The sequence below is a fragment of the Lytechinus pictus genome, chromosome 8 (genome assembly GCF_037042905.1).
Source record: "Lytechinus pictus isolate F3 Inbred chromosome 8, Lp3.0, whole genome shotgun sequence".
Classification (NCBI taxonomy): Eukaryota; Metazoa; Echinodermata; class Echinoidea; order Temnopleuroida; family Toxopneustidae; genus Lytechinus; species Lytechinus pictus.
Window position 1 is genome coordinate 2,305,650 of NC_087252.1, and position 144,179 is coordinate 2,449,828.

Consider the following 144,179-nt stretch of genomic DNA (forward strand, 5'->3'; position numbering starts at 1 on the left):
AATTCCAGTTTTAACCGCAGCCAATCCTAGAATGCGATGGGAACGAGGACGGAAAAATAAGTTGCATTAGCAGTAGTAGTAGCTAAGTAGCGGATATAATAACATGTGCTTTTATAAGAGAATGGTGTCTATGTATAAATGTGTCATCAAAATTGTTGTTGCAAAAAAAAAATTATCGCAGCTTTCATAAATGAATGCAAATTACTAAATCGCATTAATCATTCGAATGTTTAGATTAAGAGTAGGCGTAATATGATTTCAATCAGTATGATTCATCATTGTTTAATTATTCTCACCACTCTCTTGCCTTATTTCTTTATACATATTGTGTAAAAGACGGTGAGCGATGATGACTGTGTAATGTAAGAATATGTTTTGTACGTACAAAAATAGTTTTATTTTAAAGTTTTATTTTAAAGCAGGCAATGGTGTATCTATAAAATAGTGAGAAAAAACCCAAGATGTTTCTTTTGACTAAACGTATATTCTGCGATTAAAAAGTAGGTAAAGTGGTTAGATTAAACTTTTCTGACCATAATAGAAATGCAAGCCTATGGGATAACTTAGTATAAACCTTTTTTCAAACTTTTCGATTATTATCCATTGTGGTCAAAACAACTGCGAGCCGACTAAAATTCCGGTTTTATCTTTACAGACATTCGGAATCTAATACATAATTCCGTCTAAAGATAATACAAATGCCTACTCTTTGATCGAAGGTTAGGGTATGTTCTAAGTCTGTGCATAAATTATTGAAGGCCAATCATGTCAAAACTTTGTTGTGTCTCCTGATTGTATCTTCTCATGATGGATGAAGAAGAAAATTTGTGATATTGCCTTTTTCTAACAATAGGTTTATTGGCGAATTCGCTGAGTGAAATATAAAAAAACTTATCCTGGTTAGGCACCTTTTTGCTATACACACCAAAGAGTTAGACTGCGGTGTAAGTTTGACATCAGGTCAAAGGCAAAATATGTATACCTATTTTTAGTATATTTGTTGGTGTGTGTGGGGTGCGTCTGCATGTGTGTTTCATTACATTTTAATAGGCCCTATTTCGTTCTTTTGCGCGAATGTATGAGTTCCTTCAAGAATTCAGAATCTATACGAGGACTCTGCAAAAGAGAAATGATTTTTTTTTTCGTTATTCGTTTTGTTGTGCGTTTTTCTACCAAGAAACTGGAAAAGGTAATTGTCTTCCCCGTTTTTGTGTTACCAATGTTTTTTTTCATAATATGCCACACAGGCCATTTTATTTTAGAGCTTTGTTCTGTTTCTCGGAGGGCGGGGGGTTATTTCTTATTCAATTAATTTACTTTCATGTGAGTTAGTATATCATGCACAAATTGCTTACAGATGGATATTGTGTAATGGAAACATTAAGTTTTCTGTAGAAAAAAAACGTGCAAAAACAACGGTGGGTGTTTTCGTATTTGTGTTCTTTGTGAAGGTTTGTCGACTGGGTCAACACTCTTTATTAAAATGTTGGGCAACATACTGTCCGCGCAACAATAGGTTAAAAAATCGATCAAACTCTGGGTAGTTTTTAACCAATACTGTGTAGTTTTCACAAAAAGTACACATTATTGCATGGTTTAAACCCACCCAGAATTGGAAAAAAGCTTTAGCCACTTGTTGTGTGGACAGTTTTATTGCCCAACATTTTTAAGAGTGAATGATCAAAGGGTTGCACTGAGGTTTTCGTCAATTGAAACACAAGTAAAAATTGTTTAATAGAAAAATAAACTGTTTTGCTGTTATATTCCATATACTCCATGTCTGCTTTTACATGTCAGTATTTCAAGAATGTCGAATTTGGTGAATGAGTTTGTTTAAAAAAATATGCACGCTATTATAATTTAACACGATTTAATTACGCTGTACATTATTTTGTATGAGAAGGCCAGGTCATGATTAATTAATAACACTTGATAATAAAGCTTTTCATATTTTCCCCCGATTTATATTAACCAAATTTACTAAGTGACAACCTGATTTATAACATTACTATACGTTTATCAGTAACATTATTTTCTTATCAGTGTCTCTGTAAAGTCCATTGTTGAAAAAATAAAGGGATTAACCTATGTGGCATTATTTCGTTTCACGAAGTTGCATTTCTTCGAGTATTCCCTTGTGTGAATAAGATAGCATGTTTGTGATGAAATTACACATTATATTTGCTGATTTGTGATGTAATATATTCCAATAAATTATGAAAAAATGTGTACTATGACACATAGTCCTGTGAATTGGGGATGCTGAATCACCACCAAGTATTCGCCTCGGGGGTGCTGCGTGTATTATTCCCCATAGGCAGCACCCCCTGAAATTCTGGTAGGTGTAAAAAATTGAGAAATGAGACCAAAATGACCCATAATTTTTTAACTTAAACCCCTCCCTCTTTTTTTTTACTTGAATTTCTCTGGACCAGAATAACCTGTATTCTGTTGTGATTTGTTTTCATTTTCAAATTAACTGTTGTCGTTTATAAAATCAAGTTTAAACTCTAATAATCGTATCCAATTAAATTCAAGAGGCAAGCTAAAGAAATCGTTCCAAAAAAATTAATACAAGGGAGGTCTCTTTCTCCTTTTCGATCATCAAATGATAAAAATGTCTGGCTTTTATGCCATTTATTTCTATACAGTCACATGTTGATATATTTCAATAGTGCTGGATTTCGATGACATGCTATTTACATTTCGTGCACCATTACGTAATTTGTCAAGCCAGAACTTCGGGAACGCATTTTTTATTTTCAACAATTCAAAGGTAGAAAGTAATTATCTTTCTTTAAAAATAGTGCATATTGAATCAATCTTCTTACATTCACCACCTGTTAGGATTTGTTTAACTTTCAAAATATTGTTTTTTATCCAGTTAGGAAAATATAATACATCTCTTTTATACTTTATTTTACTATTGTACCAAATAATTTCGTTTTCAATATTCGTTACTTTAAACATATCAATATACTTTAAATCAGCCCATGAACAGAACATGTCAACATAAAATATGGGCAAACGTTTTTTCATACAAATACGATACATATCACTCTTTTTGCAATTAAAAGTCAAACAAAGAGGCAAATCCCCGCCGATGTTCTGAGTCCAATATTCAAACAAGGTTTTCCAAGCACTGTCTTCACCTGTCAAATATTTATTGATCCATGATAGACGTAGTGATCGATATTTTGCCTTTAAGTCAACCATTCGTAATCCCCCTTTTTTCAGGATTATGACAGGCATAACGTTTCACCATTTTTGTTTTGGAATTCCACAAGAAATTGTAAACTAGTTTATTAATATCTTTGATTATTTTAGAAGGGATTGGTACTGCCGTAGCAGTATGTATTATCTGTGACATTACTAAAAAATTTATTACCACCACTTTTCCATGTAATGATAATTTTCTCATTTTCCATGAGTCAAGTGTATTTTTTATTTTTTGAACTTTATTTTCCCAATTGAGAGATTGGACAACGGAATATTTTTTCCAACAAAAACACCAAGACATTTTATAGGATCTTCAGTAAAAAGAAGATTGTTAGTTTCACTGTTGTTTATATTCATTTTCATAAGATTTGAATTAGTCCAATTGATTTTTGGCCCAGCATATTTTCCAAACGTCTCGACTTCTTTCATTATCTTTTTGATGCATTATATAGAATCAGTAAAAATGGTTGTATCGTCTGCATAATGTAAGATACGTATATCTATATCGTTCAATCTATGTTCGAATTTGGAGCCCTTGTATTTGATTATTTTGTCTAATTTTCTGAGCTAAAACCTCTGCAACAATAATGAATAAATATGCCGAAAGTGGGCAACCTTGCCTTACACCTCTCTCTATTGCAAATTTATCTGATATCCCAAAAAAAATTAAAACACGTCCACATGCACCGTTATATAACGTTTCTATCCATTTAAAAACGAATCTTTAAAAATGAGTTTTTTTTACAAAAAGAATAGGAAATCATGATTAATGGTATCGAAACCTTTTTTGAAATCCAAAAACATCACAACACCTTGTTTCTTCGTAAACACACAATAGTCAATCGTATCTTGAATCAATCTAATACATTCAAAAGCAGATCGATTTTTTTTTAAATCCAGCTTGATCTTGTGATATTAGTTTATCTATCACTTTCTGTAATCGTAAAGAAAGGATACGGGCAGCAAGTTTATAATCAATGTTTAGCAACGAAATAGGGCGCCAATTATGTAAGAGTTTTTTATCACCCTTTTTATACAATAAGGTAAGTATGCCCTGTCTTTGTGTACAAGACAACTGTTTCTTTTCATGACCTTCATTTAGACTATCAATTACAATATATTTGATTTCCTCCCAAAAGCATTTATAAAATTCGACGCTGACTCCATCACTCCCAGGTGATTTGTTCAGCTTCATTGACTTTAAGGCCTCAAGACATTCATTTTCTGTAATCTTTCCTTCACATAATTTTGCATCTACTTCATTCAGAACATATATTTCTTTAAAAAAAATCATCATTGTGGACCTAACCCCTTTTGCAAGTAAACCGAAATGAATCAAATATCTTTTGGTTAAAAAAGTGGTTTTTCTTTGCCACTTTCATTCACGTTTTCATTTGAATTTCAAATTGTCTTTGGTATCATCAGAGTGACAAAGAATTTAGAGGTCTAGAGACAGAAAACAACATTCATGAAAATGGACCTAACCCCTTTTGACAAATCAGTTCTTCAGAAGAATTTAGTTGCAAAAGGGGTTAGGCCCACTCCAAGAAAACCATGTTTTTTATTTTCCCACAATGCAATATCTTTATGCGAAACTGAATTTTTATGATACCCTACCATGATAACATAAAATTGGGTATGAGAGAAATCTATATTTGAAGATATCCTTTTCCAAAAAAATTATGTGTGGACCTAACCCCCTTTGCAACTAAACTGAAATGGACCTAACCCCTTTAAAAAAAAAAAAAAGATTTTTCTTTGCCATTTTAGTTCTTTTTAATAGGAATTTCAACTTTTCTTTGGTATCATCTTATGGAGCTACTAAAGATCTATACATTAAGACATAAAAATCAAATTTGATGAAAAATGGACCTTACCCTTTTGCAAGTGAGCTCTTCATATTGAAAACAATCGTTAGCATTTATCCTTTTATTTTATTTTTAGTGACGCATTAATTACCCCCAACATGCAGTAATGAAGCCGTGGCTCACAGCAATGCACCACGGGGAATGCTTTACTTTCGAGAATTATTTCTTTAATATTTCCAGTGTTGATGAGGGGAAATTTTGTAATTGAAAGATACGGTACTGTTTTAATTAAGTTGAATATACGTACTTTGGCGATAAAATTATACGGGTGGATGTGGCCATGCACTCATTCTACAAGCGCCGCCACTTCTAAACACTTTTGTGTTTAATATTGAAATATACCCTAGTCACAGACACTGATGTAGGACTTCGTTGAGGGGGGGGGGGGGGGGTGGGCAATTAAAGAAATTAGCATTAACCCGTTGCGTTGACTTATCTATTCCCCTGTAACATGACCGTTTGTACCGACTCCGAAATCATGAACTCTTGCATTTCAGTATCCTATGCTCTCCTGTAAATTCAACCCACTGGGCATTTTACCCGATATTACCCGGGTTGTAACAGGTAATAACGTAGTTATTACCACGGTAACACCAGTGGGTAGTAACGGGGAAATAGTAGACCAATCTTTCCCCGTTATTACCCGGACCCGATATTACTCCATTTACCCAATATTACCCAGTATGATGTAACCGATATTTCCAGCATTTTAATGATATCACCACCTCATATTACTCTGTTTACCCAATATTACCCAATTAATGTCGGCTCATTAAAAAAACAATTAGTGTCATTAGGGTCATTGAAGCACATTTTTACAACTCCATACTCTAAGCCATATCATCTTATCCTATCCTAAAATCCTACATCCTAATCCTAATCCTATCCTACACCTATCCACCAAACCCTGTCATTTACTTCTATATATTGAGCGAGTTTACAACACTTGACAAATTATGGTTAACAATTATTCAACCCTAAAACATTTTTCTAAAATTAATGTCATGATTATGACTAATATGATATATAAACTACACATTTTTCTGAAAATTTTCTGGGTAGAATAATTGCATAAACATAAACACATTAATTATTACAGCTATATTAGCTAAAATTTTGGCCATTTATTGTAGTAATGAATATTCATGAGTAACTAATATTCCCAGCATTTTCCTGATATTACCATCTGATATTACTCCATTTACCCAATATTAATGGGTTCCGCATGGGTTGGAGGTCTCGTTTCCATCTGAGTCCTATCTGGGCACCATGTGGGTTCAAGTATATGTTTTCATCTGGGTTCCATGTGGGCCCATATGGGACCCAGATATCCCAGATAAGAACCGTATGTGATCCAGATACTTTGCTGTCTGGGAATGGAAGCGCTTCAACATTACCCATTACCCCTTATCAACCTGTTTGTAACTGGGTAAAATGTTGGTTTCATCAGGGTGATAACAGTAATTTTTTGGACTTTGACAATTTCGCTGGGATTGCTGTAAGATTACTGTTATTACTAAAGTTTGCAATGTTATAACCAATCAAAGTCATTCAACATTACCCTTATTACCCATCGTCACCCTGTTGTAACTCGGTAAATGTCGGTTTCATCAGGGTGATAACAGTAACAGGTATCAACAGGAATTATAATTTCGGTAATAGCATGGTAATAACGGTAATATTTGGTGTTACTCAAATTTCCGGGTGATATTACCGGTAATAACCGGTAAAATTGGTAATCGGTAACAAATTGCCCAGTGGGAATCTCCAAAGCTCTCCTTACTTTAATTAAACTAAAATTATTAATCTGAAGATAGGGTGAACACAGAATAAATTAGAACTTAACACGATGAAGTCCAGATCAGCACTGACTTTACATTCCAATCTAATCTTCTGGGAAGTTCCGCCAATGTACCCACATTGGATAATCATATAAATCAACCAATCAAATACAAGGAAAATGGTATGAACTATAAAATGAACTAACCCTATTTAAAAATAAGAACCAATCAGAGAAAATAGAAGGGTGATCATGAGTTTAACTGAATCCTAATGATAATTAAACAATAAGACCATGTGGAGTGGAAAGCTAATGGAACACCAGGAAGCATGACTGAGGGGAAACTGAATGAAAGAATGAGATGCAATGAACCTGTGTTGCTATGTGAGATGTATAGTGGAGATGGAATGTAAGATGAGATCATGACAATGTATGTGGACTGTGAGGATGGAAAGAAGGATGATATGAGTTGGAATGGAAATAAACAAGTTGAATGTAAACAATAAAGTATGGAAAGCCAAATGTAAGAGTACAGATTAAAGAAATAAACCCAGCAAAATTTACTGTTACACCCCCAATGTGTTTGGCCCACTGGGCAAATTTATTTACAATAAATGAAATGAATAATGCAAATGCTGGCTACATCAATTAGTACGAGCGCTGACATAATTTATTAAAAGTGTCAATTAGGAGTCTGTATTTGCAGACTAAACTTCAACCTCTTCCAGGTCCAGTATGCCCTTACGTAAGTACTCGAAACAGGCATCCAAAGATTATTGGCATTAATCAATAAGTAAGATATTGACAATGCGTGCGAGACACTACCTAAAGTAAATATCGATTGTCCAACGGCTTTTCCCATAAGACGTACCAATAATCTAAAGGTGCATAATTAAGTGGTCATTCACTGCCAATGCATGAGCACTGTCTTAGCTGTATTGCCAACGGGACCTGTGTTGTTATATTCAGTGTACTATTAAGTGGTTAAGGAAAAAATACTTTAACTCGTATTTCCCCAGTATGTACGCCTGCATGCAACATTAAATTGGTCTCATCCACCAGCACTTATCCGCCTATACCTTGCAATAAAAAAATTACCTAGCAGAACTTAAACGTTTACCTTCCAACACCAAGTATTACTTGAGGAGAATGTAATAGGGTGTGGAAAAGGCCCAGAAGGAAAGACAACAACGACAAATTGGTGAGTTTTTAAATTTTTTTTTAATTTTAGGATGTTTAGATATATATATACTTTTTTTTTAATTCGTCACGTTTGTCCAAAGCTTCTGCTATTTGATTTGTTTCCTATTACAGGTCCTACATTGTTTAATTCATACTAGATATTTAGCTCAAAAATATATTCTTAACGTCAATCCCGGACTGGCGTTAGTCGAATAGCAACCAGATACGACATAAACATCTGACGAATATTGGTTTCAAATTTATCGTTTGCATTAATTTCTTATAAACTTGATTACTCCTTCGTCTGGAAACAGTACAGCCCACCGTCTGGTGCATTGTCGCACTGTAGAGAATTTTCTCGTCAGGTACAATTGAGAATTTGCATATAAAAAAGGCCCAAGTCCATAGGAGGTCATTTCGAGTAAATCGAAAAAATAATATTTTTTAGATTTGGACAATTAAATTATATTTGGCCAAAAGACTTCACAGAGCATCACAAAAATAAGTGTACATTTGTGTACATGTATAAACATTAATATTCACGTTACTTCTGGGCGGGGCCTTTTGTCTGATTGACTTGGGTCGTTTTTAGAATCATATGGACTTGGGCCATTCTTACATTCATATACATGGTAGACTTCCATAGTATAGTAGTAGAATTAATGAGAGAGAGTGTGCATTGATATGAATGTAAGAAAAGCACAAGTCTTAGACTTGGGCTTGTCTTACACTCATACCAGATTTTTCTGAGATTATCATTTATCATTATCATTATCATTTACACACAAGATGAAATATTGTATAAGGATCAACTGACCATATTTAAGTCAATTTCGCCATAGATTGGACTTGGGCCGTTTAAACATTCACATACTCAATTAGATTTGTCCATAAAAGACCGTTGCGATTTAAATTCTTTTTATACACAAGAAGCTGTTGATAAAATAATCAGCATCAAACTTATTGGAATGTTGCTCTATTATTTTCAGCGTTTTCTATTTACCTCAGTCAGTTATGCTTTCCTCACTTTTACTTCAGTGTACTTTATCCATGTGTGGAGCATTGTGGCCCAGTGGACTCGTCTTCGGACTTTGAAACAGAGGGTCGTGGGTTCCAATCCCAGCCATGGCGTAATTTTCTTCGGCAAGAAATCTATCCACATTGTGCTGCACTCGACCCAGGTGAGGTAAATGGGTACCTGGCCGGAATTTATTCCTTATGTAAAAGGCTGCGGGGCTAGATCCAGGGTAGTAATATCCAAGTTAGCACATAGGAACGCATTTGGCAGTGATATGCGCTATATAAGCATGTTGGTATTATTATTATTATTATTATACAGATCGTGTATGACTGAATTAACTAATTTCCTATTCACACAAGCTGTAATTGGGAATAAATTACCTATAAATACCGCTCGGCTTTGAAAGAACAAGTCAATCGAAACGTTATCAGTGGATAATGGATATGGTAGTGCAAATAGTAGTAATAATCATAATAATGTTTATAGTAATTATAATAATGAAAATAGTGATGATTATAATAATGATAATAATACTTATAGTAAGTAATATAATAATAATATTTGGTATTTGCATACTGCACATATCTACCGTGTTACTTTGGTGCTCTAGGCTCTCCTATAGCTCATTAGACTACAAAATTAATTTAGACCCACATCTGCAGTGTATGTACCACAGCTGATTCAACTTACCCTCATTCGTTTTTCATTCATTTTGAGTACTTTGTATACAATTAATTTCTTTACTTTTCATGTTTTGTTTACTTCAATTTTGCTATTGATAATTTTGCATTATTTCCTTGTTTGGTTGTATTATATTTTCCGGGGGGGGTGTACTCATGTTCATTTTTATTTTGCATTGTTCACGGTCTTGATGAAAAACAGTTTTTGGCTCAAAACAGAGTTTTAAATCGAACTACCTTACGACATGTACGACGGGCCTGGTTATCATAATGCGAGAGCCATAATTATTGAAGAGAAATGAACTATTCGACCTCATGTCTTTAATGTATTTAAATTTCTCGCCATACTTATCCAGGTCTTCTACGATGAAATCAGTCCGAAGATTCGCAGGCCTTGTCACATTGGGAGGAATAGCATCTGTGTTGTTACTTCTGAACTTAAAAGATCCGACAACATTCAAACCTATAACGGAGGATAATAGCGAGAAAATTATAACACCTTCAGCACATCCATTGTAAGTAACTTGAGAAATCACCATCACAGTGGATATCATGAGGATGACATGCGTAAGAACCTGGGACTTACATAGTAAATAGCTGTTTAAAATTTAATACAAAGCTGTTTACAATATGGACCATCAGTATTTGTTTAAATAGTTACGATAAGCATGATAAGTGTTTTAAATCTTAAACCGAATAAATTAAGCGTAGTTTAATTTGTGAAACAACTCTTGTTAGGTTTAATAGTGAACATCGTTTTAAAAATTTTAAACAGCGTTTTTACTCTGATAATCGAGGCCGGTCTCAAGGCGACATTGTGTCGTCTTTCGTCTTGGTCTCTATATGTGTAAAGTGTTCAAAGTCTATGGAATAATGCTTTCTCAAGCGACCTTGTGAGTCGGAAGTACCAGCCTTGACTTGCATGGTCAAAACCCTCTATATGACTTGAGCTTTAGGCTGTCATTGCCATTCAAACAATATCACAGCCATTCCCCTTGTATACGACAAATAAATGGGACATGCTTAAGGATGTGGTATCGGACTGTAACTATTACGTCACAATCTATCAAAAATTATCGATTGACTAATTATGTAAATTGGAATTCAACTCCTTATGAAATTTCAATATAAACTAATATATTTGTAGCAAACGATGCTTTCATTTTAAAATTGTCACCATAAAACATGTATAAAACATGTATTTTGTATTTCTCCAAATCAAATATTAAGTCTCCTCACCACAAAGTCAAAGTAAAAATAAATAATTTATATTTGAACGTTTCAAAGTCAGTAAAATTCCTTGGAGTTTTACTGGATGATCAACTTTCTTTTCGAGACCATCGCATGAATTTACTTAATAAGATTTCCAAGAATGTTGGTATCATCAGTAAATTACGTTCTATTTTACCCGAAAAACAATTATTTATGTTGTACAACTCACTTGTACTTCCTTTTATCTATTATTGTAATATTACTTGGGGAAACATAGGAAAAAATCAATTAGAACCCTTTCATAAATTGCAGAAAAAAGCCTTACGTATCTGTACTAAATATTCCTATTATGCATCATCTGCCCCCCTCTTTTTTGAATTAAAAACACTAAATATTTATCATATTTATGAATTTAAAGTTGCAGTTTTGATGTATTATATTAAACAGGAAATGGCACCTGTAAACATAATGATTTTTTTAAATTATAATAATGATTTTCACCAGTATAATACTCGTTCAGCTTCTCATTTTCATCTTCCACTGACCTCTAATAATCAAATTCATAATTCTTTTAAACATGCAGGACCTAGAATTTATAACAATTTAGATCCTATAATTCGTTCTTGTTCAACTGCCTCCTCATTTAAAATTTTACTTAAAAGACAATTAATTAGTGGTTATTCATCTTGATTCCCTTTCCCTTTTCTAAACATACATGTGTACCCTCCTCCCCCCTCTCTCCTCTCTCTTTCTCTCTCTCTCCTTTGTTTGAGTGCAATGGGTCATGGATGTGTGTTGGGTGTGGGTGATTCTGTGTTTGATGTATGAATATATAATGATTACGTTATGATTATTTGAATACCTGTAAAGGGGCAACTGCCTAACAAGATTTTAATATTTTTGGTTGCCTCTTACCATATGTTGATTTTTCTTTTACATGAATGTATAAATTATATTTATTTGTTGTATATTAATTTTTTTTTGTATGTTTTGTCACATTTATGCATTTATATACATGTATTATGTTATTTTACATTGTATTTAAATATTTTTATATGGTTAATAAATGAATTGAATTGAATTGATGTCATGGTAAATACAGATGGGGTTCGTTTCTTTAGATCTTGCTCGGTGAGAATTTTTTTTTTAATGAAATCTAATTTGAAAAAAAAAAAACAGAGTGAAGATTACCAACTAAGAAAAGCACGCATGTGACAGTAAATTATCACTGCTTGAAACATAGGTCCGATATCTAGCTGAAATGCCATGAATGTGTTGTACATTTCTGAGAAATTAAACAACTTCTACCATTCTACGCCCCCCCCCCCCCGGGGGACCATGTTGACAAATATCAAACATGAAATATCTTTAGATTTACCCAAAATATAATGGGGTTTTATTTTATTTTTTTTCTCCCTACAGTCGGATCGCACCAGGTTCTCTTCGACACCTTGCCAACGCCACAGCGAGCCAGGCCCATTCGGGTAAAGATGAAACCGGAACCTCTACTGAAAAAATAACACATTCCGACTCACCATCTAGTACGAACACGAGCAACGAACATGGGATCGTCGATAGATTTTTAAAAGACCAACAGATCATTGGAAAAGACCCACATGGTGGGATGACGATCTCGGACACCCCGAGTCCCTCTTTGGGTAGACATGGGGACAACTCAAGTGGACCGGAAATGCGTGATGAAACTAAATGCATCCCTCGAAAGAACATGATGTACCTTAAAACTCACAAGACCGGGAGCTCTACATTACAGAATATCATTTATCGCTATGGTGATGATCATGGGCTGACGTTTGCCCTTCCAAAAACAGGTGTATACCTTGGGACGCCCTCATTGTTCAAAAGGACATTTCCCATCCCGTCACCAACAGGAAAATACAACATGCTTGCTAATCATGCAAGATATAATCGTCACGGTGAGTATACCGTAAGGAGATATTGTAACCGCGACGCAGAACAAATTCAAGAACATAAAAAATACGTGATCAAATACCCTTCGTGACAATGAACAACCAAGAAGTCTTTGTCGAGTACTGGGGAATCAAAATGGCAGTTTCGTTCTGAACTCTGGACAAACGACAGAATTATTTGCGATTTTTCGTCAGATCAGAAACCTAGATTGAACTGCTGTTTCGGTTCGTTCTGCGTGGTGGTGCAAACAAATCCGCTATTCAAGCAAACACAAAAAGTTATCAAAACGTTCTATTACCAAATAAACGTTCATAAGACGCTTAGACAACGTTTAAAACGCTTTGTGTTTGCTCTGTGATTAATTCATTTCAATGTATTTCCAATTTCTTTAACAAATGCGCATGCTAATTTTACCTTCTCTAGTGCTGAGTAGCTCCTATTTTAAATTGTATCTACATGTATATTTTCAGAACTGCTTCTACAACTGCTGCTGCTGAAGTTTCTGACGTCAATAATGAAATTAAAACCTCGACTCGTAGCATTGAATAAAAGATTTGGCAGTGTATTCTAGAAGATAAGACAAAGTAGCCCTTATTTTTTTTAACATATTTCTTGAACTTTTATTCATATCTTATTATTCCCCTCTTTCACCATAGAAATGGCGAAAATCATGTACAAGAACGCAGCGTATGTGACCATAATCCGGCATCCCTCAACTCAGTTTGAAAGTATGTATTCCTACTATGGATTTAAAGGTACCTTCAAGGTGGACCTTGAAGGGTTTGCGGACAAACCACAGAATTATTTTCGAAGACAGAGTACTACTCCTTCACATAGTGCCCTTAACCCAACGCTTTATGACCTAGGAATGTCCAAACTGCAGATGAACAATGATGGCGCTATTCGGAATAAAATCACTACTTTGGGGAATGATTTCGATTTAGTCCTAGTTGCAGAGCATCTTTTAGAATCGTTAGTTCTCTTAAAGGAGTTAATGTGCTGGGATTTGAGCGATGTGACGTTTTTCTCAGCCAATGCAAGAACGAAATCAGAAGTGGACAAAATGTCCAAGAGAACGTTTGAACAACTTTACAAATGGAACCACGGTGATGCCCTTCTGTATGAACATTTTAACCAAACGCTTTGGACGAAGATAAAGGCATACGGTCAGGAAAGAATGGACAGAGACGTCAGGACGTTAGATAAAATGAACAAAGCACTAAAAGAAAAATGTCTTGATGGGACCAAAGCTGAAATGAGTGTCTCTGCATTAGTTAGCCGTTATGTTGTACGCCTAAGTATGAAGGATAACATTGAGTGCGTTAGAATGATCCGACCGGCCATTCAGTATCTAGAGTCACTAAAAAAGAAACAAAGGATACCGGCTGGGTGAGACATTGGTTATGACCAGCAACCCCAAAACCACCAATGAGTAGCCCTAAATGAATCTAAGATTCTTAATGAGCTTGGAGATGCACCTCACAGGCTTTAAAAATATATATAACTTGTCTTAATTGATCAGTAATATCCCAACGAATTTTTTATACAATGCTCAAGAACTCCAACATGGTCTTAAAAAAGCGAGGTTTTAATTTCTAGGTGGCACGCATGAGGTTTGCACACTGAGTAATTTCTATGAAACTTCCAATTTGTCCTCAAAAATTGTGTAAAAGCAAGTCTTTGATCTTATCTTTTATTTCAAACTTCAACTAAAGAAGAGGAATTTATCATTCCGTCAGCTTACTTTTTGATCATGTTAATAATTGCTTCCTGAAACGCGAAGTACTGTTTGGATATTGAGCGAAAAACCTTCCCTGGCGACTAATTGTTGCTTTGTTGGGTGGCTGGTCAGATATTGCCTAAATGTGCCGTTTTTATTATCCTTCACACGAAAATAAATTTTAAATTTTCAGATATAGAATTATTTGTGTTTTCTAATATTTTATGTGTCTCAATAGTTCATTCATTTTGGGGGGTAATTTTCCTTTTAAGGATAGTTGACAAGGAGATAAAAGAGACAAAGAGGTAATGTATTGCAGTTCCAACAATAAAAAACATGTTTTTTCTTGGAATGGTCCAAAGTGGACCTAACCCCTTTTGCAACTAAACTCTTCATATACATAATTTATGTACTAATACTTAATATGTATCTTCGTCCGGAGGGGGGTGGGGCTTCTCCCGCAACGTTCTCCAGAAACAATATCCAGTCCAACTGTTATGAGATTAAACAAATGTTACATTTCATTTGTCACAGTCTGGCAGGGTCCGATGTACAATCGAGATTTAGGCAAATTGTTTTAATATACGCTCTAATATGATGACAGCAGGTGCTTTGATATCAAAACTTTTATGCAGCGGTTGTTGTTCCCACAGACCGCGAATTAAACTGCGTAAAAGCAGCTTATATAAACATAATAACAAATAAAGAAAGGGATAAAAGAAAAGAATAAAGGAAGGAGAAATCAAAAAGCTAACAAATATGTAAGCAACTATTAATTATTTTTAATACATGTGGCAATACTGACTGGTTGGCGCAAAAACAAGGGTAGAAGAGGCTGTTTTAAATATTAGGGTCTTCATTATACAAGGCATTGAAGGTATGATATTAAGAGATTAATAAACATGGTTAATACATACTCCTAATCTTTATTAGATCCATCATTCAAATCAAAATATAAAAATAAAAAATAGATTTTCCAAAATAAATTTAAACAAATTGACCTATTATTGAACTTTATTATTCATTCAGTTAAAAAATACATTATCCAGGAAAATATTACATAAATTATAATTAAACATTGATTGCAGGTGAGCAGAATACTAAATAAAAACATTATAGAATATGATATTTCAATGAGTTTGCAACTAAGAAACAGAATAAAAGAAAATAAACAATCAAGACCTAACAATCCTGATCGATTTCAAATAAGCCAGTTCACGGTTAGCTCATGATCATCTTTTCTCAAATAACCTTTGTGATTTTTCATTAGGATAAGCACTATCATTTTCAAAAGTAGGTGTTGCGTAAGGCATTGTATAGACCAGGTGACTAGAATAGTACATCAGGGATAAAGTTTGGAAATCTGTTTTATTGTCTGCCTTTGACACATTTGACTATTGTTTAGGCTACTGTCAAATAACAGTGATTATGAATGCTCTATTTATTACTCTTCAGCTTGGATGTGATAAAATGAATATTTTGAAAGCAATACATGAATAATCATCAAATCACAAATGCCTATGTCAGTGAATTTGAAAGCAGCATTCATGGTTTATCTCAAATGACCCTTTTCTGCTCGTGCGCAGTTTACAATCGTAAACAGGCTTATTAGGTAGGACTAATACCATGGTCACATTTACTCTACGGCGGCCGTACGGCGAGTCGAAAACAGCCGTTTTATTCATTTTTGTACAAACCACCTCTATGTAGCTCGTACATAAAATGTGAAACGGCTGTTTTTGACTCGCCGTACGGCCGCCGTAGAGCAAATGTGACCAAGGTATAAGAGTCGAACTTAAATGTCCAGTTTCGTGCTGCATAAAAGGCCTTGCCGCATTGGTCAAATCGTGCAAAGAGGACGCGCTACTGCAGGTATATCATGGAGATAAAATTATATTTTACGAGAGGATGTACTCCTTCCAAATATGAACGATATGAAACGCACAGCCTCCATCATCTTGAAGAGGGCAAATGGAAAAAAAAAAAAACATTGATCAATAATATGACTTTACATGATAATATCAGATTTTCACTGTTTTGCAATATATCTTTTTTTTAATTCAATGCTATATGCAGCGTGAAAATCACAAGCCCGAGCATCAAGGTATGTTCTTTGATAAAATGCGTACAGTTTCTTAAATGAGATGGACTGAACCTCCAAAATAAGGGGGGGGGCGATAAGTGTAGAATAGATCCAATATGAGCATACTGTCTATGAGGGGAAAATCTTCTTTATATTAGGGAAAAGCATAAATGTGTGTAAAATATCTCTTACCAACCGAACAAAAATACATAGGCCAATTGCAAGCAAGATCCTTTTTGAATTGCCTTAAATTCGCATTACAACCAATTTTTGATGCTTTAAGACAACATTAGGCAGAATATGAGAATTCATGACATTTTAACAGGGTCAATAGTGTTAATACAAAGCATCTGTATGGTGTAAATTCAAAAGCTTGTGCGTTACATATAATACGTGCGCGTCAGCAATGAGCATGACTCTAACCCACACTTAAGTCTTTGTGAAACACCTTTGTCAAAACGAACAGGATTTTTTTTTTTTTTTTTTTATTCAGACACGTGTACACGCAAGCCTCAATTATGCACAATTAGTCCAGTCAATATAGGGTTTGACCCACCACTAATTGCAACACTGGATATTCTACTGCAATGCTCTCCAGGAAGGTCCCCTTAACAACATACTAAAAGTCCCAAAATATCCAAGCAGTGGAAATTTATGAAATTTGCATATTATGCAAATTAGCCATAAAAAGTTTTTAAAAAATAAGGAAAATAGTTCAAAAATTACAAATTAAGTGTCCGAAACAATTTTATTTTAGCGAAAATTAATGATAAATAACTTTAATAAATGTTTTAATCAAAAGTGCAAAAAAATCTACCTCATTTGCATAATATGCAAATAAGCATCCTCATATGGAAAAAAAATCAAGATATTGTGATTTTTCTCTCATTGACTGCTTGAAAATTTCATTAATGTTGAAATTTACATGCTGCTATCACTAAGGACGTTGAATACATTTATATTAAGCTTAGTGTCTGTAGTGTCATTTGCATATTATGCAAATAAGTATCTAACATGTAATAAAATATTCAAGAAAACACACTGGTGATACATTCCTAAAAGATTGCAAGTAGATTATCTATTGAAATTGGAATATGGCAATGCCTTACAGGAAGTTAACACCATATTAAAAGTCATTAAATAGACAAGCATAGGAAAATCACAAAATTAGCATTTTATGCAAATTAGCCATAATAAGTTGCAAATGAGGAAATAACCAAAAATTTGGAAATCAAGTGCGGAAAACAATATAAATTGAACGGAAGCTCATGATAAGCTTTACAAATTTATTAATTCTTCAAATAAAAAAAATGTGAATAAATCTGCATCATTTGCATATATATGAGCATCCTTCAATGAAAAAAAACCCAGAAATTTTGATTTTTCTCACACAAATAGATAAACCCCCATTCCACGGGGAGAAAGACCTCCGAAAGACTGCTGTAAGACCATAAAACTTGCTTGATCTTTCAAGGGTCTTTCAACGAACTTTCAAAGATCTCCGAGGTCTTCCACGATTCCTAATAGATCTTTCAATGGTCTTTGTGGTCCTCGCAAGTCCCAAAACTTTTTGAAACGGTTCAAAACAGTCTTTCAGTGGTCTTACAGGAAAATTGTCTTTTGATTGTCTTTCAGTGGTCTTTCGATGAACTTTCAAGTTCATATTAGTCTTTCTATTATTTTTCGGCAGTCTCTCGAGATTTTTTCGGAGATTAAAGACTCATGAGAGATCATTGAAAGATCATCGAAAGATAATTGAAAGACCAGGCAAAGTCTATGGAAAGAATTCTGAAAGATCACTTGATGCATAAACGTCTCTTTCTCTTTGCGTTTCTTGCTAGTATAGTCCACGCTGGCATGCTCCTTGATTGCCAAGTGATCAGCACAAGATGTCACACCCAGTACAAATAAAAGCTCGTTAGCTTCGAATATTTGGTCCTTGTAGCACACCACTTGTCTTGGTGGTGAATACGAGTACTTGCTTGGATCACGAGATCTCTGGGCATGGTTTTATAAGTACCAATGAGCATTTGCCCATATGAGCGACATGAAAGCCATTCATAAAATCATGATAAAGGCTTAAATTGTATATAGAATATTTCTCAGATACAGGAATCATGATTAGACGTTCTTGCTGAATCCAGTTGCTGCTTCAGGATGAAGCATCCATTTTCTGTTCTTTCCTCTTTGATGAATCTCCTAAGGATGACAACTATCTCAAAATATTGTAGCTATAGTTTATAAGCAAATCGTATGCAAATAAATAAATTTCCTGATATTTATGGCAAATGAAAATTCCTCAGTGAGACATTAAACAACCAAGTAGACGTTAACAGATGAAGGACTAAGCCAGATTATTGCCTTTCCAACAAGAGGACACAACATAACGGAACACCCTTAACATCACGATCAAATACCATACAACAATGATTAAACAGTGTGTACCCATTCCAGGATTTGTTTGCCACTTTGTGTTACTCATTGGTGTACTGTGAGGGTATACAGAGGAATAAACCTTTCAGAAATTATGGTACGACTAGGGTGTTCGTCTGGAGGAATGCTGACTTTCATAGTGTCATGCAGATGTACTTTGGACAATCATACAACTCTCTGTACTGAAATCCGACAAGTCGAGCATAGGAGATTGAATACCAAGAGGACTTTGACAAGAACCAAACCATTACCCATGTCTTCTTCCGACACAAGTTCCCTCAATGAGGCACTGGACATAAGTTGTGTCGGAAGAAAAGTTTTATAGGAAGGCTTGCGCATATCAGAGCTCCAAAAGCATAAGTAAGGTGAAGCTCAGAATTGATACAATGCATTAAAGAGGATCATAAAATGGTTTGTAGACAAGCCTATAATACATAATTTGTTGACTGGATTGACAATGATCCAGGCTGTAACAATTAGCATGTTGGGAGCCCTCAATATAATGTGCTATGACTACATTGGAATAGTATTATTAAAGGAAGGCAATAGATTTTTTTTTTGTCTTCATGGTCTTAGTATTTACCACTTATCATGACGATGATGATGATGCTAGCTGGTCTACAAGTCCTGGGACCCAGTCCTGACCCAGAAATGGCTAGATAACAAATTGTTTAGTCAAGCAGGTGTAGCCAAACTACTGAAGAAATTGTTAAAGAAAACAACCTGCATGAAGCTACTAGGTCAGATGGAATCTCTGCTACACTTCTTAATGAGACTACTCATCAGATCTTACCTGCCATAAGTTTGCTTTTCCTGGGCCCCCTCGTTAAACGGTGAAATTTCAAGAAAGTCTTTGTCGTTCCCATCCATACAAGAAAGGGTTGTCAACTCTTAAAAACTACACACCAATTCAAATACTGTGCTTTGTTCTTGCCAATCCCATCATCTTGTCAGACTAAGAACATTGCTTTAGGAAATGAAGTACATATTTCCAGTATTTTTCCTTTAATATATTAATTATATTAGGATAAATTTGCATGCTTAGAGATAGCAGAATATCAATTTGAACAACTGAAATGTTTTCACTGCAATCAATGTGAGAAAAATAAACATTTGACATTTTCCACTTATTTACATAAAATGTGAATAAGGCAGATTTGCTAGGCTTATTTTTAATAAAAACATTGTACCTATTTATTCATCATGGACTTTTGTTCAAATTACTTTCTGTGGACATTTAATTAGTAATCTTGGGATTATTTTCCTTATTTTCTATTTTTCAATGGCTCAATTGCATAATATGCAAATTAATGTTGAGGAATGGAGATGAATTATCATGCTTAGTAATAGTAGCATGTAAATGCCAACATTAATGAAATGCTTTCAAGCAGTCTACCTGGTCTATATAAGAAAAATCACAATATCTTGACATTTTCTTCACAAAAGGATGCTTCTTTGAATAATATGCAAATGAGGTAGATTTTTTAGCACTTTTGATTAAAAACATTGCATTTAGTTATTTATAATGAACTTTCATTCAAATTAAATTGTTTTGGACACTTAATTTGTAATCTATGGACTAATTTCCTTCTTTTTCTAATTTTTTTAATGGCTAATTTGCATAATATGCAAATTTCATAAATTTCCACTGCTTGGATTTTTGGGGACTTTTGGTATGTTGTTTAGGAGACCTTCCCGGAAAGAATTTCAGTGGAATATCCAGTGTTGCAATTAGTGGTGGGTTACCCCCCTATTCTGGCTAGATTGACTGGACTAAATGGCGGATCCCTTTGAGAACCATAATCAAAATTCGCAATTTGAGAAATACCGATTTTACCCAAGTGTGTCCCCCTTGAAAGTGAAAACCTTCTTTTTTTCTTGTCTAATTTTCCACGAAAGAAATGACCTTCGATTTTAGGTGAAATCTTTGTTTTTCTTTTTTTGTTTTGCTCGTCATATTTTCATCGGTAAAATGTGCCCCCTCCCTTTTGGAAAATCCTCATAACGCATTTTCATGTACTATGATACAAGATAAATGAGCAATGTAAAAAAAGATGCCCCCTTTTCAGTTTTTCAAGAATGCATAAAGCCCTTTTTTAATGCATATACATGTAGCACTAAAAACAACAACAAGAATGCTTATAGTATTCTCATTTATTTGAATATAACATAAAAGAACACAATCAGGCCACGGCGCCTCGACTCGAACCCCGGAAAAGATCGATATTTTTTATTTATTTATTTATTTATTTTCCACTCGTGGGCTGGATGACCCTCTTCAGCCACAGGCTGTTCTTCTGAGGGGTCCAATACCGATTAACACCCTAGCCGTGTCTTTACCGTGTAGAATAGCTCTGTAGCAGGTCTCGGCATACATGGTAGTATAAGGGTTGGAGAATATGTAATGGTGATTATTATGTTTTTAACATTATACCTGACTCGTGATGTTATCATTGCATAATTCGATAGGTAAGTTCAATATAATGTGTGTGTTTTTTTTTGTGTGTGGGTTTGTGAGAGTATGTGTGTGTACACGTTTGGTTAGCTTTATTTGCATATCATGTGCAGTACGGGCATACTCCCAAGCTTTGCTTCTTAAGGGGCCCTAAAAACCGTTCATATATATCATCTTGGATCCATGTCACAATAAGTTGATATGATAGCGACCCTTGTTAGAATGTCAACTACCATGACAACAGTGAATGTTCTGCTTCCTAATTGGCTATTCCAATCGTAGCTGGTATTTATCAAGAGCTGCTATCATATCATTTTTTTAATGGAATCATGATCATTATTTTTCCTTTTTAGTCATATGTCTTTGTTTAAACATATTAAACTTGAACTTATCGCGTGTATGACGTGAATAACAAATATAATGCTCCAGGCCCGATAAGAGTAGCCATGCTATAACGTCTGTGTAACAGTATGCAGTGTTTAGAAATATTGTATTAACAAGTGCTGCACAATCTTCTTATTCTTATTATAATTATTATTATCATTATTGTTATCATCGTCTTTATGATGAGCTCCATAACTAACTCCATAACTTAAAGAATGGTGTGGGGGTAAATCTAGTTCACCATAATGGCTCATGTATACTTTCCTCAGTAGTAGTAGTGGTGGTGGTAGAAGTAGTAGTAGGTGTGTTGCTAAACTTCGAGTCTCGAGTTTCAAGTTTCGAGTCTCGAGATTCGAGTATCAATTTTCGAGTCTCGAATTTTCAAAATCACATTGGAATTAGTCATTAAATACCGTCACTTTTCCTCGAGACTCGAAGTTTAGCAACACACTACTAGTAGAAGTAGTAGTAGTAGTAGTAGTAGTAGTAGTAGTAGTATTAGTAGTAGTCATGGTAGTAGTAGTAGTAGTAGTAGTAGTAGTAGTAGTAGTAGTAGTAGTAGTAGTAGTAGTAAAAGTAGTAGTAGGAGTAGTAGCACGGGCGAAAATCCCAGGGGGGGGGGGGACAGGGGGGACACGTCCCCCTACCCAAAATAGTAGGGGAGACACGAATATCAAATGTCCTCCTACTATTTTGCCTTTTAATGATGGAAAGAAATGCATCATTCAACATCGAAATAAAACATGTATTTTGGGCGAGATGACCATATTTTTTGGGTGATAACTTGTTTTTTGCTTGTCAAATTTTCCAGCCTCTGGTCCCCTTTACCTTTGGGGAGCGATTTCCGCCCTTGAGTAGTAATAGTTTTAGTAGTAGTAGTAGTAGTAGTAGTAGTAGTAGTAGTAGTAGTAGTAGTAGTAGTAGTAGTAGCAGTAGTAGTAGTATTAGTAGTAGAAGTAGTATTAATAACTATTATTATCATCATTGATTTTTATGGGTATTTGCATACCAACAGTGATAGGTGCTCAAATCTATAGCTCCCCGGCTAAGCTCGGCTTTAGGTCTTCACATTGAGATCACAATACAAGTTCCACACTATGACAATTTTCTTCTCAGTGTGGTCACTATGTGTAAATACATGGACACAGTGAAGGAAAATTATTATCATTATTATCAATATTCTTCTTAGTCTTCATTATCATTATTTAGTGTTATTACTATATTTTATTATTAATATTAGTAGTAGTAGTAGTAGTAATAGTAATAGTGGTAGTAGTAGTAGTAGTAGTAGTAGTAGTAGTAGTAGTAGTAGTAGTAGTAGTAGTAGTAGTAGTAGTAGTAGTAGTAGTAGTTTTGTTTGATAATTATCACCATTATTATCAGCAGGAGGACATGATATCAGCGCCAAAACAAGCCTTATCATTTATGTATCAATAATAAAAACAATAATAATAATGATGATAATAATAATAATATTAATAATAATAATAATAATAATAAAAACGATAGTGGCTACTTATGTAGCGCACAGAACACTTTCACTGCTCATGGCGCTTCTAGAAAAAATAAATATACACGCAATTATCATTGACCATGTTAATAATTCACTTCATTTTCGCTTATTTATGGTCGATTGTATTCAGGTTTGATGCGATGAACGCAGTCAGGAGGTTTGTGAGTGTTGTTGTATTAGGAGGAGTCGCATCGATGCTGCTGCTGTTCCTCGTTTCAAACATACCGACAAAGTTTATTAGTAGTTAAGGATGAGACCTCATACCTAATTGACCTTTGAGTGACCTTTGACCCCAACTTCCGGTCACTGTTGACCCCGTGACCCCACCTTCCGGTCAATCATGACCTTTGACCTTTGGGTACGCGGTAAACAGGAAATTGGATAATGACTCCGCGTGGGGAAGCGATTTTAATTGGATAATGACTCCGCGCGGGAAGCGATTTTAATTGGATAATGAAGCGCGGGACGCGATTTTAATTGGATAATGACTCCGCGTGGGGACGCCGTCTTAATTGGATAATGACTCCGCGTGGGGACGCGATTTTAATTGGATAATGACTCCGCGTGGGGACGCCATCTTAATTGGATAATGAAGCGCGGGACGCGATTTTAATTGGATAATGACTCCGCGTGGACGGATATGTCAAGCGCCTCGCATGACGTCACCGGCTACGCAAGCACCGTGATGTCATCCCAGGGAATTACCCTTATCCCACCGTATCGCTATTGAACCACCGTGGCGCAATCGTCACGTATAGGATACGATGCACAAAACAGACGTATGATATACACAGTTAATTCCTATTGTAACGGTTCTTTCTCCGCCTACCAGCAGATATGTCAAGTGCCTCGCGGTTCACGAATCGAGCACCCCACTCACAACCAACGCGCGTCATTGAACTTGTGATATCCTATTGGAAAGGTGAAAACCGACTCTCTGCCTCTTATTACAACAATGATTGGTAATCCAACATGTGATTATAATAGTGACATCTCAAGCTCTACTCATTCCAGACTTTTACACATCAAAACTCTCTGACTTTTCCATACTGTTTTGTACATACTTCCATACTTTTCATTTTAACTCACATGACCTGCACGGCTCTCTGACTCGCAAAAGTATACTACATGCATATTTAAACCAGTAGATGACTCCTTTCAATCAACTTCATTCATCCGCAGTACAGATGGTGATAACATGAAACACTATACAGTCAAGGATGATTATTTTATTATTATTATCATTTATTCTATTCCATTTCAATGTAGATAGGTTCAGATAGTGTATAAACAGCAGATTTTGATACAAAGGTAAAAATAATGTAAGATATGTTCTCAAATTACGTTGTCACAACAAAATAATTAACTGTTCATTGTTAATATTAAAGTGAAGTTCTCGTTTTTCTATTTCTTCGCTTAACTTAATGGATTGTAACACATGTCTATGGATGGCATTCAGAAAATATGAACACAATGAAGTTCAAACTGTCATTTATGTTGACGGCGTTTTCTTGGATTATTATTATTCGACAAGCTGATGTTTGTGCCTTTAGTTGTAGGTTCCATCTTCACCCTCTGTTTCTTCTCCACCATCATTATCGTCATCGTCACCTTGATACTGGAATAAACCATCGAATTGTGAACCATGCCTGGCAAACACTCTCTGTACGGCTTTCCGGAATTCCATGCCATTCTCTAATCTTTCCGTGAGATCGGACACGATTTCGTGATTGATGTCAGCGTCTTCGAGGTACACGTTCTGCTGCAAGAACTGAGAGTACAGATCGAAAAAGATGCGTTTGACTGCCCACATTAGTTTCACGTGAGCCTTTGCTTTAGCGTCTTCTTCTTCCATTCCTTCTGAGATGTATTTCTGATATTTTTCGTCTCTCAAGTCCTTGGTGGCCGTCATGGCTTGCTCTAACCATCCTCGATAAGCGAGGTTGTCTTCAGTTTCTTCCATGTTTGCTGTCATTGACGATTCGTGTCCATCGCTTTCTGATACGCTCGTTTCGGAATCACCGTTGGATTCTTCAACTCTTTGCATTTGAGAGGATGGGTCGGATTCTTCATCTTCACTCGTTTCTTCTCCAGTATCATGCTCAATTTGTTCATGCCTCTGCATGTTATATTTCCTACTAAAAGTTTTATCGCATCGTGAACAAGCGTAACGGTTGGACATATCCAATATATTCATGCTGACTCGATGATTATTTGTTGGGAAATGAAGAAAATTAACGTTCAAACTTGTAATTATACGTAATCATGAAACGCGCGCGAAGGTACTTTGATTCTTACGGATTTTTACGCATTCTTACGGATTCTTACTCATTCTTACGGATTCTTACGGATGTTTACTCATTCTTACTCATTCTTACTCATTCTTACGGATTTTTTACGGATTCTTACGGATGTTTACGGATTCTTACGGATGTTTACGGCTTCTTACGGATGTTTACGGATTCTTACTCATTCTTACGGATTCTTACTCATTCTTACTCATTCTTACGGATTCTTACGGATGTTTACGGATTCTTACGGATGTTTACGGATTCTTACGGATTCTTACTCATTCTTACTCATTCTTACGGATGTTTACTCATTCTTACTCATTCTTACTCATTCTTACTCATTCTTACGGATTTTTTACGGATTCTTACGGATGTTTACGGATTCTTACGGATGTTTACTCATTCTTACTCATTCTTACTCATTCTTACGGATTCTTACTCATTCTTACGGATTTTTTACGGATTCTTACGGATGTTTACGGATTCTTACTCATTCTTACGGATTCTTACTCATTCTTACGGATGTTTACGGATTCTTACGGATGTTTACGGATTCTTACGGATGTTTACTCATTCTTACGGATGTTTACGGATTCTTACGGATGTTTACGGATTCTTACGGATGTTTACGGATTCTTACGGATGTTTACTCATTCTTACGGATTCTTACGGATGTTTACTCATTCTTACGGATTTTTTACGGATTCTTACGGATGTTTAGCGTGGATGAACATATTTTCCTTGAGATTATATGAAGGCATTGATTAATCCGTAAGAATCCGTAAGAATGAGTAAACATCCGTAAGAATCCGTAAGAATGAGTAAGAATCCGTAAGAATCCGTAAACATCCGTAAGAATCCGTAAACATCCGTAAGAATGAGTAAACATCCGTAAGAATCCGTAAGAATGAGTAAGAATCCGTAAGAATCCGTAAGAATGAGTAAGAATCCATAAGAATCAAAGTACCTTCGCGCGCGTTTCATGATTACGTATAATTACAAGTTTGAACGTTAATTTTCTTCATTTCCCAACAAATAATCATCGAGTCAGCATGAATATATTGGATATGTCCAACCGTTACGCTTGTTCACGATGCGATAAAACTTTTAGTAGGAAATATAACATGCAGAGGCATGAACAAATTGAGCATGATACTGGAGAAGAAACGAGTGAAGATGAAGAATCCGACCCATCCTCTCAAATGCAAAGAGTTGAAGAATCCAACGGTGATTCCGAAACGAGCGTATCAGAAAGCGATGGACACGAATCGTCAATGACAGCAAACATGGAAGAAACTGAAGACAACCTCGCTTATCGAGGATGGTTAGAGCAAGCCATGACGGCCACCAAGGACTTGAGAGACGAAAAATATCAGAAATACATCTCAGAAGGAATGGAAGAAGAAGACGCTAAAGCAAAGGCTCACGTGAAACTAATGTGGGCAGTCAAACGCATCTTTTTCGATCTGTACTCTCAGTTCTTGCAGCAGAACGTGTACCTCGAAGACGCTGACATCAATCATGAAATCGTGTCCGATCTCACGGAAAGATTAGAGAATGGCATGGAATTCCGGAAAGCCGTACAGAGAGTGTTAGCCAGGCATGGTTCACAATTCGATGGTTTATTCCAGTATCAAGGTGACGATGACGATAATGATGATGGTGGAGAAGAAACGGAGGGTGAAGATGGAACCTACAACTAAAGGCACAAACATCAGCTTGTCGAATAATCCAAGAAAACGCCGTCAACATAAATGCGGGCATAAATGACAGTTTGAACTTCATTGTGTTCATATTTTCTGAATGCCATCCATAGACATGTGTTACAATCCATTAAGTTAAGCGAAGGAAAAGAAAAAAACGAGAACTTCACTTTAATATTAACAATGAACAGTTAATTATTTTGTTGTGACAACGTAATTTGAGAACATATCTTACATTATTTTTACCTTTGTATCAAAATCTGCTGTTTATACACTAATTGAACCTATCTACATTGAAATGGAATAGAATAAATGATAGTAATAATAAAGAATCATCCTTGACTGTATAGTGTTTCATGTTATCACCATCTGTACTGCGGATGAATGAAGTTGATTGAAAGGAGTCGTCTACGGGTTTCAATATAGTATACTTTTGCGGGTCAGAGAGCCGTGCAGGTCATGTGAGTTAAAATGAAAAGTATGGAGGTATGTACAAAACAGTATGGAAAAGTCAGAGAGTTTTGATGGGGGAAAGTCTGGAATGAGTAGAGCTTGAGATGCCACTGTTATCAGGATTATAATCACATGTTGGATTACCAATAATTGTTGTAATAAGAGGCAGAGAGAGCCGGCTTTCACCTTGAATAGGATATCCCAAGTTCAATGACGGGCGTTGGTCGTGAGTGGGGTGATCGATTCGTGAACCGCGAGGCACTTGACATATCGGGTTCGACATATCTGCTGGTAGGCATAGAAAGATAATTTTTTCAATAGGAAACTGTGTAGAAATCATACGTCTGTTTCGTGCATCGTATCCTATACGTGACGATTGCGCCACGGTGGTGCAATACCGATACGATGGGATAAGGGGAATTCCCTGGGATGACATCACGGTGCTTACGTAGCCGGTGACGTCATGCGCGCGGAGGTTAATTAAATTTCCTGTAGATCGAGTCCCTACGTGGACTCATATCCAATTAAGATGGCGTCCCCACGCGGAGTCATTATCCAATTAAGACGGCGTCCCCGCGCTTCATTATCCAATTAAAATCGCGTCCCGCGCTCCATTATCCAATTAAAATCGCTTCCCGCGCTCCATTATCCAATTTCCTGTTTACCGCGTACCCAAAGGTCAAAGGTCATGATTGACCGGAAGGTGGGGTCACGGGGTCAACAGTGACCGGAAGTTGGGGTCAAAGGTCACTCAAAGGTCAATTAGGTATGAGGTCTCATCCTTAACTACTTTTATTCTTCCAAGACATAGTGATGCCAATGGCGAAGCAAGATTTACAGCATATTCAGCAAATCAAGGGTAAGTGCTTATTACTTCAGTGATATTGTTGGACATTGTACTTTTTTCGTCACCCTAAAACGTAGGCCTATGGGGGAGGGGTCATCGACCCCGCCACCGTCCAAAAAAAAAATCCCCGACCGTTCCGCTGTCTTACGTTTTCTAAGCATCTTTTCAAACCCGTTGGTCTCACTTTTATATATGAAACGTGGAAGACAATACCTCCATCCCCCCCCCCACCGAAAAGTAAAACGAATTAAATTAAGTCCGGGACCAACATTTCTTAGATTTTAGATTCTGGCTGCGAATATTACCCGTGTTTGAGTCGATCATAGTTTTCGATCAAATACTGTCTTTGATATATCTTCCATTTCAGCTGACAATAAATTTAAAATTGTAAGGTACACACCTTTTTTATTAATTACCAAGCATAATGCGGGTTTTCTTTGCCCTATCAACTTTTCTCTCCAGTCGGACCGCACGAGGTTCTCTTCGATACCCCGACAACGTCACAGTGAGTCTGGCCCATTCAGCTGAACATGTAGTTGCAGGAGCTTCTAACCAAACGAAAACCAGTTTTGATTTCTTCTTCAGTGCCAACACGAGCACCCAACCTAGCAGCGTCGGTGAATTTGAAAAAGAAAAACTAGGTGGGATGACGAGTGCAGACACCATTAGCCCTTCTGGACAGGAGAGGCATGATGAAACTAGATGCGTCCCACGAGAAAATATAATGTACCTCAAAACCCACAAGACCGGGAGCTCTACATTACAGAATATCATTTATCGCTATGGTGATGCTCATGGGCTGACGTTTGCCCTACCAAAAACAGGTGTACATCTTGGGACGCCCTCATTGTTCAACCGGACTCATCCTGTCAAGTCGCCCTCAGGAAAATACAACATACTTGCCAATCATGCAAGATATAACCGTCCCGGTGAGTAGATACTAAAAGCTCTTGCATTTACCGTTCTCATTACGCTTTCAAAAAACTAGTTTACTGGAAACCGATTCAGGAAACCAGTTTGGAAGATCGCTTTGCTAGCGTTCTCACTTGATCACACGAAAGTGGTTTTCAAAATCACTTCACGTAAAGCGCTCTTGTTGCTATGGAAACGCTCTCAGTGGGGTGACACGTTTCGCGCGAAATTCGAAACCGCAGCATAGGCATTCTACACCTGTCGTGTGGAGTAGCGCGCTCAAAATGTGCGAAGATCGCTTCCCGAAGAACGGCTGTGTCCTCACTTACGCTAAAACCACTTTAACGAGGCAAAGCGATCTTAAAATCTACATCGCGAGGTGGTTTTCCAAACTGGTTTGGAAGATCGCTTCCAAGACCGCTTTGACCGTTCTCACTACGCGTTAAACTAGTTTCCACTAAACTAGTTTCCAGTAAACTAGTTTTAGGAACGTAGTGAGAACAGCCTCTAAGGGCATCGATTCCTTTGAAATGCAATTAAAATCACAATGGAGAGCTGAGAGGCTGTTGTCTAAAGTTGGTGGACTGGGACAGCAGATCATCCGAATATTTGCCGCGGACGAACAATTGCAAATATGTCAGCCAGAGTCATGTTATGACAATGCTGAACTTGCATTTTCAAAGGAATTGGTGCGTCGTAAAGAGTTTCCCAGACTTTCCCCCGTAGTAAATGCGAAAAGTCCAGAGTAATACAATGACTACAATCACTTTCTGTCAACGCTACTATACAATACAAATCGGACACATCCGAGAATGAATCAACAATTGAAGAGTCTAGTTGAAAAGGGGTGAGGTCAACTTTGGACCATTCCGAGAAAACAAAACATGTTTGTTATTCTCACTTACGGCAATATTCTTAAGAGAAACTAAATTGTCATGATGTACTACCCTATCATGTAAACATAAAACTGGATATAAATATATATTTACCTGTCTTCAATTTTTTCTGTATAGATTTTTTTTCTATATATCATTGTAGACCTAACCCCTTTTGCAAGCAAACTGTAATGAATTCAATCTCTTTTGATTAAAAAAGGTGATTTTATTCTTTGCCAATTTCATTCACGTTTTCATTTAAAATTCAATGTTTTGTATCATCAGGCCGACTAAAAATTTAGAGGTTGAGAGACAAAAACAATAAAATTAAGGAAAAATGGACCTAACCCCATTTTACAAATGAGTTCTTCAGAAGAGTTTAGTTGCAAAAGGGGTTATGTCCACTCTAAGCAAATTTTTTTTTTAATTCTCCCATATTGCATTATTCTTATGTGAAACTGAATTTTCATAATACCCTACCATGAGAACATAACATTGAGTGTAAAAGAAATCGTCCTGTCTTCATATTTTATAAGATATTCTTTTCCAAAAAAAATATGTTTGGACCTAACCCCTTTTGCCATTTTAGTTCACTTTTTAATGGGAATTTCATCTTTTCTTTGGTATCATCTTATAAAGCTACTAAAAATGTATACAAGATCTAATCAAATTTGATGAAAAATGGACCTAACCCAAAGAGTTGTGCCGTACGGCCGCCGGAGAGCAAATGTGACCGAGGTATAAATCATGAAACAAATTATTTACCAAGGCTTCGTGATCTGTCATGAGAGGTGGGCTCGGTCACATTTGCCACGGCGGCCGCAGTCGAAAACAGTCGTTTGAACATTTTTTGTACCAGCTACAAATAGCTTGTTTGAAAAAAAAATCAATTAAACGGCTGTTTTCGACTCGCCGTACGGCCGCCGGAGAGCAAATTTGACCGAGGTGTAAATCATGAAACAAATTATTTTATCCCTACAACCATATATGCAATCAAAATTCAAATGCCTTCGTCCATTGGTTTTATGAGGGAGACGCAACTAAAGCACGTCAGAAATAACTTTTTTCTTACTACGGAAACAGTGTCGACGCTATTGGTCCGATTTCGCAAAGTTGGTGTTGGGAATGCGTGGTTTTAAACCTTGGTTAGGTAGATGTCTCTGTGTTGATTACGCTTATTCATCGCGTATGTCGAGATAATAAATATATGCTTACATCGCAGGTATGTTTAATGGACCATTCGTAATATTAGGTTACATCATTAGCCCATTGTTTTAAATATAACGCGTCAACTATTTGTATTATTTATTTGCATTCTTTAATAGTAGGATGAATAATTGCGATAACTTAAGTTAAAACCGTCAGTTCTGATCACGCTCTCTCACGGAAGCGAAATCGCGCATTCATTACTGGACACTTTTTTCCATCATGTTTATATTGTATACGCGCTGAATTACGCGGGCGGATTCAAAACCACCTTTATGATTCCGGCCATCTTGCTTTGATCTCCAACTGTCCCTATACTAATTTTGCCTTATTATCCATATTTTCAGATCTTTTGAAATATGTTAACTATACATACGACTGCCTACGTTTCTGTTTGTCAATAATGCACGCAAGTTGCATGTGTCTACATGGTACATACATATTCTCCAGCCCGATATGTACTATGCGTTTTGTCATTTTGCCTTATCCTTCTAATTCAATAATTGAAGAATTATGAAACTAATTATAAACAATATATTGAAAAATTGCTTTCAAATAAAATATAAATAATTGTACATACTATTTCTTTTTAAAAACCAAGATTTCTCCATCGTCGGTTTCATTTTCATCTAATAAATCATGTTTTTAAAAATGACATCCGAAAGGATACCATGCTTTTTTACCTCTCTTTTCCAACTGAATCTTTGGAAGAAGGTAATGCTAATACCGAGCATTAGATTAAAAAAAAGTTACCTGTTTTATATTTTTCATCAAGTGAGTGTACTTATTTTAATCTAATGCATAAAATAAAATAAAACAGAGGCAATGCGCCTGCGAAGAGATATCTATTACCAAATCAAATATTTTATAAAATACATTTTCGTTTTTTCTTTCACCATAGAAATGGCCGAGATCATGTACAAGAACGCAGCATATGTGACCATCATCCGGCATCCCTCCACCCAGTTTGAAAGTATGTATGCCTACTATGGATTCCAACGTAACTTCAATGTGACCTTGAAAGGGTTTGCGGACAAACCACAGACATATTATAGAAGAGAGATAACTGATCCACACCACACCGCACTCAACCCGACGCTGTATGACCTAGGAATGCACAAACAGGAAATGGCCGATGAGGGCGGTATTCGGAATAAAATTGCTACTTTGGAGGATGATTTCGATTTAGTCCTAGTTGCAGAGTATCTTTTGGAATCCTTAGTCCTCTTGAGAGAGTTAATGTGTTGGGATTTGAGCGATATGACCTACTTCTCATCCAGAGTAAGAACGAAATCAGAAGAGGACAAGATGTCCGAGAGAACGTTTGAACAACTTTACAAATGGAATCATGGTGATGCCCTTCTTTATGAACATTTTAACCGAACGCTGTGGACAAAAATAAAGGTGTATGGTCAGAAAAGGATGGAAATCGATGTGATGAAGTTAGAAAAAATGATCAAAGCACTAAAAGACAAATGTCTGGATGGGACCACATTTTTTAAAAAGGTCACTCACTATGTTCTAAGAGAAAGTATGAGGGACAATGTCCAGTGCATTAGAATGATTAGACCTGCTTTTAAATATCTACAAACACTCAGAGAGAAGCAAGGAATACCGATTGGTTAAAAGTTTGAAACTATATCGTTGCTTTACAAGAATGTTTGTTAGCCAGTTATCCATTTCTTTAACAGGGCTATAAATTCATGTTGTTTGTTAATTAATTTTGACCATTTTCTCTTTTATGATGGTTTACGTTTCTATTTATTATTTTTTTTCACAAGGACCTTATGCATGTGACGTCATAATCTCAAAGCGCCCTCCTACAGAGGAAATGGGAATATGCGTGAATGTAGTTTTCAGAGATGTGCCAGCTGCACATCACCAAGGCACGCAAGGCAACATCAGTGAAAATATCCTTTAAAATGGCGGCACGGTGATGCCGATGTATAAGGTCTATTCATAATACGCATATTCGCCCACACACACCCACCCACACACACGCACACACCAATATGTATTATGTATTATTGTGTCACGTTTGGGATAAGTCTTTACATGTGGTTGCTATGCGACCATTTGGAGCGTTTTGCTATTGTATTGTGTATTGATAATGACGCTCAATAAATATTGCAATAAATAAAAGCGTGAAAGGTAGCTGCAAACCTAAAACCTCTTACAAGTGTGACGTACAACATTTGGTAAATATACATTAAACAATCCATGAAAAATACAAGATCAACAACATTGAAGTCAAGGGATTAAATACATGTACTATGGTCTTGGTGTTAACAGCAATTCGTTAATTAATATTTTAAATTCCGACAGATCTGGGACAGATTTTATCTATAAAAAAAAACGATATTCCAAATATAAGCCCATCATAGCTTCATTAGAGTTAGAAGTACAAAATTTATGTACATATTGGTTATCGAACACCCTTGAAATAAGAGTAACCAATATGTCGAAGAAAACGGGATTGCTGTTATAATACATATATACACATTGAACTCTTCTGTAGTAAATCGAGGCTGCTCCGAATATCTATGAAGATTGTACATATATATGAAGATTTGTGTATTTGCGTATTTGTGTTACATTCATTCATTATTCATTAATAAAGGATGGGGTAAAACAGAAAAGAAAACGTTGGAGTGGTGCCCCATGCTATTAATATGATGAAACAAAACATCGGACTAGTAGGTGAAGACTCAGAGTAACTTGCGCACGGTATAGATGTCATTTCGAATTCATTTTGTGGGCTAGTTACACCTGAAGCAGGGGACCAGTTTTCACATAAGTCGTGTTCCATGTTGGACAACTTAACAAGCATCCTTCCACTGTAACTAGAAGGAGACATACAATGTACTCTGTCGAAACCGGACCGCAAAAGCCAACTCTGAAGGTTTCTCAAATTGCAGTCCCAGGGGTTTGGATCAAGGTGGATCCTTTTGGACAGTAGAGGAAGCGCCGATGAATCCAAGTACACCAGGCGATTCCCACCAAGCCGGATCGTCAGGCTACTGCGAATGATGAAAGATGATTGTGCTATGAAGTTTATCTGGTTGTCCTGAAGATTGATTTCATCAGCAACATAACATGAAGTGAATGCATGCCGTGGCACGATGTCAATAGAATTATCCTGCAGATCAATAATCTGTATCCGTGGCAATTTTCCAAAAGGGTTTCCGGAAAGTGTGGAGATTCGGTTATGGCTTAGGTCAAGATTCCTAAGTAAAGGGGCGTCAATGATAGGCAGGATGTCTAGTGCATTGCAGCAAAGTTGAAGCGAGAATCCGAGGGATTTGAATTTAAAATGCCAAGACACACCAGGCTGCTGTTGAAACATTGTCACATTGTTCATTTCAACAGCCCAAGATACATTGCTGCAGTTTTGTATTTGTATATACTCCCTTCCTATCGCAGTTTGCGAGAGTGAGATTGTTTCGAGACTACCTATAATTCTCGAGGAAAGATATTTCAAGGGGTTTCCTTCAAGGTTTACTTTCACTAACCGCTTGCAGTTCTGAAAAGCATTCTCGTCTATAGAAACGATCATATTCCACCCAGCGTCTACCTCTCTTAACTCACACTCTGTCTGACAAAACGTGACGTCACTTCCGCAATTTGAATTTCCATGAAAATGCATGATGGAATTGTGGGAACATCTGAACACGTGGGTTCTTGTAGGAAGAGATATATTACGCAGTCGGTTATAGTTGACTAAAAACTGATCCAATTTAATCCCAATCAAGTCTGGAGAAGCAATGTTTGTTAATAGATTATGACTGAGGTCCAGTTTAATCAAACGCCGAACAGAACTGATGTTTAACTGATCCATAGATAGCAGTTGGTTGTTCTGTAAAACGATTTTAGCTACATTATGAATCCTAATTGCTTCATCTGCTCGAAGTCCTATTACATTCGAACTGATGTTGAAAAACAAAGGATTATCTCGAAAATCTGTGTGTATAAACTCCACTATTTCAATTTCGTTGACCTGTAGCTCAAGACGTCGTAGTTTGTACCAGAAAGTGACGTCAGGGATTTTTGTGAGTTTCTTGTGATGCAGTTTGAGGATAGAGAGATTTGGACAACCGACAAAGGCGCCAGGTACAATGAATGCTACTTGATTATCAGATATATCAAGGATCGTGAGATAATCCAACTTGATTACCTCATCAACAGTACTGATGCGATTTCCAGACATGTAAAATACAGCTAACTCTTTATTTTCATTTATTGCGGTCCAGTTGACAGTAAAGATATTGTTATCGGATAGGCTTAGGTAATATAGACTTGAAATGTTCTTAAGAAACCTTGCGTTATCGATCTCATTTTCGTCTAGGTATAACTTCCTAACAGAACCGCACCAATTGTCACTCATGTTCCCTTGAAGAACGAATTATGTGATACTGTTGTTTCGAAAGTCTATGACCCTAAGCTTTGGATACAAATAGGGGCTAAAGGTTATGACTCCAATCAGTTCAGAGTGTTTGACAGTAAGGCTCCTCAATTTGGGAAGTGCTGGGAGGTCACTAATGCTGCTTACCAAAGACTTTGAAATGACTATAACCTCAATGAAGTGCACATCCATGAAGCCTATAATATCCTGTAAATGGCTAATTCCCATACCACTTATGTATAGATGATTTATTCTGCTGGAAGAGTTTTGGTTGATATGTGTCCCTTTCTCCAGATGTATCTGCAGTAGTGTGGTGCCCTGAGGCCAGTGTGAAATCTGCACAACGTGTATTGGGTTACCTGATAGAAAAAGTTTCTGAAGCTTTGTTAAGTTCCGAAGATCAGGAAGGGTCCTGATACCATTGTCACGGAAGTCAATTAAAGTGATCAGATGAACCGACTGTATTTGGTGAATGTCAAAAACCCGAATATTTGATGATACGGCAGTAATGATGTTAACCGGAAGTGACAGGTTCAGGAATCCTACTATGAAGTTGTTTGAAAGGTTTATCAGGGATTCACGGTCGCCGGCAAAGCCAAATGTCTGTTGACTGTGGCAGTTCACCCTCTGAATAAAATTGAATGCAAGGTTGATGATGAGGATTGGGGGAATAGTGGAAATATCGATCAGACAATTCTCATCAACGTGGAGAGTCGACAGTTTAGGAAGTCTATCGAAAGCTTGAGGCTGGATAGCCGAGATGAAATTCGCTGTTAGGCGCAGGACAGCAAGGGCTGGTAATGGAAAGAAATCACCATCTTGTATATTGGTGATCAGGTTACGAGACAGGATGAGATTTTCTGTTGTCAAAGGAATACCTGCAGGAACAATCCTGAGATAACGGTTGCTGCATTCGACTTTGGTTTGCCCGACACAGCTACAGGTCTCCAGGCACAAAGAGTGGTTTAGCCAAGCCGACGAAGATGCAGTTGAAACAAGAAGGCACGCCAGAATTGCCACGTGATAGCCTTCATATATGCAGAAGTGCCAAGGTTCCATTGCAAACTCAGTTCAAACATTCAAATTATAGAGTCACAAAATAGCTCGTAATTTCATTATCAAAATGATATCGAAATGTGCTTGCATAATTTGTTTCCACTCACTTTATATCTAGTTTCAGCTCGGTACGTCAAAGTCATAACCTGATCCATATTGTGTGTGTGTGTGTGTTTTATGGTTGAACACTATTGGGCGAAGCTAGCATAGTACATCTGATTTGTAGCTTATACACGGAATATCCACCGATGGAATATTAAATGAATAAACTGTCAAAATGACAAGAAATGTAATTACCTTCTCCTAAAAAAAAATCGGGAGAGATAATACAAATATTTTGTAGTCTGATTTTGTTGATTGCTTTCTTTATACCAATCAATTATGACTCTTTACTTGGATGTTGAAACATAAAAGCAATTTGCTTATGTGCCTTATCTTTGGTAAGGTCTATACTTCAGAGGATGGTTGTGCCATTGTTTTCATGATTTGAACTGAATTAGACTAGTTGCACTTACAACTGACTCAGGCACTTTAAAAGCACTTTGATAAATTTATGCTCGTTTACTCTATTACAAGACAAGAGAAATAGGAAATATCATAATCATCATTATCTATGCTAATATAGAGATAATCAATGTTCTTATAATGAATGTTTATATCATTATTATTATCTTTATCATGACTTATTCTTTTCTTATGACTGTCATCACTTTTTCATCATATTGAAATATTATCCCAATATGTTTTTCAAAGAGGTGGAGCTTCTAATCTGTTCTAAATCATGACGAGGTTTGGTACCATTTTCAACATGATTTTCTTCCTTTTCATAATATCACATTTGATTAACAAAAACGATTCATGCAGAATTTGGAGATAATCTGATGGTGTTTTCTTCATTTCAATAGACAGTCCATGTCGATTTGTAACTTCTTGTATTTAGCATGGTCGTAGGGGCCACTGGCGGATCCGGGGGGCACAGCCGGCCCGTGCCCCCCCCCCCTCCCCTTGAGAAGCAAAATTAAAATTTATAATGTAAAAATACCGTTAAAACTGAGGAGTGCCCCCCTTTTGAAAATGAAGACTTTTTTCCCATGTCATTTTATTCGGGGACGAAATATCCTTAAATTTTGGTTAAAAACCTTCCTTTTTTTGGTTTAAGGGGGGGGGGGGCTTGTCAAATTTTCCTAGGAAAAATGTGCCCAACTTTTGGAAAATCCTGGATCCAACCATGGACCTATTTCAAATAGGAAAAGTAGTAGGTCCATGATCCAACCCTGATAGCGGCTTACCTTGTGTCGGTTGAATATGTAAAGCGGAATTTAATTTGATTACAACTGGAATGATTTTATCAAAAAATATAAGCCTCTACTGCGATGTCGCTCTTTTCTGTGCAGCCCCAATTAACATTTTGATGAGACTTGTCAGGGATATACCATTTTTCACTTGGTCGGAGACAGGTCTAATCCTCGTGGATATGAGCTTACTCTAAATCTTTCCCCAGGTCAGTCAAAAGAACGCAGTGACCCTTTTTGGCAGAAAATAGCCTCTTTTAACCCTTTTAAACGCATAATTTGTCAATGAATTTCATTAAACATTATCCTGAAGGAAATCAACTTTGCCAAGAATTCTGAGTGAAAACCACTGGCTAAGCTGCTAACTCATTCACGATTCCTTTCATTTATGACAGAAAGTGATGACAATAACAACTTAAAAAGGAAAATGAAACCTTTGGATCAAGATAGCTTGTGGGAAAACAGAAAACAGAAAAAATCAAATCAACGAAAGTTTGAAAAAAAATCTAACAAATAATGATAAAGTTATGAGCATTTGAATACTGCGATTACTAATGCTATGAAGATCATCCAATTGGCAATGCGACAAAGATGTGTGATGTCACTTGTTAACAACTTTCCCAGTACTTTTGTATATATTTCACTTAAACTGCCTCTTTTATCACATCTATCAGTAGATCATGCATTCTTTCTATAGGAGGGCATGTAATACAATTTTCGAAGAAAACATTATGGATAAAGAGTTTGTATCACCATGAGAAAGAACTAAAAGATACATTTTGTGGGTATTTTATAGTCCATTAAAGAGAAAGTTGTTCACATGTGACATCATACATCATTGTCGCATTGCCATTGGGAGGATCTCTATAGCATTAGTGATCGCAATATTCAAATGCTCATAACTTTCTGATTATTTGTCTGATTTTTCTCAAATTTTCTTTGTTCTTATTCTTTGATCTTTCTCTTTCAAAACAAGTCCACATGTTCCAAGGGTTTCATTCCCCTTTAATGATTGGCTAATTATTCATCACGATATCTACATCGTCATGATAAAGGATACACTCTAAGAACACTGAGTAAAATGTTTTACCCAATTTTGGGCAGAAAGGGAACTTGCTGATGCATGTTTGCTGGGCTTTTTTTTAAAACCCCATTTTGTGCTATTTCAACGCAACTTTGCGTAAAATTCACAAAACATTTGGTATCCGTTTATCCAACCAACATGTATGTTCCCATTTTTGCCAATATTGCATGGGTAAACCTTTTTTAGAGTGTAGCGATTCCTTCGATCGATTAGAATGATCACTTTTCACCTCCTTGGTGTGTCGCACAGTGATCAGCCATACCGAAACCATCATATCGCCAAGGAAGATTCTCTGGAAAAAAAGAAGAGAGAAAAAAGTCATTTGTAATGTATAAAAAGCGAAATTTAGAAAATGAGCTTTTCAGTAGAAGTCAGAGGCGGTGGAACGTCAGGCTCATACACTTAAAGTTGAGGAGCACCTATCGTTTGGCAGACAAAATGTGCTCCTTCACATTCCGGGCCCGATGGTCCGCTGCCTCTGGAAGAAGTAATTCTCGTTTTCCATACTGTCAAAATTTTGAAGTTGTAAAGTAAACTATAAAACAAACTACAATAGTTTCTTTGTCACAAATTTTCTTTTTTGAGAACCACTTGGAAGTTTCACCAAGATTGTATAGCGTGCACCTCTCCTGCGACTCAAATCGTGATATTTATTTCTCCTTACCTCTTAAGCTCTCGCTAAGTTTCTTCTTCATTAATTGGGTTATTCATTGTTGATCAATTTTGATAAGTTACATATTTTCAAGCTTTGGATGGACTCTTTAAATGTCATTGGGTATTTTACACTGTTTATAGGACGCAGAAACCATGGGGATCACTAGTGTATCTACGGGGGGAGGGTGGCAGTTTGCCCCCCCCCCCTGCCGCGTCACAACCCATGCAAATAACGTATTCCTTCCACCCCCCCCCCCCCCCCCGACGAGCTTGAATACCTTTTTGCCCCCTCTGACGAGCTTAAAGACCTTTTTTTTTTTTGCTTGTCAAGTTTTTTGACGGACGGTTTTGCCCCCCCCCCCCCCCCGTGTAAAATCCTTGGTACGCTACTGCTGGGGATCGTTATATTAAATGACTTGTTTGGGCGTTTTATTACACAGTTACCATGGCTACAGTGCTTCTCAGCCTATCAAAATCGAGATAAGTTGCCAAATCTGACCAAATGTCAGACGAAAATGTTGATGAAACGCACCCCTGATGAGAAAGCAAAATACTGCAAAAGGCTTCAAAACGACCAAATTGATCAACCAAATCAAGTATCCTTCCCTGCATGTGCTCTAAAAAAATATTGTGTAATAATGCGCCATGAGGGTAATTATGTTTCCAACCAACATTGGGCATTTTTATTTATCGATTGTGATGAAAATTTTGCCCATTCTAAAGCAATTGCTGCCTATTCTTTAACCTTACTGGACAATATGCTTCCCCATTGGGTAAAATACCGCCCCAAATTCGCTGGACACAATATTTTTACAGTGTGCGGTAATAATTTTCTTGGTTTTTGTATTTCGGTGGCGTTATATTCAGATAAAGCAGTGCAGGAAGTTGGGAAATACAATATGTGTATACAGATTTCGGGGAGAAACAATGCATCTTGCTGTTAGCTGTGTTTTACAATGGGGGGAAAAAACACTTAATGATCAAGACTGCATACGAAAAATGTCTCCCTCTTGCGACAAATAAGCATGCAATCGATCTCATTCTTACAGGCGTTTCTGAAGAAAAAAAAAGTTCGGTATCCATGTGTATGATTCACTTGAAATTTGAATATGAATATTTTGTTTCATGCATGTATCTTGTTTTAATTTGTTTACATTCTGTTTGTTTTGTTTATAGTTTAGCCAGGTCTTCTCCGAAAGGTAATCTGCTTAGTCACGGTCTTCCCTTCTTGGGCTGGTAACAGGATGATGATGCGACCATCGGATGACCAACACTGTACATCTGTTCTGTGTTCTGTTTTCTTCAACTGTTTTTTTTTTCTTCAACAATGGTGGTACTCGATCCCTTCAGAAGTTTTCCTTTTTTGTAGAGCTTCGTTCCTTTTCCTTTACGAAGTTAATGTTACGATTGGGCTTGGTGGCAATGGATTATTCGTTGACTTGGACCCTGATCGATGTGGTATATCGATGTCTTTCATTATGTCAATCGGTACTCCTAGTTTAGACAGGCAAATGTCAGACACAACAGTATCGATATTTTCACCATTTATTTCATTTTCCCCTAGAATCCTAATACATACAGGAATATTGTGCTAAAAGGTTAACCGTTCGATAAAGCATTACGATTTTGGATTTTCGCGATGTGCTGATGTTTTGTTTAGATGCTAAATCTCTCTATTCTTGGAATCTATTTATATTGCAGATTGTAGAAGAAGCTCTGCATTTTCTCCAAGCGCCCAATTATATTTTTTATCAACAGCTCTACTGACAGCGGAATCAAGAATCTTAAAAGAGAATGAAACTCTCGGAGCAAGTTAGCTTTTGTGAAAGCAGAAAAATCAAAGAATAAGATCAACAAAAGTTTGAGTAAAATAGGACTAGCAATAGAAGGGTTATGAGCATTTGAATGTCGAGATCACTAATGCTATGGAGATCCTCCCATTGGCAATGCGACCAAGATCTATGATGTCACAGATGAACAACTCTCCCCTTTTGGACACTGAAAATATACCCCAAAACATCTCTTTTTGCTCATTCTAATCATATGACACACTATTCATCAATGATATAATGTTGTGAAACCTCTGTACTTGTCCTCTCATATAAAGAGAACACCTCACCTTGTGATAGACTCTATAAAAGTGAGAATATAAGTGAAATAAGTACTAAAGTAATGAGGGAGTTGTACGTGTGTGACATCACAGATCTTGGTCGCATTGCCAATGGGAAGATCTACATGGCATTAGTGATCTCAATATTCAAATGCTCATAACTTTCTTATTATTCATTCAATCTTCCTCAAACTTTCAACAATATGTTTCTTTGATTTTTCTCTTTGATATGGATTCAGCTGGTTTCAAGGGTTTCATTCTCCTTTAAGGCCTTGTCCCACTCTGGCAGACAGACACAAAACGTATTCATTAAGAACACAGCGGACGAGTAAAATTTCGGGATGGCTCCATTCGTTTTCAACTGCTTCAGAAATGGACAAAATAATTAGCCCCAAAAAAATGCAAAAAACATAACAGAAAAGAGCGGACGTGGGTAATGATTATATTTTAAATGATTATGTCTTTTAAATGGATGTTCATCTGAAACCTAGCGGATGAAAATGGATAGAAGTGGATGACAGCTACGAAGGGGTTACCGGGGGTTTTGAATACTTTATTTACGAGATATAATATACACGCTTACATCCTCTCGATTTCCGTGCAACTAATTATGTATAGACGTTCCAAGTACCTTATCTTTCCTCCCTCTTTCAGTTGTCAGCTGCAGTGGATGTGAGTTGTAAGGATGCCCAGAGTATGCAGAGAGGATACAACGGACGTTTAACGCATAATAACGGACATGGAACGTTTGTCGGTCGTGCGTGTTACGGATTTACTTCGTACACGGCGGAAAGTTCATCCGTTCTAAAAGTTTTGTGCAGCTCAAAACCCTTTGCGCGGATGAAATCACAGTGGACGGATACTCGATGGATAGAGCGTATGAACCACGTATGCAATGTGTACACGACGGACGCATTGCGTTTTCTAACGGATGGCACGATATTTTTCTATTCTGCATTCTCTTTGCATCCGTAACCGTAAGTGCAGTGTCCGGGCCTTTAAGCAACTCTTCATCCCGTAGGAGTTCTTTAATTACTTGGCATGATACAGCTGCCGTTTGTCTCGTGTTCATCGAGCCTGAAGAGGGGGATGGTCCAGCCATTGTGAAGAATAACAAAGCCTAAGCTTAACAAGATGTTGGAATGCGGTTAAGTAGGCCTTTGCTCTCAACTAATATTGTTTAGAACAAGAAATAGTGAATAATGGATATTACGAGCAGTATTCAAATTAAAATGTAGGAAAGTGCGATAAACTGGAAGTTTGTATAGACAACAAGAAGATTTCAGGGTCGCTGGAACATTACCGTATTATAAGCTTGGTACTCCCTTCACACACACAGAAGGTGTCAAATCAATATGATTTTCCCTGGCTTATACTCCAATGATAAATTAAAATTGTTAAATTGTTTATTAAAGTCAATCTGATATAGGTGATACTCACAGTCTGTGTACTGTAAATCAAGTCCAAGACTCAGTCGAAAAAGAGGTAAACTTTCAACAAATTATTACCATTGAGGCTAATATTTATGATTATCAGTATAATTTATTTCATTTTTGTTCTATTTTATTTCATGTTTTTATTTATTTTATTTCATTTAATTGATTTATTTTTTTTATTATTTTTTTCTTGGGGGGGGGGGGGGTTACTTCTATTAGGATTTGTTTATTATAGTAAAGCGGATAAGCCGAACAATTGTGCAAATTATGACTAAAGCATGAAACTTTCACAAGTATTAGTATATGCCGTAAGATTAATTTTAAAGATGGGAGGTAAATTAATAAATGCCATTTTCGGGCGTTGCCATGGCAACGTATTGATTACCCAAAATGACATACATTCCCATGTAAATGGTAAATAAACATGATAAAGATGACCAAAATTATAATTTTCAGGCTCCCAATTGAATACATATAAAATTTAGAAATATTCAAGATCACCAAGATAGTTCAAATTGGTCCGTTGCCATGGCAACGGCTTGTTTTTCCCCAGAAAAATAAAAATGTTGCCTCATTTGAACAAAAAATACAGAAAGTGTTCTGCAGGAGTTCTTTATAAAGATAAAAAAATTATGTTGCCTTGGTAATGCTTGAATTAAATCTAAAAAGAAACAATTTTGGAAAGAGCCCGTTGCCATGGCAACAGCTTATTTCCCTCAGGGTCCAAGTCAACGAATAATCCATTGCCACCAAGCCCAATCTCTCTCTCTTAGGTGATCCCTCCACTGTTTTGGAGATTCTCAGAAACGAATATATCAATTCCAGTCCGATAAGTTAGGGATTCAACATCAGGTTGGAGCGGTGGTCATGAATTTTATGTAGAAAAAAGAGAGATTTGAGGAGCAGACTATTATTTACTTCGGAAGGGAGACCAGGTTGATGGGTTAATAGGGTAGCACTCGTAGCAATCGTAACATTAACTTCGTAAAGGAAAAGGAACGAAATTCTGCAAAAAAGGAAAACTTCTGAAGGGATCGAGTACCACCATCGTTGAAAATCAAAACTGGTACTAAATGATCCGTTGCTATGGCAACAGGCCATTTGGAACATTGATATTTATCGAATTCAAGTATTACCAAGGCAACATCAATGTTTATCATTCTAATTGGTTCATGCAGACCACTCACTGTAATATATTCCTCTAAATGAATTATAAACAATATATTGAAAAATTGCTTTCAAATAAAATATAAATAATTGTACATACTATTTCTTTTTAAAAACCAAGATTTCTCCATCGTCGGTTTCATTTTCATCTAATAAATCATGTTTTTAAAAATGACATCCGAAAGGATACCATGCTTTTTTACCTCTCTTTTCCAACTGAATCTTTGGAAGAAGGTAATGCTAATACCGAGCATTAGATTAAAAAAAAGTTACCTGTTTTATATTTTTCATCAAGTGAGTGTACTTATTTTAATCTAATGCATAAAATAAAATAAAACAGAGGCAATGCGCCTGCGAAGAGATATCTATTACCAAATCAAATATTTTATAAAATACATTTTCGTTTTTTCTTTCACCATAGAAATGGCCGAGATCATGTACAAGAACGCAGCATATGTGACCATCATCCGGCATCCCTCCACCCAGTTTGAAAGTATGTATGCCTACTATGGATTCCAACGTAACTTCAATGTGACCTTGAAAGGGTTTGCGGACAAACCACAGACATATTATAGAAGAGAGATAACTGATCCACACCACACCGCACTCAACCCGACGCTGTATGACCTAGGAATGCACAAACAGGAAATGGCCGATGAGGGCGGTATTCGGAATAAAATTGCTACTTTGGAGGATGATTTCGATTTAGTCCTAGTTGCAGAGTATCTTTTGGAATCCTTAGTCCTCTTGAGAGAGTTAATGTGTTGGGATTTGAGCGATATGACCTACTTCTCATCCAGAGTAAGAACGAAATCAGAAGAGGACAAGATGTCCGAGAGAACGTTTGAACAACTTTACAAATGGAATCATGGTGATGCCCTTCTTTATGAACATTTTAACCGAACGCTGTGGACAAAAATAAAGGTGTATGGTCAGAAAAGGATGGAAATCGATGTGATGAAGTTAGAAAAAATGATCAAAGCACTAAAAGACAAATGTCTGGATGGGACCACATTTTTTAAAAAGGTCACTCACTATGTTCTAAGAGAAAGTATGAGGGACAATGTCCAGTGCATTAGAATGATTAGACCTGCTTTTAAATATCTACAAACACTCAGAGAGAAGCAAGGAATACCGATTGGTTAAAAGTTTGAAACTATATCGTTGCTTTACAAGAATGTTTGTTAGCCAGTTATCCATTTCTTTAACAGGGCTATAAATTCATGTTGTTTGTTAATTAATTTTGACCATTTTCTCTTTTATGATGGTTTACGTTTCTATTTATTATTTTTTTTCACAAGGACCTTATGCATGTGACGTCATAATCTCAAAGCGCCCTCCTACAGAGGAAATGGGAATATGCGTGAATGTAGTTTTCAGAGATGTGCCAGCTGCACATCACCAAGGCACGCAAGGCAACATCAGTGAAAATATCCTTTAAAATGGCGGCACGGTGATGCCGATGTATAAGGTCTATTCATAATACGCATATTCGCCCACACACACCCACCCACACACACGCACACACCAATATGTATTATGTATTATTGTGTCACGTTTGGGATAAGTCTTTACATGTGGTTGCTATGCGACCATTTGGAGCGTTTTGCTATTGTATTGTGTATTGATAATGACGCTCAATAAATATTGCAATAAATAAAAGCGTGAAAGGTAGCTGCAAACCTAAAACCTCTTACAAGTGTGACGTACAACATTTGGTAAATATACATTAAACAATCCATGAAAAATACAAGATCAACAACATTGAAGTCAAGGGATTAAATACATGTACTATGGTCTTGGTGTTAACAGCAATTCGTTAATTAATATTTTAAATTCCGACAGATCTGGGACAGATTTTATCTATAAAAAAAAACGATATTCCAAATATAAGCCCATCATAGCTTCATTAGAGTTAGAAGTACAAAATTTATGTACATATTGGTTATCGAACACCCTTGAAATAAGAGTAACCAATATGTCGAAGAAAACGGGATTGCTGTTATAATACATATATACACATTGAACTCTTCTGTAGTAAATCGAGGCTGCTCCGAATATCTATGAAGATTGTACATATATATGAAGATTTGTGTATTTGCGTATTTGTGTTACATTCATTCATTATTCATTAATAAAGGATGGGGTAAAACAGAAAAGAAAACGTTGGAGTGGTGCCCCATGCTATTAATATGATGAAACAAAACATCGGACTAGTAGGTGAAGACTCAGAGTAACTTGCGCACGGTATAGATGTCATTTCGAATTCATTTTGTGGGCTAGTTACACCTGAAGCAGGGGACCAGTTTTCACATAAGTCGTGTTCCATGTTGGACAACTTAACAAGCATCCTTCCACTGTAACTAGAAGGAGACATACAATGTACTCTGTCGAAACCGGACCGCAAAAGCCAACTCTGAAGGTTTCTCAAATTGCAGTCCCAGGGGTTTGGATCAAGGTGGATCCTTTTGGACAGTAGAGGAAGCGCCGATGAATCCAAGTACACCAGGCGATTCCCACCAAGCCGGATCGTCAGGCTACTGCGAATGATGAAAGATGATTGTGCTATGAAGTTTATCTGGTTGTCCTGAAGATTGATTTCATCAGCAACATAACATGAAGTGAATGCATGCCGTGGCACGATGTCAATAGAATTATCCTGCAGATCAATAATCTGTATCCGTGGCAATTTTCCAAAAGGGTTTCCGGAAAGTGTGGAGATTCGGTTATGGCTTAGGTCAAGATTCCTAAGTAAAGGGGCGTCAATGATAGGCAGGATGTCTAGTGCATTGCAGCAAAGTTGAAGCGAGAATCCGAGGGATTTGAATTTAAAATGCCAAGACACACCAGGCTGCTGTTGAAACATTGTCACATTGTTCATTTCAACAGCCCAAGATACATTGCTGCAGTTTTGTATTTGTATATACTCCCTTCCTATCGCAGTTTGCGAGAGTGAGATTGTTTCGAGACTACCTATAATTCTCGAGGAAAGATATTTCAAGGGGTTTCCTTCAAGGTTTACTTTCACTAACCGCTTGCAGTTCTGAAAAGCATTCTCGTCTATAGAAACGATCATATTCCACCCAGCGTCTACCTCTCTTAACTCACACTCTGTCTGACAAAACGTGACGTCACTTCCGCAATTTGAATTTCCATGAAAATGCATGATGGAATTGTGGGAACATCTGAACACGTGGGTTCTTGTAGGAAGAGATATATTACGCAGTCGGTTATAGTTGACTAAAAACTGATCCAATTTAATCCCAATCAAGTCTGGAGAAGCAATGTTTGTTAATAGATTATGACTGAGGTCCAGTTTAATCAAACGCCGAACAGAACTGATGTTTAACTGATCCATAGATAGCAGTTGGTTGTTCTGTAAAACGATTTTAGCTACATTATGAATCCTAATTGCTTCATCTGCTCGAAGTCCTATTACATTCGAACTGATGTTGAAAAACAAAGGATTATCTCGAAAATCTGTGTGTATAAACTCCACTATTTCAATTTCGTTGACCTGTAGCTCAAGACGTCGTAGTTTGTACCAGAAAGTGACGTCAGGGATTTTTGTGAGTTTCTTGTGATGCAGTTTGAGGATAGAGAGATTTGGACAACCGACAAAGGCGCCAGGTACAATGAATGCTACTTGATTATCAGATATATCAAGGATCGTGAGATAATCCAACTTGATTACCTCATCAACAGTACTGATGCGATTTCCAGACATGTAAAATACAGCTAACTCTTTATTTTCATTTATTGCGGTCCAGTTGACAGTAAAGATATTGTTATCGGATAGGCTTAGGTAATATAGACTTGAAATGTTCTTAAGAAACCTTGCGTTATCGATCTCATTTTCGTCTAGGTATAACTTCCTAACAGAACCGCACCAATTGTCACTCATGTTCCCTTGAAGAACGAATTATGTGATACTGTTGTTTCGAAAGTCTATGACCCTAAGCTTTGGATACAAATAGGGGCTAAAGGTTATGACTCCAATCAGTTCAGAGTGTTTGACAGTAAGGCTCCTCAATTTGGGAAGTGCTGGGAGGTCACTAATGCTGCTTACCAAAGACTTTGAAATGACTATAACCTCAATGAAGTGCACATCCATGAAGCCTATAATATCCTGTAAATGGCTAATTCCCATACCACTTATGTATAGATGATTTATTCTGCTGGAAGAGTTTTGGTTGATATGTGTCCCTTTCTCCAGATGTATCTGCAGTAGTGTGGTGCCCTGAGGCCAGTGTGAAATCTGCACAACGTGTATTGGGTTACCTGATAGAAAAAGTTTCTGAAGCTTTGTTAAGTTCCGAAGATCAGGAAGGGTCCTGATACCATTGTCACGGAAGTCAATTAAAGTGATCAGATGAACCGACTGTATTTGGTGAATGTCAAAAACCCGAATATTTGATGATACGGCAGTAATGATGTTAACCGGAAGTGACAGGTTCAGGAATCCTACTATGAAGTTGTTTGAAAGGTTTATCAGGGATTCACGGTCGCCGGCAAAGCCAAATGTCTGTTGACTGTGGCAGTTCACCCTCTGAATAAAATTGAATGCAAGGTTGATGATGAGGATTGGGGGAATAGTGGAAATATCGATCAGACAATTCTCATCAACGTGGAGAGTCGACAGTTTAGGAAGTCTATCGAAAGCTTGAGGCTGGATAGCCGAGATGAAATTCGCTGTTAGGCGCAGGACAGCAAGGGCTGGTAATGGAAAGAAATCACCATCTTGTATATTGGTGATCAGGTTACGAGACAGGATGAGATTTTCTGTTGTCAAAGGAATACCTGCAGGAACAATCCTGAGATAACGGTTGCTGCATTCGACTTTGGTTTGCCCGACACAGCTACAGGTCTCCAGGCACAAAGAGTGGTTTAGCCAAGCCGACGAAGATGCAGTTGAAACAAGAAGGCACGCCAGAATTGCCACGTGATAGCCTTCATATATGCAGAAGTGCCAAGGTTCCATTGCAAACTCAGTTCAAACATTCAAATTATAGAGTCACAAAATAGCTCGTAATTTCATTATCAAAATGATATCGAAATGTGCTTGCATAATTTGTTTCCACTCACTTTATATCTAGTTTCAGCTCGGTACGTCAAAGTCATAACCTGATCCATATTGTGTGTGTGTGTGTGTTTTATGGTTGAACACTATTGGGCGAAGCTAGCATAGTACATCTGATTTGTAGCTTATACACGGAATATCCACCGATGGAATATTAAATGAATAAACTGTCAAAATGACAAGAAATGTAATTACCTTCTCCTAAAAAAAAATCGGGAGAGATAATACAAATATTTTGTAGTCTGATTTTGTTGATTGCTTTCTTTATACCAATCAATTATGACTCTTTACTTGGATGTTGAAACATAAAAGCAATTTGCTTATGTGCCTTATCTTTGGTAAGGTCTATACTTCAGAGGATGGTTGTGCCATTGTTTTCATGATTTGAACTGAATTAGACTAGTTGCACTTACAACTGACTCAGGCACTTTAAAAGCACTTTGATAAATTTATGCTCGTTTACTCTATTACAAGACAAGAGAAATAGGAAATATCATAATCATCATTATCTATGCTAATATAGAGATAATCAATGTTCTTATAATGAATGTTTATATCATTATTATTATCTTTATCATGACTTATTCTTTTCTTATGACTGTCATCACTTTTTCATCATATTGAAATATTATCCCAATATGTTTTTCAAAGAGGTGGAGCTTCTAATCTGTTCTAAATCATGACGAGGTTTGGTACCATTTTCAACATGATTTTCTTCCTTTTCATAATATCACATTTGATTAACAAAAACGATTCATGCAGAATTTGGAGATAATCTGATGGTGTTTTCTTCATTTCAATAGACAGTCCATGTCGATTTGTAACTTCTTGTATTTAGCATGGTCGTAGGGGCCACTGGCGGATCCGGGGGGCACAGCCGGCCCGTGCCCCCCCCCCCTCCCCTTGAGAAGCAAAATTAAAATTTATAATGTAAAAATACCGTTAAAACTGAGGAGTGCCCCCCTTTTGAAAATGAAGACCTTTTTTCCCATGTCATTTTATTCGGGGACGAAATATCCTTAAATTTTGGTTAAAAACCTTCCTTTTTTTGGTTTAAGGGGGGGGGGGGCTTGTCAAATTTTCCTAGGAAAAATGTGCCCAACTTTTGGAAAATCCTGGATCCAACCATGGACCTATTTCAAATAGGAAAAGTAGTAGGTCCATGATCCAACCCTGATAGCGGCTTACCTTGTGTCGGTTGAATATGTAAAGCGGAATTTAATTTGATTACAACTGGAATGATTTTATCAAAAAATATAAGCCTCTACTGCGATGTCGCTCTTTTCTGTGCAGCCCCAATTAACATTTTGATGAGACTTGTCAGGGATATACCATTTTTCACTTGGTCGGAGACAGGTCTAATCCTCGTGGATATGAGCTTACTCTAAATCTTTCCCCAGGTCAGTCAAAAGAACGCAGTGACCCTTTTTGGCAGAAAATAGCCTCTTTTAACCCTTTTAAACGCATAATTTGTCAATGAATTTCATTAAACATTATCCTGAAGGAAATCAACTTTGCCAAGAATTCTGAGTGAAAACCACTGGCTAAGCTGCTAACTCATTCACGATTCCTTTCATTTATGACAGAAAGTGATGACAATAACAACTTAAAAAGGAAAATGAAACCTTTGGATCAAGATAGCTTGTGGGAAAACAGAAAACAGAAAAAATCAAATCAACGAAAGTTTGAAAAAAAATCTAACAAATAATGATAAAGTTATGAGCATTTGAATACTGCGATTACTAATGCTATGAAGATCATCCAATTGGCAATGCGACAAAGATGTGTGATGTCACTTGTTAACAACTTTCCCAGTACTTTTGTATATATTTCACTTAAACTGCCTCTTTTATCACATCTATCAGTAGATCATGCATTCTTTCTATAGGAGGGCATGTAATACAATTTTCGAAGAAAACATTATGGATAAAGAGTTTGTATCACCATGAGAAAGAACTAAAAGATACATTTTGTGGGTATTTTATAGTCCATTAAAGAGAAAGTTGTTCACATGTGACATCATACATCATTGTCGCATTGCCATTGGGAGGATCTCTATAGCATTAGTGATCGCAATATTCAAATGCTCATAACTTTCTGATTATTTGTCTGATTTTTCTCAAATTTTCTTTGTTCTTATTCTTTGATCTTTCTCTTTCAAAACAAGTCCACATGTTCCAAGGGTTTCATTCCCCTTTAATGATTGGCTAATTATTCATCACGATATCTACATCGTCATGATAAAGGATACACTCTAAGAACACTGAGTAAAATGTTTTACCCAATTTTGGGCAGAAAGGGAACTTGCTGATGCATGTTTGCTGGGCTTTTTTTTAAAACCCCATTTTGTGCTATTTCAACGCAACTTTGCGTAAAATTCACAAAACATTTGGTATCCGTTTATCCAACCAACATGTATGTTCCCATTTTTGCCAATATTGCATGGGTAAACCTTTTTTAGAGTGTAGCGATTCCTTCGATCGATTAGAATGATCACTTTTCACCTCCTTGGTGTGTCGCACAGTGATCAGCCATACCGAAACCATCATATCGCCAAGGAAGATTCTCTGGAAAAAAAGAAGAGAGAAAAAAGTCATTTGTAATGTATAAAAAGCGAAATTTAGAAAATGAGCTTTTCAGTAGAAGTCAGAGGCGGTGGAACGTCAGGCTCATACACTTAAAGTTGAGGAGCACCTATCGTTTGGCAGACAAAATGTGCTCCTTCACATTCCGGGCCCGATGGTCCGCTGCCTCTGGAAGAAGTAATTCTCGTTTTCCATACTGTCAAAATTTTGAAGTTGTAAAGTAAACTATAAAACAAACTACAATAGTTTCTTTGTCACAAATTTTCTTTTTTGAGAACCACTTGGAAGTTTCACCAAGATTGTATAGCGTGCACCTCTCCTGCGACTCAAATCGTGATATTTATTTCTCCTTACCTCTTAAGCTCTCGCTAAGTTTCTTCTTCATTAATTGGGTTATTCATTGTTGATCAATTTTGATAAGTTACATATTTTCAAGCTTTGGATGGACTCTTTAAATGTCATTGGGTATTTTACACTGTTTATAGGACGCAGAAACCATGGGGATCACTAGTGTATCTACGGGGGGAGGGTGGCAGTTTGCCCCCCCCCCTGCCGCGTCACAACCCATGCAAATAACGTATTCCTTCCACCCCCCCCCCCCCCCGACGAGCTTGAATACCTTTTTGCCCCCTCTGACGAGCTTAAAGACCTTTTTTTTTTTTGCTTGTCAAGTTTTTTGACGGACGGTTTTGCCCCCCCCCCCCCCCGTGTAAAATCCTTGGTACGCTACTGCTGGGGATCGTTATATTAAATGACTTGTTTGGGCGTTTTATTACACAGTTACCATGGCTACAGTGCTTCTCAGCCTATCAAAATCGAGATAAGTTGCCAAATCTGACCAAATGTCAGACGAAAATGTTGATGAAACGCACCCCTGATGAGAAAGCAAAATACTGCAAAAGGCTTCAAAACGACCAAATTGATCAACCAAATCAAGTATCCTTCCCTGCATGTGCTCTAAAAAAATATTGTGTAATAATGCGCCATGAGGGTAATTATGTTTCCAACCAACATTGGGCATTTTTATTTATCGATTGTGATGAAAATTTTGCCCATTCTAAAGCAATTGCTGCCTATTCTTTAACCTTACTGGACAATATGCTTCCCCATTGGGTAAAATACCGCCCCAAATTCGCTGGACACAATATTTTTACAGTGTGCGGTAATAATTTTCTTGGTTTTTGTATTTCGGTGGCGTTATATTCAGATAAAGCAGTGCAGGAAGTTGGGAAATACAATATGTGTATACAGATTTCGGGGAGAAACAATGCATCTTGCTGTTAGCTGTGTTTTACAATGGGGGGAAAAAACACTTAATGATCAAGACTGCATACGAAAAATGTCTCCCTCTTGCGACAAATAAGCATGCAATCGATCTCATTCTTACAGGCGTTTCTGAAGAAAAAAAAAGTTCGGTATCCATGTGTATGATTCACTTGAAATTTGAATATGAATATTTTGTTTCATGCATGTATCTTGTTTTAATTTGTTTACATTCTGTTTGTTTTGTTTATAGTTTAGCCAGGTCTTCTCCGAAAGGTAATCTGCTTAGTCACGGTCTTCCCTTCTTGGGCTGGTAACAGGATGATGATGCGACCATCGGATGACCAACACTGTACATCTGTTCTGTGTTCTGTTTTCTTCAACTGTTTTTTTTTTCTTCAACAATGGTGGTACTCGATCCCTTCAGAAGTTTTCCTTTTTTGTAGAGCTTCGTTCCTTTTCCTTTACGAAGTTAATGTTACGATTGGGCTTGGTGGCAATGGATTATTCGTTGACTTGGACCCTGATCGATGTGGTATATCGATGTCTTTCATTATGTCAATCGGTACTCCTAGTTTAGACAGGCAAATGTCAGACACAACAGTATCGATATTTTCACCATTTATTTCATTTTCCCCTAGAATCCTAATACATACAGGAATATTGTGCTAAAAGGTTAACCGTTCGATAAAGCATTACGATTTTGGATTTTCGCGATGTGCTGATGTTTTGTTTAGATGCTAAATCTCTCTATTCTTGGAATCTATTTATATTGCAGATTGTAGAAGAAGCTCTGCATTTTCTCCAAGCGCCCAATTATATTTTTTATCAACAGCTCTACTGACAGCGGAATCAAGAATCTTAAAAGAGAATGAAACTCTCGGAGCAAGTTAGCTTTTGTGAAAGCAGAAAAATCAAAGAATAAGATCAACAAAAGTTTGAGTAAAATAGGACTAGCAATAGAAGGGTTATGAGCATTTGAATGTCGAGATCACTAATGCTATGGAGATCCTCCCATTGGCAATGCGACCAAGATCTATGATGTCACAGATGAACAACTCTCCCCTTTTGGACACTGAAAATATACCCCAAAACATCTCTTTTTGCTCATTCTAATCATATGACACACTATTCATCAATGATATAATGTTGTGAAACCTCTGTACTTGTCCTCTCATAAAAAGAGAACACCTCACCTTGTGATAGACTCTATAAAAGTGAGAATATAAGTGAAATAAGTACTAAAGTAATGAGGGAGTTGTACGTGTGTGACATCACAGATCTTGGTCGCATTGCCAATGGGAAGATCTACATGGCATTAGTGATCTCAATATTCAAATGCTCATAACTTTCTTATTATTCATTCAATCTTCCTCAAACTTTCAACAATATGTTTCTTTGATTTTTCTCTTTGATATGGATTCAGCTGGTTTCAAGGGTTTCATTCTCCTTTAAGGCCTTGTCCCACTCTGGCAGACAGACACAAAACGTATTCATTAAGAACACAGCGGACGAGTAAAATTTCGGGATGGCTCCATTCGTTTTCAACTGCTTCAGAAATGGACAAAATAATTAGCCCCAAAAAAATGCAAAAAACATAACAGAAAAGAGCGGACGTGGGTAATGATTATATTTTAAATGATTATGTCTTTTAAATGGATGTTCATCTGAAACCTAGCGGATGAAAATGGATAGAAGTGGATGACAGCTACGAAGGGGTTACCGGGGGTTTTGAATACTTTATTTACGAGATATAATATACACGCTTACATCCTCTCGATTTCCGTGCAACTAATTATGTATAGACGTTCCAAGTACCTTATCTTTCCTCCCTCTTTCAGTTGTCAGCTGCAGTGGATGTGAGTTGTAAGGATGCCCAGAGTATGCAGAGAGGATACAACGGACGTTTAACGCATAATAACGGACATGGAACGTTTGTCGGTCGTGCGTGTTACGGATTTACTTCGTACACGGCGGAAAGTTCATCCGTTCTAAAAGTTTTGTGCAGCTCAAAACCCTTTGCGCGGATGAAATCACAGTGGACGGATACTCGATGGATAGAGCGTATGAACCACGTATGCAATGTGTACACGACGGACGCATTGCGTTTTCTAACGGATGGCACGATATTTTTCTATTCTGCATTCTCTTTGCATCCGTAACCGTAAGTGCAGTGTCCGGGCCTTTAAGCAACTCTTCATCCCGTAGGAGTTCTTTAATTACTTGGCATGATACAGCTGCCGTTTGTCTCGTGTTCATCGAGCCTGAAGAGGGGGATGGTCCAGCCATTGTGAAGAATAACAAAGCCTAAGCTTAACAAGATGTTGGAATGCGGTTAAGTAGGCCTTTGCTCTCAACTAATATTGTTTAGAACAAGAAATAGTGAATAATGGATATTACGAGCAGTATTCAAATTAAAATGTAGGAAAGTGCGATAAACTGGAAGTTTGTATAGACAACAAGAAGATTTCAGGGTCGCTGGAACATTACCGTATTATAAGCTTGGTACTCCCTTCACACACACAGAAGGTGTCAAATCAATATGATTTTCCCTGGCTTATACTCCAATGATAAATTAAAATTGTTAAATTGTTTATTAAAGTCAATCTGATATAGGTGATACTCACAGTCTGTGTACTGTAAATCAAGTCCAAGACTCAGTCGAAAAAGAGGTAAACTTTCAACAAATTATTACCATTGAGGCTAATATTTATGATTATCAGTATAATTTATTTCATTTTTGTTCTATTTTATTTCATGTTTTTATTTATTTTATTTCATTTAATTGATTTATTTTTTTTATTATTTTTTTCTTGGGGGGGGGGGGTTACTTCTATTAGGATTTGTTTATTATAGTAAAGCGGATAAGCCGAACAATTGTGCAAATTATGACTAAAGCATGAAACTTTCACAAGTATTAGTATATGCCGTAAGATTAATTTTAAAGATGGGAGGTAAATTAATAAATGCCATTTTCGGGCGTTGCCATGGCAACGTATTGATTACCCAAAATGACATACATTCCCATGTAAATGGTAAATAAACATGATAAAGATGACCAAAATTATAATTTTCAGGCTCCCAATTGAATACATATAAAATTTAGAAATATTCAAGATCACCAAGATAGTTCAAATTGGTCCGTTGCCATGGCAACGGCTTGTTTTTCCCCAGAAAAATAAAAATGTTGCCTCATTTGAACAAAAAATACAGAAAGTGTTCTGCAGGAGTTCTTTATAAAGATAAAAAAATTATGTTGCCTTGGTAATGCTTGAATTAAATCTAAAAAGAAACAATTTTGGAAAGAGCCCGTTGCCATGGCAACAGCTTATTTCCCTCAGGGTCCAAGTCAACGAATAATCCATTGCCACCAAGCCCAATCTCTCTCTCTTAGGTGATCCCTCCACTGTTTTGGAGATTCTCAGAAACGAATATATCAATTCCAGTCCGATAAGTTAGGGATTCAACATCAGGTTGGAGCGGTGGTCATGAATTTTATGTAGAAAAAAGAGAGATTTGAGGAGCAGACTATTATTTACTTCGGAAGGGAGACCAGGTTGATGGGTTAATAGGGTAGCACTCGTAGCAATCGTAACATTAACTTCGTAAAGGAAAAGGAACGAAATTCTGCAAAAAAGGAAAACTTCTGAAGGGATCGAGTACCACCATCGTTGAAAATCAAAACTGGTACTAAATGATCCGTTGCTATGGCAACAGGCCATTTGGAACATTGATATTTATCGAATTCAAGTATTACCAAGGCAACATCAATGTTTATCATTCTAATTGGTTCATGCAGACCACTCACTGTAATATATTCCTCTAAATGAATTGAGTAGGTCAAACATGCATGTACATTAAGTTCATGTTCATTGTATTTTTCACCTGTCCGTTACCTTGTCATCCATGTTTTTTTTCAATTAGTTGTTATCTGGTTGCCATGGCAATGGCTTAAGATGTTTTATTTTTAAATTTAGTAACAAACATATCTCGATCAGTACCTTAAAATTAGGGAAAATGGAATGATGATCATACATGTATTCTAAAGTTTTATCAGTATTTTTACCTTTCTAGAGGGAAATAAGCTGTTGCCATAGCAACGGGCCAATTGCAACATTTTTTTTTTTAATAATTTAATTCAAGCATTACCAAGGCAACATAATTTTCTTCTTTATAAAGAACTCCTCTAGAACACCTTCTGTATTATTTGTTCAAATAAGGGGGTCAAAACTTAAGCATACAGATTAAGTCAATTCCAATCGTATTTTCCACCTGTCCATTGTCTTGTCAACCATGTTTTTTGTGTAAATTAGAAGTTATTTGGTTGCCATGGCAATAGCCTGAAATGTAATTTATACATTTAGCAACCAAAATATCTTTGTTTAGCACTGTAAAATTAGGGGAAATTAAAGATAAATCATATTCTACAACGATTTTTTAATCAAATTTTTTATTTTTCTGGGGAAAAACAAGCCGTTGCCATGGCAACGGATCAATTGGAACTATCTTGGTGATCTTGAATATTTCTAAATTCCATATGTATTCAATTGGGACCCTGAAAATTATAATTTTGGTCATCTATATCATGTTTATTTACCATTTACATGGGAACGTGTGTTATTTTGATAAATTAATCCGTTGCCTTGGCAACGGCCGAAAATGGCATTTATTAATTTACCTCCCATCTTTAAAATAAATCTTATGGCATATACTTATACTTTTGAACGTTTCATGCTTTAGTCAAAATTTGCACAATTATTGTGATTTTTTGAGCTTATCCGCTCTATCTTTATGGTATTTGTAGTTCTATTTTGCTGTTGTTTTTAATAGTCCGTGAATTGATGCTTTTTGTCGATGCCATTTCATGCAAAACCCCGATGAATTCGTCTTTTTTTTCATTGGGCCTTGAATATAATAGTGAATCGGTTGACGAACCTTTTTTTTTTGTTGGTTCGCTTGTGGATCATGTAAACATCAAACATTTGTTTTTGTGTTAACTTGATAGCAAAAAATCAACAACTTGTTATTGTGCTTCAATTATCAATTTTGCAAATTGTTACGTTTTGCTTGATCTTCATTCAATCTGTCATTCCCGCACACAATGTGTGCACATCCTCCACTCCCTAGGGAGTATTACAGTCTGTCGCCGATGAGGCGCACACAGTATATTGGACAAGCTACAATGACTTTCACATCCTACCGGGTACCCATTTAGCACCTGGGTCGAGAGTGGCAAAGTGTGGATTAACGCCTTGCCAAAGGACGCCAGACCGCGGTGGGATTCGAACACACGACCCTCTGTTTACATGGCGAGAGTAAGAACCACTACACCACGGCACCTCCACAATAATCCATATACCAGTTGGTCAAATCGGACTAAGTGTTGATTGTGCAAAATGAATGAAAATAAAATGGGTAGACCAACTAGCTATGATACGAAAAGGCAATAGATGAACTGGTGATTAGACGAATTGATGATTAGACCAAATGGTTGATAGACGAAACATTAATGGCTGAGAGTACATGAAGGTAGACCATGTGATGAGTGGACGAGTTGGAAATAGACAAATTGGCAATTGACCCTTACTACCTACTTGGCGCTTTTGGGAAAGGTGTATGATAAACCTCGATTGTATTGCTTTTAACGATACTAATCAAAATGAATATCATTATTTGTAAAGCACTTATGAAAAATCATGTCTCTAAGCGCTTAAAGAAAGCAATTCCTATATACAACTTCAAGCGTTTTAGATTATACTCTAGCATGTCTAATGTGAATACCTCACATTTTGTCACCTTCGAGAGTTTTAATTTATCTCTTCAATCTCGTTAGGATTGATATGCCACTACAGGGAGGCGCGATAGCTCAGTAGGGAGGCGCGATAGCTCAGTCGGTAGAGCGGGGGTTTCGGATTCCGGTGACCCGGGTTCGATTCCCACGTGGTGCGCTAGTGCCCTTTGGTAAGGCATTTATCCTCATTACCAGGTCCCTCGGAGAGGACCTTAAGCCGTCGGTCCTCTGGTTGCTTGCTCACAGGCATTCGTGCTTTCTTAGCAGTCAGGTAAAAACCTCGGTATAACATAGACATGAAGGGGAAAAAAGGTTTTTATCAAAAGGACAAACACAATTGTGATTTGGGCTACACAAACAAACGCTTCACGCATGGATATTTGCAACATGCAACTTTATTATTAGCATGATGTTGATTGCATGGTACTAGTTCAAGGCCCTCATATCTCAAAGGCTTGCACTCAATCATTCATTTGGAAAGCCCATTTTATTGACTTTTCAAGTGATGAGCCAATAATTTTTTAAGTGACAAAACATGCCTAAGGCAAAATATCCGAAAGTTGAGAGAAAGTAAACATTCTGACATTTTCCAAACGAAATTGCAATTTTGAGATATCATTTTGAGGGATTTTCACATATTATTCGGAAGATCATTGCACATTGCACCCTTTCTTTCAGCAAGGAATTCATCCACAGTGTGCTGCACTCGACCCAGGTGAGGTAAATGGGTACCGGCAGGAAGTAATTCCTCAAAAAAGCTGTGTGCACCGAATAGGTAGCCTAGCTTAGCCGGGTAATAATATAGCAGGGCCCGCTGGGAGAACAGTTTTCGGAACTGAAGTGGCTACCCTGGGTAAATGTACCTTTATCATTTTTTTTCCTATTTTTCTTTGGTTGGGGCATTTTCAGGATCAAGTGTCCCCAAGACCCCGATATATCTAACCTACATCCAAAGGAGTTTACACGCCCCAAACCTTGATTCCTACAATACAAGTATTGTTGAAGTAATCGCTACAAGAATCATACTGCATAATGCGATTACTTTAAAGGAAGGTCCATGCTGGATATATTTATAACTCAATAAAGAGTAAAATTCACAAAGCAAAATGCTGAAAATTTGATCAAAATCGGATAACAAATAACGAAGTTGTTGAATTTTAAAGATTTGCATTACTCCTGTAAAACAGTTCTAGGCATGTCTTCATTAATATTCATTAGTTGGGCTGATGATGTCATATCCCCACTTGTTCTTTTGTATTTTATCATATGAAATTAGGTTTATTCAAAATTTGTCTACCAAGAACTAAAACAATTTGATTGACAACTGATTAAGTACATTAGTTATTTAATGCCGCAACTTATCAGGGGCCGCGGAACCGGGGGGGGGGGGGGGCTGGGGGGGCTTCAGCCCCCCCCCCCATTTTTTTTTCCAAAACCGTGTACAAAAACGTAAAATTTACCATATGATTGTGATTTTTAGCATGGTCAGCCCCCCCCCCCCACTTTTGGCTCAGCCCCCCCCCCCACTTTGAAAACCGTTCCGCGGCCCCTGCTTATATCATCAAAATTGAGACACGTGATTTACACCTTTATGAAAAAATGAAACAATTTTGATTTCATGTAATAACATATGAAAAGGGAAAGTGGGGATGTGACATCATCAGCCCACCTAATGAATATTCATGACGATGTGTATATAACTATTTTCACAAAATATTGATAAACTTTAAAATTCAATAACTTCATTATTTGTTATCCGATTTTGATGAAATTTTCAGCATTTTGCTCTGTGAATTTTACTCTATTTATTTAGATATAAATATGTTCAGCTCGGACCATCCCTTTAAGCTTAGGTGCATACTCTAATACCATGGATATGGTAGAACGCCATCTCTCTGCCGAACTCGATGTTCAAAGTACCGCTAGGCATTCTCTGCATCGATGAGGTTTGCTGGTTTGTTGCAGCGCTTGAGTGCATTCACCAACGAGCCCAACATGAGATCAGACCGTCCTTCCTATTCATCTCTTCGATGGATCGTCGGTGAACCTATAATAGTTGGAATGCTCCCATTGTTCCTGAAACTGGTAACATCTCTATCTGTATAATTTTCCACATTCATACTATTTTTGGTAATTCCCCATGCTAGACAGTGTGGTTTTGTAGCTTTAATTATTCGGGTGATCCTCTAATAAGCGATGATGTGTAGTTGTTGACTGGACATCTAGTCTTACGAAGGATGATAGACTATGGATGACATGAAAGAAGGAACCGAACTTGTTGAACAACCGGCTGGCGGCACCGAACAACTCAGCGGTAAGGATGCGTTTTTCCAGGCAGCGGAGAACGGTGATGTGGCAACTCTGAAGGTGCTGTTGGCGAATCGTAATGAACTTGGATTTGACGTCAACGATCGGAATGAATCTGGATATACAGCAATGCAGATTGCTATCATGGAAGGTTACGTAGGTAAGAATTAGGGTTTCACAAATATTCAAGTTTGAATCAGAGTCGCACTTAAATGCCTAGTTGCGGCGATCTAAAAAGCACGACTTATACCGTGTTTACACTAAATCGGCTTTTGAATCGGCTTTTTCATAGCGTGTAAACGCGAGTAACTTGCATCGGCTCGCGGTTCAGAACCGGCAATTTGCACCACCAAAGTAGTAGGTTCAGAACCGCCAGCCGATGCAGAATCGGCTTTTTTACTACGTGTAAACAGAAAGCCGATTCTGCATCGGCAATGTGTGCGCATTTAATTTACTTTACCATTGTGACGTAATTGTAAGCGCACTGATCCAGCGTTGTCTTTATTATGACGTATATTGTTGGTGTGCGTATCATTTCATGATTTTGCATCGGCTCGCGGTTCTGAACCGCGAGCTGTAACAACGTGTAAACGCAAACCAAAAGCCAATTCTGCATCGGGCTATTGGTTCTGAACCAAAAGCTGATCAAGTGTAAACACGGTATATTGGCCAGATTATGCCAAGAGGGCGCGCATTACGGCGCATTGATCAATAAGACTGCGCGTTGCATCATGTACATGACGGCATTTTAGTGCGTCTCTGAGTCATACTTATATCTTTGTGAAACACCCCCAGAATTTCTAAGATTAGTATGGTTGTTTCACAAAGAGGAGAATGTGACTTGGGGTGGAGATACACATACATCGAAAAAGGACTGAGGTCGCCGTCGGGGGCGGTTTCACCCCCCCCCCCTCTTTTATTTAACCTAACTGACGCCGGCTCGGACCGAGTCCACCTCTGGATGTACTTTGAAAGCGGCTACAAGCCGGCTTCAGTCCTGTAAATGATAAGTGTATAACCCCTTGTGGACTCAGGTATAACTTATAGCTAATGAACAGTGCAAGAAAATAAAATATTGACAAGAAGATTACGGTAACGTGAAAAGGCGATGTGAAGCCGACTTAAGTTTAGACACACTATTCCAGGCTTCAGACCATGTATATCAGGGGGTATAGTGGTCTCGAGTCGGCTTCAAATTGCAGGTGTGAAGGCGGCTCCAACTGAAAGCCGGCGTCGGAAGCGGCTTCAAACCTGACGCATCAGGGGCCTTTGTGACTCATCATACAATTGACTTTGAATTTGCCATTGATTGTACAAACGAATATATTTCTGCAGATATTTATTAAATATGCCAAAATTTTCGCTAACATATTCTACCAACTGTTTAAGGAGAGTTCAAGGCAAAAACCTAATTTCATGCAGTTTTTTGCACAATATATTACTTAAGCAATATAAAACTATTGACCTATTGTAACTTCACTTTACATTCTCGTAGTTCAATCAGATTCGCTTACATCAGGAGAAGTTGTGTAGAAATTAACAGGTGGAAAACTGCGGTTGTTAACATCATATAATTAGCAGCATGTTACCATGTTATTTTTCTTATTTATTCATTTATCTATCTATTTATTTATTTTATTTGTTTATTTATATATATATATATATATATATATAATCCACATATGAATAGTGCAAAACACTATGTTAAGAGTGCTCGACTACATAGGAGCAATAAACAAACAAGTAGAAATTTACCTGAAGAGTGGAAGCAGCGTTCTTGCTGTTCCTACGAAACAGCTCTGTCGTGCATGAAGTTACACTAATTTCTACTTGTTTGTTTATGTATGTATAAATATATATATACATATATAATGCATGTATATATATTTATTTTTATTAATCTGTGTATTCATATTTCATACAGTTCTTTTGGTATCTTCCATGGGTCGGTTTTGAGTGGGGTTCATTGCCATATGGAGTCTGCAAGCCCGGACTCATATTTTACACTCTAACCATTTATTCTTGGTCTCAAATGAAGACTAGACGCCAAACTATCAGTACAGTACATCAAGTCTAACTACCCTGCATTATGCACAAAGGGTCTGTGCCTGCAGACTAGCAGCAGGGAAGAGAGAGAGAGAGAGAGGAGGGGGTTTGGGTTAGTGTATTCTGAACAATGTCCCCTTCAAATATTATAAATATTATAAAATAATTTTTTTTTGAATGTGTTGCTGCCGTCTTATTTAATTCGCTCTCTTGTGATATACAAAAATGCACGTCCCTTTGTGAATTAAAAAAAACCCTGTAAATCATTAAGATTCTGGCTGCCAAGCATGTAATTACACTGAATAACTTGATGTAATGATTCCATCATGATACTTGTTGATTCACTCTATATGTATAATGTATCCTGTTTTACTTAATTTGTTGTTACATACTTAAAATTGCTATGATCATGATGATGTTGAGTTATTTGTTAAACTGCAGGGCGCCTTTGGGAAAACAGTTTTGCATAACTGTACAGGCCTACCATGCGGTATAAAATAAAGAAAACAAATAAATAAATAAACAAACAAATGAATAAATACATAAATATACAGTTTCCACAAATTTCTCCAAAAAGTGTGCATGAAAGTTAATGAAATTCTTCAACATTACTTTAGAAAATGGCAAAGCTTTCCCGTAACTAGCTACGGACCACTTTTTCAGGTTTCTTCGATTTTTTTTACACTGCTTGTCTCCCCTGTAAGAAACCTGCTTACGAGCATGTGATTTTCGTAATTTATCGTGAGTGAGGGATGACTAAGATGTACAGGGTTTCCACAGCTAACAGATCCCTAAGCGCGAATCCTAAATTTCTCCGAAATTTAGTGGCATATCCTGGAATCTTGAAATTGGTTTTGACCAAACTTTGTTGCAAGCCTGAAATGTGCCCTATGGCCAGAATCTAGGGCGTATATGGGAATAAGGACAAATTGATTATTCGAGCGCAAATTGATTTCGAGCAACAACAAAAATTAGCTACATAATGAAGCAAATGATTACATAAATATCACATAAATTTGAAATTATTCCATTCAAATAGCATGTACTCCTTGATTATTTGGGTAAAATTAATGAAAATAAAACGAGTATTACACCAACTGCTTATGAGACGAAATGGTCATACTAGATCAACTGGTGATTAGACGAAGTGATGATTAGACCAAGTGGTTATAGGAGCAAATGGTTGTTAAACGAAATGTTGATGGACGGAATTGCATTAAACTAAATGAAGGTAGACCATGAGGTGAGTAGACGAATTGGCAGTGTTACCATTTGGTGTCACTTTTTCGAAATGAAAAAAAAAGTACTAGTATTGCCTATTAATAAAATGATATATATAAAACCCAACTTTATAAGGTTCTAATCCTGGTTGAATAATAAAAAAAAATTATGTTTCTCAATATCAAAATACCTTTCTGCTTTCAAACTTGGTTGTTTATCATTCGTCTTTACTTTGTTGATGAAAAAACGAGAATAATGATAATAAAAAAGAAAATTATGAATACGTGATTGCATAGATTACGGTGGAATGAATTGAAGTTATGTGTTTATGAGCGCGATATAGGTGTAAAGGTAACCAGCATTTCTTTGACATAAAACGTTGAATGATTCAGTCATTTTTTAGACCAACATTTTTATTAAACCCTTTTTCACGGGTATTGATAAATGAATTTTGAATGATAATTTTCCAGCCCCTACACTCTACAAAGTAAAATCTTAACTCAACAATTAAAAGGTTGGGGAGAGACAACATATTATCAAAAATGTTATATCCGACCTGACACAAACTTTAAGCTGAATCCAACAAGTTAAGTATTGGTCGAACCATTTAAAGTTGTAAATGCAGCATCTAGAAAAGGCTGACACTCCTCCAATCTTTCAATTATTAATTTTTTAGAGTGTAGCATCGACAAACCGTTTTATTGCTTCAGTCCCATTATCATGACCCCTTCTTATTACATAATATTATCACTTTGCTAGATCATTAACTCATTAATTGTTTAGATATTCCCTCCATAAATGTTTATGAGAGTTTCATTATTATGCATAATCATTACAACCACTAGCACATTATGAAAATATAAAATGGAATGCTCTAAAAGGCGCAGAGTGGGATGTAATAAATGAGAAGGTATTAACAATGAAAATAATATCGGCAAGTTATCAACAGAAATGACGGGCTTTGATACGTGATACCACATCGGAGTGAATAGACCAGTTCGTAGTTACTTCATGGACTATTTTGGTCAAATTACCTTTGATTTATTTCATTATTATAGGCAGATTTCAAAGCAAAATATTACGTAATCATGCCTTATACATTATACTATTATGCATATTATAGCATGTACAATGTACCTGACAAACTGAAATACCAGTCGTTCGTGGACGCATTGTTTTTTTGTGGATGTAAAAGATAAACACAGTTCAAAATAATATATGAATAATCAAGACATCAAAGTACGCACTTATCTCATTAAATTTTAAACAACCATGTGCCACTTTGGTACCAATGAACTTCCTCTGATCATGCGCAAATCTTGTGATCATACGCAGAGTGGACACTGGAACTATGCACTGGCTTATTGACACTCCAACCTCAATTGAAAGCAAATGAAAATGAATTATAATGATTCAAAACCGAAATTCGAGATTGTATATTTGTTTATATATACACGTTTATTTTTAGGACGTATCCTTCAGCATTGATATGAATGATTGAATATCACAGCAGTAATAAAGGATTACTTTTATGATATTGGGTTTTCTTAGGGCCTTTTCACACGTGGATCTTGAATCATCATTGTATTGATGATTGCAATTCGTATGTACAATCATCGGACCTTTCACACGCTCACTCGAAAAATGTGATTTGAATTGAATTCCCGAGCGAATGTGGATATGCCCTTGATGACTTGTCAATCAAAGCACTGCATCGACGATGAGAGCATGGCAATTGTATTATCTCCGGAAGTGCTTGAAAGGACACGCAATCTCCGCCCCCAAAAGATGTTTTGGCGGTCAATCCTTTAACACTTAAAATTCGTACCGTAATTTGAGTGAAACTTAACTGGAATTCACCTCCGGAGTAGAATTTGAATTCGTGATTGTGATTAGCGTTTGTGATTCCAGTTTCGTTTCACATGTGCTAAAATTCGTCATTAGCCTTATTTTTCACTGGAATCATCTTTCAAATTACGATTTTTTTTTCCGTGTGAAAGGACGGTTAGGATATTGCAATAAATAATTATCCCATGTACAATAATTTTGTAAACTCTAACCATAAAGGTAAATAATTGGAGAGTTTTTCTTCAGATTGATTATTTGTTTATTGATTGGTTTAGTCATATGCTTGTTTACTTATTATACAGTATATACATATTTCTTTGGAAGTAAATAAAATTGGGTATACTAGGATATTGAAGACCGACTGAATTCAAAACCCTTCTCACACCTAATCTTCTCTGCGTATAATACCTTGATGCGTTTAACATTAAGGTATTGTACACCTTTCGGAACAAACACGTCTCTCATGAACGCCCCGAAAACCTGTTTTTCCTTTGTTACGTATTTGCGAATAGTACCACGAGGACAAGGTCAAATTCTTTTTTTTTTTAAAGATATTTCCGAGTGAGGATAGACTGAGGCCACCGTCTTTCCAGTCCGTTCCTTTTATTTATCAACTGGCCAGTGATTTGTAAAAAACACCTTTTTTCAAACAAAACTGTTTTATTTTGGTACCGCCGATTATTGAAATCAATAGAGGTATTTTTCTCTCTAGCACTTTAACATGTATATTGGCCCATTTTCCCAATTATCACCAATCCCTATCGCTGTTATCATGATTTCCGTCTATATTAGTTTCTAATGTGATCATGATATGCAGTGATGGTGTATAAATACATGTATGATATGGCCCTAACATACTAAAAGAATATTCTACAACATGTCAGCTCGTTACATGATCATTTTACAAGAAATGATGTAAAGGATACATTGAGAAAGCCTAAATTTAGGACAGATACGTACAAACACAGCCCTTTTACAGTATAGAACCAACTTGAAAGTTCTATTTATATGTCATCTACTTTTTATCTTTTTAGTTTTAAATACAATCTAAAATCTATGGTATCTGCAGATGAGGTGTAAAATAATTCCAAGGATATATAATTATGCATATGTAAATCTAATTTTTTGTACATGGTACAATGTCTATATATCATTTTTCAGCGGTCTCTTGATCAATCAAAGTGTAGTGAAAAAAATGAAATATTAAATAGAAATCGTTGATCAGTGTTGACTGGTAATCCTTCTCCCACTTTTGATATTTGGTAATTTCTCTTTCAATCTAATTCATTGTTAGGTTATGTTCTACCTTCAAAATCTAAATTCACAAATTTGATTCAAATTGTCAAAGTTGATTATCAAATGAACATAAGTCCCAAGGATACCAATGATTTTCTTATAACATGTTTGCATACATGTTGTGCCTGTACAAATTATATACTACTATTATGCATTATATCTTGTTTGTCCCTTGCCTATTATTATCAATAATTATATTTGTTGCTCTTTTTTGCTAACAGGGCCACATGGAAGACCATCAAGTTGGTGATATGTGCCACCCTGTGAAAATATCACAAATAAATACGTGAATAGATAAATGAATGAACAAATGAATACATGAATAAACAAATAAATAAATCATTATTTCTGCTGTTGATATGACCAAAGTAGGTCCATGATATTACTCTGTCAAATAACTATTTTTGTTTTATTATCGTTATCACCATTCTTGGTATGTACAACTAGGAGTTTAGAAATTAGAGGTAGGCTTCATATTGCCGCCAGCTTTTGATCACACACTACCATGATATAAGTCATGACTATTAGATAACTCTAACTTTAAATCAGCCAAGGGGAGGGGGTGGAATCGTCTTCTCTAATTTGATCATTCTAAAGGTTTGACGTCATGGAAGCATTTCATTCACTTAAAGAAACACTTGCTGTCGTGGAAGCGTCGTGGTGTAGCGGTTCTGACTCTCGCCTTGTAATCTGAGGAACGCGTGTTCGAATCCCTGGCCTAGCGTCAATCCCCAATTTTCCATTCTCCACCCATGTGTTAAATGGGTACCTGGTAGGATGCGAAAGCCTATGTAGTATGCCTAGCAATAGAGTCTTGGAACTCTTGTTGGAATGCTCCCTAGGGAGTATAGAAGTGCATACATCAGAAGCGGATCTAGAGGGGGGGTTGGGGGGGTTGCAACCCCCCCCCAAAAAAAAATCCGGGGACCATTTTTTTTAATCTTATCTTTTTTTCTAAACTTGTAATTTTATTTTATTCTATTTCTATGTATTTATTTCATTTATTATTGTTATTATTATTATTATTATTATTATTATTTCTTTTTGGGGGAGGGGGGGGGGGGGTGGGCGAACAAATGTCACATCCCAGAGTCATAGTTCAGGGATTTGTACAGAAACATCCAAGGCGTCTCTTCTGCCAGTCCATCATATTTGACTGAGATTTGCCAGTGAGTATCAGTGACAAGCTGTTCATAATAAAAGTATTAGGCTAACAGTGCTTATTCCAAGGTCCCCAATTCTTTGTATCTGTGTTGTTAACTGGCCTTACATTGCAGGAAAATGCAACTTAATTTTACAAATTTTCATGGGGGTTAATTTGGCAACGACCTCTATACCAAAAAGAGTGGTGTTTTAGATGCAAGAAAACGCCATTTTCACACACAGATTTTCAAAAATTTTCCCTACTGTGGGAGGGGGGACACCCCGGGGGGGGGGGGGGGCACTCAGTATATAATGCATAGTGGGTATGTGCCGCGGAGGGGACCCCCATTTTTACACTCAAATTTCCGTTCCGAGGCATAGCATTTTTGTCTTATTGAGAAAAAGAACAAAGATTGCCGCTCCAAAGCATAGCATTTTCTTCTTCTCGAGAAAAAAGAAAAAAAAAATCCGCTCCAGGGCTTCGCATATTTTCCGGTACGCCGTTCCGGTCGCAATTTTGGTGAAAAGCGGCCGCAGCTCGCTGTCCGACCATCGCCTCTGTGCTAGCGCGCCCGTCAGTCGTGCCGCCGGGCTAGCTGCATGCACGTTCCATAGGGATGCATACGCACTCGCACGCAGGCGACCCGTTCCAAGGACCCCCGTTTTCACAAACATTTGTAGTTCCAGAGGCGTCGATCCTGGGGGGGCAGGGGGGGGGCGATCGCCCCACCAATGAAAATATTGGGGGGGCAAACATACCATTTTGCCCCCCCCCCAATAATTCCGGATACACCAAAAAAAAAAAAGATTGTAATGTTCAGCAAGCGAGATTGAGATACACAACTCGTTCTTTATTTAAAATCGTGCTCAAAATGTCCGCTTTTCAGATTGGAATATAAAAAATTTTAGCTCGCGCTTCGCGCTCGCATCATTTCTGTAGCAAAAACCCATATTTTCATGATGAAATAGGTGAATGTAAATGTCCCATTTTCAGTTTTAAGCTTAAAAAGAACTCCTGCTCCGATTGGCAATCATATTTTCTTGGATATATATCTTGTTCTTTATCAAAAACTTCCATTAAACTGTCATTTTTTTTCAGATCGAAATATCAAAATTTTCAGCTCGCGCTTCGAGCTCGCATCTATTCTTATTTTATATACCAATCTTAATCATTAGTACCAAATATGCTTAGAATATCAAGCTTTCAGGTCAGAATATAAAGAAATTTCAGCTCACTCTCGGCACTCGTACTATCTGTGTAGTGAGATATGTATCCTCCTCATGAGTTACAAACAGCCCGAAACAAGCACGCTTTTCCTGTCAGTATGCTAAAAAAAATCAGCTCGCGCTTCGCGCTCGCATTAATTTGTTGGTGAGATACGTGTCTTTGTCTCATGAGTCATATATATGTGTGTGTGTGTGTGTGTGCGTGTGTGTGTGTGGGGTGTGGATGGGTGTCTTATACGATCAAGCGCCTTTGAAACGTTAATGATTTTGCCCCCCCAATCTGAAAAATGGATCGACGCCCCTGGTAGTTCCGAAGCCCGTTCCGAGGACCCTCCTTTTTACAATTCGCCCGCTCCAAGGCCCCCGTTTTTTGTCTCGCCCGCGGCACACCCCTACCACTTTTTTGGTCGAGTGCCCCCCCTCCCACACCCTCCCCCCTCGCTCGCTCCTTGGACTCGGTCGCTACGCTCCCTCGCATACCACCCCAACCCCCCCCTTTATAAAAAGCTGGATCCGCCCCTGTACATTGTATGCGGGCATGCCAGGATCCGATGACCGGGGTAATAATATATCTGTACAGCGCTTAGAGACGTCTTTATACGACGCTATATAAATGCGGAATATTAAGAGTTTTTGCAGGCAAATGTTGGCAGTGGTGGGGATAGGGATGAAAGCCAGACGGCATTTTTTAGGGTGCCGCAGCCCCTGCGCTTCCTGTTCGTTATCACAGATTCATCGTAAATACTGACATGGCGCCACTCCTCAAAAACTTTATTGTTTTTGTTTGATAGAGCTAAGTGTATTGCATACGCCGGAGATATGTCAGATTCATTTTGGAATGGGGCACGCTTAAGTATATACCTTTCAAGTAATACATCATTCAAATTTAAGGCCCTTAACCTTTTCAACACGTAATATATATATATATATCTATACATACATATATATATATATATATATATATATATATATCTATACATACACATATATATATATATATATATTATGAGATGAGACCGCTACAAACGGTATATACATTAAGCAACAGGAATTAAGTTTGACTTTGAATGCATGGACCTTTTCACACGATAGTTTCCTCTGCTCTGCTACTTAATTGGAGTTGCTATCATCGCTAAGTCCTTGAGCATGCTCCGTGATAAATCTATGTGATTTTCTCACATGAATTTTTTTAATACTCCTGCTCATGAGTGAAAACAAACCAGAGAGATAGAGCGAGATGCACACATAGATAGAGTGAAAGAGAGAGAGAGGGGGAGGGGGGACAGGGAGAGATAGACACTACCGTACCTACGTGGGGGGGGGGGTGCAGGGGGGGCAGTCTGCCCCCCTGACGAGCCACAACCCATGCAAAGGACGTATCCCTGCCCCCTGACGAGCTTGAAAGACCTTTTTTGCCCCCCCCCCCCCTTGACGAGCTTGAAGACTTTTTTTTTTTGCTTGTCAAATTTTTTTCTGGTACAAAATCCTTTATTTGTGATTGAAGACCTTTTATTTGGCGGACGGTTTTGCCCCCCCCCCCCCCCTGTGGAAAATCCTAGGTACGCCACTGGAGAGAGAGAAAGGGACATGTGCATATATATGCACATGTACATGTAGAGAGAGAGGAAGGCGATGAGCGGTGTTCCTATTTTCAATAATATATTTTACTGCACATTACAAAGGCAGTGATGTCTGTTTATGAGTTCAGTGGTTCTTGTATACCACTATGTAATATTTTCCCCTTTTTATTAAAAAAACACCTTTTTTATACTGTGCTATAATGCTTATATATAGAACACAATAATACGAATTTTCTACGGGCCCCTGCCTTCCATTCTTTCCCTGTGTGTGTCTCGCCGTTCAACTATCAGACGATTGACAATGATGCACTATGATGAAGGCATGCGTTATAGATTTTTCTATTATTGATATGTTTGCATTTGTTATGTGCACCCAAAGTATCATTGACAAAATTTGTCAGGTTTTTAAGTGCGTTTAGGTGAATCGAGCAAAGCAAATCACACCAAAAAAACACATAGGTATAGTTTGAGATATATTTTCTACCCTTCTCCCAAAAGTTTTCAAACGCTTTTTAAAATAATGTCGCTCTCTGGAAACATATTTTCCCTTCTATATTATAAATTCGAAATACAGAATAGAAAATATCCCACCGATCGCCCCATGGGTCTGCATTACGGTATTTAGAACTCATGATCTACTCGGCTACCATAATATCTGTCAGTTTTTAAGTTGTGTTATTGTTATTTCTTTTATTTTTTGTGGGGGGTTCTGTAGCCACTTCGGTTAATTTGAGTTCAATTAAGTTTATTTGTCATTTCACTTTTTCTGTTTAATTATTTTATATGATAAACGCTACGATTCGCCGCCGCCATCGTCGTCAACTTCCATTCCTCCCTATATTTTTATATACGATGGTTTTGGGAAGTTAGGTGTTACACACTCTCTCACGAGTCGGTAGTTTACCATTTTCGATTATTGCTTATTAGAGTGGAAGTCTAGCAAACAAACACTCTATTCAAGGATCTCGCATCAGATTGGGATTTTGTTAAATGTTTCGGTTTTTAATGTTTAAAGATGCAGGGTCTATTACAGGGAAATCAATTGAAAGTTGAAGGGAAGGACTAAAATGAAACGTGTGGATTCGTACGAAAGAGCTCTGTCCTCGTACCATTATGGAGCAAGGTTAGTCGATGGGTAAATACTGTGCGTTATTTGGATCTTGCGTAACATGAAATGGTTTTATTTTTTTTTTTTAATATCCCTTTCTAAACAGATGTTTAAACGTGTCATTTACTTGATGGTGATGGAGAGATTTTCTTTCCCGTCGACTTATAACCCATCATATATCGACTTGGCGAGATTTTGTTATTTTCCAAAGTCCACTTGTTAAAGTTGATTGTCGACATGGCATGCATGGCGAGATACGTTATCATGCAAGTCGAATTGTGAATGTTATTCTAATATCATCGCTTTTGTCGAAAAACATGACAAGGTGAGCTACGTATAGGCCGATATATCTTGCTTAGCTGCCTTTCATGATACGATGATTGTAAACATTAGTCATGAGAAGGTAAATTATTCCTTTTCACCATGTTTACCTCATTTTAACCACTTTCCTCATTCCCACACGTTAGAAACCACTTGGGTTATATATATACTATATAGCTCGGTTGACACTTTCACGCATCGTGGATCCCGCATAGTTTGCGCATGGGCACGCACTCATGCGGGCCAATGCGCGAACTATGCGTGCCAGCTTGCGGATAGGTACACGATGCGCAAACATGTCGTGAACGTGTCGGGACATTAATGCGTGAACTGATATAGCCAAGTCGTGCCATAAAGTGTCCCGCACTGGCACGCATCAATGCGGGGCAATGCTGGCACCACAATCATGACAATGTGTGCAAGTGTCAACTGGGCATATTTAAAGTGAATATATATTAGTGTGATAATGTGATTAATTCCCCTGTCCTTTTCATGAGGGACCTATTAAAATGACTTATCAAAATACCACCATATGACATTACAATTTCAGGGGCGTCGCACGGGGGGGGGGGGGGGGGGCCACTTCCATTGACGAGTGGATACCATGCGCGACCACGGGGTCTCGAAAAGCACCCTAAACACGTATTTTCCATGTTCTGAAAATGCACCCCTTAACAAGTATTGGCGTCTGAAACCCTACCCTTAACAAGTATTGGAAACAAAACAATACTCTTATTGGCAAGTATTCCCTGAAATGAACCCGTAAACAAGTATATTTTATTGTTGTGTCACGGTCCGTCAGTCGTCGTTTTTACCTAATTTACACACCATTTGGTTTAGTAAGGTCCCACCTTCCTCACCTCGCGCAAATCGGGACTCTAAACACGTAGTGTTGGGGCAAAAAGGACATCCTTTATACAACATTTTAATTTTGTTTTATCATCCCCGCAAATGTGACCCTAAACACGTAGCTTTCCTAGCGAAATAGATACCCTTTTTTCATTATTTTTTGTGTTTTTGACACCCTTATCACGTTACGTACGTAACGTGCCCTATCTTGAAAAAGACATCATTTTTACGTGTTTTCTTGGTCGCGCATGGTATCCACTCGTCAATGTAAGTGCCCCCCCCCCCCCCCGGGGGGCGTCGATCCATGGTTCGAAAAAGGGAGGAAGGCAAAAGAGGGAAAAAAGTTCAATATTTTCTGCGCGCGGATCGCGTCGAATATTTATTTGACAGTTTTGCATGTTAACTTTGCCGGGTTTAATTATAGTGGTTTCCAATGATTTTATATGCATTACAAATTATTATCACTTTCTCATGCTGTCAAAATTATTGGGGAGATTTAAGTTATTTTTTTCCGCCATAACTAAATCTTTGGATACATTTTATTCTCTGATTTGATATCATAATTGAGATATATTTTCATTATAATGTTCTGAATATTTGATACATCAATTACACATCATTCATATTCTAGTGATCTTTTTTTCTAGTGATCTATATTTCTAGTGATCTATCAAGATGTTGATCGATTAAGTAAGGGTAAATTCTTCACTATTGAATTCTAGTTTGTACTGACATTTCTTCAAAAGCAGAATGGGGTTCTCTTCAGTGGCGTACCTAAGATTTTCCACAGGGAAGGCAAAACCGTCCGCCAAAAAAATTGACAAGCAAAAAAAAAAAAAAAAAGGTCTTCAATCACAAATAAAGGATTTTTTTACCAGAAAAAAAATGTGACAAGCAAAAAAAAAAAAAAAAAGGTCTTCAAGCTCGTCAGGGGGGCAAAAAAGGTATTTCAAGCTCATCAGGGGGGCAGGGATACGTACTTTGCATGGGTTGTGGCTCGTCAGGGGGGCAGACTGCCCCCCCCCCCCTCGTAGGTACGCTAGTGGTTCTCTTATTTGTTGATCAAGATATCTTACCTTGCTAGCAGGCATTTCATTAAAGTTACTGATTTCTAAGAACCATTATTGTATTTTGTTTGGGTACCATAGGTTGAGGGACAGATGTAGATGACTCTTTCATAGTAGTATAATGGTATTGTTACAATCCAGCGCAAGACTTCCCAGATGAAAAGACACTCTCTCCATAATACCTCAGTCACATTTGCTCTACGGCGGCCATAGGGTCAGTCGAAAACAGCCGTTTTGTTTATTCTTATTCAAACCACCTACATGGAGCTGGTACAAAAATGTTAAAAAGGCTGTTTTCCTCTCGCCGTACGGCCACCGCGCCGTAGAACAAATGTGACTGAGGTATATTGTTCAGTGAAGAAATCTAAACTATATTTGATCCAACGACCTTACAATGGTTAGAAGCACTGGCATTACAATGTGGCATTGATAGGGGGGGGGTCTGAAAGTAGTGCAACCACAAATATGGACCCCCCCCCCCCCCCGTTTGTGACTAAACGTGTTCAAACGCTTGCTTGTATGATAAACAAAATGCACAGGCAAATGAATCAACCTGCTAAAACAATATTTGCAAAAATTGTATTATTTTTCAACCAACTACAAAGTGGATGCTATTTTATGCCAGTTGACATAATAATAATAACGCGCCTCGGAATAGAATATTTCTAGATAGATGGCGCTATATAAATGCCTCTTATAATAATTATTATCATTATTATTATTAATATGACTATTTTTGTCCAAGGAGTGTATGGATTTACTTCTGTTTGTTCACCGGCAATTCTATACTGCAGTGTTTAGTTTCTACAAATGCCGTTATCGGCAATAATACGTCAACTTCATTCAAGAACTAACCGCCCTTTCACACGGTAAAAAAAATGTATTTTGAATGACGATTCCAGTGAATAATTAGGCTAATGACAAATTTTTAGCACGTGTGAAACCAACCTCCAAACTAGAACATGATTAGAATCACAAACGCCTGCTATCATCACTAATGATGATTCAAGATTCACGTGTGACAAGGACCTTAACCCTAAAAGGACCGGGCTATTTGAGATGTATTGAGGACTGGGGGGGGGGGGGGCAAGATGGTCCCCCATCTGATCTCGGCCGCCGTTCGCGCGAACGCGCCGAAATTTGGCACGCACATTCTTCAACACATAAACTACAAGCCAGTATTAAAAAAATATCTGAAAATAATCATTTTGTATTATTATTAATAAAATATGCAAATTTATTAATGAAAAATATTATTTGCATATTTAACACCCTATTTCACTTCAAATTTTCTCTTTTTTTTTGCAGATGTCATCTTTGTAATCTAATGTAAAGGTTTCCACGAAAAAAAAAATGCGAAAGCCAATATTTCCTTATGTATTTCTTGGTTTTTAGAATTTCTTATGTATTTCCTTGTTTTTTCATCTCTTGTTTTTCATTGTTTTTATCAATGGAAATTATTACAGACCATTTAACAACTAAATTAAACCCTAAATTAATTAAGCAGACCAATTAGAACGAAAAATAATCACCATTTTATGAATTTCACCTCCCGGAGACTTTGTACACAAAATATAAAAATGAGCCATTTTCGGCATGACATTGCCTCGTAAAAAGTCATGTGACGTCGTGATGGCATACCCGTTTGTCGTGATTTTGGTCTCTAAAGTTGCGCAAGACTTCAAAAAAAAGTCAAAAGGTTCCAAGAAAGCAATCAAGGCGCCCCGGCCGAGCGGTGGCAAGAAAAGGCACAGGAAAAGGGAATCTACATCTACAAGGTCCTCAAGCAGGTTCACCCCGATATTGATGAATTAAAATATAGTAGTGACAGGTCATCAGGACATGTCATCAGAGGTCATGCAAAGGTCACGACGCGCACGTCAAAATTTCGAAATTCCCCAAATCAACCGTGGTCAAATTTGAGTACGTTTCAGACCATTTTGAGCATGTCAAGAATTTGTGGAATAAACCACATACTATAACAGACCAACCTACACCATACCAAACACCACTCCACACCAGAACACACCCTCACACCACACATCTATAAATGTTTGTTATGTAATGAAAAATGTGTCATATGAATGATATGAAGACAGAAGAAACTAATGAATCAAATCAAATTGTGCTATTACACACATCGGTGTTGGAAGAACACAATACATTGGTCTCAATGTGGCAAAGTCTCTGTAAACTTTGTAAACCTTTTGCGTTTCGGAAATATCGCGCGAAGCGTCGAGGAGGGGGTGGGGCAATGCCCCCCCCCCCCAGTCCTTTTAGGGTTAATGACATCTTCTGCACATCTTTTTACTAGAAAGATGATGATATGGTATCGAAGGCTTACGTGCTTGATATATCAGGCATGATGAATGATGAACAAAAGTGCTAACTAATTAAGAAAAAGGATTAGTTATGCATCAAACAAACATAACCAATAAAAAATACTTGTTTAGACATGTAATGAACAAAGGATGATACCAGTTTATGAATAATTATATATGAAATTTCATATAAAATAGTTAAAAAACTTTTTTTTCATGTCGCTTTTCTGTCAGCTCTAATTGCCAAATAATATATAATGTTAAAGTGTTAACAAACGAATGCATGCTAGTGGGACTTGATAATAAATTCAGTTTAACTCATATCCCACTAGATCCCGTCACGCCCTTTGCACTCAATGCTTTGCATATTTCGAGCTAATAAGAACCATGATAAACTAAACTCACTGCCTTTTAACGTTATAACCATTATATTCAGTTCAATTATACGGACAAAGCTTGGAAATGAAAAACACAAATTTTCCCTTTTTTCGGAGGGGGGGGGGGGCAAAGTTTTCCAGGATCCATTCAGAAAAGCGGAGTGTTTATGAGAGAGGCTAACGCGTGTTCTCTGATGCGAATTGAACCGAAAATCAGTAGAGATGGAAACGTTGCGGAAACCCATTCCACTTTGCGTGATTAAAGCAATTTATACAGGTAATATCTGTTCGTCATTATCATTATTAGGTTGAAAACAGCACCCTTTGTGTACAACCATCACGCTTCATTTACACGTACTAACGACTGACCTGCCCCCATTTAATAATAATTGTAATTTTGTTCCCCTTTTTATTTTTACTTCTATCTCGTATATTACGAATTATAAGATGAAAGTCAGATTGAGGTGTACAATAAATGCGAGCAACATTGTACCCGTTGTTATACAACCGTTATCTTACGTTTATGTATACCGACCTATATATCATGAACCCCCCGTTAAAATATTTTTTTTTCACTTCTATCTCATTAATCATGGTTTATAGGTGAGGTATCAGATAATAATTACACTACCGTCAGTTTCGTTGGTGTAAACAAATGAATCGTATATTTTAAAGATGCCCCTTTAGGAATATTTTGGCTCTTTATTTTTTCAATTTCACTTTTTTCTCAATCTCATTTGTCAAGGTGTATCGGTTTGGTGTCAGCTCCTGGTGTACAGATGAATGTGACCTAGGTGATACCCGTAATATACAACGACCATGCCTCATTTACACAAACTGATGAACTAATATAATAAACCTGCAGTGGCCGAATAAAAAAGCCCCCCCCCCCTCCCCCCAAAAAAAAAAAAAAATAAAAAAAAATGAGGGGGCCTAATAAGGCGTATCTAGTAAAATTTACAATTCAATTGTGAGAACACACTCTGAACACTCCTACAGCCGAGATGTACATGTAAAACTGTATTCATGCTATTAATATTGAGTATTTCACAGTGTGAATAATTTACTGACATAGACCGCTATGTGAACACACTGGAGAGGAATCCACTGTGAAGACATTGTGAAACACCGTGTTCTGTGAAAAAGAAAAGTCATGCGTGACGTTATACAAATAGCTTCATGAAATCCTCCTCATATTCGGAGATAAATGACCAAGTTACCAAGGGCCTTTTCACAGGTGAATCTTGAATCTTCATTGAATGATGATTGCTGTTGTAATCGTGACTGTGATTACAGTTCGTGATTCTTATCATGTTTTAGTTTTGTTTCACACGTGCAAAATATTCGTCATAAGCCTTATTTTTCTCTGGAATCATCATTGAAATTACGATTTTTTTTTACCGTGTAAAAGTTAGCCTACAAAGTCACGCGAAATAGCGCACATATCAGCAATAAATCAAATTAGAAAAAAAAATGTAATTGAAAGACTGATGGGAGATTGCAGAACAGAGAAGACTTTAAAAAGAGACAGTTAAAATGCGTAATATATTGTTGATACGAATGATCATTCTTGCATAACATTGTATGCAATGAATCCCATTTAATGCGTGTACTTGAGTAGGATTCTATTCAAAACCGGACGTTATATACCTATCTGTCCTAAGCACTCATACATGTCATATTCAATGTAACAGCCTACCATTTTTATTTGTTTATTTATTTATTTTTATTTATTTTAATTTTATTTATGTATTTATTTATCTATTCATATATCTATCTATTTATTATTTATTTATTTATTTATTTATATTTCTACCTATTTCTTATGTATTTATTTATATATTTGTTTATTTACTAATTTTTCTTTTCCTTATTAATATTGTTATCATCATCACTATCATCACCACTATCATTATCATTATTATTACTATTGATGATAGACTTTATATTCGTACAATGCAGTAATACCCTTCTTCTGAAGTACAGTAGGTCATTGTTACCCTTGCAATAAATCCATGGCAAGTAAATAAGAAAATTGTTTTAATCATGTTCCCAGACTGTCATCAATGCTTTGAGTGTCAAGTGTGCTGAAGAATTGCATCGCTACAGTTACATATTCGAGTCACACTTTGCTACCCATCGTTAAACAACTTTGAACCTATTTCCAAGGGATATTTTTTTTCAAAGGACACGAATGAGAAAATGGCAAAGTCTGTTCTTTGCAGTTTATGCGTCAAATGTACGCCAAATGAGGCCAATAAGTGGGCTTAAAGGTTTGTAATTTCACAAGACATACACGGGAGTCGTTTTACGTTCGCCATTGTTTTGTTTATCTTTCAAATTGATAAAATGTATGTTATGATTGTTTTTCCTGCAGTTATCCTCAATGAATTATTACTAATTGATGCGCACGTTGGTGACGCCCTCTTGCGGGCGGCAGAGACGGAGTTCGAACACGCTGTCAAGTGCATCCTCGATTATGCGACGAAAAAGGTCAGTCTTTTTGCTGCATAATGGTCTCCTCCCTACTACCCCTCCCCCACATATCAGGGTCGGGTTTCGAACGTAGGGCGGGGGCTGAGCCGATAGCGTGTGGGAGGCCTGACCATGTAACAAATCACAATAACTTATATTCTTACACTGTAAAAACGCTGTTTAAAATTTTATTGTTTAATTTTTTTTAAACGAGTTGTCTAAAAAAGATTAAACAACTTGTTGTTAGAGTGGCAGGCTTTAACCCTAATAATACTGGGGGCTGATTCAGCCCACCCCCCCTGGAAATTTTTCGCAAAATTTTTGACCGCGTCCCTCGCTTACTTTTTACTTTCAAGTCTCGCACAACTTTTGAGACCTAAATTGCGACCCCCGGGTACGCAGTTTCTAAATTACGCAACTTTTCATAAGTGTATGCAGACGCAAAATTGCTCAAAAACGTGAATTCGTGTACAAATCCAATGCAAATAGTGTTTTTAGTCGAAATTCATAAATGTATCATTTATTTTTTCTTTTTACTGAAAAAAATCTATTAATTTCATTTTGTCTATGGTCATAATAAAGTCCCCAGCAATTTCCATTGAAAAAAAACAATAAAAAACAAAAAGTCAAAAAAACTAAGAGATACATAGGAAATTTAAAAAACAATAAAATACGTAAACAAATGAATGTGATGTTGAAACTTTTTCGAAGTACAACAATTCTTGTAAAGAGACTGTGAACCAAAAAATAGAATTTTAGGGGCATCATTTACTTAATTAGAGCAACGCACGATCGATGGCCGAGATCATAAGGGGGGGGCTGAATGAGCCCCCCCCCCCCCCCCCCCGTCTTCTTATGCGTCGAAATAGCCCAGTCTATTTAGGGTTAAACAACGTGCTATTTTATTTTTACTGTTAAATGCTTTTTGTTTGTATAGTGTATTGAAGAATCGGTGTGTTTGTGTGTGTGTGGGGGGGGGGGTGAAGCCTCCCTATCCCTTGCTCCTTTTCATCTTAATATTTTATATATATGTTCATAACCAATATATGCATCACGCTTTCAACCTTTTCGTTCATTCCTCCTTTAAACAACTAGTTTTCTTTGAATGCCAATAATCAATCAAGTATTAATCTTTTTGGTGCTCATACTTCTCCAAATACTTTTACAAGCAGTCTTTGTAATTACTTACCAATAAGCTTATTTTCTGCAAGGCCCTCCTTTTTCAAAACACGAAATGCATGCCATGTGAATATTATTCATGCTTCAATGAGACAATTGTATTCTGTAATACCTCACGTTCCAGTTCTGAATGCAGATTACAACTGGATGTTTTATTATTTTGCTTAAGTATCGCGCGTCGCAACTCACTGTTTGATTAAAAGAGATGCAACGGTGAATAAAAGGTGATTATCAAAAAAAATTGTTTAAAAAAGCATATTTTTGTCGTTTGTGGTGATCTTCCAAGGTCGCATGTATTCGATATTATTGTCTACGCTCTTTGCTTTGGAAGAGAAATATCATGGATTTGAAGTCGAATAATCGTGTTAGTTCTGGAGGTTGCACATGTAGCATCAATGCTTCACCCAGAAACATGATAAGAGTTTTCCCTTTTTAAAGTAGCAAGACAATGTGACATGATTGATGAATCGCTAGCAATGAGCAGATCATTTTCAAGGACATTTTCTTCATAAACACCAATATTTCAATCACTTTTAAATTCAGGAAATAACCATCAATACCTCTATGGTATGTGGTATGATTGCAATCTGAACTCTAGCAATAACGAAAAATTTATGCAGCCCGTGTGGATGCCCTCGCCCCTCCAACTTCCTCACCATATCGGTTACCAATCGAATTAAAAAAAGTAATGGTTAGTTTCTCACAGTATGCTTCTTCTGCCCCAGAGTATAAACGTATTTTGTTGATGACATTTCATCCTCCCCAACGTTTAAGATCTTCTGATTCCAAATTTGCTCGCTGTTCCAAAGGCTAAGAAATCGTTGAAAATAGAAAATAGATATTTACTTTGTACATTCTGGGCCTTCCCTGTGAAATCGATTGCCACATCATATTCTGATATTCCTCATTTCAATGTTTCAAAATTGCTCTCAGCATTCATCTGTTTGAGATTGCCGTCCGATAGTTTTCATTCATCGTTTATTTTTTAGTATCCAATGTATCCTTATATGTATACTATAATAATAATATAGGGTATTTATATTGCGCACATATCCACCTTGTAATTAGGTGCTCAAGGCGCTCCTATATTACCCGGCTAAGCTAGGCGTTCATAGCGCACACAGCTTTTTAAGGAATTACTTCCTTATTATCACTGTTTCGCCGTTTCAAGTCAAGTTATAGGTCGCATTCAAAGTTCAAAATCCATGATTTCGAATTCAGGGTAAAGTTCCATAAATAACAAAGTTTATTTTCAACAAATAGGAATACCTCTACATTAATATCAATATCACAACAATAGTCTCATGAAGAGCAATGTATGATTTCCGAATCAGTACGTTTCTGATACAATACAATTATTTTTTCTACTATGCACTATGTGACAATGAGGGGTTGTTTATGTATCACAACTAAGTGACTATCATGGTCATGTTTTATACGAAGAAACTACTTTTCTTCTTTATCGGAGCGAGAAAAAAAACAAATCAAAACAAAGCTAAAAATTAATAATGCAGCACCTGTGAACAATGTCTTCCATTCCCGGTGGGGCATCGTTGCCCATGAATGCCTAGGTTAAAGGTCTTTCTGAATGTAATTTTGTTTTTTGCACAATGTACGATATATAGAGTAAACATGCTGGTTCGATTTACTTAAAAGAAATTAATTTATTTTTCTTTTTGTCAGAATTCAAGAGAGATTCGGTAATTAATTTGATATTTCTAGAAAAGACTATACAAAACTACAAAAAAGTATTATGAATCAAAAGGCTTGAAAACGAAGAATTAATTATAAATGTTATTGATTTGTTTTGATTTTAATGAAATTGATACCTCTGATTAGGAAAAAAATCCAACTAGTAAAATGTACTTTAAAATACGCAGTACATGGCAGATTTAAAGAAAAAGATAGCTTGAGCAATTAACATGATTAATGCGGCATTGCTACCTTATTGAACTCAATACGATATTTCAGGGGAGTGGTCTGAACTTAGAAGCTGAAAAGAAGTACAAAATTAAAGTAACTACTCTCTATTTTTTTCGTAGAAGACAAGTAAAACAAAAACGATAATCCCCAAATGGAAGGGGGGTAGCCTCCTTTGCCCCTTTTTGATCCGCAGCTGAGGCGTGTGAAAACTAGTTATTAGCGTAGAGCTATTGTCGTAAATAGTCTGCAGGCACAGACCCGGACTGAAACCTTTCTTTTATCAACAAGTGTGTCTTAGCACAGGACCACCACAAATAAACTTGTTGTTTCTGTACGCTAGGAAATGACAGGGACTCTAGGCTACATATTCAGGCCTTTTTCATTGAGTGTAGTATTTGCACAGCAAAGTTAGTCTTTTCTACATCGATAAACTGTTATGTACTTCTCTCCTTCTGATATGTTGCCATGACAGCCGGAAGAGGACAGGGATCGCATCATCAATTGCCACTGTGAGGGCAGTGACTTTCATCCACTCCTAACTCCAATAATGAGAGCAGCTCAAAAAAATAATTACTCAATAGTGAAAGTAAGTTAAATCGCGTTTATTGCGTGTACCTTTACTTTTTTTACCAACACATATATCCTTTTTACTTCTTAAATAAAAACTATACATGAACCTGTACTGTTTAAATTAGAAATTTTCTTCAGTTATTGATCGCAAATCAATGCCTCTTGAAGGCAATCCTTTTTACTCGCCTACATGATCTTGCGGCAAACTTTATGATCATACATAAACTTTTGGCGATATAGACCAAACTAGTATTTAAGTCATTATCAAATATTATACACACGGTAAAGTTGAAGGTTAGGCTATAGCTAGGCGTAAGAGCAAGTTTCTAATCATAAATGATTTCCGAACAAATCGCCTATTGAAGCATGATGCTGGATTTTAACATTTATGTAGTCTGTAAACTAACTAGGCTTACTGTTATTGAAATCATTATTTTTCCATGACTATACAGAGACTTCTCGATGTCGGTGCTCGTATCCCCGAGTCCAAGTTCGATGACGGCGGCGGTTCTGGCGCAGGGACGATCGACAGCCTTCTTCAGTCAATTGGTCTGGTTGAAAAATACAGCGCCCTTGCCACCCCTGCGTATGTGACTCAAGCCTACAGCGACCCCATCGACAAAGCTTTCCAGCTGTCGAAGACGCTCGAGAAAATCAGTTATGTCGAGGTGAGTGTGTGCGTGCGCGCGGATGTGGGGTATGGGAGTTTGTGTTTGTGTGGTCATGGTGGTGGTGGTGGGTGGATGTGAGTGTGTGTATGAGACATGAAGTGTGCGCCAACGTAAGTTATATATCCATGATTACCATGTTTACACTTAATCGGCTTTTGGTTCAGAACCAAAAGCCGATGCAGAATCGGCTTTTGGTTTATCTCGCACTGCGTTTACACACTGTTACAGCTCGCGGTTCAGAACCGCGAGCCGATGCAAAAGCCGATTAAGTGTAAACACGGTATACGTGTAAGATTGCATGTCTGAGTGCGCGCGCCAGGCCAGGGTGGATGTGTCCGGGGATGTCTATAATAATAATAATAATAATAATATAGGGTATTTATATTGCGCACATATCCACCTTGTTAGGTGCTCAAGGCGCTGCTATATTACCCGGCTAAGCTAGGCGTTCATAGCACTCCCACTCCCAAGGTTGGGAGTGAGGGTGTGTTGGTAAGTTACATTGTCCTTTTGCACGATCAAGAACATAACAGGAATAGCTGACGCACGTGTTCTTGTTTTCGTGCAACAACAATATCAACAGGAAAACTTCTCAGTATTCATTCTCTACAGATGGTATTTTAAGAAGAAGAAAAACTTGGCCCTGGGAAGCGGGGGTGTTCAGCACCCCCACGTTTTTCCAAGGGGAGAGAGAGAGAGAAGGGGGGGGGGGGGAGAAGAGCAAGAATAATAAATTGGGAAAAAAAATATATAAGGCGAAATGACGTACATTCGGTAACAACCAAATTCATCCTCTGTTTGTTTCTAACAATAAAAAATAATAATGATAACGTATGATTATGTGTAGTTTTCTACATCAAAAAGGATGACGTTCTTGCTTTTTTCCTTACTCAATAACAAACTAGGTGGAACATAAATTAGTCTTTCAAGAGATGGGAAGAAAAATGGAACAACTCGCTGCCGATCTCATTGCCGAAGCAAGGAATACGGACGAGGTACAAATAAAAAAAATAACTAACTTAATATATAATCATGATAACACACATACTGTAAGAGAAGATCCAGATAATAATAATAATAGCGGTATATTTACCCAGGGCAGCCACTTCCGTTCCGAAAACTGTTCTCCCAGCGGGCCCTGCTATTATTACCCGGCTTTAACTGGGCTGCCTAGGCGCTCGAGCATTCAAGGATTTAATCCTGCCGGGTACCCATTTACCTCACCTGGGTCGAGTGCAGCACAGTGTGGATAAATTTCTTGCTGAAGGAAAACACGCCATGGCTAGGATTCGAACACACGACCCTCTGTTTGATAGGCAAGAGTCAGAACCACTAGACAAAGACGCGCCCACTCAAAATAAAGTAACTCCTAAGGGAAAACTGTTTAAGCAGACCGATACGGCAAATTATTTCATCATAAACTAACTTCTGTGTCAAAAAAAAAATTCACCTCGTTATCATGCATGTAATGGATATGAAACAACGTTTCTCTTGAAAATTTGTGTTCAAAATAGTTTTTTTGAAAAGTTGGTACTTGAAAAAGAGGGCAAGGGTATATTTGCATTACTATAAATTGTATAGTAGCTACGAGGAGATAACATCAGCAGGATTATGAAAAATATCATGGATGTTTGTATTTATAATTCGTCTTTTATGCGGTTTTTCTGAGAGAAAAAACAGAACTCATATTTTCATATTATGTCTTATGTTTTTTTTTTCGCATTTCATGTCCGATACTTTGGCCATTGATAAAAGTTATCCAAAGTATCTAATACTGAATCATGGTAATAATCATTTTTAATCTTTCACGAACGGATTTATTTGAAATTCAGATGACAAATAATAGATAAAGGAGTGGAGATTATTACGGTTTGCTAACACGATACAGTATAAGTAGCTACGTGTATTGCAACGCGACACAATCGGATCCTTGCGACATTGATCAATTGAAAGAAAATATCAATCGATGAAATTTATTCTAATTCTATAATAACAACACTTATGATTTGTCATTTTTATAATCTAGATCCTCACTATATTGAAATATTCTGAGAAGGCTCCAGACAGGGCGAAAAAGAAAACTGCCAGTACCACTGTCCTACCTAAGATTTCCCGTGCAATCAAATATAAACAAAAAAGGGTAAGTTGAATCAAAGAATGCCTACCTATTTTTGTTTTCCTCTTTTTTTCGGTAAAATGAAGGTCACACCGACCTGCAGGGTTTTTCATATAGCTACTATCTTTATGCAACAAGTTGTTTATATGTTACGAGCGAATTTAGGAAGTATTAGTGATCAATTCTCGTGGTAAATCATATATATCGAATATTCATTGATGTTTCTTTGGCGCCCATAAGAGGATCGCTAGTCGTTCGTAAAGTCGCTCGTGTTACTTACGAACAGCTTTAGGAAACACCCACTCGGTAGGTATGACCCTAACAGCGATGCTTGGGCTTATTTCGAGAGAAAAAAACCCTGGTGACTCTAATGCAGAAATTTGCGGTTTCAAGATACTGGATTTGAGATCAAGAAAAAATTGGGATATTTTTTTAAACCAAGAAGAACGCTTTAAAAGAATATTGGGTAAAATCTTACCCAGCACCAGGGTAATTATGTGTCCAACCAATTTGGGGCAGTATTTTACCCAATGCGGGAAACATATTGTTCAGTATGGTTAAACAAATAAGCAGCAATTTCTTTAAAATGAGCAAAATATTCATCGCACTGGATAAATAAAAATGCCCAAAATAAATGCCCAATGTTGGTTGGACACATAATTACCCTCATGGAGCATTTTTACCCAATATTCTTTTGTGTGTGAAGTTGGACATTGTGTTTAGTCTTATCCCTTACTTAAGTTCTTGTGCCACGTCAGCATCTCGACTGCTAGAAGCAATTACAAATTCAAACAAAATTGAAACAAAATTTTTGTTTAAATATATAAATAGCCTAAATTTACTTTGGAGATCAGCGTATCATTTTTCATTTTATAATTACTTCAAGTTCAACGCAATCCTGGTCATGATTGAAGTCAACCATCCCACAAAACAGAATTATCTGAAATTCAGACAACAAAATTAATAGTACCCATAGAGGTGTGAGTTATCATTGTCTCATTGAACAATTCTCTGTTCCTTTCTCACCTCTTTGCCACACCAGTTCGTGGCAGAGCCCAACTGCCAACAGGCGACATCAACTCAATTCCGTCGTCAGTTGGTTGATATAGGAGACTGGTCGGCATTCATGCAACTACTCCTCCTTCTAGGGGTTATATTATGTTACCCTCTCCTGAGCATATTGTACAAGATGGGAGTGAAAGGCAGCTTCAGGAAGTTTATACGTACACCGTAAGTTTTTTTTAACAAGAAACCCCATCCCCTCTCCCCGACAAGATGCTTGTTTTCAAGCTTTCTGTGTATCCATGTACGGTCTTTTATTTTTTGGTTGTTGTTTTTCATTCATATTTTTTTAACACTAAAGTAATTCGATTAATTTGAAATATTAATAATCAACACCTCAGTTTGAGTAACTTTATTATTATGACTAAAGGTCAAGTTCACCACAAAAAACTGTTGATTTGTACTAATAGAGAAAAATCTGACAAGCATAATGCTGAAAAAAAATCAACAAAACCGGATGTAAATTATTAAAAAAATTATGACATTTTGAAGTTTCGCTTATTTTTCACAAAAATATGAACAAGTCAGTGACTTGCAAATGAGAGTCGATGATATCCCTCATTCACTATTTCATTTGTTTCTTATCGTTTGAATTATACAATATTTCAATTTTTACAAATGTGGCAATGGGGACCAACTTGACTTAACCATAAAATGTTCTAACGATGGTAATTCCATATGTTCAGAGAGGAATACAATTTTCTCTCACATGACAATGAGGGGGAAAATCATATTTTTCATACAAAAAAAAAGAAAAAGTGAGTGGATGACGTCATCAGTCACCCTATTTGCATACAGACCAGGATTTGCATATAACTGCTGTGAAATTACGCGGAATTTCGGACTTTCTTATTTTCCATCCGATTTTGATAAATATTTTTGTGTGATGCTTGTTAGATTTTTCTCTTTTTATACGACTGAAACATCTTTTTATTGGAACGGACTTGTCCTTTAGTTATTCTTCTCATCAATTTGATCTATTTATATTTTGTCGTTTCATTTTTTGTTGAATTCTTCCTATTTCCCTCTCTGATAATAAAAAATTCTCGTTCATATTCTTTTAAGATTTGCATATTTGCTATCAGTTTATTACCGTGTATAAGCATGCATAGTAATACAGAAGAAGTAAAAGTAGTTCCGTATTATTAGTATCAGTAATACTATTGGTAGTAATTGTAGTAGTAGTAGTAGTAGTAGAAGTATTAGTAGTAGTAGTAGTAGTAGTAGTAGTAGTAGCAGCAGCAGCAGCAGTAGAAGTATTAGTAGTAGTACTAGCAGTAGCAGTAGTAGTAGTAGTAGTAGTAGTAGTAGTAGTAGAAGTAGTAGTAGTAGTAGTAGTAGTGCAGTAGTAATTGTTATTGTAATTTGTAATTTAATTCCCCTTCTTATAATCCTTTATACTACAGGTATGTCAAGTTTATGATGCAACTGGGATCTGACATTGCTCTACTAGCCATTATCACAGCCAAAACCTTCATTGATGGCCCCCAAGATATCTCACTTGAAATATTTGAAATCGGTTTACTTGTTGCATTTGCGTTGGGTGAGTATGATCAATAAACACTAGCTCCCCCCCCCCCCCCCCTCCTCCACGGCCCCATATAGGTCTTAAAAATTGTGGGGTGTTTTGAACCAAATTGTGAAATCATACCTTAAAGAACGGAGGTTGCTTATGAAATAAGGGGCCTGAGAGGGAAAGAAACGAGTTGGATGGCCCTCCGCAACGCAATAAAAACTCAACACCACTGTCAATATGATTTTGTTTTTTTTATCAACAACCTAATGTTGTAAAACATATATATATATAATTTCATGACTTCATAATTGGAATTTTCTTTATCGCTACTGACTCTCATTGTTGTCTGTTACATTTGGGGGTGTTTCACAAAGACGTTTGACTTAGAGTTGCACTTATATGCCGACGCGCACACGATATGTAACGTGCAATCTGATTGATGGTTACGCGGTAGAGCGCCTCCTCTTTGCATGGTCTGACCAATGAGGTCATGTATTCTACACCGTACGCAACTGGGAATTTTTAGTGCGACTCTAAAGGCCACCGCACACCTTACGACCCGACTGATCTACGTCTGGCTTGCAACTGACTGAGTAGAGATGAATCACAAGGCAGTCATAACCCTCGACACCGCACACCTTGCGATCCGACTACCATGCTGTCTGCGACTCACTAATGCGCTTTTTGCGCTTTTTGCTTTTTCCATAGCAACTGAGAAAATGCGCTTACTACTGTGTATGCGCGTTATTTATCATATATGCATCGTGCAACTTTGCTGTCAGATTGGCTGGAAGTTGGATTGAGCTTGCAATCCAGTCATAAGGATTCGACATGTCAAATCCTTACGATTTTCCTTGCGACTTGAGTACTCTGACCGGTCCGCGACTCTCAAGCTGACAAGAGCTGTGACGTCACATCTCCCCTCACTCAGTCGCAAGCCAGTCGTAGACCAGTCGGGTCGTAAGGTGTGCGGTGGCCTTAAGTCATACTCAAATCTTTGTGAAACACCCCCTTGTCTCCAGGTATCGCATATAAGACTTTATCGTACCTGGTTGTGGACGGACCAAAGTTCTTCTTCAACTTCACCCACTACCGCGATCTCCTCATCGTCTCGCTCCTCATGTTCGAGTGTATACTGGAAGCTCTCAAAGTCTACGAGGTATGCATTCAAATAGGTTATAGGTCATGGGTCATCAGATCATAGGTCACTCAAATACAGGGGTTTGATTTGTTGAAATCATTACTGGATCAATATGTGATTGATATGAAACTTGACAGGAATAGATAAGACTGTAGTGCTCTATCGGGTTCACAATAGTTTGCTGCGTTCATGAGTTTTTTTTTTTTTTAAAGATTGTAATGATGATAATAGTAGTTTTGATAGCAATAATAAAGATATAACATTGACAAAAATATTAATTGTAATAATATTGTTATTAATAATGAAAATAATAATATTAAAGATAATTACAAAGTAAGAATTATCTTTATCATTGCCATTGCCGTCATTATCATATTGTATTTGTTGCTTTTACGTCACCAACAGATTCAAATGGAAGCCGAGATAAAACCGTTTGTCGAACGGGAGCAGAATGAGGTAGCTGTCCTTTCGAAGCCCATCTTAGCTCTGGTGAGCGTCCTCGCTTTCCTCCGCATCTTGCCTTACCTGACCGCCAACGACCTCGTTGGTGCATTCCAGATCTCGCTTGGAGACATGATCGTCAACACCTCCCATTTCTACGTCATCCTCGTGGGCGTCTTCGTCGCGTTCTCAAGCGGGATGACATTCATCTATAGCAACACGGTCCAGGGGTCGCGGGAACTCAGCTGCGAATTCCGCCGTGGTGATTGCTCCGATCTCAAAGTCCATTTCAACAGGTGGGTTGATGGTGGGAGCTATTATGCACCATTTTCACGATAGCTCTTTACAGTACCTTCAGGGGCGCTGCCACCAGGACCATGGGGGCATGGCGGTGTGACGATCCCACTATGATTTCTCAATAGTATATATAGAGTACACATAATGCATTTTGCAAGAGAGACGGACTGGTACCTACATGTACTTAGTTTAAGAATTTACCTCATCAACTGCCTTATCAAAATCATTCACATCAGAAACTGAAGCATAACTGCACCGTGGTGTGTATGGTGTCTATGGGTGAGTGTATTTTTCAGGATATTTCTTGACCAATAATTAGTCGAAGGTGACATACTTTACACATGAAATTGAAAGTTTCGATTCCCGGCTTGTCAATTATGTCATTGAGTAACTAAAGCCAATTCTTTGAAATATTGAAGTTGGTCTTTTATCTTTCATCAAATGATTTTTGTTTTTACAAAAGTTTGAACGCGTTCAAGAAAATCACTAACATTTGTATGGTTCATTTCGTCAGCATTCAAGTAATTGTAATAATGATGATAATTATACAGGTGTACTACAAGTATGTGCGACATTACACCATCAAATATTCTTGTTCTCGCTTTTACACAATCCATTTAATCGAGCTATAATGTTTTCCCTTCTTTATTAATGTTCAACAAATTCAAACGCCCCCTTTATTTTATTTACAGCATTGTTGATGCAACTATCACACTGTTTTGGTCATTGTTTGGTCTTATTGGCATCGATATCCTCAATCTACCAGCCAATCAACAGGTCCAACAGATCGCTGGTGTCGTCATGTATGTTTTATTCCATCTCTTAGCCGTGCTCGTATTACTCAATGCACTGATTGCTGTAATGAGTAACGTCTACAACGCTGTCGAGGTAAGCCATGCATGTTGGAAAATAGGATGACACGACATTTGATTCAGACCTTATTTCGTCTAAGATACATGTATAGGGTTAGGGTTGCAATAGGGTTTTATGTTAGGTTTAGGATAGGGTATAGTGTTAAATCCTGGGTTGAAGTTGGTCATTCCGTTGATGTGTGGAATTTACAGCAGAGCAATTGTCGCCGGAGCAAATTTCATGGAACCGGAAATAGATTACTAACCACCCCCACAGTAGGGATATGGTATATATGTCCTAGTTGTCCATTGCCTAAAATACAAATCCCAAGTTTATCCACGATCTACTTAAGATGTGGACAGAGTCTGGTTTTGGAAGTCATCATTTGCAGAAAATGATCCGGTTTTTTTTTCATATGCCATTGTTTATGTATATTATCATCATTATATTGGATCCCATTATCCATTGTCTAAAATGCAAAGTGTTTAAAATCCACGATCTACTTCAGATGTGGACAGAGTTTGGTTCGTCAATCGTTGCATGCAGAAAAGAATAGGATTTTACTTTGTTACCAATGTTTATGTATTAATATGATTATGTTGGACCCCATGGCGGAACAGAGCTGTTAATATGCTAGAAACTCTGAAAATTTGTGTCCTACAGTGCATTGATCACTTTTATTCAAAGCTTTATGCAACGACCTGTCCTCAAGCAGACATCAAATCTAGTAGATGGTTCTGTAGGTGTAGCGTCCACATCCAAAACCACGTTTTGTATGTAGATTCTGTGTCTGCTTCGAGAAACGCATATATCTGTATAGACAGAAGTGTTTTATTTTTCGCTTGTCATTTTTTTCCGGCAAAAAAAATCACATTAATTTTTTAGTAAAACCCCTTTCTTTTTGCTTGTCGAACGTTTTGTTAAATTTATTTTTACTTTTTCTTCCTAACAAGTAACAATCTTTATTAATCGTTCTCAGGCCTCGGGTTTTTTTTTTTTTTGTTTCAATGTGCACAACTGTGCTCACAGTTATCCATGCCAATATTCATTTTCTTTAAATTTTGCAGGAAAACGCGGACGTAGAGTGGAAGTACTCGCGCACTGCATTATGGATGTCTTTTATGGATGATATGTTTACTGTTCCCCCTCCCTTCAATCTTCTACCGGATATGGGAGATTTCTTTCACCACTGCACCTTGTGTTGTAACACTAAGAATGGCAATGATACGGAAATACAACATACAGAAGACGTAATAAGGATATTCATTATTATGTAACATACTTATGCACATCCACGGATGAATTCATGATATCTTTGAGAAAATTACTTTCTATATTGTGATACCAATGAAAATGAGTGTCCCATGAAGGAGGCATTCAACATAATTAAAATAAACACATCCCCAAACTGAAAGATTACTTCAAGTATAATATTTTTAGATGACATATAGTCCTACATTTCTAATTTAGAGAGAGGGGTTAATTATTACTAAATCGTTACTGAATGTCCCCCCCCCCCCCCAAACTTCTAAATCGATCTTGAAATGATAATGCATTATTGATAAATTAATAAGGAAAAATGTATCTGTTCATGCAACGGGATAATTTTATTTTGGGAATAAAGGTAGGATAGGGCTTCAAAATGTTTACTTGAAAAAAATAACCATACGATTGTGTATCCGAGCCTAAAATTTTGCTGTGCAAATGATATTTAATGCGACTGGCTTTGATTTTTCCTTAAAGATATCAAAATCAATGCCATGACAACACATTCATTAATTATTTCTCAATTTAAATTCTAGGATCAACGCGAATATCGTTCAGTACATTATGATGACTACCAGGTGAGTTACGTTGACTTTCAATATCTTAATAATTACAATGATAATAATAATGATAATAATGATAATAATGATGGTGATGATAATGATAATGTAAACAATTATAATGATGATAATAATAATAATAATGTTAATAATAATACTGATTATGATAATAGCAATATTAGTGCCTACTTATATAACCAACAGGTCCACATTTCGACTGGTGCTCAGGGCGCTTCAAAAGAAAATACACATGAACAATATTTGAAATCAAATAGAAACAGAAAAATTATTGAAGTATGAATTCCCCTGAGAACAACACGCTAACATTTTATACTAGTATTATCTTTTTAATGAGAGAGGAAGAAAATAAGTTTACAGTTGCAAATGTTTCTGTTGGTGAGATTCGGCTAAATTGTATAGGCAGTTGATTCTATATCTTTGGTCCTATAACAGAGAAAGCATGATTCCTTATCAGCGCTATGGAGCAATAGTACATCGGATGATGAGCGGAGAATTTGTGTATCAGACTGATATGTGGGGGAGAAAGAATAAACTGACTGATGTTATTAGTAAAATAATTTAATTTTAAAGAAGCAAGGGAGCAAACAAATTCATTCAAAGAAAAATATTTTAGGGTGATATTTGAATATCCTTAAAAAGGGCGAAAGTGCGAAAAATATATATTAGACTTTTTTTGGGGCGTGCATTCCTTGGATTTCACAACCTCCAGTCTTATAAAAGGAAAATGCCGGATAACGCTTTCAAAACAGTCGTATCCATTTCAGTTCTATGTTCTGACCTTTTTGGCTATGAGGACCATACGAAAAAATGCGATTTATTGTGGATTTGTGCTGCGCACATATTTTTTTCTCAAAGCTAGATGAGAATTGAATTTGAATTTATACATAAAAACATTATAAGCATCTGCCAATATTTTTTGCTCAGTACGAAAAAAGATGCACAAAACATATATATACTTAAAAAATAATATGAGATATGTAATAAATAGACAAAAAAAATGCCAGTCAGCATGATCTAATTATTTTGATGGCTTCAAATCTTTCAGAGGGTGATCAAACAATTGATGGAACGGTATGTTGCCAGAAGACTTACCGACGAACAGAGCGCAACGGGTGGAATAGGACCTATGGACATCCGGGACCTTCGGAATGACGTAGCTGCACTCAGGTCAGCATAATACCCTTTAAAGGGGAAGTTCACCCTGACAGAAAGTTCATTGTAAAAATAGAACAAGTCAAAAATATTGGAGACGGTTTGTAGAAAAAAAGACATTATTATTACAATTATTTAATTTGTGACGTCATACTTAGGCGAGTAGCTTCGTACATATCGTATGGTAAAAGAATAATCAAAATTTCTCAGAAAATTGAAAATGGTTTTTATTGTGCCTTCAGAATATCAATAAAAATACAATTTCACACCTGCTCCTAAAAAAATTACCACGAACCAGTAAAAAATGTTTGAATTTTATATTACATAACATATGGGGCATCTTCTCGTATATAACGTCACAATCAAAAATTTAGAATTATATTAATTTACTTTGTTAATCTTTCAAGGATTTTCCTCAAACCTTCACCAATATTTGTTATCACTTTTTCTGCTGTATTTATAACAAACTTTCCGTCAGGGTGAATTCTTCTTTAAGGCAGGGGCCGCGGAGAGGTTCTGAAAGCCAAAAGTGGGAAGGTTCACGCTTTTGTACACGGTTTTGAAAACCCTGTAAAGGTCACACACTAGATATTCTCCTGCGCACAATGCATTATGGACAGGCGTATCTTTAAAAAATGGCCTAATTGATCAAATTTACTAAATTTCATTACACAAATATTTGTATTTCAAACTGAAACATAAAACCCTTCTGTATTTTATTTCATGATGAACATTTTTGATAAAGTAGGGTGTAAAGTTATATGTTAACAATTACTGTTTTTTGTGAATCTATTAATTCTTTCCCTTGCTCTGAAATCTGCCATCATCAGATATAATATATACATATATATGATATCATGGTAAATAGGTCTTTGATAGATACAATAAGGTAACTATTTTTCTTTCTCCAGATTTGATGTAACAGCCAAGCTAAACATAAAACACTTACTTCTGTATTTTATTTCATGATTAACATTTTTGATAAAGTAAGGTGTAAAGTTGTATTATAACATTTTTTGTGTGTGAATCTATTCCTTTTTTATCTTGCTCTGAAATCTGCCATCATCAGATATAGTATACATATATATGGTAACATGGTACAAAGGCCTTTGATAGATACAATAATACCTTGGTCACATTTGCTCTACGGCGCGCCGAGGCGGCCGTATGGCAAGTCCAAAACAGGCGTTTTATTAATTTTAATTCAAACCACCTATATGCAGCTGGTACAAAAAATGTTAAAACGGCTGTTTTCAACTCGCCGTACGGCCGCCACCGTAGAGCAAATGTGACCAAGGTGTAAGGTCACTATTTTTCTTTCTTCAGATTTGATGTAACAGCCAAGCTATTGCAAATGGAAGAATCAATTGACAGAGGAAAGGACCAGAGTGTAGTGATCTATGGACAGAGCGAGGAGACACACAATGTTTTTGATAAAACATTGGAGATCGATGGGATGGTTTCCAAATATAGGTTCGGAATCAACGAGAGATGTAATGATGTCAAAAAATACAAGGTTCGTATCAAATTTTCAGTCCTAGGCCTACCAATTAAAGTCCCAGTAAGAGCGACTCTAATTCAAGAAATATAAGCAATTTGGTTGGTTAAGAATCAATTTCAACTGTTTGAGGCCTGTAAAACTGTACATGATCCGAATTTGACACGATATCTTACCAAATATGAAAGTTCCAATAAGTAAATTTGTCATTTGTTAGGTGCGACATGTTAGGAATCCTAAATGAACATTCTCTTTTTGCTGCAAGCCTTGTGATTTAATAAAATTCAAGTCGGGTTTCAAGTCACAGCCGATGATGTCGTAATTACGATTTGGAAGTGAATTTGATTTTATTCCTAGCGGGAGGCAACGGATCATGTGAGGTGCGCCTACTTGTAGATTTGAAATATACTCGCATCGTTGTGTTGTATGTTGCCAATTTTTTAAGATCAACTCTGATCAACTATAATCAATCAATCCTTCCATCCCGATTAAATAAGCTTTAATGTTCAAGTCAGGATCCTACTGCCAAGCAGGTCTTCCCGATGAATATATACATGTATAACTGCATAATAGTTTACAATGAATATATTCCTCAGACTATGCTTTTATTCTCAAACGCTATTCTCAGCTTTTATTCACTCTCACCATTTTAAATTCGCTTGACAATGCCCAGGAATTCATTCCTGCTTTCGGACAAGTCGATGCCCTAATGGGAGAACTAGTGCGTGCACTTGAAGAGACAATCAAGACTACAGCGACAGTGAGCACATCGACAAACCCAAGAAATCCTGCAACATCTACAGGCACATCAACTGATGCGAGTTACCCCACATCGTCCGCAGGCACATTGACCGACCCAAGACATTTTACAGCATATGCAAGCACCTCAACCACCTCAATAAAGTCTACAGCCTCTACGAGCACCCAAACCGACTTGTATGTGCATCCCTCCCCTGCCCCCATATCCAGCTCCAGAATTGTCTCTTCCCTCATCAGGCAATACGAGACACCGAAGACAACCCAAGAAACGGGGTTAGATCTCTTACAACGCGGAAGTCATGGATACGGGATGAGGCAGTCAAGAAGTACTTCCGGGTTGTCCGAAGCAAGCCGAGTTCATGTGCCACAGGGTGCGGGCTCTCGATCGGCTTCTTCTTCAAGGTCAAACCTACAGGGCGGGCTTGATGACCCAGACGAACCTTTTCACCAGAAATAATTATGAACTATTGATTTATTCATGTTTTCAAATCTGTTTGTGATTGTATTCAAAATGTTACTTGTGACAAAATTGTGAATTTTTGTGTCATCTAGGACAATCTTAATAACATACATTTAAGGACACTTAAGCTCAAACCCGACATTGAAGGAGTCGGAGCATAACTCGTTCATGATCATTATATACCAGCCATTGGGATCGGGATGGAAAAAGATTAGATACTAGCCATTGCCCCTTCCTTCAGAACCTCAAAACGTTTGTTACTATACAACCCATCCAGCATACGTCATTTTCTTTCATTACGCTAAGATACCATCAAACACCTTACTTCGTTCAACTACTTGTTTCCAAACTATCTGCGAAATCCTCTGTATATTTGTCCGAAGACTTGGATTATAAACTGTACTTTCTGAAACATGTACTCAATGGATTAAAAAGATTCACATTGTGACTACCAAGACCTAATTTACCTTATTAACCAGGCAAAGTCGTGGTAGTGTATTTACCATTCTCCTGTGGTCTATTGTTGTTCTCATGATGTTACCATGGAGATATGATGTTACAGTCACATTAAAAAGATACTTATCCAGGGGCCTGTTGCAGAAAGAGTTTCGTTTAAACGCAAGTCAAAAAAAATAAATTGCAAGTCCCAAATGCGCGCTGTTGATTGGTTGAAAATCAAGTTACGCATGATTTTTAGAGTTGCGATTGATTGCAACTCTTTCTGCAACGGGCCCCTGATCAATCAAAGCCATGACGTTATTTCCAGTGATATATATCATCGAGCGATTTGAACTCGGCTACGTAGGTGTACCTTTAGCATTTTAGTATATTGAAATACTTGTATCTCATTAGCATATAGGTGAAATTTCCTTTCCCAACTCGTGTTATTCGTGTCTACTATTCATGCTATTATTCACTTTGTGAGATAGATCTGTAATATGATCAAATAATGTCAATAATCAGTACTAATAATAAAAATGGTTGCTTGTCTCGGGTACATATTTGCGATGGCTTTCCCAGAGCAGGTATTCTACATTTCAGGTTGATATGAAATATATATAGGGAGAGCAGAATTAGGATAAGGTAGATTTCAAAACCGATAGAGGGATAAGGTGATATTAAATGTATCGCTTATTCGTCATTCTTTTAAAATATATGTATATTCAATTTATATCTGATTTTAGTCTAGACCATTTCATCAGCATTATCCATGGGGATATTATTTGTAAAGGTTGTACTTTGTCACTTACCGTTTTTTCTTTGAATTCGTGCATACCATGTATTTGGGTTATCATTCCACACGTTTGTCTACAAATCTTTATATACCTCCCTCAAATATGTATGCAATTAATAGAAACTCGCTATATGTTTCAATTCGATATGCATTTCAAATCAGTCTACTTAGAAGATGTGATGCAAATTCTATGTCAAGTAATGTGTATTCAGAATGTTAAACTTTTGATCACCCTGTTGATATATGTATGACTTTCGTAACCTCTATAAAGATTGAATAAATGCCTTTTTATCTAGAAACAAGGTTGAAGTTTATTTTGTTTTAGAAGCTTTTAGAATGACACGTCGGAATAAAAAGGGAGAGTTTAGCAAAATTTATATGTTGGTTTCGGGGATTCTAATATGCCGTGAATGTTTAACTATTGCACTCGACATGCATCTGTTTTCGAAGGTAAAATAAACCCTTTGATTTGCTATCGTAGAGCTGACGTCAAAACCGTCACCATCGCTCACCCGTCGTACAAATTCATGGAGCTATTTACTAAAGACGGGGGTCGAGTGGTAATGTTCTTCGCGCGCTTCTAGACTTATATTCAAATTTGCTTCCCGTTTTGCGTTATCCGTGTTTTTTTATATGTTGGATAGTAATGAACGGGCAATAACCATGATGAACCTTGCAAATAATTTTTAAAGACCTAATTGACATGACACTGGTAATTTTCAGTTGTACTTGATTATGAAAACTACAAACCAGTAAAGAAGGTGATGATAAAGCCGTGGTAATGATGATGATGGTGGTGGTGGTGATGATGATAGTGATGATGATAATGATGATAATGATGATGATGATGATGATGATTGATGATGATGATGGTGGTGGTGATGATGATGATGGTGATGGTGGTGATGATGATGATGGTGGTGGTGTTGGTGATGATGATGGTGGTGATGATGATGATGATGGTGGTGATGATGATGTTGATGATGGTGGTGGTGATGATGATGATGATGATGGTGATGATGATAATGATGGTGATAGTGATCTCATTGATAAATAGTCGGTGGTTGTACACTTGTGTTAAAAATTCATGAGAGTGATGTTTGAAATATCGCGATTGTGACTGTGAGATCTAAGACTGGCTATAGATTATTTTCAAAGGGAAATGTGTATATAAATGTATAGGCACTGCCATGCTTAGGAAAGTCTTCACAATCGTCCCTACATACATCATGTACATGGTACATTTGACTTTTCACATCGGCCGGTCTGTTCACACGGCCAATGCTATTTGACTGCTATTGAAAACTTGAAGAGGATATATGAAGTCCGTAGTGTGCTCTCAGGAGCAAGGGATCATTCAATTTGAATTTGACTATAAGTCGCGCCAGCGTCTCTCAACATGCCTTACATAGGTAAAGGGGGTTGGTGGAATGACAGATCTTGCAAACGATGACAAAATGACAAAATTTGAAAATACTCGACCGACCAAGCAATCTGTTATTGCTGTAACACTAACTAACAGGGATGTCAAACTTCCGAAATACAACCATTGTGTCACCTTTTCGTTATTAAATCTGTTATACCTGTAGAGGAGGCAATATTCTCATCGATGAAGTGTTTGCTCTCCAAACACAAGCATACAAATATGATGAAAAAGGTTACCATGGTAACAAGAAGTGGGTGATAATGGTGATGACAACCTCATGTTCAAATGTTGAAACTTTGAAATTCTTACACTTCCAAGGTATACAACACCAAGAAACAAACGATAGCAGCACTGATCAAAGAAACGGGAAAGATGATAACGACATTCACAAAGACAACAGTATTATAAATTGTACAATTAGACATGTTCGAGATATACCCCAATATAATTATTTATAAGCGCTGCATATTATTACATCTGGTTTAGCATTTTGCATAGCTGCCAGTTAGGCTCTCCTTAGCATTTCGAGGAATTAATCCTTCTGGGTACCCATTTACAATGTTTACCTCACCTGGGTCGAGAGTGGCAAGTGTAGATCAACGCCTTGCCAAATGACGATAGCGCTGAGGTGGGAATTGGACTTCGGACCTTTGAGAGTGATAACTTTTCCATCTTCGACATAGGTAATTATAATAACGGGGACATGTTGACCAACATGAAAGTGGTATTTAGATCGTTGTTTATCAAAGGTGGCATTCGAATATGGCATAGTTTCATAAAGCTGATCGAGGATGGTGCCAGCAATTTCTCTCGAGTTTACACTTGACACAGTACACCTTCCCCTGCCTCTTAATTTTCTAGATAATAAAGTGTTTGAACTGCAAGAAAATCGATCGTTAATTCATTCTTAGGACCCCCTTTTCATAGATTAGTTTATCAAACTGTCATGATGTTCCCGTTTCACCACGAATAAAAAGATGGTCATGCTGATTAATAACCTCTTTATTGATCGGTATAAGTGTTTTACGTTTACACTTTAAGACAAGGACGCTGTAAATAAACTAGAGATTTGTCAGGTTATCAATATCTGTCACACAATGTTTATGATCACTCACCAGTAATCGAGTGGTTGTCTGTCATTTTATTTTCTCCTTAATTTTAATTGATTCATTAAAGTACGGTTATTACATCACGGTATTTGTTCCATAGAACATGAGCCTCCAAAAAAATCAAGTGGAAATATGGGAGGCCTACAAGAATGTGCCGATGAATAATTTATACATGTAAAATCGTAAAGCCAATACAAGGGCAACTTTTAACATCATCAGCTCTAGATCAGCTGCTCGTAAAGGTAATTTTGAATAACATCAATATATTTTACTTTATTCTGCAGTCCCACACCGGTGTACTGGCAAGAAATATATTTTTATCAGATTTGATTTACACATCTGACCGACTGTACAATCGATGTAAACTTCCTCGCTTCGCTTGCTCACAAATCTACACCTACCATCTGACCAAATCAATGTTCTACAACATAAAATTAGATTCATATTTCGACCACATCATTTGCTCTATTTATGTAAATAAGTTCGATTTCTGACGAAGCTGCCCGTCTGAATATTGTCATAAAAAAATACTAATCAGATTTGTCTGTTCTTTATCGTCTTTCGAATAATATTGAATAAAAACTAATTTATCCCACGATATTATAACGAAAACTAGATAGAGTCATCGCAAAATTACAGATTTATTAACATGTTTCATTTGATGGAGCATGCATGGGACCAACTAAAGCCAGACTCCTCTACTTTTCATCTTTTACTTTCAAACAAGGTGACGCAACTTTGCCGACCCGATGCAGAAATCCTTCTTAAGTAAGTGACTGATAACTTCAATTACGAATAGTCTACCATGATATCAATAATGCTAAACCACTATTCTGCCATTAAACATTTGCCCTGACAATTGTTTGTTTGTTTTTATTTCCGTCATAAAAGATACATAAATATATATACATGTAAAGAGATACAAGAAGTAACATATACATACATAATGAAATAAATTTTAAACATTAAATTAAAAAGGAGAAAATTAGTGATTGAAACATGTTAAGGAAGTTAAAAGATAATACAAACAAAAGATCAAACTTAAGACAATAGACGGTTGGATAACCTATGTTCAGCTGCACCAATTATATGTGCGGCTGGTCTTCCATTGGGACCAAATAAAAGAGAGAGAGAGATAGTCATAGGGAGAGGAACATGAGGACTGAAAAGAAAAGACAAAAGAGGGAAATGAGGGAAGAGAGAAAAGAAAAGGTAGGTAAAAAAGAAAGAAGGAAAGAAGAGAAAAAAAATCACAATGCACCATGACAATTGCAGCAAGGATATTAATAGTTCAAGATTTCCTTAAAGATATTTGTTTTGATATCTGATCGATAAATCATTCATACATGCATGCTAAACCCTAGATGCTTGACAGTAAGGAAAATACATTGTTTGCCGAAATGCATGGCTAGCATTCATGACTGTTGGGAGATTGCTCGTATGCTGTATACTACTCGAAGACAAATTATATTACGGTAAGAAGAAAGATGGGAGGCACAAACGTTTGGAAATAGATTAATTTAGTCAATGCCATCAGTGTAGACATTATGATTACCTTGATCGATATAAAAGGGAATAGGGAACTCTCAGGTTATTTGCAGAAAAACCACAGTGACACCAGGGAATGTTACCGCAACTACTTGTTTGAGCAGGGTGTACGACAGGAGTTTCTTGAACTGATAAGACATATCTTAAACATAATTATGACATATGACATCGTATTTTCGGAAGATGTTTTCCCATAATAAGAAGTTATCGATTTGGCAAAACCTATTCAACATGTCCGATTACTGACGAAATCAGTGTGATCTTTGTTTTAGAAAAAGACATCTATTTTCCTAGATACTTAAAGTCAGTTATAACCAGAGCCGTCAACGTGTCTGCGGTAAGCCAGAGTATCTCAAGATTCTCTGGAAATGCTGTGATGCCAACTGTAACTTTTCATAACCGAAGTACTCATATTTCCTTGAATTTGCAAAGTTAGCTCGGATGTACATCACTTGTATTCTCTTTCCTTGAACCGTGGAGGTAGAAAGCCACGCTTGAACATCAATATCTGTAGTAATGCCGGGGAGTACTGTGGAAACATCTGGCAATCTATCAATCATGTCGGAGGAGTCTCTGGAATTCTGGGAAGCCTTTTCGCATCCAGTCAGGCAGGTGACCATAGCTTTGTGCATGATCTTATTTTCAATCGTAACGGCTGTTATCACCTTCTTCATTCTCAGACGATGCAAGGAGATTTACGATGACGACCCCTCTATTCGACTCTTCCAGTTCGTTGCTTTAGCCAATATGATGACTGGATTGTTTCTCTCTATGGTGTTTTTGCTTTCCAACCCAAAGGGGAAATTCCCTTACATTGGCACTACATGTCAGATTGGTAAATCTTTTATCTACATATTCCACTTTCAATCAACCGCCTTTGTTACCGCAATAACGATCAACCGATTTCTTCTTGTGAAGTGGCCGCTGCAGTACTACAGAGTCGTCAGTTTCAAGAAGATAAACTTTATAATTTCCGTGATTCTGATAGTCTCAACCTTGTATATTGTGTACCTACCTCTTCCTAGCTTCCCGTTTCTCGAGGGATTAGAAGCTGAATGTTTTCGTTCTTCTTACGGTAATTCTCGCCAGCGAATCATAAGTCGTATCATGCTTCTGCTTTGGTCAATAAATCACGTGATCATCATAGGAACCAACGTCTTGCTTTTGAAAATCGCACGTGACGTCCGACGGTCCAACCGTGTCGCCGCGGTTATGGACGCGTTGCGTTTGGAGCCTACCGCGTTGGGACGCAAACGTCTTGTGGTCCGACGTGATGTTAACCGCAGCGCAACAAAACGTCAACATCGCGGCGTTATTCTCGTAATTTCAATAAGTACTGTATATTTTGTGTCGTCTTTGCCAGGCTTGGTAGTTCTTTCCATGATGTCTAAGGAATCAGCGACTTTATCTCCCTACGCATACATAGTTGTGTCTTTCCTCAGTTTAGTAAGCAGTGTATGGAACATCATTGCCTTCATCCTGTTCGATACCAAATTTCGGCGCGTAATCTGCAACATGTTTAAAAGGACCACTCGCTCTGAACGAATAATGATACTGTAGAAAATATTTAGAGAATGTTACAGAAAGTAATGGAAGTGAAAGATGACTTAATACTGCAATTCTATACATCATTACAAAATTAATTATTTCAATTTAATTCATTTAATATCTGTTTCAATCCCAATTCAGCAAATGGATGGGATGTATATATGAGTGCTGTGTGTGGGGGTGTCAGAGTCAGTGTGTGTGTGTATATCAATATACAGTTTTACAATAGTGTGGTTATTTCAATCGGAAAGTGAGCTATTCGTTGAAAGCAAAAAAAACAAAAAAACAAAAACGTTCAAATCATCTGGGTACACACTTAAACTGTTGGCCAACATATTGTCCCCTGTGTTGGGTAATGCTTATTGGTCAAACTTATATATTTATATATATATATATTGTGAAAGAACTGGATGAAGAGAACAATGGTAGGCGTAGCTTAAATCAAGGTTCCCCAGAGCTATCTACCCTATGGAAAAATTGGTGATGCCGAAAAAATGTCTCTGCCGGGAATCGAACCCGGGCCCCCAGCTTTGAACGCCGGTGCCTTAACCACAAAACCATAGAGACGGGTTTGTGGCTAGGGCGACCCCGATCCGATTGACCGTCAGATAGACAGATTTTCGACACTCTACCAATTATAATTTCCTTTGTCTGGTGAAGGTGGGTTTTGAACAATGACAAGCCGCCACAAACCCGTCTCTGTGGTCTTGTAGTTAAGGCACCGGCGTTCAAAGCTGGGGGCCCGGGTTCGATTCCCGGCAGAGACATTTTTTCGGCATCACCAATTTTTCCATAGGGTAGATAGCTCTGGGGAACCTTGATTTAAGCTACGCCTACCATTGTTCTCTTCATCCAGTTCTTTCACAACATATTTAAATAAAGGAGTTGCCAAAGCTGTTGTACATGTATAGCTTCACACACACACACACATATATATATATATATATAATCACAAAAGGTTTACTAAATGCCGTAGAAAAAATCGTAGATTTTAAAAGGAGCATAGCTCTCAAAAATGAAAGGTACAGTCACACTCTTCGTCAGTGCCCATGATGTGACAAAAAAGAGAATTCAAAATCCGTTTCTGAAACAGTCGTGAAAACACGTCTCTTCATGGGCAAACGGATTGTGAAACTCCCTTTCAAAGAAATCAATACGCTGAAGATGGAGGAAGCGCACTGTAAAAGACGCATCTAAAGACGCGTAATATATATAGATATATTGTGGGTAATTATTACCCAATTTGGACAGATTTTTACCAGTAGTTGTGTGGACAGTATGTTGCCCAGGGTTGGTTAAAAGTTTGGCATGCTTTGCCCAACTATTTTAAGAGTGCATTTTGTTTTATTTGCCTTCATTTGTTTACATTTATCTACTTGTTCATATATCATATACCATCATATATTCCTAAATTGAATGATACGAAAGAAATTACGACAGCAGGTAAGGGGGTCGTAAAGTGGTTTATACTACAATGTTTGTGTTCCATACTTAAAAATAAGATCGGCCTCTTAAAATTAAAAAAAGTAGTTGTGTTATACGAGAACCGTCTTTAGTTTAAATCCGTTGATGAAGCTTTAAGTACTTTTGAAGGTTCTCTCTTTTTTTAAGATATTCATTGAAGTCATTTTCATTTCAAGGTAGGCTATCCATTTCAATCATGATATTGTCATATTTGTCATCATTTTTTTTTTTTCGGGAAATATTTGAATAAAAACAAGACATTTATCGAACATCATTAGACTAAAGATAAGGAAGACAGAATATATCTACTAAGATCTATGATAGTAGATATTCTCATTGTTACACAAACACACACACACACACGCAATCTCTCTCTCTTCCTCTCTTTTTTTCCTTTTCTTTATCCCCCCCCCCCCCCCTCTTCCGTGCTAATTTCTGGTTAGTCAGAACTCATTGTTTTTATGTTATTAGGCCGCATTTATTTTCCATTTTGGTTTATCATGATGGGAAGCATGTCATAATTTAATACATGCGTCCCTAACATGATAAACAACCTTCCGTGTTTTAATGTTTCTTATGATGTAGAATTCTTGTAACTTGAGCTTTTTTACTTCATGATGAATGTATTTTTATGTAAATGTTTGTAAAGGGTTATGCAATTCGGCTTTACAGCCTCTACAAATACCCTTGTTGTAATAAACCTTTTTAAAGGGGAATCCAGCCTTGGCCATAAAATGTTGCGTTGGGAAGGAGAAAAATAAATTTAACAGAATGGTGAAAGTTTGAAAGAAATCAGACAAGCAATAAGAAAGTTATAGCTGCTTTAAAATTGAGATCACTAATACTATGTAGATTTCAAATTGGCAACTGGGTAAGTAAATTATGACAACGGGCAAGGACAACTTTCCCATAGGCCTTGTACTTTATTATCAAAGATTTGTGGTTTTCTCCTAAGTACCCATTCCCCTGGGGCAGTAATCTAAATATAATCCAGGTAGTATATTGTTTTATGTCCTCATGAAAGAAACATATCATTTTAAATAAAACTTTTGGGAAAAATGACATTTTAGCCATAATATTTATTGGAGTTTATGGAAGAGTAGTCCTTGCCTTACATCACTATTACATCCCATATGTGGCCAATTTGAAGTCTCCATGGGTATAGTAATTACCAATATTTATAACTTTTAAAAATTCATAATTTTCTTGTTGTTTGTCCAATATTGTTCAAACTTTCACCTATCAACTTGTCTGATTTTTCTTTTCCTTATAAAAACAAGTTTTTATCTGGGTTGGATTCCCCTTTAAATGAATAAAATTATTACGGCCTGTTTCATTTAACCGAGAGGGGGTACTCACGAAGCCAAGCTCCCATCTTTCATCATGTTCATTTCTTCTCACTTTCAGATCCTTGCTCCTAGGAAATTCAAAATAAATTTGCAAACGTTTTCAAAGCAAATTTGTTGGCTGGTGCCTCATATTTCCTACAATGTTTGATCACGTTTAAAAGTAAGAGGGATATCGATCATATATTTATGTTCATGTCACACCACCAAAACCGATTCCAGTCCGATTGCAGCTATTGCGTTATACTGAATGGTGCATCCAATCGGATTGGGGTCGACTTCCCAAGGGTGACTGTTTGTAATTATTGCGTTAAGAAATTTTGGAATAAAACAGAGATGAGCTTCTGCGTTGGGAAACGTGGCAGCAATGTTTGCTTACTGATTCGCTCTCAGCTAATAATGCAAGAATACATTTTGCTTATAATAATTCTGGAGAGAGCATCTCTCTGGTAAAACGCACACCGCATGACAGCAGCATGAAGAGATCTGCTAGTGGCTGCCACTGACAGCTGTTATGAGCTATTGAAAATCCTCTGATCTGATTGGCCGAAATTAAAGAAGTCAGTAGCAATTGTTGATAGGTTTTGCTATTAAATGCTTCTCCGACATAGCAATTCTGCTTACCTATCTGATGGATAACGTTAGTTCCGGAGTGTCTGCCTTTCAATCAACATCGCATAAAAATGCCCTGGCAATAAATATTAGTTCAGACAACGTAGCATCGCAGCATGAACATTAAATCTCCTAAGATTTTTTTTAAATAGATCTTATGGCGAGATCTCATTTCTACAGACAAGTTGATTCTTAGAGAAGTTATTTTGTTTGCAAGGTATTAAGACAAAGCAAATGGTTGTTCGAATGCGGCAGGCTATGCAATGACATTTTCAGAAATATTGACATCACGGTAGAAAGGACATTGTTTGGCGCCTTACATTTTGATAAAAGATGAAAATAATCGTCGAAGTCATCACTATAGTCATAATAATTGATTTGATCAACAGAAAGGAGAATCGAGAATTATCTACCTATTTGCAAAACATCGACCATCTCGCCAGCTCGGGAATCTTTATTCATCTGAATTTTCGTGACATTCGACATGTTTGAGCAAGGTCTACGGCACGAGTTTCTTGAACATGTCAACGTATATCAGGACAAACAGTTTTATTGCAGCTACCAATCTGATATCACCTCAACACGCAAGATTTCCCCATGAATCAAGAGGGTTAAAGAAAATTGCGCATCTTTAATCATTTCTGCTCGTATACTTTTTTCTGTAACAACCGAATAGTCACAGATAATGTCATTAGCAAGGAATTTCATCTAACGAACATCGGGAATAGTCTTTGGTCATATTGATAGTTGTTATAATGTTCCATGCATGACAAAATCCTTCGTTAATCACAGCAAAAGGTAATGGTCATGATAAATTTATCATTATGGAAACTGGAATATAAAGAAATAGCATGAGACTGAAAGGCTTGGCTGACCTCAAAATCTTGACTGAGTGATTTGTGAGCGTTGCAATCATAATCAGGAAATCTTCAAAATGTGCAATAAAACTTGATATTCCTTTAAATGTATTAAACAAGCTCGTTTGCCCATTGCTACCTTTTTGTCTTTAATAAAAGGTTGAGAGTAATGTCTTGGATTGATACGGTACCAACTGACCATCTATCAACCCTGTCCATAGAGCCTTTCGAGTTCTTGAACGCGTATCCAGTCCGGCAGGTGATTATAGGTGCGTTCATGATTGTGTGCTCCGTCATTACCGCGGTTATCACCCACATCATCCTCAAACGATGCAGGGATAATGACGAGGATGACCGCTCTATTCGGCTCTTTCAGTTCGTTGCCTTTGCTAATATGATGGCAGGATTATCTATTTCGATAGTCTTCATGCTTTCTGATCCTGGGGGAAAATCCCCATACACCGCCGTTGTATGTCAGATCGGTAAAACATTCATCTACGTCTTCAACTTTCAAGCAACCGCGTTTGTAACCGCAATAACGGTCAACCGATTCCTTCATGTGAAGTGGCCCCTTCAGTACTACAGAGTCGTCAGTTTGAAAAAGATAAACTTAATAATTTCGATGATTCTTCTTATTTCAACTGTATATTGTGTCTACCTCCCTCTTCCCAGCTTTCCTTTCGTCGGGGGATTACAGCCGGAGTGCTTCGGGTCCCCTTATCTTGAATCTCACCAGCAAATCATCACTCTTGTCTTGCTGCTAATGTGGTCAATAAATCATGTGATTATCTTGGGAACTAACATTCTCCTATTAAAAATCACGCATGACGTCCGCAGATCTCGACGCATCGCCGCGGTAACTGACAAATCGCAATCAACCGCAACGGGAAGCACATTCATTGAAGCATTCCGCGGTACCAACCGGAGCACAAGAAAACGTCAACATCGCGGCGTTATTCTCGTGATCTCAATAAGCGTCATATATTTTCTGTCATGTTTGCCAAGCATAGTTGTTTTATCTATGATCGCCGCTCAGACAGCGGGTTTCTCTCCTTATGTCTATCTTGGTGTGTTTTTGCTCGGTATAGTAAGCAGTGTCTGGAACATAATAGCATTTATCCTGTTCGATACCAAATTTCGACGCGTCATCTGCGGCATGTTTAAAAGAACAACTCGCTCAGAACAACTAGTAATATTCTAGTAGTATACTTTAGAAAGTATAAACTTTAGAAAGTATTCAATATGAATAACTACAAGATTAATATATTTTTGTTTCTGTCTTTTTTCTGTTTACGTTGGAAATTATTGCAATTCATACCACTCTAATTCCGTTTTTAATAGGCAGTCAGATGTGATATTACATTCTGTACAAAACATCCGTTATATAAACTGCGGTGAACGGGATGGAATGTTTGCCTTACCTAAAAAGACAAGGTACATGATATCTTTTTTGGGGGGCAGACACTGGTAACAACTTTATTAAATTCAGTTTAACTTCTTTAGACGGACTGTCAAAGTAATGATAAACTTTTGAGAGTCCCTATTCCATCATTATACTGTATCGGTAAAAATGAATTTATGATATTACTGATCACCATGACCATGTAACATGTAGTTTTATATATTTCTCTCTCCCTCTCTTATGATAATTTTGTCTGGGTTTTAAAGATCATGATATGGGGTTTCGAACAAACTTAGATAATATTTGAATTGAAATTGGCAACATTCGGATTGAAAAAAAAATCATGCAAATTGTCAAATCTTTTAGAAAAGTAAATTTAGCTCATGATAAACATGATATCGACCAATGATATGCATTAATGTATTAATCTAATACATTCTATTTGGCTGGAGTAGGTTTCATCAGTGTGGCCATATCATTACTGTTCATTACAGAGCTATATATAGGATATCATACTACACCAATGTTCTTAGAACATGTACAATTAGGTCAATCAAATATCTGGGCCAAATATTTCCAACAATCAAGTTAGATTTAGATCATTAAATTCGGGTTAGATGTCATGGAATATGAGGAGTGTTTCACGATCAAATTTTTTGTGTTTTTCATTGACAACTGTAATAAGCTACTGAAATCCTTGCATCTGATTGGCTAATAACTGTACGTCAATTATGTCTGGGAAAATGATTCAAATATGAAAATGAGACAGCTCGAAGTAAATGTTAACAGTAGATGCTTAGCGATTGAAATTGGTACCGATTGCTACGATTGACTTTATTGCTTTAATATTGTGTATAACAATCTTTTCAAAGCAAAGATCACTCGCTGACCTTAGTTTTACGGGGCCCCATAACCATTATGACCAGAATCGAGTAGTATGGTCAGATTGTCATCTCTACATAAGCCATTGTTTTAATTTCATTTTATAAGTTTGAGAAGTTGAAGAGAATTAAATTGATTAATCCCGTAGCGTTGAGTTACAATAAGTGAGTTGGTGTGTGTGTATATTTTTGCTTCATCAGCTTGGAATTGATATCTCAACCATAGCACGGTGACAATCAACACTTGCTAATGATTATTTCATCAAAATAATGGGATTTAATGTGGTGAAGAGTTCTCCCGTCCAATGTGGAAAGATAATTAGGTAGGCCTTCATATACAATTTCGTCTTTCCCATAGCATGATTAGAGTCTTCTTGTCTTTATCGTTATTTGAACTATTGTTACATTTATTATGAATATTATTTTCGCATCCTAATTATTATCATGATTATCATCATAAATTACATCCCCAATGCATTTATTATCATTTTTGCCATTATTACTACTTTTGTGCAATATTATAATCATTAATATCACTATCATTTCCATTATAGCTATTAAACGAAATTTATCATGCTTATCGATGCCGCAGTCGTTTCTGCATTGACCAAAACTTTTTCCGAACAATGCCCCCTCCCCCCCCCAAAAAAAAAAAAGGGTTTAGTTCATTTCTAATAAACCTGACTGGAAAACCTTCATTTTCTTATAACTTTCTCTTCCCCCTCCCTGCTTGCCCGTCTATCTTTCTGTCTGGGTGTCTTTCTCTATATCTCTTTATATTTCGTTCGTTATTTCTTACACCTCCCCTCTCTTTATTTTAATACACATCAGCTCCCTCCCCAGTTCTGCTTTCTATCAAATGACATGGCATGGTAAAACATTGTATCCCACCTCTAATTGTAGGCTAACTGCCTTCAAAGCGCTTTGAACAATCACCAACCAGCAATCACAACTGAATAATACATACAATACAAAAAAAATTAGCGCAATAATTATATTTAGATATCCTTTAATCACAATTCAGTCTGACTCATTATGCACAAGGTTATACACGTAACAAGGTGATTTTTTTTTCTAAATACACAAAATCTTCGTGATCTTTGGCAAGTAAGGTATAGATAATGCACATTAAATACAATACATGTACTACATTCAGAAAATCATAAACTAGTGAATATGAATATAGATTTGAAGAGAATCAGGAGAAATTGCATATTGATGATTGCGCATTAAGATTACCTTTCTTGAATAAAATGAAAATGATTTTCTATTGATATGCTTTGTAACAATGAGGAATTGGAGGCTTTGGTTGATTGATTGTATGGCAAAATATGAGAGATCGAGAGGGTTAATAAAAAGAACACCTGATAAAAAAATGCAAGATGAAATCAATTATTCGTAATTGTGATATTCTTAGCCTTCGTGTTGGTGACTCAAGAAATCGGGAAAGAGGGGTGGAGGGGGATGTAAAAGAATCATCATATTTCACTATTTCCGTTTTTTTATTAACAAACAAAAATACAAAGTGAGCAATGAAAGGTGGACGGAAGGGCTCGTGTACTCTTTTCGTACATGGGAAGTAACTTCCCCGGTTTTTTAAAAGCAAAATAGGGACAACAAGCCCCTTGAAATCCCCCCATATCCTTGCCCAGTAGCATCATCTGTTACTTCATATCATTGGGACTATTAATGAGCGACTTTTCAAGCTGCTTGAATCTATGATCAAGTGATGCTCTCTTTGCTGCTTCCGCTCGAGCGAGATCCTTCATTTTTTGACGCAACAGAGCAACGTCGCCGCCAGCTTCAACTTCCCTCTTTGACGTTTTCAGCATCAGGTGCGCCGGAAGCGTCCTAACAATACGGCGAATCACGTGATAGTTAACCTCCTCATCGTTGACGTCACAATTCTTTCGCGCATTGTCTTTGTTGTCCTTTTCCTGGGTTTCGTTTTCGCTGCTCCCACCCCAAATGTGACTACTGTCGTGATTGTCCGTTTTCGGAAGAGAGGAAGCTGAATGGGTCTTCGCTGTATTTTCGCGCGTTTTCTTTGGCAAGGTTGAGCTGGCGGATTTAACGGATTTAATGCCATTTTCATGTCGATGACGTTTTGAGCGTTCTTGATTAGGATTAGCGGTACTGTCGCGGCGTGAACCGCGTCTTGACCGGCTGTGACCGTTCTCGCTTGCCTTAATCGCTCTTATCAATTTATCTCGTGTAGGTGCTGACACCAGAACCGAGTGGTCACTCTGCTGCCGAATTAACTGCGGCTTTCTGTCAGTGACGGGTGAGTTTGGAAGGCTAACACTTGCTGGGCGGTGCATTTCCGAGGAAGCTGGTGGAGGCGATCTTCCTTTCACTTTCACGTTAGGTGTAGCTTGGGGCGGTAAAGAAGCGGTTAAGACTGAGGCATCTCTCTCAGGGCTAGAGATCGAAGATAGTTTCAAGTCATTTGTTGACGGAGACTCCACTGGAAGTTGCGAAGCAAGAGATGGAACCGCGGGAGTTTTTTTGAATGACATAGCAAAAAGGCCAAGTGCTCTTACTTTTAGAACCGGAAACCTTGTTTTAGGTTTTACCGTTTCAGCAGATCCTCCGGGGTTCGGTTTCGCATTATTCAAGGGATCGGCATCTTTGACATCACTTTTCTGTACTTCCGGTTCAAGATTACTGGTTTTCTTACACTCCTCTCCCCTGTCTTCTTCAACCACTTCTTCAACTTTCATCTCAGATTCTAGTTTCTGTTTCCAAGCACCTGACATTAATAGTGGCATCTTAATCTTTTCTCTCCTGGATCCAAAGACCCCCCTGCTTGCCAGGTCTCGCTTTTCTTCCTCCTTTCTATCACGCTCAGCTTGCTCGCTTTCTTTAGATGCTGTTATCGTTGTTTCCTGTATATCCGTTTCAGATTTGTCCCCCTGTGGAACTTGATCTGCTGATGAGGTTTCGTCTTCAAGCCCCATCGTCTTTAGCGATTCATCAAGAGACTTTTCGACAGGAGTCCCTTGTTTGAATTCCTTGCTCTCTGGGCTCGTACTCGACTTTGGTTTAAATGAAAACACGTATTCCTCTTTCAGCCAACTGTTGTCCCCGTCCTGAGGAGGAGGAGGGATGCAATTGAGATACTTAGGTCTCTGTGCAGCTTTCACAAAACGAAGATCATTGTCCTGGTCAAACACCTGCTTCATGAAGAAACTCCGCTGGTTCCACGACATCGCCGTTTCCCGTTTCCTCTTCTCCCTGTCGATCTTCCTGAGAGTAGCAGCCAACCGCCGTTCCTCACCCGGGTTTCCCAGGGAGATGCCTATCTCCCCGTTCCGTCCACCCCTCGACTCTGAGCGGTTGCTACGTCTAGCTACCTTCTGAGCCATAGTCCCGGCAAGATGTATCGTGCACCTCTAATTAGTTCCTCGTGATCATGATAATATTCTGCAGGGGGGGGGATATGAAAAAAATAGAAACGATAAGACCATTACCTTCAAAATTTCCACATTACTGGCCATTAAAATTCCTTAAAAATTCAGCATTCTTAAACAAGTTTTAATATCCATTTCCGAAAAAAAATCCACAAAAAGCATACTAATTTATAATGTCATAATTACAAAAATAAGAAAAACTTCGTTCCTTACAAAAGAAATTCCATCCGACTTCAAATGATGATGACCCAAGAGCTACCCAGAAGCATCAATTCAATAAATACTTGAACGTTGGAATATAGAGTAATAAAATAACCGACCAGCTTTACAGTGTAGCCGCATCGATGTCAATTAAGTATTATAACCCCAGTGTTGTTTGACCACACCAATAATTTCCTTAATGTCTCCAATATTGAAAAAGGGAACTCTTGGCACAAATTAATCGATAAGACTCAGAAGGTAAAGGCCACAATAAAGAATAAGATCCTCCCAAAGCGACCCGCTCCTTCGATGTAATTCCACATGTTAACTCATCCCTATACCGGGGCCATTTTATCATCTAGTTTAACCTATTGTTGTGGCGAAAGCACCCGTTATTGCGGTCACCCAAAACCTTATAGACTCCTTTGTTCGGATACATTGATCAGTTATCGATTGGTTTTGTGTAGTAGTGAAAAGAAAGAAAGGTAGAAGTATGCAAACTAGTATTCAGTGTTGCTGGGATATTTGGGTTTTGTTTAGAGAATGGAGATCGGAGCAATAACCCAACAGAGACATGTACATGGAAGAGTCTCGAGGGGTGTGTGGGCTTTGTCGTCTGGTCGAAATCATTTAAAAAACACACACAAATTAATATGTCAGAAAAATTAGTTGTTAAGTAATTTCAAATTTGAATACTCTAATTATATCATTTCCATGAGTGAAATTTGCCATTCACTGGTTTATTGTGATACAAACGTTTTCAAAGAAAATGAAGTTTACAAATGAGATGACAAAAATAAATAATTTACATGTCAGCAGAAATAATACACTTATTTCAACACAGGGTTAATGCCTTTTAATAGCAAGTTGTAAGCATGAATTAAGAATCCGGGCACATTCGATGATCCATTTATATATCTTAGTTCATTGAAAAATTTAGATCCAGTACATGGCATATGATCATCATAAATTATCATGTTTTACTTATAAAAAAGTAAAATTTACAAATGTATGCTATAATTCTTAGAATATGGAAATCATTTAATCCATTAATTGAAATTGTTGTTTATAATATTACATGTGAAATAAGCTTACTGAAATAAGCAATTATCGGGTTTGGCTATAAATTTGGAATGATCATGAAAGAAGTTACTCCTGTCTGGTGAAACTGTTGGATTTGAATTGTAATGCTCGTTATAGTGTCCCCATTTTATCGCGGAAGCGTTCATACCAAAGTTGCCATACGTACTCTTATGTAATTTCTGATGCAGTGGCTACTTGCAGTGGATTACGGGGAAGAAAATATATCAATCGAATTTATTTCAATCTGATGATCCTGATCGAGCCTCTTTTTTGTTTATTCTGATTCATTTTTTTTTTCTTATCTTTATTTTTATCTATTTTTATTAATATTATTATTTATTTTATTCTTTATGTTTCATTTTTCTATTTTTTATTTTAATTTATTTCTTTATTTATTCATTTTGTTATTATCATTATTATCATTTTTTTTATTCGGAGGGGGGGGGGGGGCAATCATGAGCTACCACTGCCACTCAAACATCATAGTCTATTTTCTTATACCCTAAGTAATTTTAATTCCCTTGAGTTCAGTCGGGAAAATTAACAGATCGATACCAGCAGTGTCTTGTCATTAACGCTTCAAGAGACAGCAAAACGTGCGAAATGTCATTATTTCAGGTTAGATATATAAGTGATAGTAAGTGATGGATACAAACATATATATCATCCTGTTCTTTAGGGTATATATTGACATTTTACATCTCAAAGATGCAAAGCTATGAAACGAAAATCGATTAATGAGCACTCCGTTGATTTGCCAGAAACGAGGTCGGGTTTGGTCAACAAAATGGCGCTTGGAAATAGGGAAATGAAATGTTATACAATTATCAAATCATAAATGTAGACTGATTATAGTATGCGGAAAAAATTGGCTCAAAGGTATAAATCGATTAAGTGTATACTCTTTGATAGTCATCACATGACTACTTCATGAAAGTTGTCAGCAGCTATACGTAATCTTTATCTAACCGTAGCCATAGTAACAAACAGAAGCCAGTGCTTCTCAGCCAATCAACAATCTCAAATTGAGTCAGCGCTCACGACTGATGTCATTAAAATGTCACCGAAATATCTCTTTGATTGTACGGCACGGACCTTGGAGCGATTTGTAAAGAGGGGTGTCGGTTTGTTAGCATTCACCCCATCCCCCTCCCCTCCGAAAAAGGAAGGGAAACAAATTAAAAAAGGATGGGATTTACGTCAGAAAAAATGACAAGACATTTTTTTTTAAGCTAAAAAGAAATAAATAAAAACAAAATTGAGGAGATTTAGGTCAATATCTATATTTTAGAGTAGCAACCTCATTTCATGGGGGATTTTAATAATAGCAGGGCCCGCTGGGAGAACAGTTTTCGGAACTGAAGCGGCTTCCCTGGGTAAATATACCTGTATTATTATTATTATTATTATTATTCTATGTTCTTCATGCACCCTGGGTTTTTGTTTTGTTTTTGTTTTTTTACAATGAATCCCCAACTAGGAGCTATTTACGATTAAAATTTATTTCGTGTTCTTATACGTACATTCATTTTTGTGAAGATACGCACGCCGGGCTGCCCCTTTCAAAATACACTCACCCTTCCCATTTACACTGCCCTACTTTACTTTGAAAGGTTGTACTTTTCGAAGGACATTCAGAACGGGAAGACAAGAAAATGAGATTATCTCAGGCGAAGGAGGAAAGACAAATATTCCTCCAAAGGACTTGCTCTTGTTTTCCACATCTTAACCTGGTCTAACATGCTAGGGTTGGTCCATTATTTTAGTCTGCCTAAGGCTACAGATACACCAACGAAACCGACTCCAAACCGACTGATGATCTGTCATTGGTAATAATGTAATAGCTTTGATCGGTTTGGAGCCGGTTTCGCTCGTGTAACTTGGTCTCTCTGTGTACATTGCAGGTAAAGACGTGTTTTGTGTAATAACAATTAGAAAGCAAATAACAGGTACATGTGAACATCCTTGATGGTCAATAACTGAAAAACCTTTTTTTAAAGGACAAAGTTTTTTCACACCCTCCTAAAGTGGCCATAGCGACGACTGGCTAGACAGGAATGGGCTGGTCATTTAAATTTGTTCTTACAACTATCTAAAATTAAAATCGTTGATTTTATTGAGAGAAAAATAGAAGTCAGAGTTACAGTTCGGTTTTATTTCCAGTGAAAAGTGGATCCGAAAAGAAAGGATACCCTGGGAAGATTAGATATGATATCACTGTAAACCTAATAGACTTTCTCCTAAAAATAAAAAGTTTTTGTCAAAACAACTATACCACGTATAGTAACGAGGGTTTTTTGTTTAATAAGAATCTTGTATTTCGTTTAATAACAAATATATTTAGTGTTCCTTTGATCTGATTATTGGTTCAATATTGAAAAGCTTCAGGATCGCACACAACTAGCTCTCATTCATCAAGATGTCAGGTCGCCGAAAAGGAGAGAATGGTCTCGGAAAGGGTGGTGCCAAGCGTCTTTGCAAGGTTCTACGAGACAACATCCAAGGTATCACGAAGCTTTAGATTAATCAGATTTTTTTTCAAATGGGATAGACTCAACTGGAAAAGGGGGAGGGGCAGAATATGACAACAGAAAATAGAAGCAATAGCTGAAAAGTAGCTGACTGCCAAATAAAAGCAAAAACGTCCATGAAAATCTCTCTGAAACACATACGTATGCCGTGGAGTGATTTGAATATCAGACGGCATGTTAAAGATTCAATTACCGGTACATGTTTCCACAATGCATTGGATTGACTGTCTCCTGTCGATTTTCACAAAGAAAAGGAGAAACAACAGATACCTACAAAGTACAGAAACCTCAGAAGAGTTAGAAAAAAGGTCAGCGAATTCTTATCAATGACTATTGGTTCTTTATGATTATACAACTGATCCAACAAAATTGAACAAACAAGACTCTAATGAGCAATTATCCCATTTCTGTGACTGAAAATCATTATCTAAATTCTGTTCTTGGGACAATAATTGTAACACATGGCATAAAACTGAGGGGTTCTGGTGCCTCGTGCATTTTCACTTTGCAAGCACCAACGCGTTGGTAACGCGTTGCAACGTCTTCAGGTAAATTGGGGCTTTACATATCGAATATTCGAAAGTCACATATCAATGTTATCCAATGTCCTTAACTTCCCAGAAGGGAAAATCCATCTGCAATTTCAGAACTTTCATGAGACCAATATGAGCGAATGAATTAAAGCCAAATCTTGAAACACTTAACAATATTCGAAGAAGAAAAAAATATCTTTAAGTCTAGCGAACATTATACATTTACAACAACAAAATATTTGAATTTATCGATTCAAGTCCATTTGTAAAAATATGAAATAAATAGTTAAATGAATAAAATAATAAATGGACACCTAAATTATCATGATTGCAGTTTTTTTCTGACCAGTGAGGGAGGGGAGGGGGTCCATGGCCTTGGGAAGTGGGGATGCTGAAACACCCGCAAGATTTTCCTGGGGTGCTGCGTGCAATCTTCTCCATAGGCACTACCCCTTGGAATTCTATTAGGTGTGACAAAATTGAGAAATATAACCTAATGACCTTCATTTTGTATAAAAAGTGTATTTTTTATTGCTTGCTTGTCAAATTTCTTGGGACCAAAATGACCTTCATTTTGTAGTGAAACCCCACTTTTTGTTTGCTTCTCAAATTTAGATCAACACCCCCTATAAAAAAAAAAATCGTTCCCAGGGCCCTGAGGCTTTGCCAGTAGACTCAAAGTTAAGATTAAATATATCTGGATTCGCTGTTGATTTTCATAGTGTTGCTTTTTTGTTTTTCTCCCAGTTGTATAGATAAATGATCATATTATGATCTTATTCATGTTTTGTACATATTTTGCCAGTTACATAGTTGTATAATAATTCATAAGGGGCCATGGTTGAAAACCAGTGAACATACATAAAGATGTAATGTTCTGCAGTTATCATAATAAGATAATATGAATTTTATCACCTCATTCTATAATGTCTTGTCGTTTGAATTCCCCCTTAGGCATATTCCTTCACACTCGTTTCAAGCACCATTCACCGAGAATGGAGTAGGGGTAATTATGTACACAATGTGCAAAAGGGGGAGAGGGCCCCCTCATCAATCAATAGAGATTGAAATTGTACATAAATGTGAGAGGGACAATAGGATAAACAAAATAGATATAATAGGGACACCTGCATATAAGTACTATACTAGATCTATTTTGTCTGCGTTCATTGTGCTAATAAAACGGGGTTCATTACAATGGATGATTAATGAATATCGGGATCATTAGCTTAAAGCCGCTGCTATAGAAACAATCACGTGACTTTTGAATGGAACTATCTGAGGAGGGACCGGGAGGCTTATTTTTACGTTGCGACGAGAATCCTGTTTTCTGTGATTAGATTTAAGTCATTTGATTCATAAAAAGAAATATGTAGATAAACAATTTTGTAAAAATAAATTAATAAAACTTGATGAAATAAAAAAGATAAATAAGAAAATGAATAAAATAAAGAAAGAAATGAACAAGCCAACAAACAAATCAACAAATAGTAAATGAATATTTTCATAGTGGGATACAATGAAAGTATTGCTTTTTATAAAATTTACATGTTAAAAAAGTTAAAGTTAAAGCATAAATATCTCCCTTTTGGAGATTTTTCGTCTTTCGGATTTGAAAATAATATGAAGAAATACTGAGTTTGGATAATAAATGTCAATGAGTGTGGTAACAATTCGAAGACTATTAGCCCGGTTATGGAATTCAGTAATGGTGTTTCATGTACGAATGGGGAAGTGAAGGGGGGGCTCAAAACGTTATGGTCTCTGTTAACCCTTATCCTCACACTACTGTAACTCAACTATCAATGTTTATCGCATGAACGGATAACTATTCACTGCAAAAAAGCCTCGTACTTGACCCATCGAATATTCTTTTCTACTTAATTGTTTAATCCCTCTTAGCCATGGTCGATTATCATGGTCTGAAATCGATTGTGTCGGTCGCGTTCTCCTAATCCTCTTTTTACCCTGTTCTATTCATGCTTTGTGGGTTTTTGATCCTCCTGCTTTCTTTTTAATTCTTGTCCCGTACTTGACCTTGCTGGTTTTCTCTTCTATGCTTTCAATCAGTCCAATTCAGTTCTATTTTCAATTTGTTCCATAAAATCTAAGAATAAACGCATTATGTTGATCTTTTTTAACAAGTCTATCAAATCTAGGAATAAACGTCTACGCTGATGTTGTTTAATCAAGACATTTTAATTAAAACCCAAATCGTCCTATACAATCTAAAACCAACATTTATTAATGTCGCAATAAATGGACCTGCTCTGCTACCTCATGTATGTTTTGTATAACATGTTTCAATATGATGCATGAATATAAATGTAAAAGGAGACTGAACTTAAATATCTTGGAGACAGAGTTCAGACATTGTTTTTTATGTATGACTGCCATAATCATAAACAAGAACACGGAATAATTGCTGAGAACTCAAGACCGAATCCGGCTGATACAGCAATGTAATTGTGAAATGGCATTTGGTTTCCTATAGCAACACTATACACAAATCGCCTAAAACATGGAATCCACAGAGAAAGAGATTGGCAAAACAAGCTGACCATAAATTTCTATGAACTTGGGGATAAAGTTCACGGTCGAGTCACCTTTCAAGCTATTTTTCAGATATTATCTGATCAGTGATTCAGAAATGACATTCTGTCGGGGGTATTGAATATAGGAATTTCGGGGTATTGAAACCGGAACTTGCGTGGAGAAAAAAAATATTGCATTCAAGGCCATCTGTATCAGTAAATAGTATACATATATTTCATCAAAATATGCAGTATTGTATGTGGTATCAGCCCTACATTGTTGTGAGGGTGAAGTATTTGTTTAAAAGAAATAAGAGCACTAATACTACTACTGCTACAATTACTACAACTACTACAACAACTACTACTACTAATACTACTTCTACTCCTATTATCATTTCTGATATAAAGGTATTGCAGTTGATAATAATGCGATCATTTGGAGTATTATTAATAATATTATAAATGATAGGAATGATAGTGATGGCGATAATAATAAAAATATTGATGATGATGATAATGAAAATGATTATAATAATAACGATAATAATAATTATAATTGACAATAACAATACTACTACTATACTGAATAATAATAATAATAATGATGATGATGATAATAGTATAATAACAACAACAAAAAACAATGGTAATGATATTGATAATACTAACTTAATAATTGTTATATATTTTAAATATTTTAATTTCAAAAGTGTTGTGTTTACGAATCTTTTTAAAATGAAGAGAAAGAATAAAAGACATTAAGAAATTAATTATTTTCATCATTGATCATTATTTGTTCGTATGTTATTTCTGTAATATTCTGAAAATCGGTTGTTCGAATGCAAATTCTCTCTCTCTCTCTCTCTCTCTCTCTCTCTACTTATCTGCGTCGCTGTCTCTCCTTCTGCATACGCCTTATATCTCCTCAGAGATACCATAATTTTGTATGTGTACACGCTGTATCATAAATTTCACTAAACGGCAGTTTTAAAAGGTATAGAGCCATGAGAAGCCAAAAAACCGAACGGGAGAACAAAAAATACCAACACAATAATCACTGTACCTAGTGTAACTAGAATGATAATACATGTAAATTATCAGGAATTTATTAAAAGTAACAACTTTTCAAACACTTACTTTATTCTTAGGGGAAGTCCACGTTCCTTACGACATTATTCCTTCCTGAGCTTTGCTTGAGAAGAAGAACAAAATTCGATTGAACTTTGGTATTATGCTTGGTAACTCTTGTTAATATTGCCGTACTTCGAAGTACAGACTCGAGAGCATGCAGTACTGAAGGCTTTAGTAAGTTCTACAATGTACTTAAGTATTCGATCCGTTTATGGTTTTATTGTTGGCGAAGCTCATCCCTATATCCCCTGTGGTATGCCTCCGACCAGTGTCATTACACTTCTCGACTGTCTGCTGAGCGTAATTCAAAAAAATTGTCAGTTAAACCCGGATTCAGCACTCGACGCAGTGGGGCCAGAAGTTCTAAAGTTTACGCACCGACTAATACAATCAAGAAGTCACCCCCTCCCGCTTAGGAAATGTCTTCATCTTCTTTTTTTTCAGATTCATGACCTCTCCCTTTCCCGTCTCTCTCTCTCTCTCTCTCTCTCTCCTGTATGATCCTACTTGGGAGGAGCCGCGGAACCCCCCCCCCCCACTTTCAGTACCGTTCGGCGGTCCCCGGGGGGGGGGGGGGTTACTGACAAAATTTCACCAAAAAAAATCACCATAAACGTGCATGAAATCCTTCAATTTTGTCTTTAGAAAATGCCAAAGCGCACCAGGACAAGCTTGGTCGCTCCGTTCCCTCGCTCTCGAGTTAATTCGATGTTTTTTTTTTTTCTTAAATGCGTTTTACCCCCGAAAACAATTTTGATTTAATCATTCCTCTTCTTTCGCCCCCCCCCCCCCCCTTCATCTCTTCTTTATCTTGTTGGTCTCCGTGTTTCGTTATCCTTTCAATCTACCATCTGCATTTTTTCTCTTTTGTCCGATCATTTCTTTTTTTCACCATTATGACCATAGAACTTAATATTTGCCACCAAAAGCAGAGTTGCAAGGTAGTGCTTGCCGACATTACAAAAAAGAAAAATTGTTACATTTGGAATATATAATTTGCTTTTAAGAACCTTACACATTATTACATGCATGTTATTATTTTGCTCATTTTGTTTTGGATTTGTTTGTGTTTTTTAAGAGAGAGAGAAGGTGTGTGTGTGTGTGTATTTGAGTTTTTGTCAGACGTGTATCAGTCAGATATGATTATTTACGTCTGGGACCGACCTTTAACGTCACCATCAGAAAGACGTGACCAAGGTTTGAACCTCGAGCCTCTGCATCAATTTGTAACTTCCCCACGTAGCTTGGATTACAGGCGCACGCCACAACGCCCAGGTATTTCATCTCATTTTTTTTTTATTACATACGTATACTTATTTTCTCGTTGAGTATTGGATGAATATAAAGCCCAGTATAATAATGTCTGTCTCGAGTGTCCAATTCTTGGTAAACAAAGCATCCTAAAATGGATCGAAGACTATAGCTTAACTTCGCGGGGAGTTTCTTTTTGATTGAACGCCCGCCCCCTCGGCGTCATTGTTGTCCAACAAAGCGTCTCGACTATCGATCGCATTTCGATACAAAAGCTCGATCGCAAGTTTATTTATGCCGGTGAGGGGTAAAAGAAATTGCTACACTACCATGATTATTGAACAGCAAGAGAGTGGAGGGGGTGCGTGCCCTCGCCTTTTGAACAATTTATCTTACCCCTTAAAAGCTGATGTTGCAATGTCGCATATTTTACAAATAAATTCAACAGTAGTAATGATTAGTTTTCTTCCCTGCCTTCATATTATAGAAGTTAGTAAGCGGCAATAGTTGTTGAATAACATAAGTTTAATAATCATCAGTAACAATTGTGCAACTTGGAATTCTTGATTCGGAGAAAATAACATGGAAACAAAAGTCATTATTATTCCCCCCAAACTAATTCAGCTTGCATATAGGGTTGAAGATCGCGCATCACCAAAAAAGAGGGCGTAATTCTGTGTCATTGGAAGTGCTCGATTGAGTGTGCGACGAACAGACGACGCCAATTTGAGGGGTTTCGTCTACATCCGGCGTTAATATAACAAAATCTTTTTGCGCATATTTGTCATCAACAGAAATTACGAGGTTTCTTGACTAATGAGGGACTGCTGATGTATTGATGCGAAACCGATTTGTTGTGTGAAGTATGATATGCATTTGTAGTTTTATCAACACAATTTTTTTCTGAACTTCATGGAATATTCATTAATCGTAATTATTTGTCATCATCTCCATTATCTTGATGAATCGCAAATCGTCGTCGCCATCTTCACCACTATACAACTATTACAATCATTCCTTCATGAATTGATTAATTAATCCATTGATCAGTTCACTCACCAGTTCATTAATTTAGTAATACGTGTATTCATTTATAATTCATTTTACATATTCATTCATCTATCCATTCTCCATTCATTCATCTATCAATTCTCTTATCCATTTTAAGATCTAATTTCACATCCGACTTTCGACAAGGAATCCGGGAACAGTCTATGATCAAAACAAGCTCACAGCATGGAGAATGAAACTCTTGGAGCAAGTTAGCTTTTGTGAAAGTAGAAAAATCAAAGAATAAGATCAACAAAAGTTTGAGTAAAATAGGACTAGCAATAGAAGAGTTATGAGCATTTGAATGTCGAGATCACTAATGCTATGGCGATCCTCCCATTGGCAATGCGACCAAGATCTATGATGTCACAGATGAACAACTCTCCCCTTTTGGACACTGAAAATATACCCCAAAACATCTCTTTTTGCTCATTCTAATCATATGACAAACGATTCATCAATGATATAATGTTGTGAAACCTCTGTACTTGTCCTCTCATACAAAGAGAACACATCACCTTGTGATAGACTCTATAAAAGTGAGAATATAAGTGAAATAAGTACTAAAGTAATGAGGGAGTTGTACGTGTGTGACATCACAGATCTTGATCGCATTGCCAATGGGAAGATCTACATTGCATTAGCGATCTCGACATTCAAATGCACATAACTTTCTTATTATTCATTCAATCTTCCTCAAACTTTCAACAATATGTTTCTTTGATTTTTCTCTTTGATATGGATTCAGCTGGTTTCAAGGGTTTCATTCTCCTTTAACCTTCCATTTCCATGCTCACAAGTATTACAAATCCAATGTTTGATGAGGATACCATAGTGCATTCTGCCCTCTATCGATCAGAGCCTACATAGTCCAAGAATCGAGCCTCGTACGTGACGAAGACCACGTTGTCTATTTTTTTTTTACAACCTGTGTTCGATTTTCGTGAAATCTAAGTTTGGATATAATTTAAAAGGCAATGAATTCAAAATCCATCTCATTCTCTGTAATACAGGTCTGGAAAATGTTGCGAGACGTCGACTCCATTTAAAAGCGCACCCTTATCACCAACACTTTTATTTTCGTAGGTTAAAAAAATGAACCATCAGAATAAAAAAAAAGAATATTTTAATCATTATGCTGAGGTTCGGGACAAAAAGTAATAAACATGAGAAAGGAAATATGTATGAAGAGAACAGGAGGGCCCCGAGAGTATAATGATTGGGAGGGTGGAGTGAGAGAGGGGTGGGGGTCAAGACTATCTAAAGGGAAGTCATGTTTTGATGTCAATTAATAAAAAAGTAATTTCCCGGTATGCTCTTCTTTTGCCTTCCCCCTTTTCTTCCTCATTTTACATCTTCTTTCCCCTCTTTCATAGTCATAGGAGGGCGGCGCTCCCAAGACCTGCCCAGTCTGTTTCACCACCACAAGAAGAGAGAATGAGAGGTGGGGGGTAGAGAGAGAGGGGGAAAATGAGATTGAGGGGGGCAAAGAGACAAAGAGAGAGGGGGCGAAGAGGAAGAAGGAGAGGGAAAGATGAACTGAGACAGATTTCTTTTTTTTTTCAAATATGTTTTGTTATATTCGCTGGAAAAGAAATATTTGTAAACTGTTTGGATTTCCTGATATTAGTGTTTTATTGACAGTGCAAATTTCCCATGCAAATTTTTAAAAAGTCGGTAAGAAATTCAATTAATTTTGTTGTTGAAACCCGTTAATTTGACTCTTTTTAAAATCAAAATACTAAGCTGTCAATCAAATAATATGCATAAATCTTAAATTTTTGTACGATTGAAGTTACATATTTCCCATTTGTATTTTTTTTTTCTAAAAGCTCCAGTCTGGGTCTTTAACATAAACATGGTGTACATCAAGACCAGGACAGCCAATTCATACGCCAGTGCTTCGATTTTTTACTTTTCACTATAATAAGATTCTCTCATAAATACTCCTCTCCGTCGAAACGGAAGTGAAATCCAATTCCGTCGTGATAGAAGTCATGAAAATGAAGATATGATAGTAACTGTTTATTCGCTTACGTCAACAGCCACTGTTTTCAAGTGGGCCTCGTCATTTCTCGAGGGGGCTTGCAACGGTTCAGCGAAAAACTACGATTTCAATGACGGCGGAGTATGAACTTGCATTTCAATACGAGGTACCTGGTCTGTAAACCGGATATGATTATAAAGCGAGAATGTTGATTTCGTTTAACGACAGTTGCTTCTTAAATTTTCGCCGAAGTTTTCTGTACCTGTCACGACAAGGTTGGGTATAATAATTGATTTCTGTGTGTTCAAATTACGATGTATTACAAAATCCCAACGTTTATTTTGTAACATGTCACAAATCAAATAATTCAATTCCTCATTGATAATGACTATGGCCAACAGTTACGATCCTGGGGATAGGGAATAGGGGCGTCCACCCCACCCCCCCCCATTTGGAATTTTGTACAGCAACCGAAGAGAGGGAGTCCTCCCCCCCCCCCCTCCGTATAAAAGGACCAAAAAATCACGAAATCGCCGCCAGTTCTCATGACATTCTTTTTTCTCGCACCCACTCATCCTACCCGATGAAAACACATTATTTAAATTCTTATCTTTTCAATTAAAAAAAAAATTAATTTGATATTTCAGATTGAGCAACTGACATTATTTCTTTTTTTTCAAAACATGAAAACATGAATAAATATTATAGGTTGTGCATATTGTTCTAAATCCAGGGTTGAAGTCAGTCATTCCATTAGTATGTGGATTTTATAGCGAAGCAATTGATTGGCATGGTATTCACACGCCGCCACTCCTTTCTTTATGTATTCTCTTTCCCTCTTTTACGCCCGTGCGAAGCGCAAAAGTTCTTACTTTTCTCAGGAAAAATACAACGTCACCTAAACTTCGAAATCAGCAATTACATAACCAAGGCATGCATCGCGAGAAATAATCTAATAAAGCAGACCTAAATAAATGAAAAGTAAGAGTAACGGAGAAAGGAGATTTTAGATACCATTGTAATTTATGAAACTGGTTAAAATGAAGTACTTATGTTGGTTATACTTTGACCATTACCTTCTTCTTACTTCCGTCTTTTTCCCCTTCGTCTTTTTTGCCACACTTTGACATATCTAACTTGCCTACGCTTTCACTTTGAATCTTTTCCATTTCCCTTTGTATAAAATATTATTTTATTAATTTATTTGCTCGTTTAATAATCTCGTTTTATTTTATGTTCTTATGTTTACTTTTCTCTTTAACTTCTTCAGATTCTCTTTTTTTTTGGTAGTCCTGGGGAGTTATCCATGAAGGGATTTGTCAAAAAGTCAGTTTATCCGATAGTTACCATAGTAACATTGCTTCTAGGCCAATCAACATCAAGAAAAGTTGTCAGATCCAACAAATTGTCAAACGAGAAACTTTGATGGAATGCTTGCCTGTTCTGAATCTTTGTTTTTATTATGATTATTATTTTTTTAATTCCTTTTTACATTCTGTTTTCGCAAGACTATTATTCAGAGCTTTTCCCCTTATCTGCCCAAGCATACAAGAATTTTGGCATTGACCCCATCCATCTTTACTTGTTTTTTTTTTTTCAACTCACCCCTCTCAAGCTTTCTACTAGTATCTCAACAAACATTTCTCCCCCTGCAAAAAAAAAGAAAGTTAGCGTATTATCTTTTGAATTACAAATTGCCTCGTATTACCTTTAATAATGAAACTGCAAATAAAGAAGAAAAAAAACATCGAGTTGATGAATCTAAATGTTTTATTTCGGAAATTTATATTAATCATGTAGTTTCATTTTTTAATCGAAACAGATGTAGTTTTTATATGATAAGGGGTTTTTAACTCTAATTATCACTGATTATAGAGTCATTTATTTTGTCACAAATGCAATTTTTGTCATAAAAGGGACCATATCACATTTTTCGTAGTCATCAAAACGATCAATCATAATTTGAAACATATTGGACAAATCCTTTAAATTATTGAACATGCATAGCAATAACTAAACAGATATGTTTATTTCAAAATTTTCAGGTAATGGAAAAAAATACGTTCAACCTTATTTTTGATGTCTGTCTCGTAGAAAGAAAATAACGGCGAGTAAACTCCTCGGTCACTCTCGACGCGGCGGTTGAAGAGGTCTCCCGGGGAGCTCTCGGCCGGCGAATCGAGTAGGGGGCCGGTGAAGAGTGGCGTTGCGCTGACTTTTTGCGCACTCTTCCCCTCTCTGGTAATTTGCTATTGGATGTTTTTCTCGAAAGACATTTGGAGAGATGGTGAATCTTGTTGAATACCAATGAGGCAGCATTTATGAGACAAGAAACTCGAACAAAGTCGAGAGGCTCTTGTTACGGGAACGAGGAGGGATGTATCGCGTTGCCAAGGGGGTGAAACCGGTCCCCTTAAAAAGGGGAGGGGTATTACTTCTTTTCAATATAAGTGTAGATTACATAATTAAGAAAAGGGACATCCCCTTCCATTGAGTTCTTCATTTTATTAGATAATCAATTACAATGCAATTCATTCATCAATTTCATACAGACAATTGAATGGATAAAGCAATTCTGATTAAAAACAATCATTTTATAATGATAATAAATCAGAATGAACTCGGGAGTATGACTCACAGAAAATTACAACCATTCGATTAAGTGTAACTGTTAAGGAAATAAATCATGAACTCTTCTGGAAACAAAAGAAATATTGCAATTTCATTGGAGCATATGCATATGTATATGCCTTATCAATGAGGTTATGACTTTCAACTTGATTGCCTTACAAAAGCCATGCGACAAAGACCCACATTTTCAAATTAAACAAATAATGAACTGAACAAATAAAACAATTTTAATGAACACATTAATATCCGTGATCGTCAATAATACTATTTCATTCAGGAAGTTGTTTATCGTGTGGATACAGGTCGCGATTGCAGTTTAGTACTCTCCTAAACATGTCAACAAATAAGCTAGCTTTCATGATTTATTAGAGGGATATGGGTCGTCAACAATTGTTCCTTTCTCAGAAAATATGGAAAAAGGGAGAATGATGTCATCTAAAATTCTTAAGTGTACTTATGCTTCCGGAAGAAAGGAAATGTTAAAGATGACCGGTAACAACCAGACTGGACTGGTGAAAAGTCTTGCCCTATTTTTTCTGTGATAATTAAAAGCGTGGAATTCCCGACAAATGTGTGTGTGAGGATGTGCCTGAGATGTGTGCGATGTGGGTTTGTGTGTTTTCCGTGGGCGTTTTGTGTATGATCTTAATGTTGGTGCATAGTACATTACAGGATTTCTTACTTTTTGAGGGACCATTTATGAGTGTATTGCCTTTCACAAAAAGCACATTTTCAATTCATAGAAAGTATTGTGGACGGGGAGAAGGATTTTTTTTTTGTTAATTACTGATTCCGTCATTCTTTTTGTTGTATAATTATGATACATATTTATATCAATTCATTGACAATTACAATGTAATATATGTATTAATTCACTGCCCCTCCCCACAGAAAAAACACATACCACGGCCATGAGAAATTAGAATATTAAGACGTTAAGATATTTTGGTTTTGATGGAATCAGAGTAAAACAGTAAAGGAAAATATTGTTGTGTGAGCGAACGCATGGGGAGAGTGTATGTAGGAAGCACAGTAAAAAAAAAATAGCACGTTGTTTAAGCCTGTCACTCTAACAACAAGTTGTTTAAACTTGTTTAAAATTATTTAATATTTTTAAACAACTTGTTTAAAAAGTTTAAACAGTTGTTGTTAGAGTGACGGGCTTAAACAACGTGCTTAGAATTTTAAACAGCGTTTTTTTTTCTAGGGGTAGATTGACAGGCCTTTAGGCCAACGTCCTGCATATACCTACTAAGAAGAGTAGTGAACCCATTGTTGTATATGATTGAACTCTAGCGTTAAAGGTTACTATGTAACTTTATTAATGGATCATCCACGTGGCTGATCATCTTCCTATACATCAATTAATCCCGCTTGTCATACTTTACGTCTTCTAAATCCGACTTATTTGGTCCTGGTAAACTTTAAATTGTATGGTAATACAACCAGGGATGAGAGGTGAGATACTTGCTTTACGCGCTGTGATGTATTGTACGTTTAATAAGATACGAAGCTGTCTCCAAGAGCGTTCCCGCCGCACTGATACCATTTTGTCATTCTTTCATACGATTTCTTTTGTTCTCCTTATTCTTGTAACCTTCGTATTTTTCTTTTCCCCCTCTTTCTCATATTTCTCCTGCATGTATTCGTTCCTATGAGTCTTAAGTCTTCGTTCCCTCCTATTTTTGTTCATTATCTTCTCCTTTATTCTAATATTTCTTTCCATCCCCCTTTCCTCTCTATTTATTTTTCGTTCTTCTCCTTTTAAACCATTATGTTAACTTATTTTTAGTCATCTTATTTTTTTCTTCTTCCTCCCCCTCCTTCCGCCTCCTTCTTTTTCTTCATATTCATTTTCTTCTTCTTCTTTATACTCTTGGTCCTTTTTTCTACTTCCTTACACCAAGAAGACGGTTCATGCAAACGTGCTTTTTGTGGTTTACTCTAGCCTGTAAAGATGAACATTAGCAAAATGTTCATTCCCTTAAATGCATCCAGCATACACTTAAAGTCTTTGTTCATCATATCTCGTAAACCACATTTTCGTTTGGTTGCATCTTTGAAAAGAGTTAGTATTTTTTCATCTTTAACATCTGTGGTTCGACTGTACAACGTTGTCGAGGTCAATGCCAGGTCGCATAGAAATTTGTTTGTACAAGCGATGTCCTTAATGACATCGCTTAACTCTAGCATTTAGGCCAGTCATTGCTTGAGATCAAACAATGAGAATTAGAAAACTGACACCAACAATCGAATTGAATAAGGGATCTTGAAACTAATCTTTTAAACCTCGGGGATACATATGATCATGATTCGTGCCTATAAAGATAAACTTCAACTTAAGTTTCCATGTACAATGTATAATTCAATTAATTTATAATGCAAATACGAAAGGAACTAGAAAAATAATTATTAAACAAGGTGAATTCACTCTAAACTCCAGTACCATCAATTCAAAACATCATTTGAGAATCGTGGGAGAAGCAGCTATTTTGTCACGTGGAAAGAATGACAGAATACTGCGCTTTGCCATTTTTATGCATCCAGATTTTCAAATCTCTATTGTGCGATGCACGATGTTACTTAATAGCAATAGTAATAATAAACAGGTTCTTATATAGCGAGCAGTGAATTCAAACTATATTACACTCAGACAAAAATTGATATGGTCTTAGGTGCCTTTGTTCTCATCCAAGGTAAAATCAATCTACGAGGGTGAAATGAATACAAGATATTAAACACGCATCTCATTTTCTATATGATTTTGAAAAGAAATACATCATGCCCCAATATTTTTTCATGCAGAATTGCTCGTAATTACTGTATATCTCTTGTAAGGTATAAATCATGTCAAAATAGAAGACAACATTTACATTAAATTCACTTTGGGGAAAGAGAGGAAAAATGAATCGTATAGACAGTCATAACAAAGTGAAGTTGTAGGTATTATATAGATAATTTTGCTTGATTGATTAAATGTATTCTTTTTCATTTCAAAGTCAAACAAATTAACTAAAAAGGTACAAAGCAGAATTTAGATTTCAAAAAAGAAAAGGGGCAACTCACTGGAAAGCATCCTTTGTTTATGCAAGGTCCTGCATTTTTACTCCTAGAAATATAATTAGACAGGTAGATAATTAACAAAATTACAAAAAAGCAAGATGCAAACTTGCCCATGGAAAACCAATGTTGGTGTCCACTGCATTTTGAATTTCTTTAAAGTGTGATATTGGTATCAGAGATTTGTAGTGAATATGATTCCACTCCTAGGCATATGCTATCTTAACTAGGACAATTTTTACATGCTCACATTTCCTTTCCCCATATTTATTCATTTCAGCTGAATACAGTCCGTCAAATTATAGGGTTAACGAGAATACCATTAATTATCGGGATAATAGGTTCCGCTGAGAATAGTGTCTCTCATTTGTCTATGTGTCATCAGAAATCGACGGGATGCAATTAATGACCCCACAATCATCAAACTAGTTTGAAAGACGAGCGATATTCCCTTCGGATTGATTTAAAAACGCAAAATAGAATATCCCCCAATTATGGACTTTGATTTTATGATGATCTATTTCTAATCTTTTCAGGAGAAAGGACGGTTGGAAGACGGAAATTAATGGTTATCATTATGACGGATGATTTTTACATAAGACATGTATAAAGTTGCTTTGTTTTGTGTTTGTTCGTTTGTATGTTTGGGGGATGTCTTTTTTCAATTATTAATGAATGAAAGGATTCATTTTGTTAATTCGTTCTCATTAATTATCACTCTTATGTAATTTCATTTCAAAGTTTTATTTATTCATTCATTTGCACACTCTGAAAATAGTTGGGGGAAAAAATACTATCCACACAATTATCGGTTAAAATCTGCCCAAATTAGGTAATGAAAACTAATAATTTGGTGATAAATTTGCTCAATTGGAAAATAATTGCACAATATACTAGCAAAGTATCACAATACCCAACACAGTGGACAGTATTGCCCTACATTTTAAGTATGTATGCATTTTGATGGGGGAACTTGGATTTGAGCTACAGACTTATTGCACTTCTTGACCCAAAGTCGACAAGTGATACTTCGCTACCAAGCTACATTGTGTCTGCAATAAGGTCTATTTTGTTCATTTACAATCTTGGGGCTGATAATTAATTGGGCTATCCAAGCACGTTCTGTACATTAGACTAACAAAACATTGGATTGAATGCAAATGAATATACATGTATACATAATTATTCTGTCATCTCATCTCATCTTAAGTATTGATTTTTTTTTAAACAAACAACCTTCCTTATATTCATAAAAACAATTCTGATTTGTAAAATTATAATAATCAGTTAAAGTCTTTGAATCAGTCAAATAAGATTGGGTTCGTTATATATATAAATAACACTCTTATATGTCAGATTTGACACTTCTGGTGATTCAGAAAATCATGGATTGAAAATCATCACCACCAACAACAAAAAAAACCCAGATTAGTTATGATTTAGATAAGGTATGAATACTTCATTTTGGTGTTTTCTCCGTTTACTTGAATCGTAAGATTTGACCGGGAATAGCAGCAATTTGAATTCCCAAGAGAGGTCATTAGAATGTGATAATCATGATAATTGATATTAATTTTACCATAATAACTGAAGGTGAATTGTTTCTGAAAATCCGCATTGTCGGTTCATTAAGGAAATGCTTGGAATCTCGAAGGTTGGTTTCATGATTTAATTCAATGGCATCTATTCCCAGTGGACAAATCATTGTGACACAATAAGTTCAGGGTACTTTTACGGTCGTATCACGTGATACTATGGCGGAGAAAATAAGAGAAAGAAAGAGAGTGAGAGCAAGAGGGCGAGAAGGGGGTTTGGAGCCTGAGGGCATGTGAGGGTGTGTTTGTATGTGAGAAAAGGAAAGGGCAGAGGGGGTTGGGGGAGAAAGAGAGAGAGAGAGAGAGAGAGAGAGTGAGAGGGGGGGGACAAAGAGTTACTGAGACCGTAGAGATGCCAATGGTGAGATGATGTTCATGTGTATGTATGGGTGAATGTGAATGTGTGAGTATGATTTGTGCGTGAGGGTTGGGGTGTATGTGTGTGTGAGAGGGGGTGGATAGAGAGGAAGAAGGGGGGGTGATAGCAGATGAGTGAAAGAGAGGGGACTTTATATATACAAGTCATGATACAGCTACGCTAGGATAGGGAAGAAATGTATAAGTGTGAGCGAAATAGACGCATCAAATTGAGGAGAAATTGAAATCGAAAGAGTCGTGACAAGAGGAGATGTAGAGTCGAAGAGAGATGGAATTGGAAAACGTCCGTTCGTAATCAAGAGTTCAATCACCTCTCGCAACGTAAGATGCCATCTCGACTTGTCGGCTTTTCGGTCGTCATCAAACAATAAATTTGATGTGAATTTATGAACATATTCCTGCAATTTAAATTTAGTTTATTCACAATGGATTAAGTTAAATACAAGTTTTATTGGAAATTTCTGATAATCCGAAGAAATGAAAGGGTAGGTTTAATCATTGTCCAAAATAAACGAGGTAAAGACCAATAATTGCTCAGAAATTAGTAAGATATGGATTTATTTCCATCACTAGCTTAATAAAAAGATATGTTCTTCAATATGTGAAGCATAAGAACTGAGACTCAACTAGGCCTACTTATTAGTGTTAGTAGTTTCAGCTTTTTAGCATGTTCCTCTTCTAATTAGTTTTAACCTCGAACATTTTATGGGCTTCCTATGCAGTTAAAACAGTAGTTTGTTATTCTGACTTGAGTTTAAATACTTTCTCCGAAAAGTCTTGCTGATTGCAAAGAATAATTGACCTGCGTTGTTTGCCAAAATTGTGGCTTTATTTTGAAAAAAAAAGGATAATGAGAATGCAATTTCAACTTAAAATGAAAATTATATCGCGTAATACTTTGCTTATAATTGTTTATACTCTGAATTCTCAGTAATGCAATTTTTTTTTGGATACATTATGATGGAAATTTCTTGTAATTTCTCGTAAGATGTAATATAAAATTAATTGGCAACTTAATGAGCTGTCGTTACGTGAAGAGATAGATCCCAGAAAATCCATGTCAAAATAGCCATGTGCTTCAAATGACGCTCAAATATAAATATAATGATTTCCTCTTTATGGAACATATCACAAGGAAACTACAAAGACCAATTGATAACATTTATTACGGATATGCAGTGTATTTGGACAAAAGGGTTTAGAAGGGAAGGGGAGCTGCACTCCGTACTCCCGCGGCAAGGGGCACGCTACCGTGCAAGCAGTGACACCAGTCAATTAGGTGAAAGCGTCAATACTTGTGCAACACTTTATAAGTGTACAACGTTACCTGATTAGATTAGAAGCTTCGATTGAGAAATATGGCGTGTATTTGGAGAGGACACTTCCACTATAAAAATATGAAAATTAATTTTCAAGGAAGCTCTATTACGACACCATGTATATTTCATATTAAGAGGAGACAGACTGAGATTGTTGATGTAATTTACCTGCCACACCCTCCGAAACTCGCATATGCACCATGTTAAAAAAATCACGAGGTCCCATTTTAAATTTATGTAATAAAAAGATAATGCACAAAACCATAGTCATTTAATGACCTAACAATCCACATTTATACATTTATGATTGAAAAATATTGATTTTTAGAGAAAACAACTCAGTGGTAAAAAAAAATGAAAATAAACTGACAAAAAATGTCCATACTGCAAAACATGCCTTGGATCTCGAGGGAGGCTGTACATGGCTAACCTTTACCGCTATGTTCTCAAGGCTTCTTCGAGAGAACTCAGGTCTGGACGCACTGTTAATTCTAGAGTGGGTCTCTGCAAGTCACGCCAGCATGGCCAGGTGTGTGGGAGGAGTAAAGTTCAAAGACGTGTGCATAAGCTAGCCAGGATGCGTGGAATAGTGTATTGTTGGATCGTGTTAATCATAAATGCCTCTTTTGTTTCTAAAACACACACACACACTTTCTGTTCCCTTCTGTAACAAATGAGTTATATATTTTAATGACGAATTATGTGGAATGATATCTTGGTTCGAATATTTCAAGAGAGAGCCTATAATGAATCAAAAGGTATTAACAATATTGAATAATTCTTACTTCTTATTTCGAAGCATATTCATCATTTCCCTCTTCTCTTACTCCACTAACTATATAGAATGCTACTTTTTTATTTAGTTTATCATAGGCATCTTTTTCCTTCTCTTGATCATCTCCTGTTACACTTCTCTTTTTTGTCCTTGCTTTAGTTTTCGATTATTCATTTTTCATCCTTCTCTTATATTTTCTTTTTTTCATTTTCTTCTTCTTTTACTTCTTTGTCTACTTTTATTGTTTTTTGCATCTTCTCCCCCTTCTTTTCTTCTTCTTCGTATTCTTCTTCTTCCTCTTTCTCTTCCCCTTCTTTTGATACTATTCTTACTCTTCTTCTTGTCCTTGTATACTGCCTGTCCTCTCGTTGAATTTTTTTTTTTACTTTAAAACCCACGAGTAATGTACTTCCTGTATCCCAACTTGGCTTAGTTGTGTAGTAATCTACTACGGAAGTTATCAATAAAAGTATACCAGGAATAAGATTTCCCCTCCCCCCTCTCTAAATTATTTTATTTGGATAAACCATTTCGTTAACTTATGAACGACGACGAATGAGTAATGAAGCCAAGGATCATTTCATTCCATTCATTCGTTCTTATCACTGGTGATGGAATAGTCATAACGGCGAAACCGATTGAAGACCGTCCAAAAACGGTTACGTTACCACCAATTGCATACCATTGATCGTTTGGGAATCGTATTGTTGTTGTGACTGGAAGCCTTACGGATAATCGAGTGACTAATCTGCGGAACGACAGAGAAATGAAAACGATCATGATACAGTCACACCCAACGTGAACCGTGGAACCTATATTGGACTGATCAAAGGTTAATGCGTTATTTACAATGGTAGTACCGCCGGTCGGTTTCGAGTCAGTCTCGTTGGTAAGACTGGAGTATTGATTTGACTATAGTAAGATTGATTTTCATGTCAAGTTACAATATGACAATTGACAAAAAAATTATTTCTGTAATTATTATCAATCATCGATGGCGTCATATATTGTCAAGAAGAAGAGGCGCATGGGCACTACGTCATTTCCCGATAACGAAATTTCAACTACTTTTTTGTTTAATCATGCCTAATTTAATAGGTGGCCTCAATTTATTGGTCAAGTTCAGAAAGTAAAACCATGTCCTTCTTTAAATTAATGGAGTCAAACTTTTTTCGACATTTTTTTTTCAAAGGGAACACCCCCCCCCCCCCCTTTATTCTTGGATGAAATTTCATTGTATTTTGCAGAGTATGCAATAAATTATAAACCAAAGATTTTTTTAGCAAGTAAACACATATATAGTTATTGAGAACGTCTACGGCATTTCCTTTTATTTGAATGAAGGATAAAAGAGCATTGTCGATTAATTGCCTTGCTCACGGCCATATGTGCCGTGGCTGGGAATCGAACCTCGGTATTTCATGTGTCTAGTCAGGCGCCTTAGACCACTCGGCCACGGCATGTCCATTTCATACCAAGCGATTAACGCTACATTCACACTAATGAAACCGACTCCAGACAGATCGATGATATATATCATTGGAAATAATGTAATAGCTTTGGTCAGTCTGGAGTCGGTTCTCTGAGTGTGACTGTTTCATATCTATTGAAGTTGTCACATAACCTTGTTCTTAATATTATATACTAACAAAATTACCCGGATGTCCTTGTTTCTTAAATACCATGTTAACACCATTGCCATACTCTCGTCTCAGCCTCTGACATCTTTGAACATTTAGGTGGTAATTATCAACATTGTGCATACATAGTATCTCCATGTCACCTAATTTATTCTGATTATTATATCTCATAAACTTCGTATGGGGATACCGGTCCTTCAAGCATAATATAACAATAAGATAACATTCCTTTACAATTTGGGATGGACGATGAATAATGCATACGGTTGATATAACATTATCTCTCTTTTTTTTTTTTTTTTTTTTTTGCAAAATTATTTTTGATGTTTGTTTAAATTTGCATTTATTATTGACATGATTGAAATAGATACTTTTTATCACAAAGGCCAATGTTACATTTTGTTAAGCTTTGTATTAATACCTCAGAAGAAAATAAAAATACTTTAATGATATTAAAGAAATCTTGAACAATCAAATCCTGTTTATTTTGGAAGATGAGTAATAGGAGAAAATTATTTTTCCATGCCATAGATTACTGAACAGAAATAGCATTATCGTCACAAACCCAATATTATGAATTTATAACATCCTAAAGCGGGTCTATATCAATTACTGCTCAGTTAATGGTTTGACTTCTCTCATTCCCTCATTCTCTTTCTCTGTCTCTCCTTTCCTTTCTCTCCCTCTATCTATTTTCCTTCCCCCTTCCCCAAAGTTCAGCTACCTCCCCCTCCGCATCATCCACCCTTTTTTTTTTTTATATATCCCCATCCATGTCATTGCTTCTTAGATTTGCATTCTATTTTCCACCCTTATACTCGTGTCATCATTCTTCATTTTCTCTCCATCTTCATTTTCGACCCTCTCCACCTCCCTTCGCTTCCCTTCTTCCACTTCCTCGAGATGCCATAATTAAATTGATGGACCTAACTTCTGGACGTGTGATGTCGCGCATGCGCACTATCCCAAAAGCTCACGTAGATACATCGCCTGTGATACTTTTTCTTCAGGGCATGCGTGTCTGCCTATATCATCCCAGCGATGCCTAAACTTACCCACCATAAAATCAGCTCACTCTTCAGAGAAAGTTTCGGTTTATACGACAGCGGGTCGGCTGCGATAGATACCAGCGTTGAAGAGATTCCCGCGCCAGGCACATATCTTAATACAACGTTCACATCTACGTTAGATGGCATGGCGTGATTTTGTTTGTTTATTCTGTTCTGTTTTACGAGAGGTAAACGGAAACTTAATCCTTCCTTATGTGTACTCAAACTCTCCATTTCCAATAGAGACTTTGTCTCACCTCTTCATCACGTTTCTTCGTTTCTCAAATTAAATCTTCAATATTGCTTTGATAGACGATTGTAATCATACAACCGTCTAAACAAATACTATCGACAAAAGCTTTGTGTCATTAGGTTGAGAAGTGGAAGATATACCAATATTAAACGGACGGTGGATCATTAAGAAGCGATTCACATTTCTTTTTATTTCTGTTGACTTTATATCACAATGACAATTAGCTTCTCGATGTCACACTTTGGGTATTTGCGTTTCCCGGTTGATAAGTGAGTGTAAAGTTATATAGAGTGTATGGGAGAAGTTTCGGGACCGCAAATCTCCCAGGTTCTTCACGCGAATCTCCGCACCTCTGTACCCTTCCCTTCGAAGCTGACGCATCGTTTGTGCATACGCTGAATTAAGAGTGTGTCTCGGTGCTTCTTAATTTGTCCCCCGATTCTGTTTCGTGTGTACCCGACAACCGGTTAAGTCCGGGCGATCTCGTTAATCAAAATTGAAGCTCAGACGGTTTTTGGCGGTAAGCTCTTCACGCCACGCGGACTTATTTGCTCGTGAAAAGCAAACATGAGAACATGAAAGAGGGGCACGGGATGATGCGATAGCCGTGTTTTATCTTCATCAAGTTTTTGTATTGAAGAAAAACAACAAACAACCTTCGATCACCTTGTCATTGGAATGTCCGCAACCTACGTACACGTTGAAAGGTAATGTAGCAAAGTGTTTAATTTCCCCCATTTTCAATGTCATTATCTTCTTTATGTTTCTTGTCACATTAAAAACTAACATTAGTAAGATTTTTAGCTCGATTTGAGGAAAAAGGTCAAGTTTTGATGACTTTGGAAATTTCCAACTTTCGACAGAATTCACTTTCGTTGAGGCAAGTCTTCCACAAAAACTGCGATCTGTTTGAACTAACCTCAGAGCTGGAAATTGATCAAGATAAGGTGCTTTATTTATTACCTGTGGCCAATTCTCGATTTGCTATAAATAAAACTTATTACATTTCTTCTATGTCCTTGTAACATTGGTCGAAGCATTTCATTGATAGAATGCATCGTAGTTTGGCACAAAAAAACCGGTTTCGATGCGGTAGAGTACACAGTTTGATGATATACATGTATAGTTTTGCAATAATTCTTCATTAAACTGATTTTTGTTTTTCTTTCATATAGAAAGACACATAGGAAAAACTAGTTCCTTGAATTTCATCGTATATTTATGTCATTTTTGGACTGTTAAACCCCCCCCCCCCCCAAAAAAAAAAAAAAAAAAAAAAAAAACGTCTTTACGTCATATTAAATCAAATGTTGACTTCATATTTCACTTCGGAATAATGATTCAATCACACCATTTAAGGATACATTTTGTGCAAATAATTTTCTGAGGGTCATTTATTATATATATATATATATATATATATATATATTTATTTTCGTGTAGAGGGTTGCTAGATCCATATGACAGTTAACCTGTTGACTACGGAATTCAGTCATTCCAATAGGGTTCATACAGGTACCACCTGGTTTCAGTAGTCAATGGGCTGAATTGGAATATTAACAAAGCATTCATTAGCGATATGCCGTGGCCACTACAATTTTGTAATAGTATTAGGGTTGGTTATTATTACATCACCTCACCAATGAAAGTGTGAAAGCATTCGAAAAGATTTATTAAAAAATAAACAAGTAGATTACGTACTACAGTACGAGATACGTCACATATGTCACATTCACAAGAGAGCTGGTTAGTTTTTGTGCAAAGGTTGCCCATTCGGTGATAAAGTTTCGAATAGTTGACGTCATACCATGTTTACAGTCTTTTGCCATTCATCCCAACAGGCTTTTTTTATCAAACCACTACTGACTATTTAGAATCGATTGATTTACTATTTTTCTTTGTTTGCTAATTTACTTTCTCTATATATCCTTATTCTTTCAACAACAAAAAAAGTCAAATGTGTTCATGTGAAATGTAACGTCATCAATGGGAGAGCGTAAAATGTGAGTAGACTTAAACATTATGACGTAATCATGGATATTGAAGTTTCCAAAGTCCGACGGTTTTGGCGGGTTTCGTAGGGTCATTGACATTATTTGGTCACACCTGTACCTATTAGCAAGTGTATATGCCGGGACATATAAGGCAAGCAGCTTCATCATTCAATCATTATTTATTTTTGCCATTTACAGAATATCAAGAAATCACATTTCTTTATATCAAAATATCATGTGTTAATAAAATGGAACTCTGTTAATTTGGCTTGTTTTTTTTAATCAGTTATAGATTTATTCTTTTATTCATATTCATACTTTCGTCGATTTTTTTCAGGCATTTCTTCATACTTTCTTTCTCCCCTCCCCCACCAGACGATTCTATGTGCAAGTTTTTTTTCTCTATCAAGGTAAGTACCAAATCTGAAAGTCATTTGCCATTTTGTTTATATATATATATATATATATATATATATATATATATATATATAGATAGATATATATGTGTGTGTGTGTGTATACGTGTATATATATATTATGGTGACATATAAGAACCATTTTCAAACAAAATTATTAATTGTTCATACTATTCAATGATGTCGCAATGAGCAGAAAGTGTCAACTCTTAAATGATATTACGACGGACTTTTAAAATCAATTTGAATCATGAACTCCCGTCATTTCCAGTGGTGTATCCTCGGATGATGTCGATTTACCTTTTGCCGACAATATTATGTAAAACTAAGGGGTTACATGAACAGCGAGTACGTGTGTTTTTGGAGTGTGATTTAAGACTTACGTCAAAACACCAGAAAGCAAGGTGTTTACAATGGATGCCAGTATGGAATGACTTTCACTATTAGCAAGATTGATACTCCATTTATTACTTTGTTATGGAATGCCTTTCTACATCCCCGATCTAGATCCAGGAGGAAACAAAATGGACCCCTCCCTGCCCCTTGCCACAATTGCCGGTCCGGTTTACGGGTAACTCCTATCTGCCAAACTTGTTTTGCCTTCTGGTAGACCTAATTCCTATATTTGCCTCTAAACATGCACACACAAAACAAATCAAATCATCCCAATTATCATAATGTGCCCCTTCCCCCTCTTCCCCTTCACACTTCTCTCTCTTCTCCTTCTCTCACGCCCTCTATCCCACCCCTACCCCCCTCTCTCTCTCAACATATTCTCAAAAGGTGTGCGTGTGCATTTTATAACTAATCATCGGACACATTATTCCATTCCGCCTATAAATGAAAAGTGATATATTATTAGGTAAACTGTAAACCATTGTAAAATACCAACTATAGCCGCTGCGATTAATATATTTTTATAACAAATTATATTATGCAGGGCCCGCTGATATACCAGTTTCCTAACTGAGGTGGCTACCCTGGGTAAATAAAACATAATTTTTTTTTTATTAATGGAATCAATGCGATGTTACATAACTTTTTTTTGTAATGCATCGTAACTTTAATATTACTCTTTGGATTTTGGTCTAGGTTTAATCAATATCTCTTCCTTTCTTTCATTTTCCTGATTTTATTTTACTTATAATTAGTGCGACCTTTAACAGGTTGTTTTCTTTAGTATGCGAGTGACATGATTGAGAACTCAAAACGTGTGTTTGGAGATGGCTCGAACGATAAGCCAGTACAGGGGCAATTTAAATTTCAAAAAGCCTTTTTTATTCACTATTTGCGGTCAGTCAAGATGGGGGTGTAATGCGGGGGCTGCGTGGACCGTATAACTCGATCAATGAAAAGTCCTTAATCGTCTTGGCTACAATGATTGAGCACTTCATTTTCACCTACTTACACGAATGTGTCATGTAAAACGAGATCCGGAGAATTAGCAGGGATTCCCAAACGAAAGTGTCCATTAATGTCATAGAGCAATGTTCCCTTGTGTAGCATTTATTTCATTGTATATAGCTATATATTTTTTTTATGATGGGGGCGTTAAAGATGCATCATAGT

At 36.8% G+C, this 144,179-nt stretch overlaps 7 protein-coding genes across 11 annotated transcripts in view; 4 read left to right on the top strand and 3 right to left on the bottom strand.

Moving 5' to 3' along the window:
• LOC135155022 (uncharacterized) overlaps positions 1–2,110 on the top strand; it is a 10,224-nt gene extending 8,114 nt beyond the window's left edge. Inside the window, exons 9-10 of one of the 2 annotated variants that reach the window (XR_010294359.1) lie at positions 1–1,464; positions 1,649–2,094. The exon at positions 1–1,464 is cut by the window's left edge and continues 888 nt beyond it. The gene's annotated coding sequence lies outside the window, so the exon portion shown is untranslated. The other variant, XM_064103350.1, reaches the window with a different exon arrangement.
• A 5,525-nt stretch (positions 2,111–7,635) lies between these two features.
• LOC129266873 (galactosylceramide sulfotransferase-like) lies at positions 7,636–14,812 on the top strand. Of its 3 annotated transcripts, none has more exons than XM_054904650.2 (5): positions 7,636–8,068; positions 9,088–9,230; positions 10,107–10,265; positions 12,385–12,896; positions 13,548–14,812. In XM_054904650.2, the coding sequence occupies exons 3-5, from the start codon at positions 10,117–10,119 to the stop codon at positions 14,282–14,284; spliced, it is 1,398 nt and encodes a 465-aa protein (XP_054760625.2). In that variant the 5' UTR covers positions 7,636–8,068; positions 9,088–9,230; positions 10,107–10,116; the 3' UTR covers positions 14,285–14,812. The 3 variants fall into 3 exon arrangements, with proteins under 3 accessions (XP_054760625.2, XP_054760626.2, XP_054760627.2); XM_054904651.2 differs by having other exon boundaries at positions 7,756–8,068; positions 9,088–9,235; XM_054904652.2 differs by lacking the exon at positions 9,088–9,230 and having other exon boundaries at positions 7,756–8,068.
• Positions 14,813–28,723: 13,911 nt separating this feature from the next.
• LOC129266877 (galactosylceramide sulfotransferase-like) lies at positions 28,724–33,956 on the top strand. Its single transcript, XM_054904654.2, has 3 exons — positions 28,724–28,785; positions 29,236–29,702; positions 32,668–33,956. Exons 2-3 carry the CDS (start codon positions 29,420–29,422, stop codon positions 33,390–33,392), a joined length of 1,008 nt encoding a protein of 335 aa, XP_054760629.2. The 5' UTR covers positions 28,724–28,785; positions 29,236–29,419; the 3' UTR covers positions 33,393–33,956.
• A 2,212-nt stretch (positions 33,957–36,168) lies between these two features.
• Positions 36,169–37,227, bottom strand: LOC129267345 (leucine-rich repeat-containing G-protein coupled receptor 4-like). Its single transcript, XM_054905062.1, has one exon. The coding sequence runs from the start codon at positions 37,225–37,227 to the stop codon at positions 36,169–36,171; it is 1,059 nt and encodes a 352-aa protein (XP_054761037.1).
• Positions 37,228–48,889: 11,662 nt separating this feature from the next.
• Positions 48,890–49,948, bottom strand: LOC135154973 (leucine-rich repeat-containing G-protein coupled receptor 4-like). The gene has a single exon (XM_064103227.1). It carries the CDS (start codon positions 49,946–49,948, stop codon positions 48,890–48,892), a length of 1,059 nt encoding a protein of 352 aa, XP_063959297.1.
• An 11,985-nt stretch (positions 49,949–61,933) lies between these two features.
• On the top strand, positions 61,934–99,892 carry LOC129267347 (short transient receptor potential channel 4-like). Its single transcript, XM_064103229.1, has 16 exons — positions 61,934–62,153; positions 80,775–80,890; positions 84,447–84,560; positions 84,997–85,212; positions 86,121–86,210; positions 87,242–87,355; positions 88,374–88,561; positions 89,800–89,936; positions 90,932–91,068; positions 91,456–91,787; positions 92,481–92,676; positions 93,708–93,890; positions 94,443–94,484; positions 95,533–95,654; positions 96,966–97,155; positions 97,811–99,892. Exons 1-16 carry the CDS (start codon positions 61,934–61,936, stop codon positions 98,351–98,353), a joined length of 2,940 nt encoding a protein of 979 aa, XP_063959299.1. The 3' UTR covers positions 98,354–99,892.
• Positions 99,893–112,774: 12,882 nt separating this feature from the next.
• LOC129266416 (uncharacterized) lies at positions 112,775–123,914 on the bottom strand. 2 transcript variants are annotated; one of them, XM_054904266.2, is made up of 2 exons: positions 123,219–123,914; positions 112,775–115,209 (listed from the first exon to the last, which is right to left on the bottom strand). In XM_054904266.2, the coding sequence occupies exon 2, from the start codon at positions 115,149–115,151 to the stop codon at positions 113,448–113,450; it is 1,704 nt and encodes a 567-aa protein (XP_054760241.2). In that variant the 5' UTR covers positions 115,152–115,209; positions 123,219–123,914; the 3' UTR covers positions 112,775–113,447. The 2 variants fall into 2 exon arrangements, with proteins under 2 accessions (XP_054760241.2, XP_063959421.1); XM_064103351.1 differs by lacking the exon at positions 123,219–123,914 and adding an exon at positions 115,410–115,728.
• Positions 123,915–144,179: the final 20,265 nt, after the last annotated feature.

What these genes read in the sequence shown, in the direction of transcription:
- LOC129266416 (XM_054904266.2), bottom strand. Translation starts at nt 115,151, where the DNA reads ATGGCTCAGAAGGTAGCTAGACGTAGCAACCGCTCAGAGTCGAGGGGT.
- LOC129266877 (XM_054904654.2), top strand. Translation starts at nt 29,420, where the DNA reads ATGACGAGTGCAGACACCATTAGCCCTTCTGGACAGGAGAGGCATGAT. An exon ending in TGCAAGATATAACCGTCCCG is followed by an intron (nt 29,703 to 32,667) that starts GTGAGTAGATAC and finishes CTTTCACCATAG; the next exon opens with AAATGGCCGAGATCATGTAC.
- LOC129266873 (XM_054904650.2), top strand. Translation starts at nt 10,117, where the DNA reads ATGAAATCAGTCCGAAGATTCGCAGGCCTTGTCACATTGGGAGGAATA. An exon ending in ACACCTTCAGCACATCCATT is followed by an intron (nt 10,266 to 12,384) that starts GTAAGTAACTTG and finishes TTCTCCCTACAG; the next exon opens with TCGGATCGCACCAGGTTCTC. An exon ending in TGCAAGATATAATCGTCACG is followed by an intron (nt 12,897 to 13,547) that starts GTGAGTATACCG and finishes CTTTCACCATAG; the next exon opens with AAATGGCGAAAATCATGTAC.
- LOC129267347 (XM_064103229.1), top strand. Translation starts at nt 61,934, where the DNA reads ATGGATGACATGAAAGAAGGAACCGAACTTGTTGAACAACCGGCTGGC. An exon ending in TATCATGGAAGGTTACGTAG is followed by an intron (nt 62,154 to 80,774) that starts GTAAGAATTAGG and finishes TTTTTCCTGCAG; the next exon opens with TTATCCTCAATGAATTATTA. An exon ending in ATGATGTCAAAAAATACAAG is followed by an intron (nt 97,156 to 97,810) that starts GTTCGTATCAAA and finishes GACAATGCCCAG; the next exon opens with GAATTCATTCCTGCTTTCGG.
- LOC135154973 (XM_064103227.1), bottom strand. Translation starts at nt 49,948, where the DNA reads ATGGAACCTTGGCACTTCTGCATATATGAAGGCTATCACGTGGCAATT.
- LOC129267345 (XM_054905062.1), bottom strand. Translation starts at nt 37,227, where the DNA reads ATGGAACCTTGGCACTTCTGCATATATGAAGGCTATCACGTGGCAATT.